The sequence below is a fragment of the Megalops cyprinoides genome, chromosome 6 (genome assembly GCF_013368585.1).
Source record: "Megalops cyprinoides isolate fMegCyp1 chromosome 6, fMegCyp1.pri, whole genome shotgun sequence".
NCBI classification, from domain to species: domain Eukaryota; kingdom Metazoa; phylum Chordata; class Actinopteri; order Elopiformes; family Megalopidae; genus Megalops; species Megalops cyprinoides.
This window is the reverse complement of record NC_050588.1, coordinates 16498881-16643059: the sequence shown is the minus strand read 5'-3', so window position 1 is coordinate 16643059 and position 144179 is coordinate 16498881. Positions and strand designations below refer to the sequence as shown.

The window sequence follows — 144179 nt, the reverse complement described above, 5'->3', positions numbered from 1 at the left end:
TTAAGACTGGCAAAGCACTTTGGTGGGGTACCAAATTACTTTTCTAATCGGACCAGTTTCAATACATACTGTGAAATCATGGTAAGTTATCAATGCATGACCAATGCATGTATAGCATGCTATTGTCTAACAGTTTTTCTGTTATCCCTTCTTTTGCCTAATGCCAGATGAGCCCAAGAAACCAGGTCCAGTGGAGCTGGAGCAGATCGTGCATGGCAAAGTGATCGTGTCCTGGGCACCATCTCCAGACCAGGAACTGGATGACCGGCTGCACTACATGGTAGCTGAGCATGACTCCAACACACGTGTTTGGAAAACCGTGGCTGACCGTCTCACGACCACCAGCTACACTGCTGTCAACATCATGTCAGGACAGGAATACCACTTCCGCGTGTACGCCAAGAACGACATGGGCCTCTCCGAACCCTCCGAATCACCAACCTGGGGGATGAACAGCTACAAAAGTTTGTTCATTCACTTAAAAGACTATTGTATTCCAAAGATGTTACTCAAAATAGCATAATTTAACTTTCTTAAATTTCTATTTTTAAATGTCCTAATTTGAATCTACGACTAGTAAACTGCAACATTTAAGATTCATTCCTGAAAGTCTAGAACACAGTTTCTCAAGCATTAGTATACAAGCAAGCAAGCTAGCTTCTCTTTCTCCAGAAAAGGTGTACAATGTAGTTAATAGCTAACTATATGAGGAAATTGCTATGCATTTGATTTTCCTCGCAACACATGCATTCTCCAAAAGATAGAAATCAATGGTAAGGTTTGGTTTTTCATGTTATTCCATTTAAATAAAAGGTCACAGTACATCACAGGTAAGTAGTGGCTGTGAGTGGTACTCCATGGCATTTGTGAAATGTTTTGCATCTTGATACGGTGGTGGTTCATAGGGTAACCATGTCACAAAGACGAAAGAGTCAGACCTACGATACCAGTCATTGCTTTTACTGCGGTACAGTGGAGTGGAGACTCTCTAAGCCTCACAACTGTACTATGCAAGATCTAGGCTGTTAAATAAATGGGCAGAATGTAGTTAACTGGCAGGTATTTTCTCCCAGAAAGTGTTTAAATAGCAGCCTTTTATGATAGTTAAGGGTTAATTTTCTTTTTACATTGTTTCATAAAAAGAACAATGTTTTATCACAGCAGTCACAAGCCTGATCTCAAATATTGGTAAAGGAACTCCAAATTAATTAATTAACCCAGTTAAACTCTTGTCCCATTTTGTTATTCCCATATAGTGTCAGTGGCAGTGAATACGCCGACAGCCATCAGCTTCGAAAGACCACCATCTATCCTCGTCCCCTTGAAAGTCCACACCCACCCGAATGGCTACCAGTGCTACATGACCTGTGCAGTGAGCGGGTGTCCCACCCCTCATGTCACATGGTATCTCAACAACACCAGCCTAGAGTCAAATCACAACTACTACATCACCAATGCATATGGCGTCTGCTCAATGTACATCCTCAGGGTCTCGCCCGAGGACAATGGGGAGTACAGAGTTGTCGCAGTCAACTCCCTCGGCAAGGCAGAATGCTCCACCAAACTCACAGTCAAAGGTACGGGTCCCAGCTGTCAAAATGTAAAAGTATGACTCTAACGCAAAAAACCCTAGCGTTTTTGAAAATGTCAAGTGTGTCACCTAACTTTGATTAAATTGTTCTTTATATATTTGTACCAGATACTGTATGACAAAGGCTGGGAGGAATTCACCATATGCTTCTAACAGTTATTTTGTCATTCTCTCTTTCCTTTTTTCCAGAGTAAAGCAGCAATATGGTCAAGATGATGAGGCACACATTGGGTGCTTTTATAAAATGACAGTTTCCTACAATCTCAGCTATGCTTGAGTTTTATGTAGAAGTCTAAAATACATAAGTATAAAGTAGAGGGCAGTATAGATTGTGGTTGAATAGAGTGGGGCTGATGTTATTGAGGTCACAATGTGATGTATTGCAGATCATAGAATATGCTGTATATGGTGGGGCTATTACCATGTCCAGAAGGGTATTATGTTCTTCACTAACAGTTGCATGAAGAAGAAATATTATATCAAAACTGCAAAGTACTGTGTGTGAGAGTAGAGCACTTATACACATAACTAGCCAAGACATTGTTATTTCTGGAAAATAGAGTAGCCACCTATAAAATTAACCAGGACTTTGTTTTTTTCTGGAAAATAGACAAGCTATGTACACAATTAGCCAGGACTTTGTGTTTCTGTGAAATAGAGTAACTACCTACATAATTAACCAGGACTTTGTTTTGTGCAGCCCTTTTTCGTTTCCCTGTGTTGACAGCCATCAACAACCACCATGCTATCAACTCTTAGCTTCCAATACCACGATTCCTGATATTATTAACCCAACTCTAGAGGAGAGTTCCTCAGAAATTAATCATTTATCACCAGTATGCAGTAAAAATCTGCATGCTTATTGAATGAGGGGATTTGGGTGATGAACAGTTCATTGCCATCCTTGACAAGGTCTGAAGACCCATATTGGCCCTGCATGATCGCTGTGTCCACCAACAGAGAATTAACAGGGTATTGTCTCCTTTTTATTTTTCTAAATATAGAAAACTGTGCTGCAATAAGTTTCAGATCTTCAGATCACAGTTTATTTACTTTCTTCGAATGCCTTGTCACATCTCATAAAATGTAATTTCACTACAATTACGACCACAGCACAATTTATGACTAGTGACTTCTTTGACTAGTGTTGACAGTTTACTGCAGTCTTTTTCCCTCATATAATGTTCAAGGCATATACAAGGAGTTTTTGAGCATGAAACTACATTCAACAACATTAGATGATGACAAGGTATAGGTGTGCTGCTTTTTGTCTTTAATGGCAAACTTATGCTTTGCTTTTATGAATAAAATTTTGATTTGACCTTCTGATGTTGCAGTGTTTATGTGTGTTTGAGTTTCAATGAATCCGAACTCAGTGAATCTGAACAAGTAGTGATATTGATTCAATGACTAGTCTGATATTGATTGCACAATGTTTCTTTAGCATATTCAAAAGCCAATAATTTAAGCAACATGTACAATAATTTTCAGGTGCACATTATCATATATATTACTCTGCTTACTACTACAGGGTTTTTGTCTTGTAGGTGTAAAGTTTTAAAATGAAGAATTTAAACAAAAATACCACCATTAATGCCATACTTGGCTGTGTGAACATCCTGAATAACCAATATATGTCAGTGGGACAGTACTACTAAGGGATATCACCACCTAAACTGATGGAGTGAAAATGTTTGCACATCTATTCAACTCAAAGCAGTCAACAATACACATCTGGTTAAACATCAGATAATTTTCACATTAGATTTTAAGACTTCTCCAGACATATCAGGAAGGTTCTAAACTCTCAACAACTGCCAAATTGTTGTTAGTTTTGTTACCACATCTCTTAGGCTATGACTGTTCTGTCAGTCGCATCACTGATTATGTTCCAACAGAGATTATAGTGCCATCAAGTAAGATGCTGTACCTTGCAACATGTTGATAAAAGTGAAATGATGCAGGCTCTATTCAAATATACATTTTTGATTATCAGTATTGCAGATATCACATTGAATGTATTTCATTAAATGTATATAATTGACATTCAGGAACTCTGTTCCAGACTTACAAAAGTGGATACACACAGTTTTGGCTAACAGCAGAGACAATGCTAAATAATTAGTGTCACAAACAATAGCAGGAGTCATTATATAAAAGACAGCCATATTACTGTGGTAGGTAAACCAAGGGGAAGGATATGGAACTGATTAATCCTTCCATTTAACTTGATCAATTAATAATTTAAGATTTAATGTTTGAGGACTTGTTTCGTTGTCATAATATATCATTATTATACAGAGCAACTGAAAATGTTGAAAAAATCTAATTCTAGTTAACACGTTTTATTATTGACGCAGGCAATCAGTACAAGGCCCTTGGCTGAAAAAATGGACTGCATGTATAGTTATGATGTGGCACTTCATGACAAATTTATTTTGAAGCCCATATTCAAGTCAAAGGAAGTGAAAGACCAAGCGATCCCTTTTTTAAATTATGCAGTTGTCATGTGTCATTGGCCAGTTTCTGTTGCAATGTCTGTGTGCACAAACACAATATATTCTGTACCAAACTGATGTGTGCGGTAGGCTCTGATGTCCTCATTCTGGAGCTTTTGTAGCCACTCTGCAGGACCTGTTTAGGCAGCAGGCAATATCAAGGTGGTTCAGAAATAATTCAACTGGATGCACTGGTCTTGGTGGTGTGGCTGCCCTGGTTGTTGTCAGTCAGGAGTTAAACCCATCTGTGTGTCCTGTAACTGTAGACCCAATGCAAACTAAAACATTTGACAACCCTACATCATCAACATTCTTGACATTGGATTGCCTTTTTAAGTCTGATCCTGCAATTGTCTTTGCAACTCAAGAAACTGGTCAACATATTAATGGAGGAAATCAACTATGCAGTCAGTGTGTGTTTAAAAACACAATACATCTAGATATGCATGTGGCTAGCTGGCACACTGAACTGTCCACAGTTGCACAATGGAGAGGGGAGTGGACTTCATCCTCCTACACAAGGCACTGTTAAAATAAGTTTAAATATGACTGCTTTTAAATTCTCTGAGCAGCAGTGTACTGTAGTGATGAACAGAGTTGTAACAACAACAATACTACTACTAATATTATTATTAATAATAATAATAAGAAGAAGAAGAAGAATACTGTGCCTGTCCAAATAAATGGGACACCATTTGCAACTGGATGAGAGATCTGCAACAGAAAACCTAGTACTGAATTCTGTCCCATGTACTTTCTTCTAAACCTTAACTAATTTCCAACAATCTAATATTGCTGTATGAGCATTTGAGGTCCCTACATGTGAAAAGCAGCTGGCCCTTTAAACTACAGCACAGCAGCAGAATAATACTCCTGAACAGAGGCAGAAAAATTCAATAGAGAGGCTGTATTGAGTAGAATTCAGAAATTAGTACATTCAGAAATGACCATCACATGGCCAGTCCTGTCCAGGGACTGTAGTTGCGAATTAGCTCCACAGCTAAATCTGGTGCAGCTAGTGTGTTGTGTACAGTCCGTGCTAAATAAATGAATAAACTGAACTTAAACTTAAGTTAACCAACAACTATTGCTGACCTAAAAGTTACTTGCATCTATGGTGAATAGAGAGTTCCATCTACCGAACTGAAATGGTATTACACTCGGAAAAACGTGAAGTTTGGCACTATACCAGCATTTTTTTCCATTAGACTGTACAAATGGAATAAATCGTCTGACTTTTCTTCCTCAGAAAACTGAAGTAAGCAAGCAAAAAAATCAGACCTCCTCGTAAAAACACCAACTGAGATAGTTAACCATAACAGTTTATTGTCCTAGGCACTGAGCAAGCTCTAGCATAGGATTCAAGAGTGTTTTTTACACCCAAAGCCTACACTCAAGGCAAATCAGTCATTTGGAAAGTCATTTGCGTTGACAACCTTGTTGTTTCGGGCATCTACACCTTCTAAGAGATCAGAAAACGTTGAACTTACCGTGAACTTAACATATTATTTGTTGATTACGAGGGACTCCCTACATTTAACCTGAACACATACATAGGAGTAACCACCCCATGTTTAACCTCAACACGGTCATTTTCACCGGACGCAGCCATGTTGTCTGTGAAAAAGATTTAGCTGTGAAACATTAGCATAACCACACCCCAGGTGTATCTTTAAACCAATCAAAAGCCCAAAAATAGCTTCACAGACGATTTGAATTGTGCTATTTTTCGATGCAAGTGCGGCAGCTCAGGAAATCAGATCGGGGAAGTGCACGAACAGTGCCTTATAAGCAAATGTCGGAAAAATAATTTATTAACCGCAATTTTTGCTTTCGAGGATGATGTTGTTCAAGGCATAGAGGAACACTAACATCTTGTGTTTATTGCCATCTTCATGATTTCCTAAGCCTTATCAGTGTTGTCTAGGTATTGTATCCCATCTTAGTGCTGAAATCTGAAATGACAATGGTTATGACGTCTCATTCGGTACCAGTCTGTCATTTTGTGCGGAAACTGTCTCCTCTCTGTTGTTATATGTGGATACTATATTGTCACTGTGTGTTGCTCTTGATCTTCTTATTCCTTGACTCTGTGAGCACATATCCATGGGTGTGTCAGCAGTGTGACGGTGTTCTGCATGTCTTGAAATGGTGTTGAGTGTGTAGCCTACTTTTCTGTTTCAGCTGCCAACTTTGTTACTTTGTCTCCTACAGCGCTATATTTCCTAGTCCAAATGTCAAAGAGACAAATCCATGAGATAAAATGAAAGGTAAAAAGATTCACAGGATTGTCTTCCACTTTCCAGAGAGAAAGTCTGTTCCTGACTATTATTTACTTGTAGTCAATGTGTTTTTTACTGCTTGCCCAGTGTTGATATTTGTCTTCTTTGGTTTTCTGGTGAAAGATCACAGCCTTGAACAGCATAAGTGCAGTCAGGCTGTTGTGTACAAGCTGTCTGGGCATGTCAAGCCTGGTTAGCGCCTGTCAGTGAGTGTAACGCAAACCGCCGGAGGCCACACTCATCAGTGAGCCAAGACCAAAACATCTTTTTATAAGGTCAGAATTAGGATCAGAGTGAACTGTTGAACTTTATCTGTCATATATGCGTTCCTGAAAAAACAGCACTGTTGGCATGTCTGAGAATACTCAGAATATATGTCTAGCAAGACTGATGAGGGATAAACGCTTTTCCGCAAGACCTACAGGAGCAGAATTTGGTTTTTAAAAATTCTGAATCAAATCTAAGTTTCAGACATTCACGAGTAAGCTGCATCTTCACAATAGTTCTAACCATTAAACTAGTTTGCTGAAGCTGGCATCTTACACACAATCTTAACGTCTCTGGCAGCATTTTGTCAGATTTTCTATATTTTATGCACAGCACCAGTCATAAGTTTGGACACACCTCATTAAGACAATGGGAAACATGCATTCAAAGATTTTGATTTAAAGACTTATGCTTAAATGCTTGAAATGAGTTTCTTAGACGAATATACACAGTGACGAATATATACAATGAAGATGATACCTATGTATGAATTTGCTTCCAAAAAAAGTACATTCGTATATGTATTTTCTGAATTTAAAAAAGTATTAAAAATGTATTTGCATAAAGCTTCATTGGCATTCTTTGCAAATTCAAAAGCCATATTGAGACTTAGGTTACTTTGTTTAGTACAATGTTTCTAGATTACAATATGTTTCTAAGCAATCCCATATAAATTTTGTATGCCACCAGTTTGCATTAATGTTCATTCATGTTATCGGAATCAAGAAAAAAAGAACCTGAGGATACAGTTGGTTTCCAGTTGAATATAGATTTGATATTTAGAAACATCAATCACAGAAAATAATCTTATGACCCAAATTCATATTCATTGATAGTAAACACCAGGTGTGGCCAGTGGTTCATTTTTACCCTGCCATTTTCTGTTTGCCATTTTAGATTGTGATACTGGCTATGACTCTCACTTCAGTTTCATTTACTAATGCATTTCAAGATGATTATTTCAAGTATTTCATATCTATCATGTCACAATATATATATATTGTGTGTGTGTATATATATATATATACACACACACAAACAACCACTGAATTGCACACAAGGAAGATACAGTATTAGAAAGATATTTATAACTTACCATTTCTCATCAACAATGACCACCTTTTGAAATGAAAAAGGGCTTTGCACAAATAAAACTCTGGACGGATGGGAGAAAGCAAGAGTGATTATGGTTATGGCAGTGGATCTTAAGATCTCAAACAGCTGTTCTAATGTGCTCTCATGTGACTATGTGACTGCCTGTAGATTGCTTGATATGCAGGACTGAAAATTTAGTGCAATTAAATGGTACACACACACACACACACACACACACACACACACACACACACACACACACCTACCCCTAAAAGACATTTACAGCCTGATCAATGACAATATCGCTTAAATCCATTTGGAATTTGCAAATTATTTTATTGTTTTTTATTTTATGGATGATTCAACAGCTGTCTGAATCCAATCATGTTCAAGTTAGATTGATGAAATAAGTCATTCATTCAAAAAAAGCTGCACAGGTGATTACCTGTCACTTCAGACAAGCAGTAGTAATAGAAGTAGTAATACTAATGGAAACAAATTATCTATGTTGCTCACACAGCACATATTACCATGTGAACCATTTTATCCTTCACAAAATATTGCTCTGGGCCATTGCTGTCACTCCTGTGAATTGCAACAATATTTTTTCCACCATCATACAAAAACAAATCCTTACAATATTTGACTAACACAATCCAATACCGAACTGTATTTTACAGCACACATTTCCCCTCTTTATAGGGGATTCATTCACTCAAGCAAAGACAGAATGTAAAGGGCAGTAAAATGCAAGAGAGATTAAGTGTTGCTGCAGAGACAATAACAATGTGACAGACATTATGTCAGTGCTGTAAGTAGAGCAAAGTTGTAATGTACAATAGAAAACTTTTTGTAACTTTTGTAACAGTGCAGATGTGTACAATAGTTATGACTGGATTGTTGCAATATTAATTGCAGGGAGACAATTCTACTCACCAGAACATGACCAAGTGACTAGAATTAAAGTGGTCCATGTTAAGTTACCACTGTTTCAGACCCAAACCTGTGCATGGAATTCTAATACACCCTGTAGATGGTCCTATTTTGAACTGATGATCATCATATCCATGACATCTTTAAATGTTCATAAAATGAATAAAATAATAGTTTATAATGTGTTGAATAGTTGAATGATTTAAAAACGGGATTACCAGAAACAGAATTTTATTTTTTCCAAACTCAATAATCTAAGGGAGTTGTTGGCACCCTACTTTTACTTACCCCTGGCAAAACCCCAGCTCACAGTGACTATATCTAAGTACATGTTCTTGAAACATTTTATTACCAAGAAAAACTAGGAGGCAGCTCTCAAATATCAGAGTCAGCAGAGTCAGTGCTACCAGACAGGAGCTCTGAGTGAGGAGCTCTGAGGACTGTGGACAGGTAAGTCTGTTTCCTATTCTCATGTTGCTCATACCAAGCTCAGCCTGTAGTATTATCAGGGAAAATCTCTGCTACTTCTTTTTTTAATTTTTGGCAGATCCAGTATCTGCTCGCTCACTATCATGTGCCTTAAAATACTATCTGGTCCAAAACAGTATACAACAGTGATCACAATGCTTCTTGGATAATTTACAATAATAGTACAGATGACAATGCATAATGTGGCAATGAAACAACGTGTATCATGATACTAATAATAATAAAAAAATCTATGGGTATGCTTTTAAAATCATTCCAATAGTTGTATCGTCAAATAATTGTTTCTAAAAGGCAATTCATGCATAGGTTAGCATGATTTATTTTGTCTAGAAGTTATCTAAAAATCTACTTTTTGAGGACTCTGCTATTGTGTTAATGGCATATCCAATTTTCAACACTACAGGTAAATATTCAAATGCAAAAAAACAGAACAAACAGAAATTGTGAAGGATCCAACAACACAGAAATGGGTGATGTACTGTACTGTAACTCCTTCATGTCTGAATAAATAAATAAATAAATAAATAAATTTATTAATAACACTTTGAATTTATGTGATACAGGCAAAGATTGGAGTCCTGGTCAGAAACACATCATGAAAAAATCTATGTGACACATTGTTGATATTTATAAAAATATTACAATAGGGATAAACGTTAGTCGCAGGTGTTGGATTATCATGTTTTCATCATATTGGGTGAGTTTGATGTCAGGGCAAGGGTATTACAAAACCAGCTTGTTTTTTTAAAGTGTTTCATTTCAGTGCTAGTTTCTAGCGTAGCATCATATTTTACACACAAGACTTTGGGAACACTTAATGGAAAATGTTTAAATTGACAAAGATGAAGGAAACCAATTAGGATTGCTTTGCTGGGCATGTAATGTTATAGGGAATGGCTCCAATTTCAAATGGACACCAGTTCCATGCAGCAGCAGCATACAGTACATTGGAAGAACAGGTGTAAGTCTGTAGATAAGGATACCATGGTGAAAAGCTATCCAACGGACAGCAAATGTGGTGACCGCTCTGCTGGAATGAAGCAAGTGTCTTTCCATCACAAAACATAAGATGGTCTTTCCCTCCCAACACAGTGGGGGAGCTGGTTTGGGTTTCCTGGAACCTGTTCAGCACTCTCTGAATTATACTGCTCCTGCGTCAAGACCACAAATTTTGTCCAGGGGTACATATGCAGCACTTTTTAAACTGCTAGAAGGCAGCAACAACAGTAAAAAAAAATACAATAGGGTTTTTTGAGATAGGTACCAGGCAGACATATCTAGAGAACATTAGTGTTTTTTTCAGGATGGAATAAAAATGTATTACTATGCAGTCGTGTAATGATATGTTCCCATTTGGGGACTGTCTGTTCTAACTTATGAGGTAATTAAAAAAATAATTATGAATGAAGTATGGAATGACAGATAGAATGACAGATTTGCCCGTATCAGCTCAGTTTTTTTTTTTTTTTTTTTTTATTAAGCCTGCTCCGCACATGCACATCATTTGACATAAGAATAGATCTGCGATAGTATGTCCATATTTTTATGAGGTATGTGACCTATCAAATGCAGGGAGCTGACCTGGCGTACCAGAGCTTGCTAAGGATCCTGTGATCCTCGAGAATCTCATAAATATGTTTACTATCAGTTTTGAGTTACCTCAGATGTGCTACATATTAAATTAAAATCTTAATATATCTTTATTGGTTAAAGAGTCAAATTTTTAGTGGGCCAATCATACACAGAGGAGACTGGTAAAGGTGTAAAGACCAATCAAATGCAGTTGCAAATAAAATATTTTTTAAAAGGAGTGCTTTCAATCACACAAAAGCACAGAGAAATCATGTAGATTTTTTTTTACTATTTTAAAAACATCTTAAACATTTGAGGTGTTAAGACTATGAGCGCTCTCTTAATTTTCATATCAAGGGTGTGAAAGTTCCCACTTACTTGCACCCAAATCATTATTACTTGCAAGACAGTCTTCCACGTAACCCTTCAGAACATTTTTATAGCCGCAGAGCATCAGGTAATGTTTTCAAAAGGTTTTGTTTTCATGTCTTGATGTCATAAATACTTTGGCAAACCTACAGTTTTGCTAATAGTTGCAGTACAAAAACCCCACCCCACAGAGCTTAAACAGTTTCTTCATTTCCTCACAGTTTTCATCTCTAACACACTTTCTAAAGTATTGTTTAATATTTTCTGTGGTAAATTGTGTCATTTGTGGCTGAACTGAAATTGCACATTCCACCTCCTGCACTGCAGTAAGATTCTATGAAACTAATGAGCCATTATGACATGAAAATGAACAAGAACTTGCAAATCACCACAGTGGCACTTAATCATGAAAGAACTCAAAGATAATTAATGTCAGTCAGTTTGTTATTTTATCTTTTAAATTAGTTACTCATTGACTGTGCTATAGCATTGTAGCGTCCGTGGTGACTGCAGTTGACATGGTAACATTTGAATAATTAACATGCATTATGTTATTTTTACTCTATTTTTACAAAGGATTGTGTAAAAATACTCTCCACTATGTTTTGCTCCAATGTTTGTAGAACTTTACTACTGACATTTCCCAATTAATTAAGAGAAAACATTTGTAAGCATCTATATCTAGAAGACATAAGCATCTAGTTTACCGCTTTATTTGGAATGATGATTTTAAGAACCAACCATTTATAAGAATTAAATTGTCCTGAACAGGTGTGTTTTTATGAGCAGGAGTGTATAAATGCAGTGTATAAATGTAGAATGCCGTGAGGGAAATAAATTGTATAATGTCTTTTGTCTTTCTCAAGACAAACAGCATAATGATTAAATGGACCCCATTCAGTGAACATTAGTCTTTGACTAATGTGTTGGCATTAGATGTAAGTGTTACTTTTTCCTCACTAACACAGATCTGTGAGCTCAGCACTCATCAAAGTAACTTTAAAAATGTATTTATAAAGTAAAAATAGCACTTAGATTTGTTGGTCAAAGTTGAGAAAGATGTTGATTAAAAACAAGGACGTGTCTGAATTCCAGGTCTGATAACAGTAGATAAGGGCAAAACAGTGATATTACGCCTCTTTATTGTATCCCAAGAATTTGATGACATTTGATATTTGTCATTCCAGCTCTATTTTAACATTCTCCTATCCTTAGCAAAGTTATATTACCATACCACTAGAGTACTTTCTCCAGTTTCTTCACGTCAAAGTTTAGGGAAGCACAGGGGGCAGGGTTTATTCAAAACATGTCAACATCAGATTCCTGGGGCAGACATACAGCCTGATTCCCAGGGCTGGGATACGAGCCATTAGATTAATGGCACACATGGCCTCTAACTGGAGGGTGAAGACAGACTGCGTTGCAGCTAGGTAGAGTTTCTCCTTGACCGTTAGCCAGCACCCCTTGACTGTTGAAGGGCCATGCTTGTCCAATGATTAGAGTGCTTTCAAAGTGGTAGTGCCCAGCTTTTCTGGGCACAATTAAACTTTACTTGTTATTATTTTAAATGCAGCACACACATGCTATTGTCAGTAATGCGCATAAATAATGCCACAGTCTTAGGGCTAAAGCTTTTTTTCTTGGCCTAATGTTTAATGCCCTAATTTTTTAGTAAGTTTATGGTTATTGCTCCAAAAATAACTTCAAATAAGCCCCAATATTTTGGCAGTAATGAAAATGAGGGTAAAATTTCACTGGAGTCCTTGTTAAATGTTTTAAACAGGAATGCCATTAAATGCACAGCCTCACAACAACACAGTATTTATGATAACTGTAAAACAACATTCAACATTTCAAAAGCACATCATTTCTACATACTTTATGCTTAACTTTTCTCATGTTTCCTGTATTTAAATTTCCTCAGTTTAGTACTTCACAGTACAAAATGGTAGTATGACTAGCTGAGTTGGTTTTTGATACGGGAATTGATAGTGGAATAGCAATGGAGTAAGTGGAGTTACTATTTCTCTGTATTTTCAGCTTCTGAGAATACTGTTGAGATTCTGTTGAAATTACACAAAGACGCCAAGATGTGGAAGAAGATGAAAACAACAGAACAGATTGTTCCCGGGCAGGGTAAGAATAATTGCTCCATTATGTCTCCCAAAACGGGCACAGAGTAGACCTCCCTCATCGCATTTGAACATTAAAAAAGAATTAAGCAATGACTGTTTCTATGCATTTGCAACAATCCCAAAAATTAGCAAAATGTGTTATTGTTTGTTTATGTATATGTATAATTGCTTTTTCTGTTTTTCTGCACATGAGAAGCTAAACTCATTTATGCCTACATTGTCTGTCACTGAATGGCCCATGAAGAGCACAGCCAGGCGTAGCCAATGCCTGGATAGGAGACCACAAAAACAACCTGGTTGTTGCTTGTAATACTGCCTGTGATAAGAGTAATGGGATGTCCACGTGAAAAACTAAAGATTCATCAAAGAACAAAAAAAAAAAAAAAAAATCAACTAAATGTGAACAGAGATCCCCATGAAGCCATGATGAGTTATAATTCTAAAATATTAAAAGAGAACACCTGGGGCTTGAAAAAAGACACTATTAAGACATCAAAGGAAGAGCATATATGTATCATCTCTGATGAACAATACAGTGGCTTGAGAAGACCAAAATAAACATTTTAATTTGTGAAGACAAACAGTCTGTCAGCCTCAAACCACAGATATTCCACATCAGGCTACTTATCCTCTTAACATCATTGACTCCCGGGAAGCATTTTATTGCATGAACAGCAATGGCAATGAAACTGGAAGAATAGGCTAATAAAAGTGGATGAGATCGCAAAGGTATTTATAAAGAAAAACAGGAAAAACATTCTGATGAACAGCTGACCTGCAAGCCTTAGCCTTCAATCTTCCGTAATCACAGAAAAAAACATAGCTCTTTGAATTGAAAGAAGAGAACCAGACTGAGTATGTTCTGTATTTGTCCTTCAATCAATGAAAATGTACAACATGGAACAAAGAAGAGTTCAGCAAGTATTTATGGAAAACATCAATTGAAAGAAGAACATGAGAAGAATGATTTAATGCCCAGTCTTCCCAAGCAAGGGTGGCAAGGTGCCTGTGCTAAGAATCTGTGAATTAATGGAATTAATAGCTTTAGGAATGGATGACTTCAAAATGCTCAAATGCCTGTGGTTTGACAGGTTTAGGACAGACAACACAAATTACTTCAATAGAAGGGGTGACAGCATTTCTGGATTTGAAATAACTACAAAAACGCACAGACATTTTTACGAAAAGAAGTATATAATTTTTCTATAACACAAAGTGTATGTCACTGTTCATGTGTCCTCATAATCCCCAGCAAGGGTTCAGTCTCATATGTCTTTTCTCTGTGATTAATGTTCTCTTGTCCTGCTTCCTCCATATGCTTACCATGCTTGTACACTACCAGGTTATGAAAAGAAGCCCAAGGGTAAAGGTAGGTGGGTGGTAAATGAAACAACAACAATAACAAGAGCATTTTAATTAGACCTAAATGGTCTAGTTTTCCCTCTACAAATGTTTGATAAGTGTGATAAGTGATAAGTGGCAAGTGTGTTATTGATAAGTGTGTATTTGCAAGAAGGTGCATGCTCCTGTATCCTTTATGGTGCAGTTTAATTGGCCTTCATAGTCCAAAAGGTAAAAGTATTTACATTTTATTGTTGTGAAATCTTCAACTGTCACATACTAAAAACTTCAATGCTAATTTGCAATCTATTCCTTATCCTGGAGGGTCTAAACCCACTATATAAGCATTGTTTTACAAAATACTTATAAAAATGAGTTAAATACTTGCCTACACCTGTGAGAAAGATCATTTGTAGAGAGTGTTAGGTACTTGAGTGACAGCAAAACAGTTTGACCATCCAGTACAAGGATTGATCAAGTTATTTAGAATGTCATTACTGACAAATTAACATAAATAAAAAAAGATTTGTTCCTTTCAGTATGAATGTGAATATCTAGTTCCACTAACTGTTGCAATGTGGTGCAGTGGTCTTGTAACCCAAAAGGTTCTGGTTTGATTCCCAGATGGGGCTCTGCTGTTGTATCCTTTGGCAAAGTACCAAAATCCTCTGTAAATATCCACCTATATAAATGGATAATGTGTAAAAACAATACCAAGACATGTGCAATAGGAGCACATCTAAGGATGAGTAAATCTCTAATAGATGCCCATGAAAAATAAGGGTCCAATTTGTGGAAAAGAAATGCCAATGCCAAAAGGAGGGAAGTCCAAAGGGACAAAGGGGATGCCAAAATATGTAGAAAATATAAAAAGCCTATGTTCTAATAGATTAAACAGATCAATACATTTGTCGCTATATATAAGACAAACATGTAGAGTAAATATCAATATTAACCTCTTCTTAATAAAAGACAACATTACATGTTATAATAAAATAGCAGGTGGAAAAGGATATGTCTGCCTGAGCCAGTACTGTATGTTAAATCCTGACAAAGGTTATTGCCAAAATTACTGATTTGTTTGTCCTGCCCATTAAAATACAGGCTTTTTATATTTTTTTACAGTGCCATGATTTTTTTATTATCCCATTTGCTATATGGGGCTTTACTCCTTTTTGTTGTTTTTTTTTCATACAAAATATATATTAACAACTTTGTACTCAGTTTATAAACCTTAAGTTTATGGCCCATTCCAGAATTGTGGGTACATTTCAAGTATAGAAAGAAAACAAAAAAATCGTCAATCGTCAACTGTTGACAGAGTTCACGGTAACAGAGTTGACATTTTCCACCATTTTGTGCCTTAACTACATGTGCTAACCTCAAACCAGATACTACATGGCATGTCTAAAATCAGAATTTCATGGATTTTCATCATATTATCATTTTTTTTTTAATTGAATGAGAGATTCACTGGTATATCACAATAACAGAGTTGACAAATAATTAATCTACTGTTGGTGTATCCTCAACATTTTGTACAAAATAATGAGGGAAGAAGCATGACATACCTCACTGCCTCCCAGATGTTTCCCGCCAGGGGAAGAGACATCACTGGGTGCAGGTCACATGCTTTTTATTAGAACTCTTTGCAGATTTTTATGCGGTTTTACAACAGCAGAGGTAACAGAGTTGATCAGAACATTGGGACAGACACAAAATATGTATTTTTTATTACTGAAATGACATATTATACAGAAAATAGATATTCTATGCAATTGATTTATAACTGTTAATAGAGTAAGCACAAAAAACTGAAAATTAGACTTAATTATTTCATGTTATTTCAAGTTGAATGTACGAATCAGGAGCCGAAGACAGTCAATAATGTGTGGGGTGGGAGTCATTTAGTTAATATTTTATGTATAAATTGCACCTAAAATATACATCAAGCATTATAATTAGTGAAAGTTTAATATAATTAGTATTATTATTCAAAACTGATTCAATAAAGTTTTTTTTTTTTTTGGAAAAATAACAAAAGGTTTATCTGGGAGACGCGAAATGTACCCCCAATTCTAGAATGTACCTTGTATTGTATGGTGTGTTATAGTTGAACAGCTAAAATGACTGCACTATAATTCCATTTTTTGCTGCAATATGCTATTTGTGTTATAGGCTGGGATGACTTAATTACAGCAAAAAATACCATTGATATATGTTTATGATAGTCATCAAAAATTTGGAACCTTGTTTTTGCATTGAAGTTTAGAAACCTCAAAGAACCACATTTGGTGCATCTAAATGATACTGTATGTGTAGACCACACAAACACAGTCTTCACTTTGACTTCACCAGTGGCAATCAAAAGGAGGTCGAGAGTTCCTGGCGTCATGATTACACAATACGTGGAGGTTGTTCCAGAGGGAAAGAGCACCCCAGACTTTACCCGGAAACCCATCGCCTTAACTATTCAGGAGGGTAAGGCTCAAACTGATTTTGCTATCTTGCATTGTCAACATTAGCCGAGAAGGGACAGAATCTTTTGGTGTTGTTCAAACACATTTGGTGGAGGAAATGAAAATGATCATCTTGTAAAGATTTTTGCACTTCACCTCACTTTGGCCCTCCAGAATATAGATTGTATAGATCTGACAGAATAGAATTATTAATTGTTATTTATGGTTGACTACCATAGACATTGTTATCCATTGTATATTGACTGAGAGAAAAAAAAAACAATGCAGCAACCACTCACCATTAGGTTTCTGATATGTGCAAAAAGGCATTTTAATACATTTTTTGTAAAAGAAAACAGATGGAGAAACCTATACAACCAAAACGTAGCTTTTTCAATATAATTATGCACGATGCACTATGACTATTCGTTAACTATTATGGTAGGGAGAGAAGTGTGTTGGAAGGATGGTTCCTAAAGTTTGTCTTAAAATATATACATAAAAAATCAGCATGTAAATGTGTTTACAGCATGTGCTTACAGTTAAAATGGTTTGTCTTCCTACTTAATGACATGTGATTACTGGTTCATGTAATACCCAAAGAAGTACAGGATATAAGGTTCAGTTCTTAAAATGATAAATTGGAAAAAAAAAAAACTTTTACTTTCAAGGTAAGCACCAGAAACAAACTGTCAAACAGAGAACTTGCATATTCTTGTCATTAGAGGGAGAATTTTTGACAGCTAAAAATTTTTTGGAGTATGAAAGAATGGAAACTATAGAAAGGTAGCTAGTTGCATCCACTTTCTTACAATAAAGTACTACAAACGAGTACCATTACTGTGTAAAATTTCCAACACATCCTTACTATGTTATACCGTTGTACACAGGAAAATGCTTATCTTATTGTGTTTGTAATTCCTCAAAGGTAGATTAGCCTTCTTCAAAGCGGTTGTAACTGGGGATCCTGCACCAACTGTAACATGGACGAGAAACAAAGGAGATACATCGGATCCAGAAAAATACCACCCTTCATTTGACGAAAAGACTGGTGAATACATCTTACAGGTCAGAAAACGTTCGTACTGCCTGATAATCTATGTGGAGATTGTTGCTATTTGATACTTGCTGTATAATGCGGTTCAGATACTTATCTATGATAATTCGACTTTAAAGTTGTTAGTATTGTCAGAGACATAAGATCATTGTGATATAGTGATTAAAAAATTAATTTTCCATCTGGGACAGTGAAGGATTGAATTTAATTGAATTCGCAGTGACAGACATGATATGATTCCCCTGTCCTATGTTTGGGACAACAAGACACATGTCCATAACATCCATTCTATAGTGCTTTGGCTGCTCCAATCAGCCCACCATACAGTATATGACTAGGTTCCCTATACACAGTAATTTTATTGTTTAAATTTGTAAAAGTTTATAGAACATTGAAAAGCACAGGCATACCAAACACAGCACAGAAGAACCAGACAAGTAAAGACATTTAGAGCGCTGTGCTGTGTTGTGATATGGCAGATGAAAGCAAGAATTGAGTGTAACTCCTGTTAGTGAAACTACCTTGGTATCACTTAATGTGAAAGAGGAGCTGATTGCAGCAGCATTATAACTCTAGAGAGCACACAGTTGCTACATTTTCAAACACAAAAAACTAGTATTGATGAAATTTAGTATTGATAAAAATAGTAGAATCAGCTTTTTTACATGATCTGTCCAGATTAATGTGTAAGGAAAATTCTGTTCTGAAACTTCTCTAATACTTCCCAATACAGATCCCAAATGTAAGTGCAGAGCAAGCAGACACCTACAAATGCTTTGCTACTAATGAGTTTGGAAAGGCTGTTAGCACTGCTACATTGAATGTTATTGAAGGTAAGAAAATCATGCAAGAATAATCTGTATAAAAGTAAACTTACATAAAGATTAGTGATTTATCAAACTGCTCTGTTTCTGCTGTAAAAAAATTCCCTCCAAATAATCATGACACCTTATTTATAGAATATAGAATTTAGAGAACTGTAGCTTTCCTGGCCCATACATACACACAAACATACACACATGCAGACACACACTCATATGTGCACACATACACACATGTACACATATCTCCTCACGTGGGTGGAGCTAAACAGTTTGAAAGCTGAGTTTGTAGTTCTTGTGTTGATTTCATAGTGGGAGAGAGAGACATTTGCAATCTCTTCACTTAACTATATGTTTAAAAATCATTTCCTTGTTAACCAGCAGATGGCACTCTTTCTTATAAAATTGTAAATCTTGTACTTTCCTAAGGAGGTTTTTAAGAAAACCTTTGTATCTCTCTTTCAGTGGCATACAAGAAGGGAAAGCAACAGGAAGGTGGGTTTGTTCATGTTTATTGACACTGAAGAAAAATGTCCTGTAAGACACATATTTAAATATAAAGCAAATACTGTACCAATGAATTTGATCTTTAACTGTGCATATGTTCTTGCACCATTTAAGCTCCAACAAAGGATCCGGCAGATTTTAGAAAAATGCTGAAGACACGGTAAAGATCCATGGTCGTTGGGATGACAATGCATGTAAAAAGTAACAATTACGTTTTTCTAAATCCATTGGGACTGAATTTGTATGCTGTTTTTTTGCCCCAGTTATGCTATAAATTGAGTTTGACTGAGATGTTAACCAAATAACCTTTTTAGACAACTCTTCTGATATACTGTAATTTAATTGTGAAATAAAACGTTCTTTTGGAGGCGTGTTTGCTCTACAAAATTCTTTATTTAGCATAAAGCTAATATCAGCCAGGAAAATAAGTAAATAAATACTGCTGGCTCAGTTAGGTGCAATTAGCTGTTTCACTTTTTAACCTAGCATCCATTGAACAAGAAATACTCTGTTCATCAACAAATGAACAAAAATGAATAGGTGTGGAATACTTTGTTTAAATTATGGAAATTAGTGGAAACAATGTACAGAAAAAATCTTTACTTGTTTAATGAACAAACAAAAATAAGAACATTTTCATCATCTATATGCTAAATGTGTATCAAAGAATTATGAACTGATACTTGCTGCATGATGTAAAATTCCAATGCTAGGATTCATTTATCAACCTCATCTAAAACTGATTGACAGATCAGATGAAACCAGCACACACAGTTGGTCTTGAGGACCAGGTTAAAAACAGTAATTTCATTCAATTCACTTGGACTTAAATTCTTGCTTTTTTTTTCTTAAGTGTTGTACGTGCAAAAAAACCAGCACCAAAGAAGGAAGGAGAAATAGATGAAAAGGTCTGGGAAATCTTACTGAGTTCACCAAGGAAAGACTATGAACATATCTGTGCTGAGTATGGTATCACTGACTTCCGCTGGATGCTGTCAAAACTAAACCAGATGAAAAAGGAGAGAGAGGAAGAACAAGCAAAGGTCTGTACCTCCACGATTATTATTATTAGGTGGGCAAGCATTACAGGTGCTTACCCACCCCATTATTTTTGCTAGCCTTATTAGCCTTATATAATGCCCCAGGTACGTACTTTCTTCTTCATCTGAGGGCTTTGAAAAATAGTTACAAAACCCAAATCGTTTTTCACTCACCAAATTTGTTTGGTCGCGGTGAAAAGGCTGAATCTGAATCTCCCAAATGCAGCCCAGTTTTGTGATTATGAAAATGCTATTAAAAATCAACTAAAAGGTATGTTGCTTAGAAAAATATGTCCCTTGCCATGATATACATTTTTCAGATTAGCTGGGTTCACCACATTGTATTTTCCACTGGTGATGTACAATTTGGTGACAGGAATTTTCCCATCCATCTGATTTCTCTGCCTCCCCAATGGTCCTGTCTGTCTACTTTTGCCTTCACAGTTTGTTGAGGCCATTTCTAACCTGAGACATATTGAGGTTAAAACAGATGGTACAGCAATGTTTGAATTCGACATGGAACTAAAGAACCCCAACAGTCCGATTTTCCTCTATAAGGTGAGATGGGTTTAAAATGAAAAGATGCGTACATGTACCATATTATTAAACAACAATACAAAAGATATTTTGTCTGCCTTGATATTTTTCAGAAATAATAATAAATACTTTAATATTTACTTTAACAAACTTTAACAGTAGAATACTGTTTGTAGACTGCAATACCACATATAGCTGTAACCTAAAAATACTGTTAATTGGAGAGGCAAAATTATACCCACTGAGTGTTTCCCCTATGATTTGGGGTAGGCGAAGTGACTCTACGTAAAAGCCTTTCAGGTGGAGTATTGATTGACAATTTCTATTTTGTGCAAAAATATAGTTTTTTTTTTGTTTGCTTAATATTGCATTGATTTGTTGTTTTTAAGTTCTCGAAGACAAAGAAAATATTCACGTTATGAACAAGTGTATTTTTTCAAAATGCTTGATAATTTAATTACATTTTGATGCTATTTTTATTTATTTTATATTCTGTTTATATTAAATAGATAGAATATTATGAATCATTCATTCAGGTGCACTGTGGTGCAGTGGTGAAGATCTCTTCTCTATTTTTCAAGCCTGGCTTGTGCTGCTGGCCAACAGAGCAATAACAGAGTAACACTAGGTTCTGAAACTGACAACTACACCATGTATGACATATGGAACTACTGTGACTGATGAGTACTGTTATTGAGTACAGGCATGAATCAATGATGTTTATATCCTACAGGATGGTGAAATGATTCCTTACAGCTATGACATGGGAATGAAGCACAATCTGAAACAAACTGGCACAAGATATGTGTTCAGCATCAGGGATCTCATGCCAGAGGATGCTGGGCTGTACCAAGTGGATGTTGAGGACATTAATGTCTTCTCTACTGATTTCAAGAGTAAGTTTTGCAATGGATCAAACACTGTCTCACACATTTCCTGTATTGCTTCTGTTCTACAGGTCAAGCCAGATTAAAAAAAAAAGATGTGTAAAATCTTTTTTTGATTTTTTTCTGATGTGTAAAAAGTGCCATTGATGTTACTAACTATGTTGCTACATTGAAGTGAGAATATAAAAGCAGTGTGCATACCTGTATAATTTGGCTGAACACAACTAAACCTAGTGCACATATTTGGATTCTTGGATGCCACTAGTAAAAGAGAGTTAACCTGATACACTGGGGCTGTGTTATGTCAGAATTGGGGAAGCCAGGGCTGGCACAACACACATGAGTGAACTGAACTGTGTGTCACCCCCCTCATAATTCACGGCACAAATTACAAAAAAAAAAAAAAAAAACTTGAAAAAAAGTCATAACAGCTTGAGAGTCATATGGTGCCTCCCGCCAATCAGTGATGCCAGCCCATAAGATTATAAGGAATTTACTGTAACTCCAGGATATACAAAGTCACATTTGTGCTTATTCTGCCAAGCTGCTGACTGAAGAAGGCTGAAACAATCCAATGGCAATTCTATTATTAAGTAAAATTCAAGAGTCAAAGAGCACCTTTATTACTTTTCACAGTATTGATGAGTCTGCAGTGCCACCAAAATTCCTATTCTGTGGTAAAAATTGGCATTTAAATAATAACTAAAGGAATTTAAAAAATCTGATGAGGTGCCTATTGACACTGCATGTGAAAAACAGAATAAAAACTGTACCTTTGTGCAGCTGAAGAGAAAAGAAAGGCTTAGCATATACACTCAGTTTCACACTTCAGTAACATGCAAACAATTGTCTTTCAGTCATTCCTGTTGAGTTTATCGTCAAGATTCAGGAAGTGAAGGCCATGGAGAGAGAGGACGCTGTCTTTGAGTGTGTTTTATCCCACCCCTTTTCCAAGATTATATGGATGGGTAAAAACGCTCCACTGGAGCAAGGGGAGAAGTATGACATCACAGTGTCTGAAGACAAGCTCATCCACAGATTAGTGGTGAAGGACTGTATGCAGGTGGATAAGGGCATCTATGCAGCGATTGCTGGTATCAGATCCTGCAGTGCCTGGCTGATAGTTGAAGGTAGGACATGATTTCAGAAAAGGTAAACAATAGTTCAGTGTCTGGAGAACTTAAAACAATATGACAGTCCTAAGCGTGTCTATGACAGACTATTTATTTTAACAAAGTAAGCCACAAACAAACACCAGGTTAGCCCCAACGACCAAGAAATCATTCTAAGTTCTGACCTTATTATTTACAGTATGATCATGATAAATTTTTGTCTCAGAGTGTCAATACTTGTCCATAGTTAAAACAATGCAATCCCATGCATAGATTTTACTAATATACAATTACAGTGTAGTGGAGTACATCTACTGCGTTCTTCTCACTGTCACTATCACGAATGCATTCTTGCCTTCATCTCTTCACTCATGATCTATTCTCAATGGCTTGGCTGCATCAGCTGACGATGATCCAAGCATGCGTGGCAAAAAGAAACCCCGAAGAACCACGCAAGCGGGTGGAGCAGGAGAGGACTTAGAGAAAATAGCCCGAGAGCAGCAAGCGAAACTGCAGAAGGAGAAGGAAGACCTGGAGGCAGCAAAAAGGGCCCAAGCAGAGAAGGATGCAGCTGATGCAGCCGAGAGAGGCAGTGGAGATGGAGGAGATGGTGGCGCTGGAGACGGCTCAGGACTGGGTGACGGATCAGGGCTGACAGGGGCAGGAGGCGATGGATTGGGAGTAGACGGTTCTAGAGGTTGTGGATCAGGGTTGGACGGTTCAGCAGGTGATATAGTAGGGCTACATGGTCATGGGGGTAACAAATCAGGACTGGATGGTTTAGGAGGTGATGGACAAGGGCTAGATGGTCATGGGGGTGTCAAGTCAGGACTGGACAGGGCAGGACATGATGGACTAGGACTAGCTGGTCGTGGGGGTGGCAAATCAGGACTAGATGAGGCCGGAGGTGAGGGACTAGGACTAGATGGTCATGGGAGTAACAAAGCAGGACTGGATGGGGCAGGAGATGATGGATTAGGGGGCAGTACATCTGGGGGTGATGGGGTACGAGGTGATGGATCTAGGGCTGATGGGTCTGGGAGCGCCGGGGCAGGTGGAGATGGAGCGGATGGCAAGAAGAAGAAGCGAAGCAGGACAGGCCCACTGGTGCCAGACACTGTCAGAGGTAAGAATTACTTTCAGTAATTGGTTCAATAAATAATATTTAAGTAAAAACATTTCGTATGAATATGTCAAATGAAACTTTGGCATATTCATAAGATTCTTCCAGAATCTTTCAAGAATATTACTGTAAAATAACAGTTGGCAACAATTCCTCAAAGTGTAAACCATGCATAGTTCATGATAAGCTTTGGCTTACTCAGGGAGTGTAATGGATTTAAAGATTCAGGGATGACAGTATATAAATGAACACTTTCATACTTCTGTGTACTCAGACATAAGCAAATTTTGGCTTGCTTTACCACTTTGTTCATGTCTTTCACACTATAAGTATGCATTGACAGCCATTAATATAGTTAAACTCAAACGGTAGACATAGACATATTTCATAATTTCACAAGTGAGAAATTCTCACTGAGTCGACCTGGAAATATCTCTGACGGCACAGAAAACAGTTACTAAGTTAATGTGTTACATCCACCAGATCCTGGTGTGCACTTCATTGGTGGCTTGGAAGATGTCAATGCCATCCTGGGTCAATCAGCAGAGCTGGTCTGTAAGCTGAGCAGTGAAAAATGTACTGGAGCCTGGTACAAAGACGGGAAGAAGGTGAATGTTAATGCTTCACTACCATCAAAGGTCTTATCAAAACAAAAAAGTTTCATGCATCTCAGATTATGCATTGCATTAATTGTTCCATTCCATTTCTGTGTGTTCTTGATCAGCTGTCCTCTACAGATGGATTGTCTATCAAAAGGGATGGAGCCTACCACAAACTGATAATCAATAATTGCCATGAAAGTGATACAGGGAAATACCGCTTTGAGGCAGATGGACGTAAAACAGAAGCAATGCTGATTGTTGAAGGTTTGAGTAGATGTCATTATAGTCTGTTACATTAAATTATAAATTATTCCATACTACTTGTGCCCATTTTTGTATTTGCATGTTTTTGGATACAACCATACAATCTGACGGGCTTGTTTCTGAAATTCTAGACCCACCCAGGTTTGATCCTGAAGCCCTGGGAGAATTCTCAAAGCCAGTCATTGTGAAAGCAGGTGAAAAAGCTGCTTTTAAGATGCCCTTTGTGGGCCGGGATCCAATGAAGGTGCAGTGGTACAAGGAGGGTGAGGAGCTGTTGGATGGTACCAATGTCAAGTTGGAGATAACGCCCAATCACAGCCGCCTGCTTCTCAGCAAATGCCAAAGAAGAGACACTGGAGAAATCAAGATAAAGATTAAGAATGAGTTTGGTATCATTGAGGCCACATCCAAACTCGTTGTCCTTGGTAAGCAGGGGACATATTGGTCTGTGTTACCTTTGATAGCAAATGTATCTCCATTTTGGTCAAGTTTAGCATCACAATACACCTTATTCTTATATTCAATATCAACATAGGCAGATTATGAGACAATGGGCCCCTGGGCACGGACGCATAAAGGCCGCCCCGGTGTCCAGAAAGAATTTATTTTACCGGACATATTTGAAACTTAACGGTCACATTTCAATAACAGTCTATGTTACAAACATGTAAGCTCTGGCTTTGGGGTGCCCTGAGCCCTTGGGCCCCTGGGCCTGGGTCCAGTAGGCCGGTTCGGTAATCCACCCCTTCAGGGATAAAGATGATGTTTTTGATTTGTCTAGAAAAACTGCAACAAAGAAAATATAGGCGTAGCAATTTTCTGAATGCATTGTTTGTACATTAGCTTAACTGTCAGTAATTACCAAAGAAATTCAGAAATTACGAAATTCAGAAAATCAGAAATTACCAAAAGGAATTACATTACATTACATTTATTTAACAGAGTGACTTCCAGCACAATAGAACATAAGTATATCCATTCAAGTTGAATTAGCAACAGTATCAGACTAGGCTAACAACAGACCAGTGAGTGTGACCGTAATACTATTCATGCCCTACCCTAAGTTAACTTGTGCAACCTGACTAGACAAGGGAAGGTAAATATACTGCCATATATAAGTCACTATATCACCGAATCCAAAACACATCACAATACTACTCATCAAATAAACAGCAAGTACTAAAAGTAGCAGGTGTTAGGGGGCAGCGATTACGATGGAACCAAGATGCAGTCTGAAGAGGTGAGGTCTTCAGTTTGCGGTGGAATATGGCCAGTGATTCCACTGTCCTGACCCCCATGGGGAGTTCATTCCACCACTTAGGGACCAGTACAGAAAGGGATTGTGATTGGGAGGAGTGGCCCCATTGAGACGGGACAGCCAGTTACCCCACGGCTGCAGAGCATAGTGATTTTGGCAGAACATAGGGTTTGAAGACTGAACATAGGTATGATAAGGCTTTTAGACCTGTAGGCTGGGGGAGACGTCTTGAAACAGGGAGGATGGGATGAAGAGCATCTCAATTTTAGCCAGGTTAAGCTTTAGCCGGTGGTCCACTATCCACTCTGAAATGGCTTTCAGGCAAGCTGAGATACACGCAGAAACCTGTGTGTCAGATGGCGGAAAAGATTGCATGTCATCAGCATAGAAGTGGTATGAAATCACAGAGCCAAGAGATTGAATGTAAACAGAGAAAAGGAGGGGGCCGAGTACACAGCCTTGTAGGACACCCGTAGACAGTCTGTGGGTTCTAGACAACCCACCATTCCAGGACACCCTGAAAGAGCATCCACAATGGTAGGACTGAACCCAAAGTAGAGTGGTGTCAGCAATCCTCAACATAGCCAGGGTAGAAGAAAGTAGAGTATGGTCCACTGTATCAAAGACTGCAGAGAGATCCAGAAAAATCAAGACCGAGGAGTGGGAGGATGCTCTGGCTGATTGAAGAGCCTCAGCAATAGAGAATAGGGCAGTCACTGTGGAGTGACCAGCCCTGAAGCCAGACTTAAAAGGGTGAAGAAGGTTGTTCTGGGACAGAAAGGAGCATAGTTGGTTGGCCACAATTACATCAGCAGAATTAATTCAGCAATGATGGTATTGATGAAGTACTGCACCCCTCATTAATACAACTCTGTATTCCTGCAGACAAGCCCACCCCACCACAACAACCAGTTGAAGTTATTGAAAGCTCTGCTAACTGCATTGAATTCAAGTGGAGGCCCCCAAAAGATGATGGTGGTTCTCCTATCTTAAATTACAACCTGGAGCGTCAGCAGGTGGGACGTAACACCTGGAAGAAGATAGGGGACATCCCTGGCAACCCTCCTACCTACAAGGACACAGATGTGGATCATGGCAGAAAGTACTGCTACCGCATCAAGGCCATTACTGGGGAGGGTGTCAGTGAGGTGATGGAGACAGATGACATCATGGCTGGCACCAAAGGTGAGCCCTTTTTGGGCCAGCACGCATTTTTACAAAAGTCTGCTTTCATCGTTTTGGTGAATAGAGAACAAATAAATGCCAGCTATTTCGTTGCTATTTGACCTAGTAGAGAATGCAAAAACAGCAGTATTCGTGTTTATTGCAATCATAGCCACGACTGTACTGGTATGTTTACAGCTTGTATGCTCGTTCATGACAACAAAGTAGTCGACTGAATTGGTTCATTTTTTGACAAAACTGCGACAAGGAACCTTTCCTTCCTTTTTGTTATGTTTTCATGCACATTATGTGCCCTGCTATGCATCTTATAATATCATACAATAATCTGAATGAATGCTGCTTGCAGTTATTTCCAGTTACATTTCCACTGTTGCTGTCAGTGTTGTTGCCTGGTGCAACATAAACAACTCATAGTACTATCTTGGAATTATAGTCCCTGGTGTTTACAGGGTCAATAATTTACATAGGATGCAAAATTATTTTCAACAGTGACCTTTGAAGGTGTTTTCTTTTCATGAAAGCTATATTATCTATATTATTAACTACCATTCTATTCTATGTATATAAAATCACAGACATTTAAGGTGTAAAGACTTACAGGCATTGCTTTATGTTTACATTTACATTTTTGTCAGTTGACACTTTTATCCAGAATGACTTACAAAGAATGAGTACTTAGAGCCTTAGTTAAGTTGAATGACATATGATGCATGCAGAACCCAACTGTCCATTCTGTAACATGCATTAGCCCCTTTCACAGTCCTGCAATAACATAGTGTGTCCATGTTTCAATCAGTACCCAAATGTCAAATATAAGAGTAATACAACATATCTTACAGTAAACTACATAAGTAATAGGAGGGTGAGTCATGCTTGGGTGTGGGACCCAAGCTGCAATCTGAAGAGGTGGGTCCTCAGTCTACAACATAAGTTGGCAAGTGAATTTTAATATCACTTAATACATTAGGGGAGGACTCTGCTGTTTAACTTTCATTGTTATCCTTCAGCATACCCTGGTGCACCTGCTGCACCCAAAGTGGTCAGTGCTTTCAAGGACTGCATCACTCTGTCATGGGCTGCCCCAACCAACAGTGGAGGAACCAGCATTGTGGGCTACAACCTGGAGAAACGCAAGAAAGGCAGCAACCTCTGGAGCCCAGTGAACCCAGTGGAGGAACCTATTAAAGGTCTGGGCTTTTCATACACCATAAATATCATCTCTCTCATCAATCTCATTAAAGCTTGTGATTTTTCACTCTGGCAGACACTTACCTGCTGTCTTACCTGATCACTTTACACTTAAACTGTACACTACATCAAAAAAATCAAATGTTGTGTCCAACAGACTTAGGGTCAATTCCATTTCAATTCAGTCAAGTCAGGAAATTAATTTAAGCTCAATTAATTAACTGAAAAATCTTCATAGAAAATGACATGCAATTTGCAAATCATGGATTGAATTTCAATTCACTTTCTGAATTTACTGCACTAAAATGGAATTAACCCCAGCTCTGATCTCCAATATCTACCTTTAAGACCTCAAACTTTTGTTTTTGTAATCAGAAAAGACATGCCATTCCACTCTGTGGACATAGGGGCGAGGTAGCTCAAATTAGTTCTCAAATAAGCAGACAGTCTCTTCAAGTAGGAAGCATACACATGGCATCTCAGAAGTCACTGTGAACATCTTACAATCCACCAGGAACAATCTTGTCAGATCACTTGGCTAATGGATTTGGTACAAGAGATTTTGGAAAAAAAGGTGGCATTTATAGGGTTGTGATGTTAAGCAAGGTTCATTTTTTTGCTTTTCTCAACTACATGATCAAGCAGGAACAGAACTGAATTTCCCAACCATCTATAGTTAACAAGCAAATACTGCAATGGTTTCTGTGAGAAACCCATTTCCTTCATTGCGGTAAAGGGGGCATTAAATTGTGCTAATTGCTTTCAGCATTATCTGCTTTCAATAGTGAGTTCAGACTGTTACAGAAGTTGTTAATAAAATGGTCATAAACATAATTCAAGTTCCATTATTTGTTTTGATGTGAGGAAATATTCTTTAAATATAAGAGTGCCTGCAATAAAATATTTGCAATATGATTTGATTGACTTGATGATTTTAACTATTTGCAATATATGCCATTTCCCCAAATTACCATAGTATTATGATAAAATTCAGTACATCAAGTGTGCCCTTGTTAACATTTGTCCGAACAGGTATTTTATGAATTGCACATTAACTTCACATACAAGCTTTTGCAAAAAAAAAAAATTAAAAGCAGTCCATGAAAACACCTACAAAAAAATATTCTGCTTCTTTTTTAGGCACATATAGTAAAACATCACAAGTAGCTAAGTAACAAATGTTGTTACTTAAATGATCACTTTGAGCCTGGCATTTGAATGTGTTCATGCTGTGTGTGCATGTGTGTGTTTGTGTGTGTGCTCAATATACAATTTCAGGAGTTTGATTTTTAAATACATTCATGCTCATTATTATATATATGTAACAAAATATGGCATCAAAGCATCTTTGTAATCTAATGCTATCATTACCTTTTTCTCCCTTAGAAAAAAAGTATTCTGTCAAAGATGTCATTAAAGGAATGGAGTATGAATTCCGTGTATCAGCAGTAAACTTTTCTGGGGCTAGTGAACCTAGCACCCCATCTGAGGTTGTGATTGCAAGAGACCCCAGAAGTAAGTCATACTAAAATATAATAGAAATTAAATAATAATATCCAGTTAATTGTTCTATTGTAAAAACTTGTTGTTTTAGCAATTTCCACTCCAGTATCTGCATACATCACCCCTTTGGACATTCAGCTTGTTGTGGAATGCATTCATTTCACCCTGTCATACAGTAAATAATCACAGCTGTGTGCTTCCAGAGCCCCCTGGCAAAGTTCTCAACCTCAAGGTGACAGACTCCTCCTACACCACCTTGTCCCTGGCATGGACTAAACCTAAGGAGGAGAAGGGTGTGCAAGATGAAGTGAAAGGATATTTTGTAGAAATCAGGCCAGCAGACAACCCAGACTGGCATCGCTGTAACACTAATGCTATTAACATGACCAGCTACACTATAAAGGGTCTGAAGTCGATGGAAACGTACTGGGTGAGGGTGATCGCCACCAATGAAGGAGGGGAGGGGGAGCCCCAAGGTCTGGACAAGTATATCATTGCCATGCCTCGCCCGGGTGAGTCCTGTTACATTACTAGATCATTTGTTTTTTCTTTCTTTCTTCTTCTTATTATTATTATTAGTGGCAGTCTTGGTAATAGCAGTAGTAGTAGTATTAACAACATTATGTTTCTAACAGCAGCCTTATTGCCTGCCTCCTATTGCCTGCACAGCTGCATTTTTATAAAATTAAATGATTAAAAGTAGAACTAAACGCAATGATCAACAACCATCAAACCCTGACAGTACCCTGCAGTTCCAACTGTTTTGTCCTCTCCATGTGTGTGGCATTTGTCAAGTGAGGCCCAGGTTCACAGATTCAAAAATGAAGACTTTCATGGTGGTCCAAGCAGGAAATTCTCTACGAGTCAACATCAGTTTTGAGGTAAGACATAAATGCTTACCAAACCACCTACAAATGTTAACTTCAAACAGAAGACATGAGCAAACATGGCATGTTCGTCAAATGAACATGACAGCATGGTTTGTGTATTAGCTGCCAGAGAGGAGAGGAGTATTGACAGTCTTGACAGTACAGTATGCAGAACAAGAAGGAAAAGATTTTTGTATTGCAAGGCTGTAAGAAGTTCTCTCTAAATTATGTGTATTCAAAAAAAGCTTAGATTTCAAGGAGTCAAACCTGAATGTCATGGAATTTATTTCTGTGGGAAGCCTCCAAAACAGCCTGATTCTTGTGTTGTACAGTTCCAGGGCATATCTCCTCAAGCATCAACTTGATGGATGCTGTATACAACATCCAAATTTTATAACTAATTAACATAATTGTTTTTTTTAATGTTTTATTGCTTTCTCAAATTATGAGAAGTCACTGTATTCTGTTATTGCTCACAGGCTTCCCCTTTGCCAGAAATCACTTGGCTGAAAGATGGCATGCCTGTGTCTAAACGGGTAACCATTAGCAACACTGAGGGGGGATCACAGCTCCTGATTGCCTCGTCAGAGCGCTCTGACACAGGTGTCTACACCATAATAGTCAAGAACTTGGTTGGCCAGGAAACATTCAGTGTGGAGGTCAGAGTCACAGGTACTTAAAATCTCCCTTGTAGTTTCATGACATGCCAAAAGGCTCAAAACCGAAATGGTGCTAACCTTCTCAATCAAGATAAAAATGAAACCTTGCTATATAACAAAGCTTAGTGTGTTAGAGAAATTGAGACTTTCTGACCTGGTTCTAGATGACCCCAAGCCCCCAGGCCCATTGGAGCTGCAGGAGAATGTTCCAGGCACGGTGACTGTCTCCTGGACACCCTCTCCAGATGAGAAACGTGACGACAGGCTGCACTACATGGTGTCCAAACGTGACTCCATCAAGCGAACCTGGCACACCGTAGCTGACCACCTCTTCAATAACAGGTTCACTGCCTGCAATATCATGCCTGGGCGGGAGTACTACTTCCGAGTGTATGCCAAGAACGACATGGGCCTCTCCGATCCTTCTGAATCACCAGCCTGGGGAATCAAAAAGAGAAGAGGTTGGCTGACTCACATGATAAGCATACTCACAAGAATTCACTCTTAAGGCATTTACACAATGCATGTGTATGGGAGGGGCAGGTGAAAATTTATTTTGAAAACTACATAGCCTCTTTATCAGAAGCAGTTTCTGCAGGGAGAGCTGCCAGACTTGCCTTGCCTATGATTGTTTTTTACCATAAAACATATCTGTTTTCTCACTACACACAACCAACTGCATCTTAAAAATGTCTACTGACTGTCTAATGATCTGTTGCTGGAAAAAGAATTAAGAGGTTCAAAAACTAGCCACAATTTATTTTTATACATTATGTTTTACATATGTACATTCTAATATTATACCATATCAATTTCATAGACATTTGTCCAAAACTATCCACACAATGTCATTCTTCACAGACTGAATTCAAGATAAGACTTTGCAATTTCATGAGCTGGCTATCTAATCCACCTACAGCAGCTACCTTTGCTAACATTAAAATAGCTTGCTGGTTATATAACATAAATGACTGAGGTAGGCTTAACTAAAAATGAACATACAACCCTAACATCAGCTAGCTACCATTATAGCAAACATGAATAGTTGGTGTTTGTTTTCAATCCACATCAAGGGCCATCTCTAAGCATGATTAACACTTGACAGTATTTCCTCATTATGTTATTTTTTTCAGAGAAGTTCACAGTGAGTGTGCCTGTGTATGAGGCCTGCAGCTTTGACATGCCACCATCTTTTCTGGTCCCTTTGAAGATACGTTCTCCCCCGAATGGCTACGAGTGTTATATGAGCTGTGCTGTGAGGGGTGACCCTGCACCCCATGTCACATGGTACTGCAACAACATCAGCCTAAACACAAATACCAACTACTACATCAAAAATGTATGCGGTGTCTGCTCCATGCTCATCCTCAGGGTTGGGCCCAAGGACACGGGCGAGTACAAAGTCATTGCGGAGAACCGTCTGGGCCGGGCAGAGTGTTCAACCAATCTCAGTGTCAGAGGTACTTCTTTCAATGATCAAAATACTAACAGCTCAATGTAAATAACCATAGTGCTATACAATGGTTCTACCTTTCAGCTGAAATAGAGGATACTGTTGTTTCCTGTGTATTTAGTATGAAAATTCTAGGAAGCACAGGGTTACTGTATCTTCTTTGTTTTTCAGAATAAAGCAGCAAGATGGATGATCAAGATGACGATGCCAGCCTTTGACAATAATTTATCATATCTCTTAACTTATGAGGTACTTTAATGATGTGTTATCTTATATAGAGCACATTACTGTCAAAGACTGTAAGTTCATTATTTCTACAGCTCTTGAACCTTGAAGGATGGAAGGAAGGTCATTTTCTTGTCTGGTTTATTCATTGAGGGTTTTCTGTAATTTTTGTCTGTTGTCTTAAGCTTTAACAGATCACGTGATGATAAGCAATGTATTCTAAATTAAACTTGGTCAAACAGAATGTACATTAAAACATTCACCAACTGATTTCTTGATCTTTTCTGCTGTTTTACTTTTTTTTCTGCTTTTCTGCTGTTCTACAAAACAGGCATTCTGATTAGAACAATGACCATGAGATCATTTTGGGGCTATAGAAGATGCATCTGATATTTAGATATGTGAGAAAGCATGAATTCCACTGAACAAATGAATATCACTTCAGATACCTCATTTTTGGATCACTGAACCAAAAAAGTGTACTGACAGTACTATTAAAAGTTTCTGGCTTTGCCCCTGAGAATGTTATTGCATGAACAAGAATTTCAACGCAAATGTGTTAATGGCAATTGATTGATGGATGTGTAATAAAGTGAAGGTTCTAATGTGTCTGTTGATATTTACAATTCTTTACTTGAATTTTTTACTGGGATTCTATCACTCAAATGCATGAAGAATAGAACTGGATCATTGAAAGCACAAAAATTCCCAATAATCGCTCCACTAAAAGTCCATTTCAATATGACAATACAATGTAAATATTCAGGAAGTGCAAATTGCTTGTATAACTTGCTGTGTAAAAATCTATAACAAGTCATATTTTAGCCTTCAAAGTATGTACAAGTGGCTGTCATAAAATATGTAAGTCATTGAAATGCTTTCATTAAAATAGCCTCAAAGTTTTAGTTGTAGTGTAACCTCTCTCATTCTGGTCCTATTTGTGTCCAGTCTTCAGAACACACACACGGTCTCAAATAAATAACAGAAGAACAGCGAAGTATAACACTTGGGCACTCCTTAATATAATTACAAGTGAAACACGGTGGTTTGATTTTTCTTTTTCTTTCTTTTTTGAATACTAATTTTTCACGAAAGATTGGTATTCAAAATATAGGCAGCATGTTAAAGCGAGTACAGAGGGCTCAATGTGGGGTATTCCTCACCACCGCACGTGGGACCTCAGTGTTAGATAACATCACACATGCTTTGCAGCGAATGGCTGCTCGGGGTCGCGGACCGCCCTTCCATTCTCGGTTCCCTACTGCATGGGTCTGTGCCACGCCTTTCTTTCCTTTTGCTAGTGGACTACCACTAGATAACACTGCCATCGGACTCTCCTCTGGGGTCTAATGAATGAATGCATTTAAGGAATTTTGCATTGAATGCTGCAATCAAACGGGTCGGATAAATCGAGATATTTATACTGTGGTCATTAAAACAGGTTTGAAATAGCTAGGTATATCTTTGCATATGTTTTCTATACTCTAAGGGCGCAAGATTTTTTTTTCTAAAAAAAAAATGACGACAGCAAGGCATCGGAAGGGGAAAAATCATATCAAACGCGACGAGAACTCTTTTATACACGAAGCATTGGAATCAGAACCCCGGAATGGAAACCTCTATGTCTTGTTGTTCATATTATTCCTCATGCTCATAGTCGGAGGTGCCGTCGTCGTCTGGTTCTGTCACCAGCAACAGCAAACCATTACCCAGTTAACAGAAAACCTCACGAGCATGCAGATGAAAGTTGTAAAGTTCCAGACGTTCCAAGAAGAAATGAGAACGAATAAAGACAAGGTAATCCACTAATGATTGGTTAACTCCCATTCACTTAAGTTTGGGGGATCACATTGCGCTGGACCGAAATGTATTAAGTTATTTAACTCTTCTTAAAATTACGGTCATTTAATGACAATCGCAGTTGACATACATGTATAGCACTTTATTATAGGTTTTAATTATGGTAGTGCATTTGTAGCGCTATGCGATGCATGGACAATTTTGTTCAAAAGTAGTCTGACGTTTTGTGTGTATGCTGTTCACATGGACTAACGCTATCCATTTACGTACCTGTTATGTAGAGTAGTGGGTAACTGTGCCTGCCAATTTAATAAATGTAAATATACTGGACAGCTCCCATAAAAAGGACAGTTCCTTCGCATGAGCTTAACGTTTTCTGACTATTGTCTGTCAACAAATATGTAGATTTGCGTAAAATGAAAGTCATTCATGGAAGGTGCTTGACAGCTGCGTAATAATATCACATTTCTGTCTGCAAGCCTCATGATGAGCTCGGAGAAAAATAGCTATTCCGTAGACCACCTGTCAAGGTGAACAAACGTACGTGCGCAGCTGTTGGAATGCGTTCGGAGGATTGGCAACCTGCTCTTTGTACTCTTTCAAACGACAGGTTTGATATTACAATACAGCAACTTAACGGTAACACTTACGCCAATGTAAAACATACAACGTGTAGCGAGTTATCTAACTTCTGGCCGTACAATGTGTTCACTTCCCTCACTCACATGCGGTGCGTTCCAGAAGGCTAATGACTAGCTGCGTGGCGAACGTACAACTAGCAACAGAAGTCCATCCATTTTTTTTTTTAGACAAAAGCTGTTTCAAACGATGATGGAAGAAAATATTAACAGCTTCCGAATGGCTACTGTACTATCAGATATTTGAAAAACAAATGAAACATGAAGCGTGCGGTTCGTTGTCAAATATAGAACCACCGTGCTAACTTGACCTTTGTCGGATCGGTTGGTTAGCAACTAGCTGGACTTCCAGGGTGAGAGCATGGCCACATTTTCCCAGACTTACTCGGAACACTTTTTTCCCCTGTTTTCTCAAATTTGGATCCCCTAAGCAGTTGTAGTCAGGAAGGCCACTGTGCCATTGCAGTGTGACTTCCTAAAGTATAGTATGACCGTCATCTTGCTGGTTTGTTATTTTTCTCTTTCAGCCTAAGATTAGTAACCGTCTTTAGTAAGACAAAACCCTGTTCTTTCACTAACTGAAGGTGGCTAACTAACACTGGCTGACTGTACTTACCCGAGCATCAGTTTTGAAAGTTTGAAGTAATGTTTAAATAAATAATAAAAAAATAATTCCATAATTCAGAGGCTTCTGATGTTACTAGCTAAAGAGTTATAATTTGAACAAAAATATTAAGTTTGAATATATTCTTATTATATATATTAAAATTAGAATTTTTGCACAGTCTCATCACTCTTCAGTGTGCTCCTAAGTCATGCCTTCATAAAAATGTAGGAGCTGCAGAGACAAAGAATAATACATAATACCATAAATACCATACCTGTTGTTATGACTTAGCTGTCATGTAATGCAATACAATTGTAGTTAGTATGCATGGTGTTACATTATTTTATGTCATGCTTTAGTAAGTTAATTATGCTTAGTGTGATTCTGCTTAATGAAATGTAATTTATAGTTTTGTATGGCACAGAGGGTATCGCACCATTCTGATTTAATAGAAAACGGTACCATGCTGGACATCCATTGTCCAGAGTGCACATCCATTGTCCAGAGTGCAGAATTTTTTTAAGTTTTCAGTCACTGATTAGCCGCATGCTCAAGACTAAAGTATATTGCAAATGCGCCTCAGTGTGATGGATTTTCCACACTTCACAAATACACAAGGGAAATTAATGTCCTCTTATCCTGATATCACATTGCTCACATTGCTCACTGTCTTCAGAGTCCTTTTTTATCTTCTTACACAGCTGCCCATTCCAGAGGGCTTTGAAGAACGGTTGTATGCCCTGGAAGGAGCATATGCACAGGCGCAGAAGCAGGTGGAGAAGGCTGTGGCCATCACCGAGCAGATGAAGACCTCAGACCTCCGTGTTCAGGTGCTGTCACTCGACACTGAGATGAAGGTCAGAATTTCAGAGCTGGAACAGACCACAGTCTCGACGGAAGAGCTTGAACATTTGCAGGAAGTCATAAAGAGCAAAAGCGAAGAATTTCAAGGTGTGAAAGAAAGACTTGCCGATGTTGTGAGCACAAACACGGAGCTGACTGGAAGTGTGGAGGCGCTGTCTGCGAGCTTCACCAGTGCAGAGGCTAGAGTGGCAGAGCAGGCCTCCCTGGTCGATGATCTGACCTCACAACTGGAGGGGCAGGTCTCGGAGCTCTTGGGTCTAAAAGAGACGATGGCCCTTCACAAAACTCAGTTGGAGACAAATTTTCAGGAGCTTGAGAGTATAAGGTATGTATTTTTTTGCAAGGGAAAAACAATGTTGTGTTGTTTTGAATGCATGTTTCTAGCCATTTGTGTATGTACTGTTGTATGTGTTGCCATTGTTAGTTGGAGGAGTTGTAAGATAGAACCAGCTTCCCAATGTATTTTAGTGCACACCCCAGTCGTGCTGTAGAATCATCTCCATTTGGCTGTGTATGGGCAGGTGCTGATTTAATTATGCTGCAGGATTTTTAAACCTCATATGCTTTGAGTCCTCTCTTTGTGTGCCTGTGTACTTGGAAGGGGACTGCTGGCGACTGAGCAGGCCAGGAGGACCCAGAATTTGGGGGAGCAGCTGAGTGTCGTACGTCAGAGCTTAGAGGACCAGAAGCGGGACGCTCAGAGCCTTCATTCCACGCTGAAAGCACAGCTGGAGGCCATCCAGAGAGAGGTTGGATATAATACAAGATTTAGACCAGGAGCAGTGGCGTTACACACAGCTTGTGTGCTTCACTGACCAGATTCCTGGACATGCCAAATACATATACTGCTATTTTTCATTGTCAACCATGTTACATTCACAGATCTCAGATAAAAGAGATTCTCACTCAAAGCCGTACTTTAAGTGGATATTAGACAGAACTGCAGTGATTTCACCAGGTGTTCTCATAAAATATTTTGTTCCACAGGAATGTATGCCACTTCTCTTCATCTCCCTGTACTAATATTTCCTAATATAGAAATATGTCCTTTATACCCATTTTCCACTGTGGACCTGTAAGACTAGTTGAAGCTAGAGGCAAAACTGACTGACCTGTTACAACATGATACTTTTTTGGTGTTTGGTGCAAGCAGGACTGTAGCACATACCTTTACTTTGAATGCTGAAGCCTGTGCTGTTTGAGACATTTCCTGGGACACTTGCCTTGTCTGCAGTCAAAGACAAAGGCTTTCCTGAAAAAAATGTATTCCGTATTTCCTTTATCAACCTCTGTTTGCTTGCTGCAATTAGTAGTGGCAGTGTGCTCCTTTATTCATCTCCTGTTTATCTCATGTTTATACAGAGCCAGTGCTAGTAGAATCAATGTAGTCCTGCATTGTAGTCCTACTTTCTGACATTGCCCACAGCTTGATCCTTGTGTAGGCCAGCACTAGTATAACTGTGAGGCTGAGTTGACATGGGTCAGCACTAGTAAATGATCTGATCTAAGCAAGCTTGCTTTGGTGTTGATGCGACATTGAAAAAGACATTTTAGTGTCAGGTTGAGTCATCTTTATTTTGTTATTGGTACTCCTCAGACTCAGGAAGTGTCTCAGGCATTATTGAAGTCATTTTAATTTTACTTACTTTCTCAAGTGAGAAAACAAGTTTAGTGGATAGCAGTTAAATGCAGTCACTGGAGACATTAATAGAAGAGTGAAAAACAAAGTAAGCCTTGATCATTCAACCAACATTTGCCCCCTTTTGGCATAAAACTAAATGGAAGTGTTATTTTTTTCTCCCTAAAGAATGAAGTATACCATAAAATGAAAGTCACAATCACATGTTGAAAAAAGGTGAATTTGATGGTTTTGATGTTGATTGAATCCAGGGGTTAATCTTCATAATCAGTCAGTGTTTTTGTGCATCAAATATCAAATTATTTGATTCATGATGCATTAAACACATGTAACATTTTACAATTTAAGAATATAACAATTCACAATTTAATGTGACACACGTAATGTTTTATGAATTCATAAAATAGGTTTATCCTTGACCTACTCAAGGATAAACCCCTCAAATACAATATGGCCAGTGCGTTTTAAATGTCTCAGAGGTATGCTGTGAACGTCAAGAAAAGTAAGGGAAAAGTATCAAAGAAAACTGCTTGTCATATTAGTTATCATGTCTTGCAAATATGTACATGCGTTGTGCAATATTTAACAGCCACCCTCTACCTGGAAAAATGTAGAAGGTGGTATCATCTGTGATGAACTTTAAACTGTGGTAACGGTGCACTGGAATAACTATTCCTTCCTTTTTCTTCCCAGTACTGGTACATTGCAAGTAATAAAAGACACCAACAGTAGAATTGGAATGATACAAAAAAGCACCAGTGAAATAAGGCTAGTATAACATACATATTGCTAGCTGTACAAAGCCACCATTTTTTGGACTCAAAATGACTGCAGTAGAATCCACAACAGTCTCAGATGTCTTGATCTGACTGAAGACAGCACCAACGCTGCAGATAATATGGGCTGTACAATTCACATGTTATCAGGGTAGTTAACTGAATAAATTGTGAAAATGATAGCTTTTTAGATATTTTTCAGTGTCCGTAAACTGTGCCGATTTACATAATACCATTTATCTAGTGGAGTGTTCTTTTTCTGACAACCTCTAACCCCCATCCCTCTCTTTCATCATCTCCGAGGTCCATCCCTTGATTTGCAAACATGAAACCAGATAATACAAGTCAGCTCATAGATCTCCCCAGATTCATTTTTTTCCCACTTGGAGTTTGAAAGCTACATTAATGATTAGCTTTTACATGCATGCACTCATGGATATCATGAGATCTATAGTTAACATGTAACTTTCTGTGTGGCATTATGGGTGGTGTGTGTGTGTGTGTTTTCTGCATGTATGGGATTTCTACTTTGGTTCACTTTGTGGTCACCTGTGTTCTAGCTGGAGAATGAAGATGAGCACCCAGTCCTGGCAGAGGTCCATGTGGAACAACCAGAAGAGGTGGAACATGAAGACCAAGTGGAGCTGGATCCTCAGGAGCAGCAGGCGGAGCAAGAAATCCTAGAAGAACCCATGAACCAGGACGTCCAAGAGGAAGAAGTGGCCCAGGAACTCCAAGAAGAAGTGTTACAAGAAGCCCACGAGGAGAAAGTGGAGTCTGAAGTTCAGGAAGACCAAGCAGAAATGGTCCAAGGAGAGGAGGTGGAACAGGAAGTCCAGGAGGAGCAAATTGCACTGGAAGTTGCAGATAATGAAGTGGTGGAAGAAATCAATATGTTAGGAGAAGCTGATTTTGAACAGCATGAGGGAAAGGAAGATATATATGTGGACCATAGCGTGGAAGAGAAGCTGGAACAGGACGAAGGAATCATCACATCTGAACAAGAATGTAAGTCTGTCTTGTCTACAGTCAGTTGAGTAATTTCATATGACTGATCACTAAATGGGTTTTTGGTAATGGTATATGGATAAAATGCAGACACTTACAAAAGTGCACACCTTGTACTGATAGAAAACCATTTATTTACTTTCTTATCTGAAAATAGTTGTCACCAAAATAATGACTCCATTGTCAAGTTCAGTTTCTAAGTTTTCTGTTTTCTATTTGCAGAGCGAGATTGGAGCAGAGAGGATGCAGTTTGCTACAGCCTCACTCTCAAAGGAACAAATAAACTAGTATAGTCTCAGGCAAGACAAAAAGGGACGCATTGCCACAATCGAGGTACCTTTTTAAAAATGCAGCATCAGTAACAGAAAATCACACTGTTGTACAGTGGAACCATTACCTCAACAATAATGTTTGTATATCAAGGCACACCAATAATGCAACAAGAAATTTGGATTTTTTGGGACAATGTCAATGTTAAAAGCCTTAATCCTTTTCTAATAAACCTCTGGCATTCTTTTATATGTATACGTATTTTTGTACTCCATAAATCTGCAATAGAACATCTACCAGTTTTTGTATGCTCAGACAGTACAGAAGACAGTACCAGCCAACACAGGGTCACAGGGCTTGTATTCATTGGTGAGCAGTGAACGCAATCTAATAACTGACAAAGTACAGAAGGGGCAAGTTTAATAAACTTGAAGACTACTTTTCTTTCTAAATTTGTCTTATATGAATATCATTTTTACAATTAGCCATGAATTAAGAGGAGAATAGTAATTTTATCTGTTTATACTTTGTCTGGAATAAGTTCAATGAAAGGTCAATGGGGCAATATCTTGAAAAGATTTTAAGATAATTTGAATATTATGAATGTTCACAATAGGTCACAATAGAAAGTGATCAACAAGTGGATATTTTTCCTTAATGTTTGTAGTCACAAGAATTTGAATTGCCAACATATGGGTCACATGTCTCAGGTGCATATCAAATTGTGGTAATATGCTTCTGAAATAAACTGGCTCCTTCAGTTTATACTAAACATATCCCTGTACGTCTCCTTAATTATTTCCTCAATCGTTCACTTAATTAAATCCATTGCCTACTGTGTGTGACTATCAGTTTATGCTAAGCAAGGTATGAATGTGTATATTTCAGTTAGAACTAAAAATAAACACAGTATTGAGATAATACTATTATTTAAATCCAGTCTCCTCTGCTGTGTTATATAGTAATTATGTATGATTGTAGGTCAGACAAACTGTGTTTCCAGTGCTGAATGGCAACTCTTATACCAGAGTTGCCCAGGTTACCTCATGTCACAAATACTCATCATGACTTTTGATTTCAGGAAAAAGATCTTATAGTGATTGCCCCAAATTGTAAAATATGCAGCAGTCTTGCATGGAAGCATATGATTATGGTTAGTCTGAGTGTTAGACACCCGCAGCTCTGATTTATTGGCTTACATCTCAATTGTGGCAACTGTGTGGTACAGACCAGGGACCCCAGTGAACATCCCCAGGTTCAGATAGATTCAGCTCCAAAGGACTGATCATGGATCAGTACCCACCTGTTGCACAAAATGGTTCAAGTTAGGATGTGCTTTGGGTGTACTGTTATGTTTGTTGGGGGCTGGAAATTACAAAAGACCCCACCATGTTGCTTTCACCACTTCTTGTATAAGCGTGCACTTCTCTTTAAACTTCTCCACTACTCACATATCCTCAAGGGGGCAGAACAAGAATGGTGAAACTCCAGTTGGAAAGTTTCAGTACTGCAGAGTAGCACGCTCAAGGGAAAAGATTTCAAATCCAGAACAGCACTGATCAGTCACATTCACAAATTCCAGCCTCACTTGGGTCTCCTGTTACAATCTGTGTATCTACAAGTTATCTGATACAGAGGCTCACTGTGGCCGTAAATAACATTCTGAAATGGTTTATATTTCAACAGAGGACAACAGCTGTAAGCCCTGTTGAAGGTTGTGACAAAATGCTGAAATGGGAGAGGCTTATCAAGGACAGTGGCACTGTGATGGTTTCATACAGTGCTGGTTTCTGAAAAGAGTTTGAATATTAATTTGAAATTATTGGCTTGTAAGACAGTTAAGCACTTCATGGTAGCTAACTGTATCTTGTTACAGGCATCAGGTAACAAGTGGAATGAATGAATGATTGAAACCCAAAGGTTGTCCCCTGGTCGCTGTTTCTGTCAAGAAAGAGGAACATCTTCTGACAGCAGCCTAGCAACACATGAGATAACTAATCTTAACTGCTTTGTGTAATGTACACAGGATTCTGAAAGACAACAGAAAGTAGCCACATCCTCAGGTGGCTCTGAATTGCACCCTGTTTTAGAAAAAAATGAAACTCTTTGTGGTTTGTATACACGTGATTTTAACGAGAAATCCATTGTTTCAGATCATTGGAGCTTGAGTACTTGGCAAGGAGGAACCCATCATATTTGTTGCCTAAAAGGGGGTGGATTCATTATATTTGGTGCTTGTGTAGTGGAGAGAACTAGCATGTGAGATATTCATATTCTTTGTATTCATATTCTTCAGGCAGTGACATCACCTACTGTACTCTTTTCTGAGCAGCTTTTTACTTTGGAAAAATAATTTTGGGACTTATTTTTGATAAGGTCAATGCAGAGCATACAGATACATTTCCCTACAAACAGTAAACCATTTTTTCTCATTTTCCTCTAGATGGCACCCACTTACTTAATTTTTGAGTTTTGTTATTTTATAGACTTACGGTGACATGGTTTCTATGATATTGCAAAGTAAAATGCAGCATTGTAGCTGATATTAATGTTGTTTTGAAGCATATCTGCAGTATCTGGACATATGCTATATGGACAAAAGTATTTGGCCACACCTGTTTTTCAGGGTTTGGGCTAGGCCCCTTATGTCCAGTTAAGGGCAATCTTAATGCTTAATGCATACCAAGACATTTTGGACAATGTTATGCTTCCAACTTTGTGGCAACAGTTTGGGGAAGGCCCTTTTCTATTCCAACATGACTGTGCCCCAGTGCACAAAGCAAGGACTATAAAGACACGGTTTGATGAGTTCGGTGTGGAAGAACCTGACTGGCCCGCACAGAGCCCTGACCTCAAACCTGACTGGCCCGCACAGAGCCCTGACCTCAACCCCATTGAGCACCTTTGGGATGAACTGGAACGGAGATTGCAAGTCAGGCCTTCTTGTCCAACATCAGTGCCTGACCTCATAAATGCTTTACAGAATGAATGGGCACAAATTCCCACAGAAACACTCCAAAATCTTGTGGAAAGCCTTCCGAGAGGAGTGGAAGCTGTTATAACTGCAAAAGGGGGATCAACTCCATATTAAAGTATATGTATTTGAATACGATGTCATTACAATGTAATGGTCAGGTGTCCGAATACTTTTGTCCATATAGTGTATGTACAGTTGTGATTTTGAAAATACCCCATTAAACTTCATTATTGTTTGATTAATTAGCCAAAAAAATTAAAAAGTCTATAGAGAACTGACATGATGGCAAGTAATGTGAGCATTGAATAGAGGGCTCTGCAGCATCCAGGAAGTAAACTTAAGTGAAGACTTCCGTAAATTACTGGTACTGAAACAGCAGTGAAAAAAAAGAAATAAAATTAATAAATAGACATCAGTATGGAAGCAGCATTATGGTAGTACTATTAGCTAACGAGGAAATGTACCTCACTAGCTGCAGTATGGTACAGATATCAACATTTATCGCTACTAAACAGTGACACGGACCTAGCAATGAGGTTCTGGAATAGACTTGGGGAGTGAGAGTGAGTTTGGGGAGTTACAGGGCACCCCTGAGCCTCTAGAATAGTCATCATAGAACATATGCAGTGTGTCTGGAATTCCATGCAGATGGTGTGGAAGTGACCTCTGCACTGTGTAGTCAGTGGTTACCCTTCTTCAGTTATTTTTGGTGTCCAAAGTCCTCCTCATATTCCAGAGCACTGTGAGTAGAATCCTGTTGAGGTTAACACCCTCAGGATTAAGGGCAGAGAGAGAGGGAGAGAGAGCGACAGAGGGAGAGGTGGGGGAGATTGCAGATACCATAAAGAGGAGGCTGTATAAAAGAAACCCAACCCAAATCAAAATTTGGCTAAAATATAGATTTTGACATTAATCCAGTTGCACTCAATGTATTGGCATTGAACTATGGGGTCCTGTCAGAAATCAGGATTGTACAACATAGGACAAACATCCCACAGAAACCCTGCATGCAGAGTTCTGCAGAAAACATGTTGAACCTGTGAAGAAAGACTCAAGACAACATATACAGGACTAAATTTTGTTTTGAATATTTTTAGCAAGGGAAACAAAATGAGCTCCTATTTGGTAATAGTGAAAGTCTTACTGCTTAAAAGGGAAGTGTATTAATACAGTCCTATCTCTTTGTAATAGGTAAGGCATTTCTGCTTCCTGTTCGCATATCTTGTTTTCCTGTGTATGAATGTTTGCTTGACTGAAAAACAGACAGAGAGTGAGAGAGAAAGGTGGGCAGTGATTGTTGGTTCTTAGTTTGGGAGGAGCTTGTAGGTGTGTGTGTGTGTGTGTGTGTGTGTGAGTGTGAGAGAGAGAGTGAGAGAGAGAGAGAGAGAGAGAGAGATAATAACGATAAAGAGAAAAGATAAAGAGAAAAAGCAACACTAAGAGAGACAAAGACAGGACAGAGGAGGTTGTAAATGCACATTCAGAGAGCAGCTTTGGATATTATCATTTTTGTTTGGTGACCACAGCACATTTTCAGGGAATAGTGCTTGGATCACTCTAGTACTTTCCTTGAATTCTCTTGACTGGATGTAAAGAGACAGACAAGGTACTCTCCCCAGGGTGTCTGTGTGATGTAGCTGTATACATCATGCAGAGCATACCCTGACATATCTCAGCTGACCACAGCGATGTCATCTCTGTACTCCTCCAACAAAGATTTTCCCCACACGAGGATGTCTCTGTCAGACTCTTTGTCTTCTCCAACCATCAAGAGCTTAAGGGTAAGAGAGCAGCTCCTTTTCTCCTTTCTGCAAATGCTGTGCCTAACCTCATGAGCCAACCAGTGTGTGTTAACATTGCAATGTGTTCACACTAAAGAGAACACACACAGAAGTGTGACAGAAAAAATGTAGATAACATAATGGTTACAAACGTTACATCAAGAAGCTTGAAATTCAATAAACATTTAAATTGAACTTCAGTTGTTCAATTCTGGGGTCAACTTGCTGCACAATTTTTTTTTTACTGAATTTGCCTAGTATCCTCCAGACAGCACATTCTAATTGTAAGAACATAAAGAACCACAGATACAAGACAATAAGACTTAAATATTGAAATTTTTAAAAAAACTTTTTGTCTCAGAATGTCTCAGCATAAATGTCTTGTACTGCCAAGTTGCCAGTGGTAGCTGGAAAAAATGACAGCCTTTTGTACATATAATCTTATCTTCTTACCTAGCTTGATTCATTGTAAATTTAATTATTTGATTTAGGGAGTGGTATTGTTGAAGGTTTGTAGAGGGCTGCATTGTGAGACAGTGGACAGGCTTGCAGGTGCTAGTACAAAGGTAGGGATCATATCAGATATATGAGGACATTGACTTGTCTCACATCCCTACAAGGGCACAGTTTCCATTTGTAGTAAATGCTAAACACAGTCATCCTCAGGTCTGAAGAGTTTGTCTGTGACAGGTATATTAACGTCAGTTTAGTTTATACTGTGGCTTCTGATGGCAACTGCTGTTTGGCGAGTCCAACGGTGGACAAATAACTGAATCAGGGATCTCAAGCAGGACAGATTTCTGAAGATTATTATTATTATTATTATAACGGCTCTGACCATGTCCCAAACACACTGAAAATTGAGTAATTGAGTAAATGTTAAGTTAATTCTGTTATAAACTGCACTTGCATGTTCATGCAGACATCTGCACAGTTACTCTAGGACGTCATTGAGTGCTAGTAGTATCTGAGTATTCATTCATATATGAACATTCCCCTCTTCATAATACTCTCCTGGGCAGGGACACCTTCTTCAGGAATGCAAAGTGCATACAGCAAGGTGAGAAGCAATGGAGGCAGTAAAAATGTTCTCACTCGGCTTCTCTCTCCCTCTCTTTTTCCTCTTTGTTTTCTTCTGTGTTCCATGATCTCTCTGTCACCCTTCCCTCTATAACTTCTTGCTCTGTGTCACCCCCCCCCCCCCCACACACACACGCACACTCTCTCTCTCCCTCCTTCACTCTCTCTTACTCATGCCCTCCGTCGCCCTCACTTGTGCTGTCATAGGTCTGTGTTACCAGGGTTCTGTACAGGGTCACATGTGGAGTTTGATCTCAGACCATAAGAGATGACAAAGCTGACACTGACAAAACAGAGGGCTCATACTGTCAAAGCTTAGAGCCACCTTTACATCTCTGTCTCCTCTTTGGTCTATCGGCCTCAGGAGGCTGAGCCAACAGAAGGAGATAGAGCCACAGACAGATTTGTATCTGGGTACTAAGCTGGCTGGCTGTTTGACTAAGCAAGGTAGCCACACCCAATGAGGTCTGATTGGGGATAACTACACAGAAAGATGTGAAGAGCTCCAATTAGCTAGTTGCTTTTAGACCCCTTCATAGACACAGAGGAAGCTTAGGGCCAGAAAGAGTTGATGTACATAAGCAGGGCAACAGGATGTGGTTGACTTCTATTGACTTTTTTTTCTCTGGGAAAATATCTGACACGAAACATTCTGCCCATTACATTACATTACATCACATTAATTCGGCAGATGCCCTTATCCAGAGCTTCCAGCTCATGAGAACAACTCTTATGTTGTATATCACTGATGGTTACAGGATACTATGATTAATTTGATAGTAAAACATGAGTTAGAGATAAAGATGTGTTTAAATTTATTTTAACAATATTAGAAACACCAATTTATCCACATTATTTATTTGTATTGTGTGTTTCTCTGACATGTCATTTTTCTTTTGTTGGCAGCACAACAGGATACCCAGGTAAGCCACTTTTATCTTATTTTGGTGCCACGTAAGATCATGAGAAATGAATTTTCTACCTGTTATTTTGAATTTAGGTAATGAAGATTTTGGTTATGATTGAAAGAAGTTGATTTTCCCTGACACACAATCAAGGCGTCAGCATCCATCAACAGCATACACCATGAAGGCATTAAATCAAATCCCCTATACTGTACGGTAGAGTACACAAAAGGAGAACAGCACATAGTATGTTGTCTCTTGTCTGCAGAAATGACTCTCTCTCTGGGGGCAGTGTGACAGACAGAACACTGGGTAGGACCAGCTCCTACACCACACAATCAGAGAACCGGCTGGCGCTGCTGACCAAGGTAGCACATGTTGCTGACTCCAGGGACTATAAAAAGGTACCCCCTTAAAGGGCTCCTACTTTATTCCATGATAGAGGTTGTGTCAATCTACACTAGAACATGGTGGAGTCATTGGTGGCTGGTGATAGGGCAAACAAAGACCTTACCTTTATTTGACAGCTGTCCTGAATGTGTTTTTGACTGCTATGCACAAATGACAAGTGTCACCCATAATCTCTGAACCCTCCTTTTGGGTCTTGCAGATGTATGAGAATGCCTTGGCTGAGAACAAGAACATGAAGTCCAGCCTGGAAGGCAGAAAGCAGGAGCTGCTCAGGATGCAGACACATCTAGAGAGGGTCACACAGGTGCTGTTCAGTGTCATTGATCCTTCTAATTGTTGTACACCTGGTTCTCTTGATCAATTCATCACCTTAGTTTCCAGACATGCCTTGAAGCCTCCATTAATTTACCATATTATCAGGCAGCCTAGAGCATAGGGGAGAAAGTACAGCTATTTAAACTTCACACCAGAGCATTCAAGAGGGTGGACAATGTGGAAAGTTCAGAGATTGAACATTTCCTTTAGCCCATGTTCCCAGGAAACAGACATGACCCTATTGTCAAAAATCTAATCAGTAAGGTGTTGTAAACAGTAAGGTGTTGTTTATCTAAAGGCTTTTAGAGGATAACAAAGGGGATGTTTTTTGATTATCGTGTACTTTTGTCTACCAGAAACAGGGGAGAATCCCTGAAAGATCCAGTTTGCCAGTGGAGACAGAGAAATTGGTACATATACCTTATTTGCATACTTATTACTACCACTGCATTGTTGTAGGAGATTTGGCATTTAATTTTAAGCTTTTCCACAGTGAAACCTGGTTTCTGCATGCTTTTTCTACTCACCCCATTTCATTTTGTGTAAATATTCCACTCTCCTTTCAGATGTATACTATCCATATCCCTCCTCTGTTCCTCCATCTGGACACCTTGACATCTTTATCACACTATGCACCCTGACTTCTTTCTTTCTTAACCTTTCCAGTTAGCTTCATGTAAAGGTGACCTCCAACAAAATTCGTGGTGTGTTCATTATTGTTGCTATCCCAGGGAATACATGCCGATGCAGCACAGATGAGCCGTGTCTTTGCAGTCCATTTTAACTCCACCATGCAACAATTACATTATACAGAAATATGGTTAAAATGGTTTTGCGTGTGAGAGAAACTTGTCCCTCCTATTTCAAGGAAAAAAGGGTCCTGCAGAGTAAAATATCAAAAATGGAGGAGGAATTCAAGGTAAGGTTTGAGTTAAAGAGCAGTCCCACTGTTGGGCTGGTTATCTGTATTTCTTATACATTAATTTTCTTTGCCAACACCTTTATTTAGATCAACTGACAGTTTATGTTTGACATATGATCCATATAGCTGGATTTATACCGGATGAATTCATGATGTACACCTTGTTCAAGGATAACAGCAGCATCTCTCTTGGGACTCAAAAAATGTTTGGTAGGATTAGCAGACAACATCAGGTAGTGGTTTCACAGTGGTTTCTTTTGCTTACTTCTGCATAAAGATGCATAAAGATGATGAGTCACTAAGTCACACTTGATGTGGCTTTCGAATCAAACAGCAGTCTGTCCTCTTGAACAGAAGGAGGTGAGAATTCACACCTTAATGTTAACTTCAGAATCCAAAGACAACCACATATTTTCAAATGAGAACAAGACCTGTGACAGGAATACTCTACCTGCATTCCTCACCAGCTGATGCCAGGGGCCTCTGCCACTCATTTGCCTCCTTGACTTGCTGTCTGGTCACTACCACAGCAAGATCCTTTATTTGAGACAGGTGGCAAAGGAAGTGCAACTTAAAGCCTGTTGCAGAACAACAGCAGCCAGAAAAAAAACAGTGAATAAACATCTGCATGAGAGTGAGTGAGAGCTCATCTGAGATTAGTGCAGGTCAAAGAGCTGTGGAACTAGATACAATGTCTGAATGAGAATCATTCAGGCAATTATTACTGTGGGGTGTCAGAGATCCGAAGACAGCACATGCTTTTTTTGCTTTCTCTCTTTGAAATTTCTTTCACATGTTGTATTCTGATTATATCCTATATCACCTTCTGATGTATCATATTTGGTGAAAAAGGGGTTAGAAATTTATTTGGGCTCACATTGTTTAAATGCTGTTCACATGCTGCCTCAAGAATACGTGATGTAAATTTTGTTTTGAACTGCAGGTCCCAAAATTTCAATATGCAGCTCTGAGTCATACAGCTCTAAGGGACAATCAGCTCAGTGAAGGAAAACTGATTTTTATTGAAAACTAAGACTACCAAAGCCAAAAAATAGATTAATTGGAGCCAAATCCTGTTTTGTGCACACTCTTTTTCATGTGTGGGTGTAATGCTACCAGATTGCCTTGTCGCTTCATGCAGTCACTGCTTAATATCAGAAACTCTAAGCTAGTTCAATAGTATGCAATTACAATACCTTTTTATTGATTGTTTAATTATGTAAAATAATCCATAGCACTGTCTATTAGCAAAGATTCTGGCAGTCACTTCTTCTGACACAAATCTTTGCATCTTTGAAACAGTAACACATTGGTATTGGGGCCAGTGAAAGAGTGGGAGTGTGTTTTGCAGACAGGTCTTTTTTTCAGCTTGTTTACTGGAGGATCACAGACAGGTTGCCAGCTGTAAGTAGTGTGGACTACAGTATGTCCTGCCTAGGATGTCTTTGCTACAGAATTTGTTTGCCAATTCATCGCATTGAATTCAAATGTCTCTGATTCAGTCGGGTTTCACATGACATCATTACCCTCTTTCTGAGATAAAACAGATGCCGGTTTGAATGCTGATGATATATGTGAAACACCTTTCACTGTCATCTTTACTCACACTCTCATTTTCACTCATTTGTCTCTCTCACTCTCTTCTCTTCCCAGCACCTACCAAAAAATCATCCATATTAGTTGTCATACAGTATAACCCACTGAGTTAATGTTAATTGTTTTGTCCACATACAAGTGAACAGCCTTGACTAAACATAGGAGTTTTACTTGCCCTTGCATGCTCTATGGATAAGATTGGGCCTTTGTGATTGCAGTTATTTTTAACCTTGCTTCTTATCATGGTAAAAATGCCCCAGATTCTAGAAATAGATGCACAGAGCAGCACTCTGTAGCTTCTTTAAAGCAGGGCAGGCTTTGTGTGTTATGTATGTATTTGTTAACGCTATTCTTATTGTTCTCACTTTCTCTGGCATGCATGCTTAATTATGGTTCCCTGTAATGTTTTTTTTTTCCCCTGTGTTCTCTAAGATATAACTGTGATTTGTGATTAATGTTTTTTGGCCAATGCATTCATAACAAACCAGCCATCACTTTTCCCTTCTGTTGACTCATGTATTCATGGTTCATCTTTTTCCTTACCAGAAAAAAAGAAAACATAAAAACAGAACTTACCTGTGATTTGATCACCTGGAAGTGTTAACGTGCATGTGTCATTCTGACTGTCTGTCTCCTGTAAACCCCTGCAGGAGCTGACGGAGCTCATCTCCGAAAACCAGAGACTAAAGGATGAGAATGGTGCCCTGTTACGTGTTATTGGCAAGCTGTCCAGTTGATAGGGATTCTGCACGTCATATTTGATGAAGCCATATATGGGCCCCACCTACCGGCCAGACACTCTCTCCATAGCTCTGTGTCTGTCAGCCCTGACCATCATCCATCCGTTTCCACACTGCTCATTCCAGTGCTGCTGAGAACCGAACAGGACACTAGGGAAACTGCAGAGGAGTAGCCTTAACGCAAATACATGCAGGAGTCTGTCTCCAAGCCCAAAGCCATCTGACACCACCATCTTGCAAACTGAAGGACATGTATGGTTTAAACTCAGTTTTGAATTAATGTTGTCATGTGTACTTAACAGAGGACTCTTTAATAGGTTCTATTAGACTCTAGCAATCACGTTATCAAAGATAACGAGAGAAAGAGAGGAGGATGACAAAGAGATCATAGTGATAGTAGGTTAACAGGTTTCTTTGTAACAAGAGTACCTGCATCATTATTTAATGAGTACTTCATGGGTTTTTGAATATAATTAATTATTTATTCATTATTCTTGTTTTTATGATGCTTTCTCTATCTCAAAACTTGAATATTGATTTCTTCATAGTACTTTACAGCTTTTGTGCAATACAGTCAGTAGGTATGCTTTAAATACAGTGCCATCTAGAGGCAGCCAGATGTGTTTTGGCCCTGATTGCAGGCTCACAGGGAAACGGCACTACGAAATTGTGGAAAGTGTAAAATAGCTGGCAGCAATATAACTGATATGTCAACATTTCTCATACTTTAACAAAATTAGCACACTCAGCTAGATGAATCAGAGGACAGCGTGAATGCCTTACACATGTTTGCTTTTGTTACTGAGTTACTGAGTATTTTGTGCAGCATAATTGTGATAATGCCCTTTGTCACCCACACAATAATGAAAAGTAATATAATATCTAACTCTAGCATAAATTATCTAACTCTTGCATTAATATATATTATATAATAATATATTATATATTGCTTAATGTGCTGGTGGTGGTATAATGATAAACAAGACTGAATCTTTGAACGATACCTCGCAAGGTGAAATAATTCAGAGTGAAGCAACTGCACACACAACTCGAGACAAAAATAGTTAAAAGGCCTTTATTATTTCATCTGTATGTTTCAGTAGTTGATTACATGTATGGCAAATCTGTACTAAGACATTGTATATTTGGTTCCCCTGAAGTCTTTGCAAGAATGTCTGATACAGTGATGTTCATTAATACTGGAGAGCTGGTGGCTTTCTGTGAGAGGAACGTTTGCAAAGTGACCCCTCATGGGGTAAAACATGCGATCCACAGAGGTACAACTACTGACATGTACACACCCACAAAAACAACACAGAGACAGGACAAATCATCTACAGGGAAGAACACTGTCTTTTCTATTAAAAAGAATATAAGAAAGAGAGAGAGATGGCGAGAGAGAGTCAGAAAAATGTTCTTTGGAATTTTATTCTACAGCAGTGATAAAAGATGATGGAAAAGAAGGAAGACTCCAGCGGTTTCAGACAGAAGAACTGACCATTTCGGCAGTACGCATTGAATCTGTGAGTCCACCCCATGGTGGAATAGCAATCATTTCAATGTGAATTCAAGAGACCGCTATCCACTGCATTGCAGACAGACACCGATTTGGTGTGCATTGCAATGACGAGGTAAAAGCCCCCTCTCTGCAGTCTTTTAATGCACTAGGAGGAAAATGCTCAAATGTCTCACCTATTGGTCCTGATGCATAATCCATTCTAAGTGTTGACATGCAATGCTGACAGATGGAGAGTTGCAGAATCAGACCAAAGCTGAATAAGAAATTGAAATGCAGATCAGAACAAGTAAACTAGCCAGAGAACAAATTGGACCCAAGAGAATATTACACTACAGAAAAACAAAACAATACAGAAAGAAAACTATTTTCAATATAACCTGCAAAGGACCATGTTGGAATCTTGCTTTCAATATATCTACCTAGCCACCTTAAGTCGTCTCAGTCTCAGACACAGAGCTCTTGTGCATGGTAATCTTTTTATCTACAATTTCAACAAAAAATATCACACTAACAGTCCCTTTACATATGCTATGTATATACATCCATACATGCATAGAGACAGACAGACATACAGTGCATTAATGAATGTATATCATAGTCTATTGGAATGGCTTGTAACATCATTAATGTATCAAAAAACAACAAAGCCAAAAAGCAGTGCCTCTTCACATTGTATAAATCAACTGTACAGACTTCACTTATTCATGGCCCAGTTGTAAAACAACTAATCCATTATATTTGACCATATCAAGAACTGAGTCTTCTTTTACAGTATATTATACAATGACTAACAGCAGTGAGCCTTGAATGTCCAAGCTTGAATTAAAAAAAAAAAGTAAAATATATACCCTTATTGAACATGTTGATATATTTCACTTGGTCCAATTATTTTATACACAATTATGACAGTGGGTCATTCCAATTACAGCAATTCTGTAAACATTTAAACATAACAAGGATGTCACTCAAAGTGGCACAAACCTTGAGCAAAATAAAATAACTACATAATACAGATGTAACATTATGTTTTCATTGCATTGCATGCTACTTAAGCACCAAAAAGAATGAATTGCAAATGGACAAGATCTAACAGAAATAAAATGAAAGGCTGCCTTTTAACATCACCATCTCCCTTGGGAAAAACAAAAATAAAAAGGTGATTTTGCTGTCACAGAAAAGAGCATGGTGTTACCCCTTGCTGGCTTACTAAAACGGTTCTTGTAGGCTTCTGCTTATTCACAAGATGAAGCAATAAATGAAATGTTTAAACTAGTTTCTACACAGATGACCTCTGAGCTGTCCATACTCAGGGCTTATGGCTTCATTTTTTAATATTCAATAAACTGTATACACATAAACATATGCACATCTGTTGTTTAGTCAAAAGCTAAACATGGTATGTAGCATTCAATAGGAAACAGAGGATGTACAGCACACATAATACAACTCTTTTGTAAGATATACAAGGGGGGGCTCCAAGACTTGAGGATATATCTACTTGGCTCGGCACATAAGTTATGGCACCTTATGGCTTAACACCCATATTTAGCTAGTCCATTTAAAAATATCTTGAAATAACTCCTGTTTACGGCAGAAGGCAACGCTAAGTGTGAAAACACACACGCACACACACAAAAACAAACAAAAAAACAAAACAATTGAGATAGTAACTCTACAGTCACAAACCACTCCTTTGAGAATCCAAGCTGTTAACTTACTACCAGAAACATGAAACTGTAGTACCTATATATGGATATATCAGTCTATCAATGTGTAATGTTCCAAAAATGACCTCTTTGATGCGATGAAAAGTCACCTTATTATTTTGCAAGGGCAATTTCAGATTCTAGACAAGTAATCAAGTAATGGCTTATTTTATTTAATTATTTCTTAATTTTTTACTTGGAACCCCCAATATATAAGCAGATGTCTTTGATTATTGTTTGTTGACCTGCATAGCAAACTAAATAAAAAATAGAGCAGTTTTCACAAAATATAGCTGGCATGCTACAATATACTCTTAAATTAATTCACACACAGAGCTACACAACACTCTTATAGGAAAGGTGGGGACAGAGTCAGAATATTATTATTACATATGTATATTTTTACACTCTGTCCCATACCCATCTTGAAAAGTACAGAAAATATACATTTGGAGAATTTCTCCATTTTATTATCAAAATGACAAATGACACACTTACACAATATATTTGCTCTTCTTTAAAACATGCGGCTATTTACAGTATTGTATAGAAACATGCAATATTAACAAATTTCATCTATGTATATATTTATAAAGAGATAGAGGGGGTGGGGAGCAAAACTATGCACTAATGGATTGCTTGATTGTTTGTATGTTGTTTTTCAGTTTTCCTTCATAACATTTTTTCTGGTTTTTTGAGCTATGGAGAAACTAAACCATGAATGAAAATGTGAAATCATTTGTGGTGGAAGTTGAAGTGTTTGTCATCATTTGACACATCATTTCACTCAAAGTGCTTTTTAGTCATGACACCTTCAGTAAGACTTGACTCTTCAATTAGAATCAATAAAAAATCCGACCATTCCATTATATTTTTTTAAAAAGGAGCCATCTGCTATGATCATCAGATTCACAGGCTAGTAAAGAGTACAATGGCTACCCAGCTTGTCATACTTACAAACTGGTCCTGAACATCTAAAAACTGTTACTTAACTAGTACCTTAGCATGGCATCATCTGGCTATGTGTCATCATCACTTTGGCACCAGACAAGGAACAGTCATGTAGGAACAAACTCATCCTTACATAATAACCTGTCTCTTTTATTTGCACACAAAAAGAACTCCTCTCCAGCGTTACCAATCTAGACAACATTTGGATGAATCGCTTAAGAAATTCTCTATATTTTCTATCCACATTGAAGAATTTTAATAAAACAGTCAGATAAAGTCTAACTTTCTGTCAGGTGTTTTTTTTTTCGTACAGTAATTGGTAGATGTTGAAATGCACTTTCTACAAACAAAATGGTGCATGTCAAACTGGATTTCTTATACAAAAAACATGAGAACCCAGGAATGAAAGATGAATAACTGGCAAATCAGCACGGTGGTCTGATGGACCACCAATGAAAATGTGATATGTGTGGTTCTGCTCTTTCCACAGTAAATATTTTATATTCTATGAAATGTATTGAAACATGTGATATGTGTGCCTCTCCAGCCTCCACAGTCAATATTCTCTATTTTATGAAATGTATCAAAAATGTGGCATCTATGGTTCCATCTCCTGAAACTATAGAAAATATTGGCTGTGGAGACAAAGATTGCCATTATGAAATGGAGATTTTCTTTATTAAATGTACAAAATGGGAGTCTTGAAAAATGTGAACACATTGTTTGTTATTTTCAGGTGGGGCATCTCAAGTGTTTAAGCCTCACTGAAATACAAATACTGATTGAACTCTTCTTTCAAACAAACCCAGATAGGCTTTAGCCTCTCTTTTGGCCACAATGAGTCATTCTGAAACCACTGAAATGACTGCTTCACTGTTGCAAGCTAGATGTTGGAACACAACTTCTAATGCAAGGGCAGTGGTGCTTTTGGCTAGCTGCAATATCTATAAAAGAAGACACACACGGGCAATGGATCCATACGTTCATACATCACACTGTAGCAAAACATGTGCCAGAAAGGTCAGTTCACAAATTGGCACTGTATAACCTGGATTGGAATTTAGTTAGTGAAGGGTTCGTAAAGGGCAGAGGACATTTTCATACATATTTAAAAGACAGAAACATATGATTGCTTCAACAAGTCAAAAGACAAATTTGGAAATAAATAAATAAGCAACAAAAAAAACTAAATATAAAATGAAATTCTCTGAGAAGCAACCACTTCACTTTGTGGGTGTTTGTTTTTGGGGTCTCTCAAGTGTGAAGCTAATTGCTGATTTCAAATAAAAGACACCAACCAACAACCACTGACCTAATAGATGGGGTTACCCAATAGTTCAGAAGAACCTCAGTGGTTCAGTGCTTATTATATTTGAAGGATTTTCTGAAAGACAGATATACATATCACTTTGACTCTGTGAATTCATGCTTTGTGAGAGTGGTCAGGACTTATTGTCAGTCTGAAGGCATTGAACTGGCAGGTGGTAGACTGTAGGCAGTAAAATAGACACCAAACAAATCTCAAATTTGCAGGGTCCTTATTGTAAAGTCTTTAAGACAAAGGTTCACTTGGCCTTTCATTTGGAAGACGTGGTTCCCCAACAAATACACAAAATCATAGATTCAAAAAAATAGACGTGTCAGCTGATCACATGATCTCTAAATCTGAAGGCACAGGGAGTTGTGGTCATATTACTGCCTCAGAGATGCAATCGTCCTCAGCTTTTTATGATAATATTTCATTGAGTAGTGATTTGGCCTCAGATTTATGAAAGTGAGTGAAACATTTGCACGTTGGTCTCTAAGAAGGGTTTACATATTATCACCTCTTTGATTACAGGAAGACACAGGGGGAAAAAAATTAGTATCACTATGTGTGGTTGTGAAATTGTGTTCACTCGGGAGAGTTCATAGATACATGTATCTTTTCTTTTCCATGCTTTCATCCCAGCCTGCTGTCAACATCCCAAACAAAAGAATGGAGAACAAATCACAAAACTGGATTTGGTGTAGTAAATGAGAACATCTTAAGAGCGATTGCATCTCCATAGCACACATTACAACATGGCGCCCCTGACTGCACTTGGCAAACTTTTAGCAGAGTAGAAAGAGCAATACTGTGAGATGACAACTATTCTACGATAGTCATAAAATACACCTAACCCCCATCATTTGCAGATTCTTTTTGCCTCTTTTGTAGATTTTAGTGCACAGAAAACTTGCCTCAAGGTTCCAAATGACAAATAACATCCAAAAGGTACCTTTCAGCTGAATGAATAAACTAATCTATCCATCTCCTGCTTGGTGTACATGTGAATCAAATTATTAAATCATTTGAAGTTAAAGAAGTGTCATTCAATGTCACTAATAATCTTCTACTATTATGGTTTATGTTTTCTTTTTTTAGTGTTTGACCATGTCTGTTGGTAATCCACGGAATTCATGCAATATGGGATATTGAGTTATTTGCTTAGCAAGTTATCTTGGTGTTGTTGGGGGGAGAGGAGTTACTTCTTGCCAGCCAGAGCTGCTAGGGTGGCATCCACCTCCTCTTCGGGCTTGAGTGGGTGCCACTGGGCGATGGGGCGGCGGGGGTTGGCCAACATGTCGGACCAGTGCCTCAGCTCTGTGCCTGTTGCCTTGCTACCGACAAAGATCTTGCCGATCGCATCATTCTTGCCAATCTTGTCATAGTCAAGCACTGTGATCACCGCTTGTATTTTCTATGGAGGAGCCAAAGAAAGAGAAGAATTTTGCATTATACTCTGATTACTTACATAGATAACGGAAAGGCATGCTAAGGTATGGATTGCCCTGAAATCACTGTGGCATTTATTCATAGAGAATCAGGAGATGCATATCTCTGCACAGAAAATGATAAATGTGCTAAAAAATTATACATACAGCTCATTGATAAGCTGTAAATTTTACTGGTTCCATGGCCGGTGCCAAGCTGAAGCATCTGCCCTGACAACTTTATAGATTGAATCCATAGCTAAAACATCTCTAACATTTAAACATGCTATCCATCACCAACAAATGACAGTCAATATACATATACAGTCATTGCAATATTTCACTCTTTGTAACTGTAATGTAAAAACCTTAATTAAATTCAAAGGGTTAATTTCTAAAATCAAGATATCATCAAACAATTAGCAAATTAGTCTCTGTCACTGACTCTACACTAAAACACGATACATCTCTGTACATTAACGTACCTGCATTTGCTCCAGTGGGATCTCAAAGCTGAAGGACTCGTTGTAGTAGGGGTTCAGTGTGTTCTTCTTCACTGTGGTCTTCTTCTTCTTCAGTCGCTTACCATTCTGTAACAAGTGGATCTTCACATAGGGATCTGTGGGAAAAATCACATGTTACAGTTAGTGGGACAAGTGGATCAGATGCCTGCCCAGATTTCATGCTAAGGGTGAGTGTTCTGCAACTGTGACTCCTGGACAAATAATTCTGTGAGAAAAGCTATTGGCCACCAGGCTTTGGGTGGGCAGGTGGGATTTTCCAGGGCAATTTACATTTATTCACAGTGCACAACTTTGTACCACCCATTTTATGAAATAGGATGGTTCATAAATTACGTTTGAATCCCAAAAATGGAAAATCGAAATTGAAAAACTGAGGTGTGCAAAAAAAATAAATAAATAAACATTCAGTGCCCTGATGTCTGAATCAGTCCCAACTTTCCCCATTATGCTTGCTACTTTATTGTATGGAATCATTGTTTACATTTTCTGTTTAGTATAGATTTCATAAGAAGGTGTTAATAACCAGGCAATGACATGTGCAGTGAGTAAAGATGGTATTTTTGGAACAGTGTGATAGCTGCTACCACTGCACCACCAGAATGGCTAGCCTGATAGAGGTCTTCTGTGAATGTTGGAGAGCAAAGAGCACGAGAGCAGGAGAAGTGAAGCTTCAAAGTAGGACGAGCTGTGTAATGGGCTGAGAATTATTATGTGTGTGAGTGGTTACACCAGCTGAAACATGGAGCAGCATTCAGATGCTTGCCTACCTGACAGACCACCCACATCCATCTTTTTGAGGTTCTTGGCCTCAAGGATGCAGATGGTGAGTTTGCCAGCCGTGGGGACATAGCGGAGAGAGATGCAGATATCCCCCAGCTTTTCAGGCTGTAAGAGACAAGGATGTGGAGTGAAATATACTCTCTCTCTCTCTTTCTCTCAGACACACACACACACATACACACACACACACACACACAACTTATAGGAAACAAGGGACTCAAATGAAATCAGAAATGCAAATAAAACACTGACTGGTGAAGATATGGAGTGAGTAGAATTAAAATAGCTTAAAACATAGGGCTGTATGTCTTGTTATTAGGGGTTTTCATGTTTTTAAAGTGTACCTCCTCTTTTTCAGCACTCTCAAGATCCCTCCATTCCTCAATGGGCTGGCCTAAGTCTACTGTATTCATGGGCAGCTTCACCTCCCCAATGATGTCATGCTTGGAAAAGCGGTCAAAGTCATAGACAGACATCACTAGGGTCTTTCCTCCCAACTCCTGATAGGGAACCTGAAGAAAGACAAGAAAAGTTGAAATGGAACAACATTGTGTTACTTGTTATGTTGCTCGTGAGGCTTATACTGTTTGGTACATAAAGTAATGTTACTTCTCAAAAGAGCAAAAGAACAACTCTAATGGAGTGACATATGACTTCTGATGTCAAACTCAAGACCTCATTTGACACATATGTGATCCATTATGGTACTAAAACCTGTGGGACATTTGGAAGGGAGGGATATGTCAAAAAGGTTCAAAGCAGTTTTAAATAGTATTTATTAATACTGTCATCTTGTAAATGATCATTACATTTAGAAATACGACATTCTGGTATGTGACTCATCCATTTGGATGGCCTATCTACCAAAGACCACTCAGCAAATGTCTTTGCACATGATTATTACATTACTGTATACTTACATAATACACTGTCTTGGAGTACATTTTTTGCATGAAACATTTAATAGTGGGACCTTAACAAGTATTTCATATTTTCAGATTTATACTTCTTTAATGCAATACTGAAGAAGATATGGCAGCACCTTATTTAACGGTCAGCTGGTTGAGACATGCCCTCTCTCTTTGGGTGGCAGTTTTTGTGCATGTAGCTAGCAAGCAGAGTTGTCCATTCTCAATAAAATGACAAGGTCAATGTTAAATCTTGTGACTCTGTGCCACAGTGTAGTGGTGATGACCATCTACCTAGTGATGTTGTTACACCGTGCCCACAACAATGGTTGTAACTAAGTTCCCCTTTAAAGGAGTCAGACAGAATAAAGCAGTCGGGTGTTGAGACATGATTGATGCAAACAATTATCCCTTTGAATTCTAATGCAGCCTGAAGCTCCACTGTGTGGAGCACTGAATGATGACTCACGCGAGCATAATTGGAAAACATTGGATTAATTCATCATGGACTCGGGAATGTGGAAAAAAAGAGAACATTAACTCCTTCAGCACTGGGACTTTATTTAGCTAGGCTAAAATTTTCTGTGAGGCATATTTGCATTTTGTCAAGCACATCCCCAGTTTTTGTTTCTGGTCACATTGTTCTAAATGCTGTTTCTTTAGCTCTCTACATCACAAGGCTTGTGCAGTAGTTTTTGCCCTTTTGAGTTTCCAGTACAGTGTACTAAAACCCAGACTTAGCTTTTTATGGTTTAACAATAAATTGACAAGAATTTCTTTGTGATCAACACTTCACAAAGGTCAATAAATGGCCATGAAAAAATGCGTGTGCTCTGAATATTGCACTTCTGTGTTGTTATGTTGCCATGTTTTCTACTTTAATGTGAAATCATTTTAAATCACACAGGAGAATCATGACTCCCAAAACCTCTACCAGCAACCTCACCTTGAAAACAAAGGTCTCGTTGAAGACAGGATTCAACGTTTTCTTGTGCACCTTGGTGTCAAACTTCTTCTTCTTGTCTGGTAAGAGGAAAACCTTTACATAGGGGTCGGACGTGCCACCTGTATCCATGGAGATGAGGTCTGCGGCCTGGAGGATGCCCACTGTGAGCTGGAGAGAGAGGAAGACCAGATTAAGGGGTTGCTGAGTTTTTGAATTTCAAGTGGTTGAACGTCTGTGGTGTTTACTTCCTTTCCACAGCACTTGTCAGTGAATGTATGAGAATCTTCTGTCTAGGCGTCTGACTTTTCTCCTCCAAACCTCAAATTATAACTATAACAAACTCTCAAGCACTATAAATAAGGACTGTCTTGGGAATGTTAGGAAGTCAAGCTGCTCACAGAACATGCCCTCTGTAAGGAGCTGAGCTGACAGCATGTGCATGCTATCTCCAGGATCGGACACAATGTCATTGGTAGAGTTTACTCTGAATGTTGTGAAGCTGTTGTTATATTTCTTATGGCCACTGTTCTTTGGTCCAATTTGAATTAAACCCCCTGAAATTAAAACCCAGAATTGTCCAAAGCCAACAGGTGCAATTAAATTCCCTTTCACAGTAATTGTAAGGGTCATCACAGCATTGCTCTGCTAGAAATTTTCATGCCAAGCCCAAATTGAGTATCACTGGTTTGCATCATTAAATTTCATCCAGACGTACATTGTGACATACTGTGTGACCATAAAAATCATCATATGTGAGAACACAAGGCTCTCAGATTCACCTCCAGACAGCATCACCTATCTGCCAGACTGACCTTGTTGTCCTGGAAATCATAGTCGAGGGAGTACTGCAGCTTTCCTAGCTTCTCCGCCTCTTTCTCCTCTTCTTCCTTCTCCTCCTCTGTCTGTCCTGTCTCAGCATCATCATCATCGTCATCCTGTTGTTTCTGCAGAACCAATGTTTTAAAGAGGGGATTAGGGGTCAGAGGCCAAATGTTACACCGAACAGTGATCTCATGACATGATGGCACACTAATGAAATGCCATGAGAGCCTGCTTGGTCATAGCACTTATCAGTCCCATCCTGCTTACCTGCTGATCACCTGCTGTCACCGATAAGACACAATCATTCAGAAGATGATGTTTGCAACGTGACTTGATTTCACAGTTTCCTTAGGTGACACAGTTTCATTATTTGATGTTATTGCCATAATTCTAAATGCACTGAGGAGGTGGCACTGACATGATGCACAAACTGTTACTACTAATATTGTAACCAACAGGTCTCTGGTATTGGCCCCCCTCCTACATTTAAGAGATGTCTCAAATAAATCTGTAAGAACTGAAATTGGGATAAGCGCTGAGCATGTTGATCCAATATTCACATTTTGTACCATGGCAAAAAAAATGAAAAATACAAAACAAGTAACCTTAATATCATTGCATTACTGAGCATTGAATTAATGACTCGACTGAACAGCATCAATTTCCAACTCCATCATCATTCATGACCATTTATTTATGAAATTACGATGTCTGTGGTCTCTGCAATTTGCAGTGCATTTAGAGGGAATATAACTCACTGGACATTACACCTTATGCGTATGCATCACCTTGGAAAGTCACTCTCAAGTCAAGTCTGAATTGTAGCTAGTTAAAGGGCATATATGGTTGTTTGCAATAAGTAAGTAAAAATACTTCACTAAGATCACTTGAACATAAATATCTGTCATAAATATATGTAAATATATGTATATGTGTATGTGTGTATGTGTATATAATATTTTAAGGTCTTCATTCACTGCCTGGTAAACAAATAACCAATCATACCCTTTAAATACATGCATTCTGTCAGTGGTTATTGCTTGTTGCGCTCATCATCCAAACCTTCGACTTTGGGGTAACAATTTGAAATGTGTTCTCGTCTTAAAAGAAATAAGTACATAAATAAGAAAAAAGCTTGAGTTAAGCATTTTTCTTCAGTCTCTGTTATATTGTTCACAGCACAAGCTTCTTCCCGGCCTCTCCAAGACAGAGCGATCTGTGCAGCCAATCAGAAAGCACTAGGGGTAGCGGGCACAATCTCTTGCTTGGCCTGCTTTCAAGTGACTGCAGTTTACAAGAACATGGAAGCTACGCCTTTCATTCCCATTACCCCTCACATACCCCCCAGACTGCACTTACACCACCCTGCCAGAGAGTGGCGCTGTGAGCCATCCACCTACCGTAGAGCAGAGATCCACGACAGTCAAGAGAGACGGCGCACACACAAGACACAGAGCAGGAGGAGAGCAGAGAAAGAGGGAGAGGTTGAACTCACAGACACCAGAGAAGAAGACACAAGAGAGGCTATCAACACCACAAGGGTAGAGCTGAGGAATGACACACTCCTTTTCCATTAATCGCATTATCCATGTTATTTTCTGAAGGTTCCCTATCTGAAATACTTGCTCCTTCCAGAGAAATTTAGGATGTCTCTGGGGCATGGTTGAGATGAAGTGTGTAATATATTGTGGACTTTATTCACTGCTTTGATAGATTTTTTTGTTTTTCAAAATAGTATTCTTTTCAAAGATATGGAACTGCTCATAGTCCCATGTGTAGGTTTGAAATTACAGTCAAGACCACATGCCATAATTTGTGGAAATAAGTGGAAATTCATTAATTGTCTACATGGTGTAGGGGGTACTGTTAATGGTATCAGCTGTCTGATGTTATTATCTGCCTATGTTTGATGTTGCTGACACTACTGAAATTGAGCTTATCCTTCATGCTGTACCGAAAGCAAATTCCACCGACCTCGGTCGTGTGGTCATTAAAAATGATTCTGATTCTGATTCTTACACATTTTACTGTGAGCGCTTTTCTCTTTTGTCTTCAAAATAACTAATTTATTTTATTTCCTTGTGTGCATTTTTTTTTTCTAGGTCCATTGGCATAAAAATTTCCATTATCCTTCAACATTATACCCCGCTCACCAAAGCAATCAAACTTTAATTGGCAAAACTTCCTTGAAAACAGTTCATTACCCCAAACCCATTACATCTCCCACTCAGTGGAGTGTGTCATTTTTCACTCGGGTCCCAAAGCACAGAAAAAAAACAGCACTCACAGTTTTTAACAGATACAGGCTTTAGAAGCAGATGCAGTAAAAAGGGATGGCATTCGTTGTTTACAAACTATGAAAAAAAAATGTTTCATATGCTTGAATATTTAATCACTGAATGACTGATCAAAAAAAAAAAAAATCTGAAATTGTCCGTGCCAGCTGCTACTTTGCAGCCAATCACATCTGGTGTATTCTTTTTGTAAAGATCTGTTTCTTTTTATTATTTTATAGCAGCTTGTTAGTAGTGGCATTTTTGTAGGCTGCAGGGCTGTTCTCTCAAAAATGATCAAGACATAAATGTTAGTGTTGCTGTTCAACAAGTATATCTAATTGGTGCTTAAAATTAGTTTCCTGAAAACAAGTCAACAGCTATTTGACAACAAACCCCAAGGTAAGTGTTTAGTTAGGCGCATAAATCGCACACCAAGTATGCCTTCACGGCTGCTTGATACAGCCAACCAAACACTGCATTTTATTTTCTCATGAAACCACTCTAGGTGTCTTTAAACAGTAAATTTCAATTAAATCTTAATTTACAACTTCTGCAGTCTGCAAGGTAATGATTTACAGAATATAAAGAACATTTAGACAATTTAGAGAAGAACTCCAGCTTAATAATTAATGAGGGTCAAGGCACGAGTTTCTTTCAGTGGATGAATTGCGGCCTCTGTTGGCGGTGGAGACATTGCACAGTACCTCATCCCCCTTCATATTCTTCATGTTGAAGCCACCCTTGTCCTTCTTGCCCTTCTTCTTGTTCTTCTTCTTACAGCAGCACTTCTTGATGATGCAGAAGCAGCAGGTGAGGATGAGGAGGGCTGCTACCACAGCGATGGCAATTAGAGCCCAAGGAGGAACTGAAGGCATGTGGGGGAGACAAGGGGTTAACATATTCACCCTGAATTACCCTCTTTTAGAGTGTGCTAATAGAGAATCAGCATAAGTATCCCTACGGAAAATACAGATGCAGGTAATTGTTTACATATGATGTAATCTAAGGTGCTTTTAAATAACTAGGAAAAAATGGTATCAAAATAATGAAAAAAACAAAAAATTACCAATACATTTCTTTATATGACCCAGGTTTGGGGTTCTGCATTATAAACTCATGAACGTGACCACGGTCAAGCTATGAGCCCGGGATAAGAACTCACGCGGTATCTTGTCAATCTCATTGAGGAACTTGCTCTTGATCTCCTCAAAGACGTCATTCTTGTTGCCTGGACCCTCAGCTCCCGTGGAGTTGTCAGCCACTGTAGAGGCAGCAGGGGTGGGGGGCGTGGTCACGGTGCTGGTCCCTGTGGGTTCTGGACCTACCATGGCCTCCGGCTTCTTCTTAAACCATTTCATCCTCAACAGCTAGGCCCCGCACTCTCTCTGCAATAACACATGCACAGACAGAGGGACAGGCAACAATAAGGATGAGCAGTCAGCAAAGTAAGTGTTCATTTATGCTCTACGGAGGACATAATGACAGAAGTACACAGAACTCACTAAGGGCAGAGGCATGACTGCCTGAAACCCTGTAGCACTCAGAAATTTGTTCAAAAGATGAAAAAAAGGATAAAAGAGGATTTCTCTCCCTCTCTCATTGGTTGAATGAGAAAGACTTAGTCAATCAAATCATAGCCCCAAAAGGACATCCTATTGCATTCCAAAGAAGAGTGAGGAGGTGGGGGGTGGGGTGGAGGGGGTTTGTTAATAATTTAGCAGGAAGCGTTACTCTTGGATAAGCCTTTTTTATAATTCAAAAGATGAGGCTGGTTATAAATGTACTGCCTTAGAATAACTCCTTTGTGCGCCTGTGAGAGCTGGTATTCCATAAGTTGAATGACTCGGAGAGAAACTACAGCATTATGAATGCGACAGACAAAATGGATGCACTCCCAGGGAGCTGGGGGTGTGTCTGAGGTGAAGAGGGGCTTCCTGTGTCTCATGTTAACTTAATCACATGGGTTTCAGAACCTTGACCACATACGTGCTGATCAGGGCCTGGTGTTCTTTTGTGTGGGCTATTGAAAATAACAACAGCATGAGAATGATGGTTTTCTGCAGGCAAAATTAGCTACATGGGAAGAGTATAGCACCCTGTCCTCAAATACTACTAGCTGCAGCAATAGTAGCCACAACAACATCACATTAATGCCTTTATCTTTTTTGTCAAATTTGAAGGTTCCCAATAAAGACACCCATCTGGTGATAAACAGTTGACAGTTGAATTTATTTTCACAGTTTCTTCACAGTCCCAAGAGGAGGCTAAAAGTGTTGCAGTTACCGAGAAGGTGAATGAATAGATATGAGTTTCATCCCCTTCAACAAAAATATCATAAGGAAACATTTTGAACTGACAGGAGGCAATACCACCACATGAAGAACATAACTGCATTATCTCTCCCTCCATTCTGATAATTTATTCTTTTTCATCTTTCCCTCTCTCTTTCAAAATGAACACTTTCTGGAATGATTCTGACATTCTACCCCACTGATGTTAGCAGCAGCTTTTCAAGACATTTTAGAGAAATCCCTTTACATAGACAATCTGAAAGACTTTTGGTGCACTGTTGTGAGTCTTCTGAACAGCACAGCCCCCACTGCCTCATGAATCTATTAATGGTTCAGCATGTTGTAGATCACCATTTCCTGGCTGTGCTTTTCAGGGCGTCATAAAAGGTCGCTAAAGCAAATGGACATGATTTATGGTCCTCATTGTTTGCCGGGCAAAAAGGCTTGGGCATTAACCCTGTAGAGTCAATGTGATGGATGGCACACATCCTTTACTTTGGGAACAGCTCTGTTATGCTGGAGGTGGTGGAGGCTTTGAGTCTTGTCAGATTTTATCTCCTGTCAATATCTAGTTTAACATTCAATTTTATTGATATTAATAATTTAATACTTATTATGTATGGTAACATTTTGACAATAAGCCTGCAGTCATGGATATGCATGTCACCATGCATGGTTTGTCTGGTAAGATGAAGTAGTGTGATGTGATGGCCAGCATGTGCAACCAGGCAAATGGATACAAAGACAGTATGATTTCAGGTCTCGGTGTGTCCAAGCTAAAATAAATGTTCCCTCTCAAGCAAGCTTGTGAGGCTCAGAGGACAAGAGAGCTTTGCTGTTTTATTACTGCTCTTATCTAAGCCTCATGGGTCAGTGTATAAAAAAATCCTGCTCACTTGTGTTTGTATACAGCAAAGCCCTTATACACCAATCACTTGAATAACACCAATTACTTCCACAGAATTTGATCTCTTATTAACGCTTTGCATTATGTAATTATGGTAGCATAATTATTGCATTATATTATGTTAATATTAATAGTATTAAATAGTTACTAATGTCCACAGAGCCAAAGCTGTTATGGAACTTAAATTTGCTTCAGCAAATGTTCAGCTGTAAAAATGGATATTTGAAAGTTAAGCTCTTTAAATCTTTATAGCAATAATTAATGCAACGGTATCTCACCTTTTTACCAAAGGACCAGCATTTTTACTTCAGTGGTCATTAGGAACACAATATGACTGCTGAAGTGGATCTCCACGCTCCCCAACTGACTGTAAAAGGCCACAGAGGTCATGCCTATACTAGATGAATAGACTAGCACTCAAAAGTTAAAATGCACTTCAAAATGGAAGTGGCTGTGATAGCATAACTTAAAACATCCTGTAGAAGTACATGACCACTTAAAAATGTCTAACAGAACCATAATTATCACTAATAGCATAATTCAGCTATACAAATCTGACAATCCCTGCAAGAGGTTGTCCTTAATTTTATAACATAAAGCAATATAGCTGAAGAGCTGATGGCAGGGAGAATGAAATATTCATGGATATGAAATATTTGAAATTCAGATGACCTCAGAGGTCCTGTCCAATCAAACAGAATGAAGCTCAGATGGGGTGGAGATTGATTTTTTTGGTGATTTTAATCAATATTCACTGAGACCGGACATGTGAGCTGCAGGCTTTGCAGTCCAATAATTTACCATGGCTGCATTTCCATTTGTCTTTAATGATATGCTGAGAAATGAGAAAGACTTTCAAATGAGTATATTCCCAAAAACACAGGCTTACAGGTCTTGAATACGATACTGGTACTATTGATGTTGCTTCTAGTTTGTAATTTAAAGGAAAGCGCCCTAATGAACTGATATTCTTCGTGAGAGAAAAAACACAGATTCAAACTTTTATTCAATCTACCCACACTGTGCTTTATTCATCACTCAGAGTAATAGTAATTTAAAAATATGCTATGTTAAGAAACATAATTTCAAGAGAGACTAAATGAGCAACATACAAGAAGTAATTAAAATAACTTGACAGTTGTGTAAAACCCCTGTAAAGCTGCCTTAGATTTTTCTGTAGCTGGGAAAGAATGTTTTCTGGGTTGTATGGAGTTTAATTATTTGAGGTAATAATAAGGCTGCCATTTGTCATTTATTGTTACATTTGATATTGTGTGAATGTAGTTTATATTGTTTGAAATACACTTAGAAATCTGGTATTAGACTGTAACCAGTGTAAGAATTCTTACTAATAATGTTAACCACTGCAAAGATAAAATAAAATAAAATAAAAATCACACTCTCATATAGTTTGAATGGTGAATTAATGGTGAGTTCTATAATAATCAAAATCAAAATGAACATTGGGTACTTTTTTTCAGAGTGAAATGTTTAGAGCAGTACATTAAAAGTCCAGCCCTACCAAAACTACAGCCCAATGACTTTCCCTTACCTTTGTCACACTTCTCCCTTTTTTCATTTCTCACCTCATTGGCTACATTTTAGTTTTAGTTATTTCCTGTTGTCTTTCTCAATTGTATTTTATCCACTAGTACACTGAGTTAAAGCTATGTAAAGGACAATGAATATGGCGACCCAGCTGCATCAGGGTCAAAGACTTCTTATGTCAAAAGACATACTTCTGTGAGTGCCTCAGTGCAGCATAGCTTCAGTATTTAAATATGCACAGGGCAACACTTAATTTCATAGTCATATTTCAATACTTTGCAGCCAAGAGTGAATGAATGAATGAATGAATGGATGAATAAAGAAGTACTTTATTTCAGAGCAGGACTGTGTTGGTAAGTTATTGGATGGCTAAATTGCCCATTACAAAGAATTCTGTTATAAAACTTCCCACTCAGGTTCACATTAATCTCACAAGCACCCAAAGCGTTCTCTAAAAAATGACCAATAGTTTACCTTGCCATGACATATGTACAGTGACAGCTTTGAATTGATTTCTAACTTCTCTGGAGAAAAACACTTGATGTTTGAGAACCAAACACAGGGAAAGTAAGTAGTTGGTCAAACAGAGCACAGTCTAAATCAATGGTCGTTGATTATTAGAGCTTCAGACTGACAAATGCACTGGACTTTTAACCAAACACATTGCTTGTATTAATATTTTCAAAGAACAACCCTGGGTGCCCTTGTATCAGACCTGCATTCTAATGACTTGGTGGTCTCTGGCAAAAGCTCACTCTTCTGCAGTCCTCTGATGTCCTAAAGCAACTCACAGAGTCCTTTCTTACAGAGAGTACACACACTGAAAATCGATCAGATTCAGATGCTTGGGGCTGCTTGGCTGATTATTCTTTGTGTGTATGTGAGGAGGTAGAGAATGTTTCACTAACTTGCATTGAAAAGAGAGAGGGCCAGGAAGCGAAGAACAATATATTAATTTAGAGTGGAAAATTCTCTGGTCATTCTGAGCCACACGCTTTGTTTGTCTCTACTTTGAAATGTGATGTTGCCAGTAAATCAATATGGATAAGTGTTTCTTTCGATACCAGGGTATGGAGTGTCTCTGTGAAACTCTCGCAGCAGTTGGCAGTTGGGGAACTCAGGGCTCTAGGAACAAAGAGGAGATGAAAAGTATGTTTATGTTAGTTGCAGTATCACTAAAGCAGGCCCACTCACTGCTCTCCCATCCAAGAATCTATTAATTTCTTCAAGTACCCATTAACACCACAAAGCACTCTGCAGTTTCATTGAAAACTTTTAACTGGAATTTCTTTAATCTTTCCTTAATCTTTCTTTCTTTAAATAATCTAAACTAAACTTGAAAAAGAGCATTTTAACACATCCAACTAAATTCTCTGTACTACATACAACAATTTCTACTTAACTGAGCCATAGACTGTGGAAAAATTCATACCCCTCATAATTTCATTCTCCCAATCTTACCACCAAATGCAAAGTTGTCTCATGAAGTGTTGTTATCAGAACATCTGTGAGTATATCAAGTAAATAGTACAGTAAGTCATTCTACTCGGCTTTCTCTGAATAAGGTGGGTATCATTTTAACCTTCTGATGTGTGAGCAGCAAATCATTCTGCCAGGCTTCTGACAGTGAGTTTTAAGTGCATAACAATGCTATGATGTCTTGAGCTATGATGTTTAAATTCACATTTACTGTCACAGAGTTGTTAAAAATATCTACCTAGCTGTTTCTTTGTTTAGAAGAAATTGTCACAAACATTGGAAGAGGGGAAAAGTTGAGCTAGCTAATTAGTCTGGTGACAGCTTGTGACTGGTATCATTGCATTGCATGAAAACAAATATCCCAAAAAAACAAATTTAATTAAATTAGTCATGTGAAGTAAAATTGCCCCAGTTTTTAGCGTGTCCTTTTTAGGTTAACAGGTTTCATTAAAGTGAAACTTGCTTAGCTCTGATATTTTTTTTCTCAATTTGTGGGCCATTATGTCCAATAAGGACAATGATAGACATTTTTAAATTAATCTCATCCAATTCATTTTAAATGTTACAAATGCAATCAAGAACTTACAACATGTTTTTAGCTTTTCAGCTTTGCTTCTTATCAGAGAAAGCAGCATTTTGAAAATGTAATGTAAGTGGACAAATTCAGCCCTTTACTCTGAGATGAAAATCTGGTTACCCTCAGGAAAAAACTGTTTCAAAACATAAATCCAAGTATTATACTATTCCATAGCCATACATTTTTATCCCAGGTAGCATTCAGTGTCTGCATGGCTACATGCCTAACTTTATTGAATGTAACTTTTGTTTGTCGGTTTAGATTAGATCATCTGCCAAATGAATACATGTAAATACAACAAACACTGATCAAAGATGGGGGGGGGGGGTGTTAACTCATTGTTAAATAGGAAACGGGTATGACCCACCCAATGCCTATACAGCACAGAGTTTTTCTGTAGTATCCCAGTAGAAATAAACACATTGAACATTAACTGTATCTGACTCCCAACAAAATTTACTTCTGTGACATCTAAACACATTTGAACGCAGACAATTCAAGTACAACTTCATATGGTACAAATTACTTTATCAAAGAACTTTGGTCATGAGTGGAGTTTAGAGAGTAGTATGAGACTATTCACGCTAAATAGCTATAAAATGTGCAGGTTTGATCTTCGTGGACTGATGGTGGAGCCTGAGGTGACTTTCTTTCTCTGAAAAGTAACATCCTTGTGCTGACACAGCAAGGAGATTCATGCCACATAAATGTCCCCTTTTATTCAGGCATTTAATGGGATTACTTTGGATGTCGTGCTGGCTGTACCTGTCTCCCATTTGCCCTCTGATGGTGGGATGAAGGTAGAGATTAAAATTCACCAATTTTATGCCCACATGAGTTTGAATAGAATGGCTATGAGTGTTATTCAATATTACTCAGAAGGGCTACAAGTCACTTGTCTGTAATAGACTGTGCTGTATGTAAAGTCAGGACAGTATTTCACAGTGGCACTTGCAGAGTGCACATAATGTTAATGAATAAAATAGTGATTTCAAATAAAAAAATCTGTACTGTAACTAGTAAGTGGTGATATGAAAAAATAAAATGGCCAAGCATGGATTTTGACATCAACGTTGATTACTTTAATTGTCTATTCCATTTGTGGACTGCTATGATTTTTTTTTTCCTGAAGATGGTTAAAACCATCCATGGTCCAAACTGCAGTCACATGTTAGAAAAAGAAAAAAAAAAAAATGGTAAAACTGTGTTCAGCTGTACCTTCCACCCATGTAGGTTACTACAACAGATCACTAAAACGGGCATGCGTGTCCACACATGGGCACACATTCCACAGCTCTATGTGACAGTGCAGTCAAAGCTGTTTCACCCCAACTCCCCTCCTTTGAGCCAAGGCAGAATGGCAATGTCCCGGGATGTTTCATTCATGTATGATAGAGTGCAGTTGAGCATTGGCAACAAAAAACGTCACTTTCATACCCACTTTCACCAGCGGAGCCCTACCCCGAATGTCACCATCACTCCCCCCTAGTGAAGACAACAAGGGGAAGGTGCAAAAACAACAGGCCTTAACCGTGCATAGGGAAATGCATACAGGGTAAAAAAAGGAAACCGTGGCTGTATGTGATTGTAGCTCCCAATGAGACTGCTGTATTTTTCATCATACCGGAAATGTAATAAAAGGTAATGCATCCTAAATGGTCTTCATCGAGTGAATAGTGGCTGGAGATGTGAGACTGTGTATATGTTGTAAGGTGAGACCATCTGCAATACCTTTTTATAGGCTTTACAGTGTGTGGGTATTATTTCTTTTAGAGGTGAACTTTGAGGACAGCTCCATGGCCAGCTCCACGGCCTGAGAGCCATGCCATCACATATGGCAGCAGGGCCATGCGCCCATACTCAGGAATGTCACATTCAGGTGTAATCAGGCATAATCATAAATAATTTAGATATTAACGCACAAAAAACAAGAATGATCCATGGATGTATCAGTGAAACACTCTGGTTGGATGCCATGGGGTTCTATAAGGGAAAAAAAAATATTAAGAAACTTGGCTTGTCTCAGGTACAATTAACCCCTGTCATATGTTAGTTTAAGTGGCCACCATGCAGAGAACCAAGCTCTCATTGACAAAAATATAACTGTTATCATATAAAGTGTATAATTTGATGTTTAGAACTCATTATTAGAGCTTCATTCTGCTGCTGACTGGTGAAGACATCTGTCCACATCTCCAAATGTGAGCCACTGCCTGGTCTGCTGGGGTCACTCTACAAACGGCAGTAATTATGAGACAAGATTCAAACAATCAATTAATCAATCAATCAGTCGAAGGACATCAATGTACCAAGAAGCCATTGCACATTATCTACTTTTGTCACTCTCTCTGTTGTGTTAAAAAATTGTGAATTTTAATGAGGGCAGCCAATTATCAATACAACACTGTCCTATAATTATTTAACATCTGTTACTGATTATAGCTTTACCATAACTGTAAACCCTAATTTAAAAGTTTAAAATTATTTCTGAATGGATGCTTGCTACAGGGTGTATGATAAATTCTTGGCACATTCTACCAAGTACTTTCATTTCCAGGTGGTCTAGAAGAAACACTGCAGGCCTCCAGGTTGCCATATACCCGTGCTTATGATGCAGGTCATCTTGAACAGCTCTCAGCTTAGACTCTCTGAAGTACAGTTTAAGTACCAGCTGATAGAACAATGCTAACAATGTTTATTTTTTCCTGTTGGAAGATAACCTTGGTAATCTACTGCATACATCTGTGCAGCATCAGGTGTGTCTGCATCCCTGTAGAGTTGCACAGAGGACATGGGAGGTGCTAATGGGAGCATTGCTGTCCTATCCTTACTCTCAGACTCCCCCTACTTCTCTTTTACAGAACCTGCTTTCCTCACATTGCAGCGAGGGGGAGGGGGAGGGGGATGTTTACTTGCTGACAGAGTCATTGATCGTGCCTGTTCCACCACTGTCCTCATGGGTCACTTTGTCTCCTGGGAGGGGACACTAGCAGACGAGCAGAGACGCTGGTCTCCTCTTTGCTCTGAATGGGCACAGTACATTCAGGGGCCAATTCCCTGGCCACAGAGTCATTGTGAAGAAAGATAAGACCAAGCCTGAGACTTGACTGAGATGGCATATAAGTATTTTTTATCAATGCTTTATGTTAAGGTCCCATTAACTAACAGCCTTCCCGAAACATCAAAATGTTAAACCTGATTGTTTCCACTGCAAAAATAATCATCCTAAATTCTTACATCTCCACTTAAAACAGGAATGTGTGACATTTTCTGATTAAAGCATATTTTCTTATATTAGGAAAGGGCTCATGAGATATCTATTTTTTTTCAGACACAAAAGCTTTATATTTAAAGCTTTATATTTAAACTTTGAAATAAATAATTTAAATTTATTTAAAAAAATGTCTGATAATGTACTTTATGGATTATTTCATCCACTGACTGATGATCATTGCAGTAGGGGCTCATATCAGGCTGAGGTAATTCACTGTACAGCAGGCACTGTGTAACACTATGTCAACCCTCCCACAGAGAAACAAAATTAATCACAGAGAGAGACACAGTCTTCATATTGGCATTGTAAAAACAGGAAATAAACTATGATTCTGCACTGTCATCACTTGCAGGTGCTTTCTACAGTGACCAAATGACATCTGTCTGATGATGAATTATGAACTAAATAAAACCAATACTGTATATATTCAGTTAGTTGTAATTTTCTTGCAGTCTTTGTCTATATTTTATCAGGTACTCACTCTGTCTTTATAAGACATCTTTTGTTGCAAAGACAACCTGATAGTGGGAATATCCTGTATCAATTCCTACGTTGAAAAGTAAGAAGTATATTTGGAAGTTTTCACCATTAACAAAGGCTGTCTATTTGAAAACTCATTCATGGTTTAGAAAGTTGGCACTGGCACAAATGACATGACAAGCTATAGAATTTCTTTTTCGAGGAGCACAATGCTATTTCACTATTGTATGGTCTTTTTATAGATTTCGCAATAAATGTTTGGATTAAATATGTTGTTTTAAGGTCAGTGATTTCCTGAGGACACCTGAACTGAAATGTGCTCTAGGTCCAGGAGATATCCTGTGTGTCACATATTCATTTCATTCTCTCACACAACCCTTATCATATCATCATGGCATCAGGGATGTGTAAATATGGAGATTAATGTTTGACAGCAGGAGCTTACAGCACATATCAAAGCTGACTAATTAGTCAAGAAAACCTATTAGGAAAATGACAAAGTGATTATCATCACCTGGAACATTTGATGTTTGCTGAGGTTAAGAGTGGTAGTTAATAAGCAGTTAAGAGGATGTGTTTAAAGCAGTCTGATAATTGATAACAGATCTCGGGGGGGGGGGGGGGGGGGATTTTCTGTATTTGAGGCTTTATCCACTTTTAGAGGATTGACGAAGAAGATGTTTCTGACTCCACAGTGCTTTGAACCTTGGCAGAGGCAGTAAGGATAATGGTGGACAGAGAGATTAAATTGGAGCAGATATTTCCAATAGAGTATTCCCCGCCCACTGTGTGCCTGGCTCCAGAACAATCTTAAGGTACCTTTCTCCTCATTTTAAAACTTGATCCCAGCATGCGCTCTGTAGATTTCTCAAAGGAGATACTCTGAAAAGTAATTTCTACTTCTTTTTTATGTCCAGCGACAATGGTTTTGTCATAAAATATCAGTCAGTCCATGTAAGAGACAAGAAGTGGCATGTGAGCCATTTTGGGAAACTAACACCACTTGAGTGATTCATTGTGTTGTTATTTTATGTCCTCTGAGAGCTGCAAAATCTTAAAATACACAAAAGTAAGATATAATTACTTTAAACTTAAAATGATGATGATTATGATGATGATGGTGATGACAGGACATTGTTCCTAAGTGGCTGGCGGATCTTTTGGCTGATTAGAGCTGCAGCTTTATTGATTCCGTCAGTGGTGCATTTGCCTGGCTATACCCAGCTGTTGAATCAAACTCAGACTCATTAAACTGTGTGCAATCAATGCTAGTCATGTTTATTGTCCTCTTAGTGCAATGAGTGTTGTTTGCTCTTGAGTTTGGTAGAACTGCATATTATCTTCCTTGTGATTCCAATTATGCATAGAGGGTGTCGCATACAGAGAACTATATTTAAAACCCTCTTTTGTCATAGGTAGAGCAGCACACAAGACAGTTGCTCTCTACCGCTGGAGGCAGACATGTTTCTATTGAGGGGTTCTTGTCTGAGCCAATACAGCACAGCCTGGTCCATTCAGCTGCTCAAGCACTGTTTAAAACTCTACACGGGTGAACAGTGAGAAGTATACCAATGATAACATGTTGAACATGCTGTGGCTCTGATGAGCGCTTACAGATCAGTGCTACAGTAAAGCATCATTTGCTCTTTCCTATGTGGCTAGAGTTAAAACAGATCCCTGGAGTGTTAGATTTTGCAATAACTTCAACAAAACAGAGGAATAAGCTGTTGCAACATTTGAGTATCTTGTTTCACTTTTTTGATGCTCTCTTACACTCCTCTCCTTCACTGAAATAATTCTCCTTGAATATTTATTCTAACTTCATTAGTACTCTTAACAGACTAACTTGTCCACTTAATGACATGGTGCATATAATGTTTCTTGACTCGGCTTGGCAGAAGTTGATGGGAACATGAGACCAGGGCAACATAACTAACGGCACTGAATAAATAAATCTGCTGAACACGCATGCCAAATCCATATGTGAAACCTATTAATTCTATAGTGCATCCATATGCACACACACACACACACACACATCACAGCTCTGATCTGAACACTTGTTTGCCGATTATGGACAAGGTCTGCCTGGCAAGGCTTATTTATAACACCTTTGTGTTGCCTGTGTCCATAGTTCAGGACTTCCATGCAGTGATTCTGTGGGCAAGAATGCTTATGTTGTTACACTGTAGCTGCATGTTGACTGCACGCCCTTTTTTACAGCTTCTCCTGACCGTGAATGGAATGTAAGAGATCAATGAAACGCGCAGCAACAGATTCAACTCGATTTATTTTGATTTTCTCATCTCCCTTTTGGAGCCTGAGAGAGGAAATTTCGGCCAGCACTAAGCTACCTTCCAAAGGAAGCAGCAAGACAATGGATTTAATTGGGTTACATGGCAGGCAGTGAAGCACTTCAACCTGGATTATGAGCCGTATGCAAGCACTAAGGCCCAGAGATGTCCTGGAATGTAATTAGGTGGCCATTCAGCTCAAAAAATCTTGCCCCCATCTGTGGCATGATTAGCAATGTTCACAGAAACAGGACAAATCTACCATCCCTCACTCTTTAAAAGGTTGTTGGCATCATTAAATTTTGTGAAGCAAGTAAAGTCAAAGGAGAATTCCTGGCAAAACCAATGGAAGAAACACGTAAAATAAACACTCTACTTTCCAGCAGGAAAAACCAAAAGAACTATCCGACCTTTATCAATGTACTCAGAGCATGATTTTGTGTGTTACTCTGGAAACAATGCCGATGTGAATGATTTCATTTAGACATGGAGTAGCAGGCAAAACATTCCATTGACTACAATGCTCCCTCTGAAGCAAGTGAACAAAAACAGAAATATCACCACATGAAGTTACAATGAAGGCAGAAATGTGAGATGCATTTGAAACAAAATGCATATGGAGTTAAATAGGTGATTCTTCAAAGTCTTATTACTAAATTAAAGCTACTGGTATAATGTGTCCACGCTTGCAGATCATGTTTCCTTTGCTCTGCTGTAAGACTGCGCACACCACTATGACAGAGTTACAGAGAGAGAGTACAGCCTCAGACTGCTTTGTCCTTGGATGTGTCCTCTCGTGCTCCGGCCAGAAAACTTTTTCCCACGGGAATCGCAGGCAGGCTCACTGCAGTAGCTCACGAAGGTCCCTGAACCTCACTGTGCTCCGCTTAATTTACAATTTACGCCTGCTGTCCAATGGTACCCTGGTGGACTGTACGCAAGGAGAGAGACAGAGACAGAGAGAGAGAGAGAGAGAGAGAGAGAGAGAGAGAGAGGGAGAAGCAGGTAGAGACAGACTTTCCTGCACTGCATTTGCCATCCCACGAGGAGAAAAGGAGTTTGTCTGAACCGTATAGCCAGGTGTTATTTCGCAGATGGCAGATTGGAGTGGGTAAAAAATAAATAAATGATAATTGTTGGTGTAGGTTAGAGATTGGAGAGGTTCTCACACTCTGAAGAATGATGATTAGTTCAGAAAAACGTTGCGAGAAAACCTGACACAAGCTTAGCTGAACGGGGAAACAGGCGCTACCGAACAAAATAATCAAAATCAATGATGCAGCAAAACCTGGGGTATTGTATATCAAGCAATGACAGCTGGTGAATTACAACCACACAACTTCAGTACAGCATCATCCCATTTTAAATGCTAGGTACATGAATTTAACAGCTGAACTAATTCCATCCATCCCAGAGAGCGTATGAGCATGATCAAATCATTTATGTAAAAAAAAAGCAAAATTCACATACTGTGGGGAGAGAGAGAGAGAGAGAGAGAGAGAGAGAGAGAGAGAGAGAGAGAGAGAGAGAGAGAGAGGAAATGAATAAATAAATAATGAAGTCTATAACCTCCACACACCCGGCAGTGTACCAAACCTGGATGCTCTGATACAATTCCACTTGTGCTAAATGAAAAAAAAGATATGCTTAGAATAAGAAAACGGTTTTCTCTAACACCTTCCGTACTTGTCCACATACGACATCTCAGTTGTCTGCAGTTCAGACTCGGACAGGGGCATTCCGTGATGGTCCTGTAACTCACTTCTGTCAACCATATTGCTATAACTCACTTGACCTGCTCAGGTAGAAATAGCCACCGCTCCCCTGAAAGAGTTCAATTTGAATGTGGGGGTTATCCCTTACCGGTGAATTCTCCTCTGTTCTGTCTTCCTTGATGGGTTGACCCATCCAAAGGTAAGGCAGGAAGGGTTAATGTTTCAGCGCTGTAGTAATGTTCCCCGATTGCTCTCCCATCAGCCTCAGAAACTGCAGTCCCCTTTACTCCTCTCCACTGCAGCAGAACTCGCCCCGCTATACTCTCTCTCTCTCTCTCTCTCTCCCTCCCTCTCCCTCTCAGCACACCCCTCCCTCTCTCAATCCCCTCCACCCTTCGCTAGTCTAAACATACACACACATCCCCCCTCTGCTGTCTGTCCCACTCTCTCTCACTCTCTCTTAAACATGCACAGTCCCTCCCTCCTCTCCTTCTCTTATACCTTCCCTTTCACATTCTGTCTCTTCCCCTTCCATCTCCCCACTCGTTCTCCATCTCTCTCTCACTCCCTCCCTCCCTCTCTCTCTCTCTCATGCTCTGTCTTCTGATTTTCGATGCTGATCACACACTACTGTATGCAGTACTCCCTGCTCTAACCATTCTAAAGGATCAATATGTAAGACTGTCCTTCCCAGCTGGGATAAATGATTCCTCACTGCACCTCATGTTAGAAAAGATGCAAAGAAGAAAAGGAAGAGAAAAGAAATGAATATAAAGACAGAGAGATGCTGTTTTTTTTGCCTCCATGTAACCTTAAGGAGGTGTATTCTGAGCTACGTATATGCCCCAATTGAGAAGAGGTGAACATTTTTGTGAATATTACACAAAATTCAGTTCCACTTCACTTCCTTCTAGTTTGTTTCTGAGTTAGAAGTGGACATTACAGTGATATTAATTCTTATCACTGCCATGATAAGGCATGAAACTACAAGCATGACAAATATGATCTTCACAGTATGGGACCTTCAGCACAGTAGAAAGCTACAACAGAGACTGTAATATGTCAGCCCACCACCAATATGCAAAAGAGCCTGGTCCAAAAAACATACACAAACGTATATATCCATAATCCAAGTGCTGAATTGGACTGTCAGTTGGAGGTTCAGATGCCAGTTGTGTCAATGCAGTTTTGCCCTTGAGGAAGGTGCTTCACCTGAAGGGTGTCAGCAAACACTCAGCCATATAAATACGTAACATGTAGGAAATGTTAATAAGTCCACCTAAATAGGAGGATCAGTAAGAAATCCAACAACTACCATTCCTGTTAATACTACTACTACTATGACTACTACTACTACTACTACTACTAATAATAATAATAATAATAATAACAACTCTGCTGAAGGGAGCACATTAGGCATGTCATACAGATACACACTCAGTTTTCAAGTGTAAGACCAGGGAAATGGAACTCTGCCTTTCTTGCCACAGACTCCATATGAGTCAATGCTCCTTCATATACTCCTTACTTTACTTCTGTACATCTATATTTATTACTTTGTCTTAAATGCATGTTTGCATTTGTAATTAGATTGTAACTACAGTACATGTCCTCACATTGTACGCATACCTTGTAGCTGTGAATGTGGAAGAATTCATGTAATTATATAGGCTGTATGGACAAACTGTTCCTCTCTGTATCCCTGACCCTAACCTTAACCTTCTGACTTAACCCGTGATCAAGTCAAACACATTACCCCACTCTAACAGACTCACTCCTAAATCTAATCGAAAATCAACCCTAACCCTTCATGTAAGTACACAAGAAAAGCAGCAATGTGAAGCTGTATTAAAATTGCACACCACTTGTCTGGAATTCCACTGGACTTATATATTAAATTGCTGTATAATTAAATAGACATAATTACATACATAAATGTCTGCTTAATATAAAGTGTGACTAGAAAAGGTTTAAGAACTGTTCTACATTTATAAGAGAGTATGTCCCCTATGGCTGGGATCTCACATTTTTAAAGAAAAAGAAAACTTTCCCCCACTGAAAAAAGCATTCCACATTGGTGTGGAAATGCTGGTGCTTTTAAATTTTTAAATTGATGATTTAATGTAAAGTTTTGATTGACAAATGAAGGCACGTCTATCCAAATTATAAAACAGTGTGGTTGGTTGTGTGGTCTTTCAGGACAGCCTCAATGATCCTGGCCACATTCCCCCATTCACATTTCCTTCCCTGTCTCAGGATACTGACTATGTGCTCTATAAGCAGTGAGGACTTATGGGAGATTGGTGTCAGCAAAGTATTACAGATGGCCACCCCATCACCAGCACATTACTGTCTGAACAAGCATCGCTGTCAACAATAGAAAATACCAGGTTGTGAGATTGAACCATGGACGCTGTTTCTCAAAGCAAATGGACATTCACACTCACCATGGTACTGTCAATGGGGAAAATGCCTGATTTGTGTCCTTACCATGAAGGAAATTACTATTTTCCCTCATCCATTCAGTAAACGACCTTAGCACATGCATGTCCATGGTCCTCACTGCAGAATGGGGAGTTAGTAATGTCCCTGTCATCTACATGTTTTTACCTTCTGAGTATGAGTGAATAAAGTTGCTCCCCTCTATAACAACAATCTGTTTAGCTGAACACTACAGGCGGCATTGTCACAGTGAATGAATCCCCCATGTGAGAGCAGATAATCACAGCTGAAACAAACAAAACAGTGATGTTTTCCCTGAAAGAATGTAATCAAAATGACATAATGCAAAATAATGATTAATAGCAACAAAAGCTGAGGATGGAGTAAGTAAAGTGATATTAATAGCAGAAGTAGATGCTGTTAGCGTAGTAGCTGCAGTAGAATTAGAAGGAGTAGTAGTAACTGCAATGGTAGTTGTGGTTGCATCTGTAGTTGTACACAGCCATTGCTGTTATGTTAGCGGATGAACGAGAGGAGAAAGAATGATAGTGGCAGTAGTATAACAGTTGTATGAAAAGGAATGGTAGTAGCAGAAGTACTACTGGAAAGGAGTTTTGATGATGATAGAATATACACATGTTCTAGCCCCATACCACAACATACCACCACCACCTTACACAGAAAAAAGTTTTTTGGTTATTTTCCTAGAGCTGAAACTGAGAGTTGTTATGACCTCTTTGGAGAATAGCTTTGATTTACCACTTTGTGCACATTCACAAAAGACAAAATGAAGAAGTTACAAAACAAAATCCAGAACAAAATTACAGTGGTGCCCTGATGCTGAAGCACCAGGGACTTGCATATGGTGCATTTCACTGCCATTTTCACCAAAATCTTCCTACAATATCAGCCAGTGTTCATGGAATTAAACCAGTGCAGCTCTCGTGCAGTAGGGTTCTGCCCCAGCATTTCCCTACTACTCTCAGAACCCGCTTCTTCCCAATGCTCCCACTGCATGCAAAGAGCCCTTCCTAAAGCAACAGCAATCCAATATTACTCTGGAATTTGATAACTTGTCTACAATGTGCACAATTTTTCTACAGACAGACAATTTCTTTCATCCACCCCACTGCTTTTCAGTTCAAAAAGAGACTGTTCAAATTAGCTCAAATGAACCACTGCCATTCTTCCTTCTGTTGTGGTCATATTTTGAAGGCAAAGAGGAATATGAGAAAGTCCTGTTTACAGGACTGTTTACATTTCTTTTTGGTGTTTTACTCTACAATGGCCACACCAGTGACATCTGAGCTGAGGTCAGCAGCAGTGGACAGCAAACCTTTTTTATGTGTCACAGAAAATTATCACCTCACTCAAAGCAAAGTTGCCTCCTCAGCGCCTTGGGATAGAGCACTTGAAAGTACAATCAATAGGGTCTCAATCACTGACAATGAAGCAGAAAAAGGTGACCTTTCTCTTTTGAGGATCCAGACATCAACACCTCTAGGAAACACAAAGTCTATGCTCATACACTACAAAATGGATGTGCAGATATCCTATATATCCAGATATTTAACTTGGGATACCAATTATGATTTCTATCCATGCTTACTCAGTATCATGTATTAATGTCAAAACGTTACCTGTTTGTATTCTTGTTTGCTCAATGATCTTACATCCTAATGGCTGTTTTGCTTACTACAATGCTAATTAAGATTTTGACCCCTACCCCTGCATAGTCTATGCTAAATTCCGTTATTTCCACGCATCAAACACAGAGATATGGTTTTGATATGATAACAATCTGGAGTCAAGACTTTGAAGGCCTCCTGGAAGCATCAAACCAAACATTCTTTCATGTGGTGAAAAAATTCCCCATTCAGACACTGTACAAATGAGAAATTCATGTTCAAATTTTTTTTTCAAAATGCCTAGACTGAATCCACTTATATCTCATCTTCATTACATAAGTGGAAATATGGGTATCCTGACAACATGATTGATTTTAAGGTTGAAATCTTGAATATTTTAAGCTTCAAAGACAGTGAGAAAGTTACTGTACCACTGGACAGTAATGCTAATTAGGCTGCAACACACACACACACACACACACACACACACACACACACACACACACAGTGAAATAAGGTCAGGCCTAATGTATCTTTAAAGACACATTCAAAGACTTGATTGGAATGCTCCCTACTCTCGAAGGCCTGGAATTAATAAATAGTATTATGTAAAGTAAAAACAGACAAAGAATCTACTCAAGTTAGAGCAGACATGTAGATACAGTGACATTTATAGTCCAATGGCACATATATTCTCAATGAATCAGTAAATAACCACTTGCAATATGTCTGCCATTAAGAAGAATGATATCAAGATGAAACATCTGAGTAAGCTGAATTTTTTAAAATGATGACAGTGGGATTTTTGACAGATATATCTGAGCTATTTTGACCATTAAATGTTGTTTTGTAAAGCCTCTTCAAAGGGGATCCTAGTTGTGAAACTAGTTCCTAGCATACTGAATATGACATAGTATGATAAAATACTGTTTATGTTTTTACCAGTTAAATATATGATTTCAATGGTCATGTTTTTCACTGCACAGCTGTCATTGGTCTGCATGGTGGCATCCTGGCAAACCCTCAATGAGACAGAGCTACACTGAAGGCCAGTGGGACTGAGTGTGTATCCCTCTGTACAGCTCCACACACACACACACACGCACGCAGACACACACACATATGTTCGTACACCTCAGTAACAGCCTGGCTTGTTTCTCCATTAGTATTCCAGTGCTGGTCCACAATATGTCTGCAGAGCCGTATTTTCGATTCTCAGGGCCTGGTGATCTGTCTCCAGTCTGTTTGGGGAATACCTCTGGAAAATGCATGCTATAGACAGTGTATATAAAGGGGAGGGGGAGGGGGGAGGGTTACTGTGCTACTATTACTGTGATATGGCTGTGCTGCAGGAAAGAGGGGGAGGGTCTTCACCCTGGTAAGGGCTATCTTTATCTAGATATTTATCTAGATATTTAGATGCTCTTCCTCAATTTTGCATTGCAAATAAGTTATTCATTTTTCAGTAACAAATGTTAAGTAACTGCAGGGAAATGCTGAAATTCTGAGAATCAGAAGGGATGGAGTCCAAACAGAACCCTCTACACACTTGTATTAATGTTCAATGCTTTCCTCAGACAGATTAGTTACAAATCATGTCAGTTGCAGAGATTTCTTTGCCTTATTTGTTCCCATGGAAGAATCCAGGAAAAAGCTTAAGTCACTGTTGGAAAGGAAACACAGAGGGATTCTGTGCAATATGAAACCCCAGAATGACCACTGAATTGAGCATTATGTTCTCCAATATTTAGCTAGCAGCATCCAGAGGTCAGGAATTTGAATGCCCTTTCTATGCAAGGCTTTTTTTTTTTACAGCAACACTAGTTCAATTTCATCATCTCATAGCTATACTGTCCCAGAAGCTTCCAGTGAACTGCTGTGCTTAATTTAAAAAAAGGTCAGCTGCAGCACAATGACATTATGCAGTACATTGTTTCTCCTTTAAAAAGGTCCATGCCAGTCAGAGCAATACCTGAGACTTGATGCCAGTTAATACGGAATGATGACTGTGCTGAGCAGCTCACTCAAGATTGCTGCTCTGTTGGCACATTCATTTCGTGCCCATAACGTCACAGCCTGTGCTGTGAGGTGACCACACTACCAGCCACGCATTAGAGAAAAATGGATTCGTTAAATCATTCCCTTCTGCTTTTAAGATGATATCTCTATTCATAATGACAACTTTTTTTCAAATAATACATCATATGTAGCGTAAATAAATAAACAACAAATACCTATATTGAAGCATGTTTTGTTCACACATAAAACTTAAATTGCATCCATTTCATGCTGAAAAATAAATTGGTGTTTAAATTTTGATTGACAAAACAAAAACAAAAATGGTCTTGTAAATTTCAAAGGAGCAAGGTAGGTCATGATGATGAATTATGGATTGACTGACCCTTTGCTTTCTAACTGACGTGTTGTGGAAAATAGCTAAGTAACTTTTGTATTGAACAAATTGACATGTGATTCAATACAACTGACTAACTACTGTTGTCGTTTGCACACACACAAAACTTAAAAGCAATACTAAATACTGCTCTACATTAGCAGATCTTGTACAATATCATCATATCCTTGAAAAAACGCCAGCTTCACTCACCTTGGCTTCATTTTAAATAGCAACAAACTCTGTATCATGCCTGTGTGTGCTTTAGAAATATTACAAACCCTTATTTTTACACCTTCTTATCAATTACACATGTACACTCTCTTACACTATCAATTTGCAGCAGAAACATTCATCAGCATTCAACCAGAAGAAACTGAATCACTTTCACAGCAATGTGACATAAATTATACAATTATGGACTGTGTGACAGACATTAATACTCACGGCCAAATGGGCAATGTAAATGTGTTCACAGTTGAAGCTGCAAAAGACCAAAAAAATTAATGTAGTTAATACAGAGATAAAAAGGACAAAAGTGTTACACTGTTAACACAAAAATATCACAAAAAGCACAGAGCTACTCTCTTAGGAAACCTAATTTTAAATGATATGTAACATCTTTACAGAAATTGTACCCTCCATGTGTGTATTTACAGTTAATTATTAAATGTGCTGATATGGAACACAAATTTGGGATTGGAAAATATACATCTTATCTAACCTAATTTTACCTTATCTTACCTAAACCCAATCCATCATTAATTGAAATTCAAGCCTCAACACATTCCTCACACTATCCTCAACACAACAGACCAAACACCTCACACTATAGCAAATGACCCTAAAGCCAAACTAAGACTAAACCTCAAACTACTAAATGGCTGAACTACAAAGCCATTTTCCCACTGTGGGATGTTGGCCATTTTCGGCAAATGACACAGCCCATTTTGTACTGGGGCGGCAGGGCTCAGCCACCTACAACATACTCCTCGCTGACTGAACTACTTGGGACCCCTTTGCCTCCCTCTGTCTTTGGCTGTCTGTCTATCTACAAAACATCAAGAGAATTCATGTGTCAAGCCTATTTTGTGGTTCATTTTAATTGACAGTAAGATATTCATCATGTTCAAATCAACTTAATTGTAAGATACTGTAGAGAATTCAGAATAGGGAAATAGAATATGTGAATTGAATATAATTTGATTAATTTATTAACTGATATATATATATATATACATATATATATGGCTCTGCTGTTTGAGCATCCCTCCTCCAGCAGCTGTTGTGTTGGTTCTGATAGGAGCAGAGTATTTGGAAGCAGATTTGTAATCGGATGAGTGTTGTAATGAAACTCTGATGCAAGCTTTTAATTCTGCCGATTAGAGCTAATCTTTTGCGCATAATTAAATTAAGCGAAAACGACTTCTGGGTGGTGTGGCTTGGAGCCCCTGCTCTGCTGGTACTCCAGGTGAGATGGTAATCTTACTCTGCGTCTGCCCTTTCCTGTACCCCCAGATCACACTGGGACCAGGAGGGCAGGGGTTTGTGGGGGGGCCTGGTGGTTCACTGACAATCGATGGGGTGACATTCATTTTCTTTCTTTCAGTATAAGCCACTCTTGTAGCTTATTATTGTTTCTTTGTTTCTTTCTTCTTTATAGCTTATTCTCATTGGTCTTACATTGTTAAAAACTTGGGCCATTATTGATGACTCAGCATAAGCCATAACACTGAAACTTGATATTACATTATGAAAATGTGATAATATATGCAATGAAAACAATCAGGACAATCCCTACCAGGTTAATTATTCTAATGTTGACAGTATCTAGACAAAAACACTTATTCAAGTACAGCAAATCTGTCACAGGGCAGAGCTGTTCAAGTCCACCAGAATGACCACAGAGATAATCAACATGTCGGCACAGTGCTGATGTTGTGTGGGGAGTGAGGCCGTACGCCTCACTTACTCTGGCCCTGCTGGGAAAAATATCACGGACCGATGTCAGCTCAGTAACAGAATGAATCTGAGCACATTGACCAACCCCATGTTTTGCAAACCCATTACTGTTTGGTGTTATAATTCACCATGACATCAGTGTTTTACAATGTAAGAGACAATGTGGGAATGTGGTCATAATGACACCGATAGAACCCCAAGCTGATAGTCTATCCAATAGTGATAAGCCTTCATGTGCTGGTTAAGTATGCTCAGTGTAACAGATCCATGCAACACCATAAACTGGCTAGTCCCTTTTAACCACAGAACCAGAATGGCAGTCCTGCTCCATGTCACCATTACACACACAAGAGGCTAAAGCTGATCAAGTGTCATGACTTTTAGTTGAATTTTAATAACAAACATCTGCGCGATGTTGACGATAAAACAAAAAATCAAAATGTATTACAAAATAATAAGATCAGTTAAGTTGCTCATGCATACTAAATCAAAAATCAATACGTTACGCTATTCGGTTTCCTTACATAACTATATCATTTAATGGATACAAATTTCATTAATTTCAGCACGGAAATCTGATGCCCCATACATTGTCCTTTCAGTTGGCCAGCTGATTCACCCCTCTCACAGTGTAATGAGCATCAATCCTTCCAGTAGTTACAAATGTAACAGAGCTGCTACACATTTGGAACTATGGTCCACACAGGCAAACCAAGAGTTATGATAGGCTCACCAAGGCAAGGCAAGAACTCTCATCCGGCTAATTCTGTTCACTGAGCCCACTTTCAGTTCAGGAGGAGTTTTTGGATTATGACAATTTTGGGACACCCCTGCTGTCCCTGTATGGGCCCTGCTGAGATATAGCATGAGTTACACAGAGGCACGCCAATGTGACCATGCTATCACAGCATACTTTTTTAGAAAATGTCCGCCAGATATTTTAAAACACTTTTCAGTTGACAATTCAATGGCTGAGAAAATGCTTAAGTTCAAGTCTGCTTCTTGCTGCCATTTAAAAAAAAATCTCCATAGTTTTATTGGTTGTGTCACAAAAAGCAGTCAACAGGAAAAGCTAACCCATTTTTTTTTCCTGCAGGAAATGTGAGAGCTCAGGGCTTCTGTCTTATTCATGACTCTTCTCTCTGTTTGTCACTGTACCTTCCGAATGACACCTTTCCCCCAGCATGCTCCCCCCTTCCATTCCTGCCATGGTGTCAGCCCGCGTCCCGAGGCACCTGCAGGGTTTTGGTGACTTTGCCCAACACTGAGAGAATAGCTCTGAGTGGAGTTCACTGTGAAATATGAGGCCCCAAAGCCCTGCTAAGCCTGTGTCACACAGAAGGGAGGTGATTGAAGATATCACCTGCTAAAGTGCCATAGTCACTTTTACGGTTGCCAGTGGCGCTCAGGAAAGGTGTAAAAACAGTGTCATCTAATTTACCTCCTGAGAGTGAAGGACCTCTGAATGTACATGTGTTCCAAATACCTCAGGTTATGGAGCAACAGAGGACATTACACAATTATCTGTGCCATGACCCCACAAACATGTCCATACCTATGAAATGAGCTCCACCTTAATGTCCATCAGATTCATATTATTGGTACTACTTTCATTAAGTAGGATTCCTAATTAGGAATTAAATACAGCTTTTATAAGCACTTCACAACACCTTCATGGGCAATACATCAATATTCATAAGCAGCTACACAAAGACACTGTCATAAGATGATCCTATGATATTCCTTGTAGCTTTTATTGAAACTATTCTCTTGTAGCTCAGTCACTAAATTACTAAACCTAGTGTTGTGGTACTGAAATTACATTACATTATTGACATTTAGCAATAGCACTTATCCAGAGTGAATTACATAGGTTACAATTTTACATATTATCCATTTATACAGCTGGACACCTACTGAGGCAATTTTAGCTTAAGTACCTGGCTCAAGGGGAAACAGTAGTGCCCTGGCAGGAAGTCTTTTTGTTTACAAGCCCCACTCATTACCACTATGCCAAGTATGAACATAAAATTAATTATATGATAAAAGTTATAAATAACATATACATATATTTAACATAGAGTATATTCTGTGCAACAGCAGCTCCTTAAAAATACGAAAACAAAAAATCTTTGGTTCCCTTAATTAATTAGTTTGACCTGTGCAACTTCTTTTTGCCCTTGCCTAGTCTATAATCCTGTATACATGTGGTTTAGTGACAGCTTGGGGAGGTAGAGACCAAATATAAAAAGCACATCAAAAACAGGATAACATTATGACAGGAGAGGTGGACATGAAAAGGAGATCTGGTGAAGGAGAGGTCAAGCCGGGGAGAATGCTAGAAACTGCAGATGCTACAATTTGTAGTATTACTATGCTTGTAAACACAGGTGCTGCTAATTCTTTAGGGACTACATGGAAATGGCTATTCGGAATATTCATTAAAATCCCCTCTGAAAAATCAGACTGTGTGTGAAGTGATTTTACCGGCTCACTCTGTGGATTTAAAAGTACTCAAGAAGTCATTCCAACAAGGTCACTGTGCAGTGGCTGCAGTGGTTTCTGAATTATTGATCCCCTCTAGATTTCAAATGCATTGTGGGAAGCCTGTTCCCCCACTGCATGCTTCCCAGGCCATGTACGATGAAAGAGAATCACTTGACCAAACCGAGAGCAAGGTGTGCTCCAATTTTTCATCTCCATACGGCTGACCCAGCCCTCATGAGTTCTGCGCTCAAGGCACAAAGAATTGATTACAAATGATGTTGTGGGGGAGGCAAAGCTGCCCAGTAAAGTGGGCTTTGTGTGAATTTGTGATTCAGGGTCATGTTTCATCCTCCTGGAGTATAACACAGAGGGAGAGGAAAGGAATGCTTCCTTTGAGCTCCTGCAGCAGTGCTGCATTGCAGGGGTTTAATGTGCAGATATGAGGCGAGTGAGCACTGAGCGCGCTCACACAGCCCGGCCAACCTGCTGTGCACACACTACACTGTACTCACACATACGCATTTGCATACACACATGCATATGCATGCATGCACAGGCTCTCTGTCTCTCTCTCTCTCTGACACACACACAAACACACACACACATGCACACACGCACACACACCAGTCTTGCTATAGGTATACCACTGCCACTTTTATGCAAATAGTCATCTCCTGAAGCATAAAATGTGAGAGATCTGTTCAATGAAACCAAGGGCAATGTGTGGGCATGGATCAGACAGGAGCTTTAAGGGAGGATGATAACAATGTTCGGCAGAAATCAGTGAGGACATTAAGTGGAAGTCTTGTAGGGATGCATAGTGCCATCTGAGGCTGACAGCAAGGAAGCTGAGATGATGTTCATGTAATATTGGTGGAGTTAACTGTCTTTTAGGGTTATGCAGTAAGGTGGGGGAGGTCTTTCAGGTAGTACATGTTAAAATAAAATAGATTGTTTCCACATTCTGGTTTATGGAGAATATTGAGTTATCATAGCTTTGGCAAGATATACTGCCACTAAATATACTATTCAGAATATTGCAGTATGTGCTGAAAGTGTCAGTTCATAGTGTAAATGTGCACACTACACTGTGATTAACATAAAAGCTCTGCTCTAGGTCTTTGAGACTAGCTATAGCATTTAGTCTACGGTTATTAAATTGAACATTAAAAAAGGAGTATTTGAATAATAAAACAACTTATTGACAAATTCAAAAAATACACGTGCGCATTCACAGCATCTTATGTCACAGGCCACCGATTGCTTTACTGCATTGATACTGCTATATCAGTACCCCAAACAGACTTCACAGTAACTTCTGTGAGCTTCATGTCCATCTGTGACTAGCGTGGGCGGGACACCAGTCTGGGGAGTGGGGGGAGATTTCCGTTGTGGCAGATTGCTTACAGTGGGGTGTCTGTCACGGTCAGCAGAAAGAATCCTCTCTATCAATTCTCCTCTCAAATGCAGAATGTGCAGGGCAGAGGGCAAAAAGAAGAAGAAAGTGTATGAATGAGGACATTCTTGTAGCACTTTGGGCAAGCTGATTTACAAAAAAAACAGTGTAGCAAAGCATTTCCTTTCTCTCACTCGTTTTACACTCTCATCCAAAATTGAGGTTATTGACATCCACATCCCCATGGTAAAGAGATATAACACATAGACTACTGACATATACTGTAAATAACACATATACTACTGACAGACTTGGAAAAGACTTGATCCTATTGCTTTTGAAAATTATATTTTTCAGAAAGCAACAAGAGAAAGAATTTCATACTGGGGTGGCTGGGAGACTTCATGTTTTCTTTTTCATGGGTGCAGAAAACACAGTCTCCTCATGTAGCTGGAAAAATGGAGATAAGATTTCACTGTAATCTTGCCTGGGCCTCCACACCAGCTGAGTATGGGGCAAATAGCCATACCTGCTCAAATTTACTGTAGTGAGTGACGTGGTTCCCTCTGAAGCCCTATGTAGAATGATGAGTCATCCTGGACCAATCACCCCCACTGTCCCCCCACCACCACTTCCCTCCAGCTCCATCATACTTTCATACTGGAAAATATCCCAGCTTACAAAGGGGCAGGGTTAGGATTTTGGGTTTTGTGGGTTATCTGACATATGGATCAGTATTAATATGAGGTGTGACCTTAACTGAGGGCAGATGGGGCTCATTGGGCTAAAATGAGGATGTAACAGTGCATACAAATCTGACATGACCAGATCTCTCAAGTGACAGGTTGATTTGGGGAATAGAGAATTCTGTGATAATGGAGATTGCCTTGTTTTAACTGGAGGGTCATGATTGCATGTGCCTCTTTAACAGAACAGGACCTGAAACAGGTGAGATTCAAACCATCAGTTCTAGAGATGGTAGGAATTTAATACAGATAGAAAACAACGGCCTTTATTAAACACAGTGTTCCAAAATGGTTGTGGAGGCTCAGGAGTAAAATCAATCAAGTACTAGGTAACGTGTTTTCAAATTACAAAATGCACATGTCCCTTGGGGTGCATTCGACAATGAAAATTCTGCTTATTCAGTATTTGTTTGATCTGAAAACAAAACACTGTTACCCAATGTTTGAGCATGGAAAATACATGGTAAGCATCTCATTTAAGACCTCCCTGTCATTAATAGAAAAAAAAAAAAAACATTGCAAACTATCTGACATCTATTAGCCCCTAAAGTCCATTGACAGATGAACTGATGGAGTGAAGGATAAAGGCTTTTTTCAGACTTTTCAGCCAATGACTGAGGTCCTGTTGAAATTGGATCCCCTATCTGTGGACTGATCTTTCTACTTGAGAATACTTTAAGTGAAGCTCAGACCACAGACTGGCTGTGCTTTGTAATCCATTAGTGGGAGGTGGATAAGAGGACGTTGTGTCATCACTGAGGGCTGCTAAATACTTTACAGATAATCTCATCTCTTTTCCTCTGCTACTGAGAGTGAAAGCTAGTGTGTGTGTGTGTGTGTGTGTGTGTGTGTGTGTGGTCATTTCAGTTTTCAACAACTGTTGGCTGGATATGTTCAAAATTAACATATGAATTAAATATCATGCTCCATTTCAAGAAATGTGAAGTCAAAAATTTAGGGTGAATGACTGATCACTTGTCCCAAAGGACCTCTCATGATGTGGGAATATTTTAAGGGGAACTGAAAACTGTTGAAAGTGAGCTGAATCATTGCAGCCCGGCCAACTGAACTATTCATCACCGAAAACCATTGTATTCCAACAACAGTAGTGGCATAACAGGGGATGGTACGAGTGATAGTGCAATCTCCACAATACAAAAGTATTGATTCTTTTTCTTTGAAAGATTGAGGGCATTAAGACTCATTTAGGCTTTCAATCCCACAAGCCACAGTGGAATCAGGGAATTTACAGCCAGTCCAGCTGGGGAAGACAGTGTCCAGCAACCCTCTAATGAACATTCCTCCTTTTTTGGAAGAGAGAAACGTCAGGCATTTTTTGAGAGGACCTTTGTCATTTTATTACATGTCTTGTCTCTAGCTGTGATTATATTCATTGACCTGAGAGTTTTATGATAATTACCTGGGAGATCAATAAAGGGATAACTGAAATAAAGGGAGTCATTTTCGATTACAACCTAAATGACGGCATGACCTCTGAATGATCTGAATGCAGGGAGGTCAAGAGGAAGGTGAGCACATTGGATTTTGCACACTCACTGATGATCAAAATCCAAGCTCATCTACATAATTTTCACCCTGATTAATAATCATCACCGACTTTGTGTTCTTTTCATATGATTGTTTCATGGCCTTGTGCTTTTATTTTTCTTTGATACAGAAAAATGTGATATTACTGCCCTGATCTTAAAGTGACAGGCTACTCTCATCAAAATCTCTGTCGGTTTAATAATGGCAGGGAAATAAGTTAAGAATCCTCATTCATCACACTGCAGAAACATCTATGATTCTAAAGTGTAAGCCTTACATTAAGAATGAAGCACAAATCAATATATAGAAATACGTGTTTCTTTCACAGAAGTTGTCCAGGTGTATCTCCAGATCCTGAAATCTACTATTGGTAAGAAAGAGATCTAAATGAACATCTAAAGATCTGAAGATCTAAATTTCAACACCTGAGACACTCAGAACATACTGTACTAAACTACAGATTCTATATGTATGCTGCACCCAGCCTGGTAGTCTTAGTGAGAGATGGGAATATAAAGCACTCTTCATCAGATCATATTTCATCAGTTCCTGCTGACTGTAGAATGAGATGGCAGGTTTGCGGGTTTGCTATGTGCTACACTACTTCTTGGTGTAGTGTGCCCCTTAACTTTGTACCATAACTTAGGCACTTCTTGAGGTTTTCTACTTCAATTACTGCAATGACCCCCTAGACTGACTCCAACGTCATTTGAAGAATCAGTTTAACTTCATACGGTCACAAAATAAAGGGATCAACATACCATTTTGCTCTTTCATCCTTATATTCTACCTCATCCTTGTTTCTTCCTGTCCTTTGTGTCTATTTTCCTAATACATTACATCTCTGCTAATCTTCCAGTATCTCTAATTCCTTTAATTATCATTGGTATATACTGCAGTCACCCAATAGCAACATTCATATATATATGAATATACATATTTAATGTTATTGCCAGCAGAAAAGGCATACCAGAAAACCATTGCTGTTGCACTTGACATCTAGCTGTTCTGCTAGGAAACTAACCTAGTAATCAAAAGATTTACAATATTGCTAATATAGGAATATTATCTAAATGGAAAGAAACATTTTCTGTAACTGTTTATATAAAAGCAGCATTTTCCTGCATGTTAACACATGACAGCTGGTACGGTCAGAACATAGGTCTTAGTTCTTAATATAAAACACTCAGATGATCATATTTAATCAGGTTCTATTGAAGTGTAGAACTGTGGTTGCAGGTGTGCAAATCTGCCAAGCTTGCAATTTGCAGTCAATGGCAGTTATACCAGCCCATCATCTTTGTTAAAAAGGAACACAAGCTCACCAAGCTAGCTGGCCAAAAAGGTTGAAAATCCCTTGTTAGCTAGCCATCTATGTCCTTAGCTTCGAGCTAACTGACAAGGTTGACAACTGATCTAGCTAACCTGCTATTTGGATTGCAGACATGGTTGAAAACAGACTGAGTTGCTAACTTACTAATTAGTTTTATTTTTAGACAGTTAGCTACTGGGATTATTCACCCCTAGTCACTACTAGGATTGCTCATTTGATAGACAGCAATTAATGTTAACTTACAAATCAGGTTGAAAATGGAATGAGCTTCTCATCAGCTATCTTATGTAGTTAGAAAATTAGTTTTGGAATAGACAGAGCTTGGTAGCTAGATAATAATGTTTCTAGATTGCTAATAACATGGACTGGTCAATGAACTGGTTTTGCTAGTTAATCACACTAGCTAACATGCTAACAAAACTGAATATTCACTGAACTTGCTAACAGGCTTCTGTGCCCATACCCATAATGGTCAACATAATTAAGAGTGTAATGAGATCCAATTCAGGTTGTATGCTTAGCAAAAGCCATTATCCAAAAATGTACATAATTTATCTAAATCTGGATGTTTATCTAATTGGATTTATCTCTGGCTCACATGCCCTGCTTCTAACTACCACACCATGCTGTGTTTTTCTGGAGTTGTTTCAAGACGTCCCATTGATAATAAACCACACACTTTCTTTCATTGGCATTGGTATTGCTAGGCAGTCTCCTCTCATCATTAATAACCCCTGTACTGTGCTTGAAAGGAGGGGAAAATATATGATTTCAAGAATACATTACAATGAATACATGCATACAAACTCCACTTTACTGGAAAACATTAACATTCTAACCTTTGACACAGCATATAGAAACAGCTGCAATTGAAAAACTGACACTACTTTGTGTCACTGAGGTTCAAGTGGTTAGGTGCACCTTAGTCATGAGCTGAGATTCTTGTGGAGATTCTGTCAAATCACAATGATAACTAACACCTCACTAGGACACATAGGGGCAGCCCTTGGATTCATCCATATTGACTGTACTGTATGTTCTTCCCCTGATTGGGGCACAGCTGTTTGAACAGGGCACTTGGCGTGAGTTGCTTTTGAAATATCCAGCTGTATATATGGATAATATGTAAAAATAAAAACAGTGCAAGTCACCCTGGATTAGAGTGTCTATTACACAAGTAAGTAAATAATGTTATTTAATGAATTTGATGGCCTATCTATTGAAGATGTCACTTTCAATGTTGTCTACTGCCACTTAATACATTAAAGCAGACTTGTTCGAAAATCAGAGCTGGTATGCCGAGAACAGCATGATTATTGATGTCAATTATAGGGATAGGAAGTGGTGCTATTAGGTCACACCTTTTTCTTTCCTTAATTTCAGCTGCTTTATATAATACAAGCAGCTTCACTATCTTGGATGTGTGTGTGTGTGTGTGAGTGAGAGAGAGAGAGAGGGAGGGAGAGAGAGAGAAAGGGATTGTGTATACAATTGTATATTCTCTGAAAAGAGTGAGTAGGAGGAGATGATGAGCTGAGGGTAGATGACGCAGTTGTTCAGGGGAAAAGATGTGGTAAGATGCATCCTGGAGACTGTGTGACAGAGAGCTGTAAGAATGGGCTCCCTGTCCCCACAGTGCAGCTCTTCTGCAGTGTCTTTCTAACCCAATCGAAGGTCACATAAAGTAGGCCAGCCAAACATACGGCCCAGATGTTCTCTCTCTCTCTTGCTTTCTCTCTATTTCTCTTTCCCTCTGTCTCTCTCTCTTTTTTCTCTTTCCATCCCACTCTCACACACAGAAGAGCATCGGTCTCTCCCTCTTGATGGTGCCTGAAATAGCTTGCCTGTCTTGAGCCGGGTGGGGAGAGTGTCTGGGTGGGGTGCCGGGAGAGAGGCGGAGCCAGGATTCACAGCCTAATCTGTTCACCCTGAACTTCAGAAAGCCAGGTGTTCCACACAACAGATCTAGGTTAGTTTGACTGAATACCAGGGAAGAGACCTGCCAAGAGGAATGCAAGGATTCAGTGACTGATTAAACGAGTCTGCCTTGGTTCCACTCCATGCTTTGCCTCATTTTTTTTTCAAGTGCTTTTGAACATAAGTAAATGGAGGAAAGCAACTTTGCTGTCTTGTTTGTAAATTCAAGTGCCATCATTATAAAATCTCATACTTTTAAATGCTTAACAAAGTCTAAATTGTAAGCTATACAAATACACAAAACAAATATAAAAAATATATACAAATATATATACAAATATACAAAACAAAGTCCAAGTTAAAAAGTTACCGTGCAACTTCTCAAGTTTGAACAGACACATAACATATTAATTGATAAATTAATAATTGTATTTAAATGCCGAAGTGCAAATGATATCCTCAATGCAGCCTCCTTGTTTGTGATAGATATCAGTCTTCTTAAATAAATATATTTACTGCACAATAGGATACAAGCAGAAAAAAGCAAAAAGAAACAAGCAACAACAATGATGGGATGTCAAAAGACGCTGTGCTCTTTTATAATCTTTAAAGGGTTTTTGGAAAGATGAACAGATACAATATTCATAACCTCCCTTTGACGTTGTTAAAGTCTCTAAATGTTTCTGAACAGAGTGGGAAGTGAAAAGCAGAACTAGCCCCATAACAGAGAACTTGAAAATTCTCAGAAGCTCAATATGCTACAGATGACCCAACTGCTTCAGTGCAGCATCTGGTCAAGGTTTTGACCCAAGAAATTAAGCAGGATCAGGATCTGGTTTGTAATGGGTTAGGGATTGGGTATTCCTTTTCAGGTACTGACCTTAGATCATCAATTGTCCTCTGTTCCCTTAGGTCATTGCCTGGTTGCTTTTCCTAAAAGTGTCTCCCTCAGTCGATTGTGATCAGGTATAGCTTGGTGCTAAACAGGCCTTATGATTCCTGAATGAATCAGCACACCAAATGGGGCACCATGTGTGCATGTGACATAGCCATAATTCCCACTGGTGGCTACATTTGTTTAAAAATAATACAATCAAATAATCAGCATTCAGCATGATACGCTTGAAGGGAACCCAGCAGGATCACACTCTACATGACAATTCCACCTGTTTTTATTCCTTCCAGTCTGATCCGTTGGAAAGATTGGATTCAATCCAGATAGAATTAAGAATAGGACCTTACCTTAAACTTAGATATCGCATGTGCTCAGACATTATTCCAAGTTCTGTAGTATAATGAAGATGAAATAATGAGAGAACACCATGGAAGGGGACTGGTTATTTGTAGATGTGGACAAGGCCAGAAAGTAAAATTAAACTGGAATATTCAAATATCGATGTCAGTAAATAAGGAGCTGTCTCAATTCATTGATTTTACAGCAGAGATTCCACATGCCTTGCTGTAATGAGTAAGGAACTCAGGGTTCTACAATGTGACACAGAGCGAGTGAATGCAATGTAAGACAAGGAAATGCCCTTTCCAAACCTCCCAGAAGCACTGAAATCAGTTGCAGAATATGAATCACTACAGTCAGCAAATGTGATTATCTAAGTCATTATGGTATGTCTGTATTGGCTGGATTGATTCCAACAGATTAAGACTGTGAAATCACTGTGGGAGACAACACACTGTAAGCCATTTGGAAACTGTTATGGTAATGTTTTCACTATGACATAAAAAAGATTCAGGTGTGCATCAGTAGCACATTGCTGCATATCACAATCATGGTATATTTAGTCTTGCAAATCAGATATAGTATGTCTCTGTGGACAGATCTGTCTAATGTACGGAATTCTCTCCTGTTCATGTTGTGGTTTTGTCATTTCTAAAACTAAAATTCCAGATATTTCATTGTTTCATGTTTGTTTGTGCATGCCTATTATGTTCTGAAAGGAGACAATGTCATACTTTTTCAGATGTTTTTGTTCAATATCAGTTGTCCTTCATTTCTTTTTTGGCTCATGTCCACAGCAGGCTGAGGTCATGCAAAGGGACCTGAAAAGAGCTGAGGAAACACAGCACTTGCTTTTGAGACCAACCGGAGACAGTGTCCTTAGAGAGCTTGGCTGCCCAAATTGGTTGAACAGGAGCTGTTGGCTGACAGCCCTTGGGAGCACTCCCTCTGGCAGCTTCGCTTATTTCATCCACCTTTTCTTTTTGTTTGTTTCCCAATCAAAGCATTTTCCTTCCATCACCCTACCACTGCCCTGCATCCTGCTATGAGCTGTCAGCTGCTGCAGTCGTTTGAACCAAAGGACATTTTCCAGCCTTTTAAAATCTTAAATAAGGAACTACCCAAGAGCCTTGTTACAGAAAAATGGAAAAGTAACAGAAAAATGGGAGCTATTAGTTTACCACCATTCAGATGCAGCAATCATGTGTGAAGTTCCTCATTTTGGGAGCTAGAATATCCATCCTAGATCAATCCATACCCAGCATCAGTCCTAACCCTAACCCTAACCCTGTTATGCCACTGGGAAACTATTTGACTGGGGAACTTGAGTTGCCATGCCTAGCAACACCCATTTTCCAGACAGGCGAGTTTTTCACTGGGAATGGACATCAGTGCAGATGTCCATACCCTCCATTCCGCTTCCACTGTGGGACTTACAGTGAGGAAAATGCACTGCCCTAGCGCCCCTGCACAAGTACAGAGGTTGTTGTGAGTTGAGTCTCCTAAATGGCAAGGATATAAAGGTGTGTTTCAGGTCAAGCCATCAGTGATGAATCACTTGGTATATGAAGAATATGAGGAAACTGTCTGTTGGTAAATGGTCAATAGTCATGGACACAGTGAAAGACAGACATGATGCAACATGGCTCAAGGCCCCACATAGAGCAACCTGTACATTACACATTTGATTTCTTTGTTCTCAGTTTTGTCACATTGGGGAATAATATTGATCAGTGGAGTCCAAATTTTTGCCTGGCCTTCAGGGAAGAGGAAAATATGTAAAAAGACTGGAAAGAGTGGCCATTTTCTCTGAATTCTGTAAAAGATAGGATACAAACTCAGAACCTGTTTTCAAACCAAATAATTTGTTTGTACTTTCTACAAAATCCCAGCAAATTCTTTGTGCTCTTTAGACTCTACAGTTACAATGTAAACAAGAATAAATTACAGTGAACAAAAACATCCTGTTCGTGACATTCTAGAGGAGTAAATGTCAGAAGAAGGAAAGAGTGTCTGGGATGTGAAATATGAAAATGGAGCTCCTCTGAGTGCTCTATATATTAAACAAGGGAGGGTGGACTGCAGTGCTGTCTTTGAGCTGCAGTGATAGAGCCGAAGTGGAGCAGTGCTGACTAGGTGACAGTGTGGGTCAAACAACTTTTCCACTGTGCAGGAGGGGGATGGGTGTTTGAAATGACAGGATAGAGAATCTTGATGAGGATGGTACACCTGCTCAGCACTGACCCTTTGCTATGCTTTCACATTCAGCCTGTGCTGATCTGAAAACAAACCTGCAGCTCCAGGACAGGGGTCCGGTGCTGCACACTAATTCTCCCCTTAAAATTCAAACAAAGCGTGCAAGCCTCCAGAGGTTTTCTGTGCTCTCCCCAAAGCTATCTGCCCTGCAGGAAAAAAGCATCACAACCGCAGATTCTCTGATGCACAGAGTGCACACCACAAGTGCATCTGATTGCATAACGTGCTCCCACAGTGCTCAAGTTTTTTTCCCCTCTTCACAACTCAGGGTGTTCAAAAATTAAAAATGGATCTTAAAAGGAGACAGACCACCTACATCACCCCAAAAAGCCTAAAGAAGCCAACAAACCTATAGAGCCATGTGTATGGACATATAGTATATCTGGATACCATGACATTTATTTATTTTAGATGCAAAAGGATTTATTTTGAGGTAAAAAAAAAAAAAAACAGAACACACATGCGGTCACATTATAAAAAAAAACATAAGTTATATATATCTATATATAATATAGCAAAATATACTGCAGATTTAGATGGATGGTGAGCTCAACTTATGACATGCTTCACTTGTCACTTATAAAGCCTATGTAGTCATTCAATGCAGGAACCAAAACAGCGGATTGATAAAATTGCTTCAAAACGAGAGAATGCTGCATCTTAGTAATTGTTGCAACAACAATTGTTACAATTATTACAACAGCAAGCAATCAATGTAAAAGTGTAGGTGCGCTGTCTCATTTGCCAAAATGTACCTCACCAAAAGACTATAATGTCCTTTTTCACATAGGAGCAAAATTCATCCTGGTACAAAATGATTCAAATTTAGTAGGCAAGCAAACAGCCCCCTCTTCTTTTCTTCCTCTCTCTCTCTCTCTCTCTCTCTCTCTCTCTGTCTCTCTCTCTCTCTCTCCTCCTGCTGTACTCTGCAGAATGGCACAGCATGGGCTTTGCGGAGAGCCTTACCCCCACCCCCATCGCATGGGCCATCCCCTAGCTCCTCCTCCAGCCCCTCCCCCTGGGTTAGTTATGCAGTACACTGCAGCACTCTGAGTCTGGGCTGCAGCCCTGTCCCTCTCTGCCTCTGCATCATGGCTCGGAGCACAGGCTTGGCTGTAGAACATTAATGGGAAGCTACAGTACTCCACGCTTCCCTGGGTGCTGTGCCGCAGCCGCCCATACATGCTGTGCTGCTCTCAAAACGCTGCCAGGGAGGTGCTAAACAGCCTCATCAAGGAATCTAACAGCTCAGCACAGGCAGGCCAATTTACTGCCATGACCAGCATTACATTGTCATAATATACTGCTTTTAATAGCTCTGTAAATAAGCTTTATTTTGTCTCAACATCGTGTGTAAATAATGGATCCAGATTTGTATACACAGCTGTAAACACATATTAATCACATTGGTAGCATAGGCTCATTCATTTTGCCACTGTGCAAGTTTATGTTATTTCATCATCATGTTAATAGAGTATGTTACGTGCAGTATATTGCAGGGATATCTGCTGCTCTGCAGCGTACACCAATCATTCGTACACAGTGTTAAGTGAGCAAATGCTGCTTTCAATTAAGATCTACCCACTGAAATTCCATGCAAATCCAGTACAAAATGGGACTGTATTTATAGTTGGCTTCAATTTTCAATCTTCAATTTTTTTCTGGTTTAACATATCTCTTTTTACCATAACCCTACTTGGCAACATCATTCTATGTATTCTCAAAATTAATAATGAATATGTTTCAATGGGTTGGAAATCTCTGTTGCCATCAGTGTCAAATTCCATCATGATTTTAACTGAGGCCAAGGATATGCATCTTCGTTATGGTCCATAAATTTGTTATCCATAAATCATTGGATGATTTTGATCAAGGGAAAAACAATGCTACAATATGCCCAGACAGCAGTCCTCCCCACAGATGCACTTAAAAAAAAGAAATCTCAAAAACACAGTAGGGGCTGTCATTAGCCTGACATTAAAAGAGTTGCATTTGTACAGAGCAATAAGACTTCTCAGTGTGCAGCCTGCTGGCTCCATCGGTTGTAAATGTTATGTGGAAACTCTCATCAGGACAGGAGGACAAACCTGCCTGATACATCAATCTGACATCCAATAGATGACTGATTCATTGACAGTTCCTTGCTACACTCTGTTTCCAGTCAACCATTAAACACTTTCTTTTTCAAATGAAGGACACCATATCTATGGCTAATAATTCACTTCCAGTGATACCAAAATCTTTATGCCCATAAATGATTATATTCCTTTTCAAAGCCAGAATAATGACATAATTCACCACTTTCAAGTTTGCACTGATAATATGAAAAAATAAATCCTGTTCAAACTCACAATATTTTACTGAAATGAATATCTTTTTATAATCCAACTGAGTGGTCCACCTTTTAAAATGAAATTTTAGATTAACGAATTTAGATTAACGAATTTATAAATTAATGAATTTGAGATTAACGTTAAACGAATTGTTTTAGGTGCCTTGTAAAGCTGTTTTTGTGAATGTGTGAAGTTTAATTTTGTTTACACAAAGCCTTTAAAGTCAAGCAGTAAGAAATGATAAAACCCATTATGTCTGTTTCATACTCTCTACCCTTTAGAGATAGCATATTTCAGAAAAAATAAAAAGATAAATAATAACAACATGTTTTCCCTGCACAACACTGCCAAAAACCAAAACCATGGAAGTCTGAGAGTTTTAGGGAGCTTTCACATCAGGGATCCGGGCCTGGATCTGAGTACACTTGACCCCAAAGTCCAGTTCTTTTGATTAGTGTGAACACTGTGTACCGTACCCGGGCATGGATCAACAAACCAGCTTCATGGACTTCCACTTTCATTTTCAAGAAATGTGGCTCAAAAAAAATCAACAAAGATGATTTTTGTGCAAACAAACTGGGTACACTGTGTTCACTGAAGTGCCATGATATATTTGTCTTCCATTTGGCTCTTGTCACAAAATGGCTTCATTAGACATGCCAGGGGGTAGAGTTTCTCATTTGTGTTTTTACATCCACACCTCCTTCAATGAGTGATTCTTTATTATCAGAATGCATAATCTGTGCTTTATCATTACCTTTTATTCCCATGATGTAGAGTCAAATGGAATCAAATGAGAATGAGTTTGAAAGCCAGTCTATGTCGGAATTTTAGAACAGCACACCCAATAATGAAAAACAACATGATTCAATTTCACGATCCATCAAGCAGGCTGCCTTCCTCAAAGACATACATCTCTCAGACCATGGGGGTTGGGATTGTCATGGGATGGGGCTCCCTTTTGTAGCTTTCTATGGTAGAACTTGGTGCTTCACATGCTCCTCTTTTTCCTGTCCATAAAACACCCATGAAACAACAAAATGAATATTTTCCTGCATTCTTCACAAAATTTTGCCATTTGACCTAGTCAAATCATTGCTGAAGTAGTGGCTACCCTTTTAGAAAGAACCACCAAAAAAACAACACCTTTGCCCACAATAACAATGGAGTAATTGCCTCACAGCCTCCTGGGTTATTATGTGGATGCCCCCCACATTATTCTAAAAGCATACTTCTGTTATACTAGGTTAGAAAACCCTCCATTGTCCCCTATTCTCTACCAAGGCCCATGTACCCCATGCCCTGCTACAGTGATTTAGCAGAAAAGGCTTCAGAGCAGTTATATTTTACAATAATCTCACTCACAGAGGGCCTGACCATCATTTCCAGTGACCTCCTCTCTGCGGATGAATGCCAATGCATGTGGCCAGACAACTCTCCCCTCCTAAACTAAATGCTTCTTCATGTCCCGTCCTCGACCATTATGCTTGAGATTAATGAAGAGCTGATTTACCTGCCTGCTTTACAACAAACACCGATATTTCACTTTAATTATAACTAAGATGAATCGATTTGCTGTCAACATTCCAATGCTGACTGCAAACTTCAGTGTCTGCAAGATGCATCAAATCTTTAGGAAAAATTACACTAATGAAATGAAAGAAAAAGCACCTATAAATGCCAGGACTGTTGAACATGCAGGAATTTTTGAAGATTACATAATTAAAACCTCAGCCAAGTTATTCAGGAAGACAACTGAAATTTGATGTGATTGGAAATCAGCATGGACAGTATCTCATTAGAGCTGAGAGATGTTAGCTATTTATGTGGTGTATAAGTGTGTTGAAATTATGATAGACCTGGTGACTTTGACTATATAAGTTCCCCTTTAACCTTTGGGCCCAACAAATATAGATTCCAGAGACCAGCTACCAAAGTGTTAAGAGTGCAGAACATGACCTTCATGATCCTGTTGTTATGGGCTGAGGTTTAAAACTGAAGTGTTTCAGTTTCCTCATCCTAGCAGCAGATGTTGGATTTCCAAGGGTGTTGGACCAATGATATGTTTGCATTGTCATACATGACTGCCAAAACAAATCTGTCACCTCCCACTTCATAATGTGCCTGCCTTCATCTGCTATTCTCTCTCCACTCTTAAATGGACCATCTGTACTGCACCAGAACTCACTCATTGTAATGAAAATGGAGAATGCACAAATGTGTGGTTGTACAAATGTACAATTGCATTTATAAATTTCATTCCTCACACCAGTTTTCACACACTTGCCATGACTATGAATGAAGAGACTTGAAAGGAAACAATTTGTTGAAGGCATTTACAAACATACAGTTACATCAGATTGGTTACTATCATTTTGTTATGTATTTATATGATGTTAATCTGCAGTTTTTGAAGATCTCCATGACCTTGCAATGCAGGGTTTTTGTTCACTTTTCTAACTGTTATGTAACTTGAAGTTTCAATAAACTTAAACCTAACCACTACCATTAAAACTGGGCCATCATGACAAATGGCTACAGCAAAATAGCTGACATAGCCCTGACTAGCCTCCTGAGTGCCACTGCTGAACAATTTCATATGCACATATCTGCAAAACAATCCAAATCTATTGAAGAAATAACAGAGCAGGCTCCACATCTCACATTGGCACACACACCACCCCACTCACCCTTTCCTATTAGCTGAATTATCTCCATACATCCAAACTGAAAAATAAATAAATAAATACACCCAGGATCATTGTCTGCCCTCATTACAATGATGCAACACATCCAACATGATTCTTTATGTATGGAAGTGGAAGATGCAGACTAAGGTAGCCCTTAGAGTGGATCTGGAAACTACAATGACCACAATTATACAGAGGACAGTACCATCCAGCCGAAGTGTCAAGAAAATGCATCTTACCGTATGTAAAGACAGTCCTCCTGAGGGAAAAAGCAAATAATAATAGGACCCCTACAGGGACTTTAGGACAAGTTTCAAAGACTCTTGAAAGAGAAAAAGGCTTCTTGCACTTCAGGAAAATTCAGTACTTTTTTCTAACCCTTCCAGAAGCAGAAGATAAGCCTCTTCTCTTGCTTAATCCCAGGTATATGACTGTCTTTCTTTCTGCCCTGTCACACATGCACTCACTCCAAAGCATACACCCTGGGTCTGAACTGTTACATTGATTAGATCAGCAGAATAAAAGCACACATACTGTATGCACTCACATGCACTGCAGTTTTTCCTTCCCACCAGCCCCTCTGGTATTTCACTGCTGTATTTCCCGGCACTGCAACCTCATTGGTTGCGCTGCTGTTCAATAAAAAAGTCCTCGTTTCTAATTGGGAGGGGTTTCTGTTTCATGCCAGATCACAGATTTCTACGCTGGTTCTTCCCTGTCCCCGACTCCATCTTTTTTATTTTTTTTTTTTTTTCAGTCTAAGTGCTTATGGTGAGGATTGCTGAGCTCTGCAAATTGTACCCACGGCAAAGAGGAGAAGGGGAGGGGTGGCAGTAGGGAGGAGGGAGGAGAGAGCAGCAAGAGAGAGCGTAAGAGAGAGAGCCGATCAATTGAACGGCCGTGCAATCGCAGAGCGCGGTGCAATGCAGGGGCTCGGGGGGATGTGGAGGCAGGCAGCCCTGTACGGATCTCCTCCACTGGGCTGCGCCCTGTCTCTGCAGCAGCGGTGTGCAGCGAGCTGTGGGAATGAGAGCTCTGCGACTGCGCACACTTTCAGTCAGCTGCGATTGTGCTGCAGCCAGTACAGCCGGGTACAGACCGCAGGTATAAAACATGCCGAAGCTGCAGATCTCCCCCGGGGAACTTCCTGCCTTCACACTGCTTGCAGATAATGCATTTCACTTCATGAATTAGTAAAGATGCCTTCAGGAGGAAGCTCAATTGGTAAAATACAAACTAAAGTAAGACACCCAGCCAGTGGCAGTAGTCCAGTTTGTATTAGCAATCCTACAATATCACCATTGAGGTCAAAAACATGATCTGTCTTCAATTGATAAACATTACGCAGGAATGTATGGATAATAGATATAGATATATGCATAAATAAGTGGCCATCTTTTCACCTGACAGGAAATGGGGCATGAGCCACCTACACGGTGCTAACTGTGCTCCTACCATTTGGCACCTCAGTTGCAATCAGTGTCCAGCTGTTTCTAACACTGCAGTTTGACAGCAATACATGTCATCTTCACCTTCCCAGAGCAGCTGTGAACTGTCATTTCACTAGGGTCTGTGGTGTCATTGTGTCATTCCATGGTAGGTTCAGTGAATCCTTAAAAAGAGTTGCTGTTGTCATGATGATGAAGAGACACTTATACAATGATTGATGGCCGAATGAGATTCAGGGATCTGTGTTGTAGATCAAGGAATTTTCCATTGTGCATGTGTGTGCATGCATGTGTGTGTATGCATATCTGCACACATATGCACACACGCGCGCACACACACACACACACACAGACCCACCCACACACTCACAGACACACACACACACACACACACACACACACACACACACACACACACACACACACACACACACACACACTGTGTATTTAGACTGTGTGTAATATACAGTAGTCCAAGACAAAGACCCAGAGTTCAACTGATCAGGTGCAATAAGCTCCAGATCACATGATGAATATTTTGGTCACTGAGGCCAACTGCTTGTCAACGGGGGGTAGCAGAGTGTCCAATTAAGAATCCAGAATGTTGCATGTTTGAGCATCAGGTGGGGCCCAGCTGGTGTGCTCTTGAGTGATCTGTTGTAGTTGTCAGTTTATGAGTGTGACCTCAGGTCATCAAACCATAGGCTATTCAACAGGAAAGTAGGTGCAGTAGCAAAAAGAAGCTAAAATGGCAGTATGACTTTGTATAATACTTTGCATTTATAAATTACTTAATACAATGTTTGCAATCACTAGCAATGTCAGCCAGAGATTTGGAGCAAATCAGAACATTGGAGCTGGAGTCCATCATTGTGTCACCCTGAAGAAATACCTTTTTTAATGTTATGCTATTATGCTTGTGATGCTGGGACACCTTAATCTGGAACACAGTTCATCACAAAGTAAGGTAGAGACACACTCATTTATATGTCTGTGTCCATTCCTTTGATGCAAAAGGAAGATGGGTGCACTGAGGTGCCCGCCAGCTCCAACATTAAGATTATTGCACGTCCGGGCACAGTGCCAAAGCCTTGTGGTGGATGGCACCCTCCCAGAATGCTCCATTGAGTGCCTCCAGAGATACCCTTGACACAGCAGCAAACCGCTCAAGGCCTGCACATCATCAGTGATTAAAGAAAAGCAAGCAGCTCTAAATTATAGCTCTGCTCCACTTTGATTTATCTCTGGTTCATAGCGCAATGCAGGCAGCACTAACACAGAAGGCAATCGAATCCACAATAAATTAGGAATAACTTATCCATGGACACAATGCAAGCAGAGACCTCTGGGGACACAAAACCACAAGAGATCATCTAGGCCTTGGCAGTTTTGTTGGAAGGAATATGTCAGAAACCATACCACGAACAACTGTACAAAGTTCAATTAATTAAATCAGAGAGTAAAATGAATGCGATAAATTCTCAAGTTATTACACAAAAAGTATCATTATGAATACAAAAATGCATAGCACATTTTCTCTGTGTAGCATTATACAACACTATTGTACTATAGTACTATTTTGGGCACTGTTGTGGGATTCAAGCAGAATGATTCTAGTCATATATACAGACACTGTGTTTTAGAGAGAAGATTGTACTGGGAACACACACCCCAGCAATGTGTGAATACATCAAATGCAACTTTAACTGCACTAATTGTAAAAATCAATATTACACTTGAATTATACTAAGAAAAATTGCTATTAAGTACGATTGTCGTGTTTTATCATTTGTTCCAGTATATTTTGAATAACTATTGCAAAGACAACTACTAAAAAGATTGTTCACTTGGATTTGTGGTTACTAGGTTGACTCAAAATGTACTCAGTTGTGAACATCTAGGGCAAGTATTAGATCAAGGGTATCAAATCCAATTCCCTGTGGGCTTATGCACATGCTGTTATTTAAGTTTACACAGTTACATTGCTGGAGTTCCCAGAATAAATCACATTATGTCACAGTACAGACATATGTTCGGTCAGCAGTTGTAATGATCAAATTTTTGTTTGAACTGGGGGAATCAATCATCATTCTTCAGTAGGCTGCTCTTACTCCTTTGTGCATTGATGGGATATAAGTCAGGTGTTGATTTTACAGGTAAGAATCAATAAAAGCACTCCTGCATATGCAGCCGAGGACACATTTGCAGCCCACCTGGGTGATCAGGTGCTGGGTTTGTCTCCCAGCCTTGTAAGACCACACATTAGAAACATAGGACAATTACTTCAAAATGGCTTCTGTGTTCCTTCAGTGCATGTCAAACCGCACATCGTCCTTCAAAGGAGGAGGTGCGACAGAATCCTTGGCGCCTAGTTGAAATTCTCCCTGGGTTTCCCAAAGCAAGGTCCACTGTTAAATGTTATTGCTTTTTTCAAGGGAGGCGATGGGATGTTAACCAATTTAGAGAGAGTGCTCCTCGTTGCGTTCTGTCAAAGTAAATCACACAGTGTCATGTCTCTGTCTGCCTCTATCTCACAGTCACTCTCTCTTTTCTCTCTCACTCTTTCCTTCATAAACACTTTACCTTTTTCCTCTTCCAGCTTCCCCAACCATAAACTTCTATTTTAAATCTATCTGTTTGGTCTAGTGTGGACATAATGAGATTTGGGCAAAATCTACATATAGTTGTGCCCAGCCCAATGAAAAGATTTAATATGTTTTTATTTCTATATTATATAAAGTATTTCAAAACATCATCACATATAATGATGATCAGATAATGTCATAGATAATGTCATACTGTAAAAATAACCATTTACATTTATTTTGAATAAATTACATTTACATTACATTACATTTAAATTACATTTGTGATCTAAGACCAGATATTATGCGTCTGTAACTAATAAGTAAGCCTACTATTGAATAAGAAATCAATGGCCATTAATCTATTGGAATGACTTGGCTTTTTTTAGCCCTTTCATCTTGATCTCTAGCCTGACCCTAATTTCCACAATTTCCACAACTCAAGGGAAACACCCTGTCCTCAGGATTATGGCTACAGCCAGGCCAATCTACACCTTTATGCTGAAAAATTCTTCTGAATTTTCCTGTTCAGGTCACCTCATGACTCTGTTGGAAAGCCAACAGAAGTCTTAGCAGAATGTCTTTTGCAGCTAAAACAGTAGCGTTTGCTTTTCCCTCCCAAAATTCATCTGATCTCTCTTGTCTGTCTAGGAGTATTCAAGAAGTAAGTAAATACACAATGCACTGGAGAAAGCCATTTATGCACACAGCAAAACATCTTGTCATTTAGTATTCATGCATTTCTGAAATAACACTGATACAGATAATTGCCATCTCTAAACATGTATTTATTGAAAAAAAAAAAGTGGCAGCAGTGATTTACAGACATATTTCAACTATCCATTAAAATATATGGATGTAATACAAGTAAAGTGCAACTGGCTACAAGTAAATAACAGGTTGGCTTTGCACTGAGTAATACATATTCTCTACCTATACAAGAGATACAGTAAGGTATGTATGTTTTTTTTTTTAAAAAAAAAGACCACAGAGGAAGGAAATGAGTGCAAACAAGGTGACAGGGGCACAAATTTCTGTTACAGACCAGTGCTGCCATCTACTGTCTGCTGAGGGAAACACAAATATTGTTGTGGCAGTATATGTAATTGACCACATGGTAACGCTCATAAGCTTGGCAATATTGTAAGGGCATTCATAAATATTCAGTGTGATTTACACCATAACAAAACAAGCCAAAAATATTTTTGTCCAACAACAAAACAAAATTTCTCATCACAGGCATATTTCTATTTACAAGAGTTAAACGAAATAATGGTTCACAGCATATGCATCTAAGGAGAACTATATATATAGTCCCATAACATATATGCATATATTATACATATATGGTGAATTAAGATCCACTTGTAAGTTAATTTAAAGGAGAAACAGCACCGGTAAGTCTGAGGTCCGGAGGTTAGACACATCTACAGCATTAGGGGACATAACCAAATCTTTCTTCCTTCTTGCACATATCATTGCCTTTCTTTGGCATCTGTATTGCACTGAGGGGTCTTGCTGCTTTATTGACATACAAGAAGAAATATTGTTGTCTGCTAACAAACCAAAATGTTTTGTACAAGCATATTTCTACAAATTACGTGGATTATTTTTTATTTAAAATGGCATAATATCTTTACCGCTGTGTCAATAGTAATAATTAAAAAAAATAATTTAAAGTAAAGTCTTTAGTCTTGTCCCATCACATATATGCAATTATATATTTCCATCCTCATGGTGAGGGTTCACATTAAGTGAGTAACAGCACAATTGACTCTTGGGTCCAGATTTTAGACACACCTACAATATACATACATACAGCATTAGGGTGAATGTTTAACCAAAATAAAAACATCCTCCTTCCTGCACATATCGTTTGGCTTTCATTCCAAAGCAGAGGGGAGAAGCCTTGCTACTTTATGAACATGCTGCAACACAAGAGAAGGAGGCAAAAACATTGCAATGAGCATCAGCATCATTGAAACATCACAGAAACAAATCCACACAGGTTTACCAATGTAACACTGTACCTTTGAATGAGGAGAGCTCTTCAGGATTTGTCTCCACTGACAGCACTATGAGAGCAAGCACAGGAGGTGTCGAAGTGTTAAGGAATATTATATGCCTCAAGTGTCAATCTTCAGGTAACATCAGCAAGTAATTACAACAGTATATTCACAAGCGAATTGATGGACCATATGCAGTTACTACTTAAAGACATGGAATTTTACTGGCATGCTGGATGCATCATTACACAATAAAACAGGGAATGAGCAGGTGAGATATTCACCTACAGTACACATGACCCCTACAGTACATCAAGAATGAGAACAATTCAAAAGTGAAAGGTAATCACCAATACCTTCAGTTCTATTTTTCAGATTTACAATAGAATAGAGCTCCACTTTACAAGCAGCTGCTGGACCAGTCAAGTCTACAAATACAGCATGTCAAAGGATAATGAACAATCTAATTGATCAATGAGTAGAAAAACATAATAAGAGAAGTAGGTGCTATGCCACAGCAGAAGTAATAGATTTAAAATCTAAAATGCACTGCATGTATTACAATTGTGCTAGATGACTGTGACAGTAATCATAGTCAGTAATGTACATTTTCCATATACTTTACCTTTTGCTTCATGTGTATAGGAGAGAGAATGTTGGCTTATTAACACTTTCTGGAATTTGAAACCAAACAACAGAGTGTTTGGAGTTCTGGGGTATGCAATGCATTTGGTTGTGTGGGTACAGAAGGAGAAGTTGTTCATTTGTATGGAAAAGAAAAAAGATGACCACAAAAATTGTTGTCAATAGAGAGCTACAAACAGAAATAGTGTGATTTTTAGTCATGAGCTGACAGTGTGTCTTCTGCAGTCTTTGGGTTGCTTGGCATAATAGTATGCACCAGGCAATTTTCAAAATCCTGGCCACAAGCAGTAACACATGGAAGATGGTTAAAAAAGAGGCTCCATTAACTGCAGCTGTCAAACTAAACAACTCTGACAGGAAACACTGCCTTCTGCTGTTTCTCAGACATGCATGCACTTAATTAAGACAAAAAGCACAACAGTCTATAGACAATGAGTGCGCCAAAGTAAATTCCTTGAGAGCAGAAATGATAAAATCATGACATACCTTGTGTTTCACTAGGCTCTTCTTCCTCAGGGGAAAATTCATATTTCGTGAATAGGTTTTCTGAAATAGACATCGCAAGCAGAAAGTAATAAATAACCAGCTTAAGTTTCTCAATAGCTCACAAACAATCACAATCACCACTCCTTTTTCGGTCTCAAGAAAATAAAAGATATTTTACACGATAAAGTGAATGACCGAGAGGACTGGAATAAAAATCATAAAAAAGTAAACAAAAAACTTACCCGTGTTCCGTTCCGCCATTGAGAAAAACAGGTCACTCTGTGGTTTTGTCTTTTCACCTGTGACTATGATGGCATACACACTTATGGCATAAATGTAAATACATTTACATTTAGTGTCTTAATTAATCATACTACATCCTAGTTTAATCTCTACTCATTTTGAAAGATCCATTGGATTCCCATGACTGTAAGCACAATTTCACATAGCTTTCCACTACTTTAACTATGCTGAATATATTGTAAAAAAGCACTGGAAAGTACAGTGACCGACCGTGAATCCTCACCTGACTTCCTTCTGTGTCTCAGACATACGCATCCCAGTGTGATGACAGCGAGACCGAAGGCAAGACAGCCAGCAACAGACACAAGCAGCTTCCGCTTCAGTACTGGACCGAGAGGAGAGCAGCAAAGGGAGTAAAGGTCTAACAAAGGCAGATCATTCTGAATGCACAGTGTTAGCCCTGCTGTGGAGAAGCCACTCTGGAAACAGACGAAGGATAACTACTGACTCCTGTGCTCACATCACCTGTAGCATACTGTTGGAGCTGACCACATTACACTTTATGCTTCCCTGTCACACATGGTAAGGTGTTGGAGGTAAATGTGGGATTCTTGGGTGAGTTATAATAGTACACATAAAAAGGTGGCCTGGCACACAAATACATGCAAAATGTGACCTCATATCTTTCACCTACTTTTTGAGATGCTTGGAAAAAATTAGTGGAACTCACCAATGTTGTTCACTTGAAACACTTCACTCATCTCTGTGTAAGATGGTATCCCTGTCCTGTTCCCTCTACAACTATATTTACTTTGGTCTGAGCCATTGTCAGATGTCACTGTGTATCTTTGGCTACTGCTGTCTTGCTGGAGCTGCTGTCCGTCTCTGTACCAGGTGTAGTTCCACTCAGCTGAGCTCCCCTCAACATCACACCTCAGGGTCAAACTGTCTGTCCTGAAGATCTCCATCCATCCTGTCTCCAGGATCAAGACAGCATGAGGACGAGCTGTAACGCCAGACCAGTTTTGTAAAAAATTAGCTAGAACTCCACACTAAACAAATCAAATGCAACTAAAAATAATTAATAAAATATGAAGTGCAAAGAAAGTGTTTTAATGAACATTGTTTATATGTGTACTTTTGTGGAGCACCATTTTGGTCTTCCATTCTATGAGAATGAAACAACAAAAGCAGATCAACAATATACAGGGAAATTCACTTTATTTTATAATCGGCTGAGGAAAAAGGGCTGTCACTTGGTTGTCACCTTACCATTTATGTTGACTTTCTGAGATTCACTGTAATTTGTGTAAAACAGTTCTGTCCCTCTCCCAGCTCGACACCAGTACCTTCCACTGTGGGACAGAGCAGCAGAGCTGATGGTGTAAGTGGACCCATCAGTGCTGCTGTGGTCAGTGTTGGGCAGAGCTGATCTCTGTGTGTCTTTGTACCAGAGATACTTCCAGCCAACAGGATGTCTCTCAACCCCACAGCTCAGGGTCACTCTGTCTCCTGTGAAGATCTCTCCACTGGGGGGGTCCTGGGTCAGCAAGGGCTTCGGGACTCATAGGAACACACGAATGTCAAAGTTTGTGAGAAAGCAAAATGGTAACTAAGAATCAAATCAAATAGCAAAATATGCAGAAATATGGTAATATACAGTATGTGCTAAAGTAAAATTACAATATATCAAAGTTACTTTATTTTTTAAACTATATGGGTATGTCCTGTAAATTTCACATATAAGGTATTTAGAATATATTTTTCAAACAGTTTGTAAAGCTATGCACAGAATATGTGTGTGCTTCATATTTACACTTACTGAACTATTGTACTTTAAATATAGGATTCTCTGTGGCATAATAGTTTTAATGCTAGAAATGATCTGTTTCAGAACTGGTAATGAAAAATCCTTACCTAAAACCTTGATTACAACATCATTGCTGAACTCAGTGGAAACTTTTCTTCTCTTATATTCTCCTCTGCAAGTGTAACTTCCAGCATGTGACTGAACAGCAGACTGGATAGTGTACCTGGCTGTACGTTTGTCTACAGGAAGTTCCCGTCCATCTCTGTACCATTTATACATCCACTCAGTAGATCTGCCCTGAATCTCACAGCTTAAAGTCACACTCTCTGTGATAAAAACCTCTGTCCATTCAGACTGCAGGGTCAGTGTTGCGCGTGGGAGAGCTAGAGATGTCAAGACACAAAGAGAAAGTATAAGATGGGGTTATGAACAGCATGGGGAGCTTTGATTAAACAAAACAGGACTGGTTATACATCACTCACATTAAAATATATGAACAAAATACTGTAATTGTGGGACAATAAATGACCAGAAAACTATTTTATCTTATTATCTTATTAACGAATTAAACCAAATCAAATTTATGGGAATGCATCTTTTTCCTGAATGGACAATAGCAAAAGGTCAGAAAATAACCAAATGGGTTGGCAATACTAGTCACATGAGGCCACTTTATCTACTGATTCTCTACTCACTTCAGGTTTTAATTATTTGATCAACACTTTAATTCAGATAGAAAGCCAACACATCTGGCATTCAAGGAGTAAATCAGTTATAGTTAGAAAAGTAGATTTTAAAATTGAAGGATTCCTTATTCCTATACATGTAACTGCCCATCACTTCTGAAGAAAATATTCACCCTCTTACCAGATATCCTTAAGGTATGAGAGTCACTGTACTGTGTGTAGAAGGTCTCTGTCCCTCTCCCAGCTAGACACCGGTACTCTCCACTGTGGGACAGAGCAGCAGAGCTGATGGTGTAAGTGGACCCATCAGTGCTGCTGTGGTCAGTGTTGGGCAGTGCTGCTCCCTGTGTGTCTTTGTACCAGAGATACTTCCAGGCTGCAGCATGTGTCCCAACCCCACAGCTCAGGGTCACTCTCTCTCCTGTGAAGATCTCTTCACTGGGGGGATCCTGGGTCAGCAGGGGTGTAGGGATTGTTTCTACAAACACGTTCATCAAACATTAATACTTTCAACCATACCTCCACATTTCAAATTCACAGTGTAAATAGTGTTTGTAGGTCACTGAAGACACCTTCAGGCTGCAATGGCTTAGCTACCCAAACTCATAGGCACACATGAATGTCAAAGTTTGTGAGAAAGCAAAATGGTAACTAAGAATAGAGGACATCCCTGATCAAAAAGCAAAATATGCAGAAATATGGTAATATACAGTATGTGCTAAAGTAAAATTACAAAATATCAAAGTCACTTTAATGTATTAACTATATGGGTATATCCTGTAAATTTCACATATAAGGTATTTAGAATATATTTTTCAAACAGTTTGTAAAGCTATGCACAGAATATGTATGTGCTTCATATTTACACTTACTGAACTATTGTACTTTAAATATAGGATTCTCTGTGGCATAATAGTTTTTATGCTAGCAATGATCTGTTTCAGAAGTGGTAATGAAAAATCCTTACCTAAAACCTTGATTACAACATCACTGCTGAACTCAGTGGAAACTCCTCTTCTCTTATATTCTCCTCTGCAAGTGTATCTTCCGGTATCTGACTTAACAGCCGACATGATAGTGTATGTGGCTGTAGGGTTGTGTACACGAAGTTCCCGTCCATCTCTGTACCATTTATACATCCACTCAGTAGATCTGCCCTGAATCTCACAGCTTAAAGTCACACTCTCTGTGATAAAAACCTCTGTCCATTCAGACTGCAGGGTCAGTGTTGCGCGTGGGAGAGCTAGAGATGTCAAGACACAAAGAGAAAGTATAAGATGGGGTTATGAACAGCATGGGGAGCTTTGATTAAACAAAACAGGACTGGTTATACATCACTCACATTAAAATATGTGAACAAAATACTGTATTTGTGGGACAATAAATGACCAGAAAACTATTTTATCTTATTTTCTATAGGTCTGTCAGTGATTTGTAGTGTTGCTTTTTACATTAACGAATTAAACTAAATCAAATTTATAGGAATGCATCTTTTTCCTGAATGGACAATAGCAATAGGTCAGAAAATAACCAAATGGGTTGGCAATACTAGTCACATGAGGCCACTTTATCTACTGATTCTCTACTCACTTCAGGTTTTAATTATTTGATCAACACTTTAATTCAGATAGAAAGCCAACACATCTGGCATTCAAGGAGTAAATCAGTTATAGTTAGAAAAGTAGATTTTAAAATTGAAGGATTCCTTATTCCTATACATGTAACTGCCCATCACTTCTGAAGAAAAGATTCACCCTCTTACCAGATATACTTAAGGTATGAGAGTCACTGTACTGTGTGTAGAAGGTCTCTGTCCCTCTCCCAGCTAGACACCGGTACTCTCCACTGTGGGACAGAGCAGCAGAGCTGATGGTGTAAGTGGACCCATCAGTGCTGCTGTGGTCAGTGTTGGGCAGAGCTGCTCCCTGTGTGTCTTTGTACCAGAGATACTCCCAGCCAGCAGCATGTGTCCCAACCCCACAGCTCAGGGTCACTCTCTCTCCTGTGAAGATCTCTCCACTGGGGGGGTCCTGGGTCAGCAGGGGTGTAGGGATTGTCTCTACAAACACATTCATCAAACATTAATACTTTCAACCATACCTCCACATTTCAAATTCATAGTATAAATAGTGTTTGTAGGTCAGTGAAAACACTTTTAGCTTGCAATGGTTTAGCTCTGCAAATTCAGTCACACAAGAATAGCAAACCATGTGAAAAAGAAAGAAGAGAACTAAGTATGGAGGATATCCCTTATCATAAGGTAAAATATGCTAAATATGGTCATATATAAGACAAGGTTTACTAACTACACATAGTATGCTTCAGAATAGAGGACACTATACAGCATATATTACACAATATTAAATACAGTTATTGTAATACATAAAATTGTATGTATACATTGTGGAGTATATTGCACGGCATATGGCATTTACAGCACATTTTCCAGAATGCTCATGAAACTGCATACAATGAATGTAAATGTATACTTGTACACATTTACTTCCTGAAATATTGTCAAATATTGTTGTTTAAATGTATGATTTTAACAGACATAACTTTTAATTTCAGAAATGGCTTCCTTAATCAATAGTAAAAGCATACCCAAAACTTTAATTGTAACAGCATTGCTGCTTTCAGTGTACACTCTTCTTCTCTTATATTCTCCTCTGCAGGTGTATCTTCCGGCATCTGACTTAACAGCCGACATAATAGTGTATGTCGCTGTAGGGTTGTGTACACGAAGTTCCCGTCCATCTCTGTACCATTTATACATCCATTCAGTAGATCTGCCCTGAATCTCACAGCTTAAAGTCACACTCTCTCTGATAAAAAACTCTGTCCATTCAGACTGCAGGGCCAGTGTTATGTGTGGGAGAGCTGGAAATATCAAGACACAAGGAGAAAGTATAAGATAGGGTTAGAGACTGTATGGAGACTTTGACTAAGCAAAACAAGACTGGACATAGATCTCTCACATTAACTATCTGAACAAATTACTGTATTTGTGGGAAAATAATTAATAAAAATAATTTTCTAATTCCTTTTACATATTTACATATCTATAAGAGATTTGTAATGGGATACGTGCATTAATGATAAAACTGAAATCAAACTGCATGTCATCCATCACTTCAAAAGAAAAGATTCATCATTTTACCAGATATCCTTAAGGTATGAGAGTCACTGTACTGTGTGTAGAAGGTCTCTGTCCCTCTCCCAGCTAGACACCGGTACTCTCCACTGTGGGACAGAGCAGCAGAGCTGATGGTGTAAGTGGACCCATCAGTGCTGCTGTGGTCAGTGTTGGGCAGTGCTGCTCCCTGTGTGTCTTTGTACCAGAGATACTTCCAGCCAGCAGCATGTGTCCCAACCCCACAACTCAGGGTCACTCTGTCTCCTGTGAAGATCTCTCCACTGGGGGTGTCCTGGGTCAGGACAGGTTTGGGGATCATGTCTATAAACGTGTTTATTAAATGTTAGTATTTTAAATGACCCATAACTCCACATTTCAGATACCACATTTCAGAGAGTATTTCTAAATCACTGAAGAAATGTCATGCTGCAATAGTTCACAGCAAACTCATTTATATAGAGGAATAGTAAAGTATACCCAGGGGCTGAACCGATGGCTCATTGCAGAGGGGGCAAGGACCTGTAGTGGGCCCTTATACAGCCTATTGTAGGCTGGGAGATGCAAGACAGATCCAAGGGGAAACTTACAGAGACGGAAGGGCGGAACGGAGAGAAATGTTGATTACAATGAGGTGTGCTATTTCAGCACACCTCATTGCGTTAGACCATTTTTAAATAATGTGGCTCCGTCAGCAGTGACGGCAATGGGAAATAAAACAAGACAGCTGGTGATCGCTTAGTTCCTACTTTGGAACTCGAACAGAGAGCATTATAAGTTTGTACACTTATATAAGGATTCTGGCCAGTGAATAAAGTTTTCTGTAACTCTATTGTGTCTCTGCTCATTCAAAATAAATATTGCGGCGAGAAACTTAGCTTGGGGTCAGACGAAACCATTACGCCCTCAGTCTGACTTTTTATTTTATTGCCCCAATCAAGACACAAACAAACTATTCAAGATATTCAACTAAACAACAAAAATGCATGTTCAGTAAGGCAAATTGGGCCCAAGGTGAGCCCAATTTGTAACTGGAAGAACCGTGAGCCCGGGGCAGCCGCACCCTCTGCCCCCCCACTCGCTCCGCTACAGAGTATACCATATACAGTATGTGTGTGAGAGGGTGCATGTAATAGAGTTGGGAGTAGAGTAAAGCTAATTACCTCCCAGCACTCCTGTGTTTACTCTATGCATTTTATGCTGATGGAAGTTATCAATTCACTTAAAACAGCTCCATTAATTCCTACTGATCAGAGCTTGATAAAAAAATAACTCATATTGTACATTTTGAAAATCGAGATTTATGATATTTTCATGCCTCTTTAGAAAAATGGAGATAGCCTCTATCTTTCTATTCCTCCCACGCTGCCAGTTCCAGCATCATATGCGTCTTACAGGGTGCAACAACCACGCCTGCGTGTGTTTCTGTCACGCAAAGCTCCTGAAGGTTAACATGACCCCCCTCAGTTTCACATAGAATTTCAAAAGCCCATTGTCATCTACATTCATCTTATTATATTCGTATGTTTTAAAATAGGAAAGCTCCCTTGTGAAACTATTTTTTGTATATTTTAAAACCAAAATTATTGCTCACAAAAAAGAAACTATTTTTGTTTGAATCCCAAGGGACAGAATATATCTTTCAGGAAAAAGTAAACATATATCATATCCTCTTACCTGTCACTTTCAGGAAATATGAAGAGCTGGTTAAAGTACGATTTTCAAACTTTGCTTCACAGCGGTACTCTGCACTGTCAAACTCTTGCATATTTCTCAGCGTATATGTAGAAGATCCTCTTCCAGTATAGGCAAACAGTGGAGTCTGTTCTGTGCCTCTTACTCTCTTCCAGGAATAATCCCAATCAGTGAAAGGATCAGACCCTTTGACCTGGCAGGTGAGGGCCACAGTCTCCCCTGCGAACATGTCTGACCATGGAGGATCCGCAGTCAGTTCAGCGTAGGCACTGGACTCTGGAACAGAAATATTCATCAGGTCAATAAATATACTGTTAATGCATAATACCTTTAAAGGAAATATTCCCCACAGAATTAACAGTGTACAAAACAAATGCATAGATATCTTAATTTGAATCTAATCAAACATTAATAAGTTACAGCCATTGATGAATTGTTGGGCTGGGAAAAATGCAGGATAGGGTTAAAATAGTGAAGAAGAATCCAAACAGTGGCAAAAAAGACAGAAAAGACAACATGGTAAACTGAGGGGTATGATGGTGAAACACCTGCGTTCTTGGCCACCAAGTTAACAGTTTTGTTCTATACAGTCACACAATACACTCCATGTCATTTTAAGGGATTAACATCTAGAACAGTGATCTTACTATCCCTCTTGGTTTATGTGCCACTTTATCATCCCACTAAGTATTTTTGAAATTCGTTCATGCTTTCAGGCAAAATGCAGATAAATTAAACTTAACAGATATTTACCTGCTTTGCAATATCCTTTCTTTTGTACAGAGAAGATCAGGGCAGTCAGGCCTAGGGGGGAAAAATCATTTGAAAAGTGAGGGTTGTTTGTCAAAAGTTAATACATATGAAGATAATACACTTACATTAGGAAATAAGGATGGTTGTGTGTAAGTTTTAGTGCTTAAAAAGTACACATACTGTATATAAACATACACGCATGAAGTGTAACAAGGGTAACAAGGCTAAAAAAGTAAAATGCTCTTTATTCCTCATAATTAGCTTCAATATTCATGTACAGACTCATTCACAGGCTGACCAACACACAAGGAAAACATTTCACATGCTCTGCTGATGATAAAACTAAAAGATTCTGTATTCTAGTCTACAAGAGGAAAAACTGAAATATTATATAGATGAATAAACTTTTCCTTGTTAATACTTACATATCGCTTTGATGAACAGGTGCATCTTCAGTTTCCTCTCCCTACTTCTGTGTGAGACACACACAGGCCTGCAGCATTGATGTCTGTGGTTTTTCTTCACTGGTGTGTCTGTTTCTTTTAAAACAAAGCTGTGGTCAAGGGTATTGCTCATAAAACATTTACACAAAACTGAGAAATACATGCACACATAAAAATACACATACGTGCACACACATGCACATGCACATGCACAGTATGTATATTTTTGCATTTCTTGCATGAAAATGTGGCTGTGCTTGTAATCCTATTTAAATTGTAGGTGTTTCAAAAGATACTAGAAAAAGTAATTCACTAATCAATAGAAATGTTTAAAGACAGCAAATGATGATGTAGGGTGATAGTATGATTTTATATCTGCTTTGCATGCATTTATAAGGACTCTACAAGGCTACCAGTAACTCCCACAAAGAACATGAGAAAGACTCAGAATGTTTATGGTGCTCATGGTCCATGAACAGGTTCAGTTCATCACAGCGTGTCGTTGAATGATCCCCTGATTTAAATCTATCCACTACAGCGTTTCATCCTTAACTTGTAGTAACCTGCAAGCAAGTGTTTCCGGTATTTATGAATCATCATGAGTTTAGTGATAACTTAAAGTCCTGACAAATATTGTGGAAGTCTTGAATAAATGTAACATTGTTTCAAATTTATGACTCAAAGGTAAGAACAAACTACATGAGGTAATACTGAATCTGCTCTTCTGATTGTAGAGATACACAGCCCCTGTGTCAAGTTAGCTTGATATTTTTTTTTCCTTTTATCTTTGCAGAGCATGGCTTTTGCTTCTGTGAAGAGAAAATGAAAGAAACAGGAAACCACTGTGAATGTCACTGGATTCTGCTCAAATGTCACATGCTCTGTTCTCTTCTAAAGAGCTGCACCATGTTTTTACCACAAAAGACCACCACTGACCTTGAATATTATGATACACAGGTTCGTTTTCATGCTTTTCATTGTGGTGATGTTTGCATCCTTGGAACAGCAAAGAACCATACTGTGTGCACATTTAATGAATGTTACATGTACATTAATATTAATAGTATGACTGATCATGCTTCAGACCCTTGTCAGATCACAGGTTTTTTTTCAATTGCTAACATGCATTGGTCAAAACTTCAGTCACATTGTCAAAACTCTTCACACAGTCAGCAAAACTGTGGAAAATGTGGTCATTGAATGCATTTTGTGGGAAAGCAATGAAAAATGATTCACAGTTTGGTCCACATAGACTTCTGTTTCACTGACTGTGTGAAGAGTTTGACAATGTGACTTCTGTTTCGCTGACTGTGTGCACATTTAATGAATGTTACATGTACATTAATATTAATAGTATGACTGATCATGCTTCAGACCCTTGTCAGATTACAGTAAGTCTATTATCAGAAAATGCTGACCATTTGAAATTCTATGAACTCAAATTTATAAATTCACTTCATGTGCATTAATTTCAAATTTGCAGAGCTCCCTTAAGGGACTTCACAGTTAAAAGGACTTCAAGTACTTTCTAAATATGCAACATATCAGATAAATATGAATGCCTGATACTATAAATATGAGCTGAAACTTAATACTACAACAATGGTCTCTGACTGTTGCAAATAACATGGAAAAAGTGGAAGTGAAACACATTTCTTTCAGATTTATTATGAGAAATCATATAAATATTGTTGTTACATAATATATGTGCTTTTGAGTAGAATGGTAATAATCATTTTTATCTATTGAACCTGGAGAAAATAGTATATCAGAGATATAATTACATGATCACACACACACACACGCACACACACACACAACAAAAGAAGGATGGTGGTCTGGTCCACTTTTATTTGTGATGTCTACTTACCGTTATAAAGCTCCTAAAACATCCATCTTTTATGAACATGAGCATTGGCGTTGCTTTGATTGGGCATTTTGAGATATTGTGCTTTATCTTAAACTGTTATTGTTATTGTTTTACTTATCTCCAAACCACAAGCCCAGAATTCCTCCATGCTAAGGTTGTAGACACTGGAACAATAAATAGGTACCATGTCACATGAATATAGATGTTAAGGCCAGGTTTGTGAAGCTCATTCTAAAGCTGTGTTTGTTTTAAGGTTGGTAGTGTCAGTGTGTGCACTCTCATGTTGTGTGGCTAAGTTTGAGGCTCTCTCTGCTGCCCTATTTTTTAAGCTTATATCTGTGCACCACTACACTTAATTGCTGGGGCTACATGAAAAAGCTGCAAGATACTCATACTTATGTGATGGTCATGATGACAATTGGTGACTGAATTGAAACAGGCTGTTAATTCTTCTGTGTTTTTTCACAACCTTACACTCTTCTGTAACTTTTGAAGTTTTTTAATTTAAGGGAAGCTTAGTTTTATCTAATAGTCTGCTTGCTGTCACCTACTTAAACTTTTGCTGTAGTGGTCTGAACAATTTTATAGGACTGTTAAGTCCAGGGGTTAAAGTGAGATTTGGCAGGTGGGGGAGCCCTAAGATCTGGTGTAGCGGTGCAGCGGGGAAAAATAACTCACCTCAAAATAACTCCCAAATTGATTTGTACTGTGCGATCTGGTAGACTTGTTTTCTTTGTGGACAGGCTATGTGATCAGCTGACCTTCATTTAAGCACCCATAAAATATATATTTTAAAATCTGCATGAACAGGTGGGCTCAGGTGGGCCCCATGGACGTGGGGGGCTTGGGGCGGTTGCACCCCTAACCCCCTAGCTCCGCTTCTGAGCGGGACCTAACATCACTCTAGCTAAGATAGCCGAAATGCTAGCCGAAGTGTCAGCTACCGTATTGGCAGCTAGCAAGACAGATAGTAGGGTTGTGTGATTAATCAAATTGTATTTTCAATTACGATTTTGGCTTCCAAGCATTATGAAAACAAGATAAATGAGATAAAATGATTATTGTGCCGCATTATTTATTGAAATGTGTATATATATAGATATATATATATATTGTTTATTTACCTTTTTATTTGTTTTTTTCAGTTGAATTATATTTAAAATTCAAGAAAAGCCACTGTTAACCCTTTCGCATGTAACTTATTTTTATGCTATTTGCGTTATACATGGTTCGTTGCATTTTCATTAGCGTTATTAAGCTAACATGCAGGACAAGGGGTCCTCCAGGAGAGGTTTGGGAAATGCTGATCAAATGAACCAGACACTCATTTTTGAGCTTTCCATAATTATCCCGTAATCTTGAGAAAACAAAAGTCGTTTTCTTGTGATAAATTATCTCGTTATCTCGAGAAAAATAGCTTTGTTATCTCAAGATAACACAATAATTAGCTCATTATCACAAGAAAAGAAGCTTTGTTATCTCGAGATAATGAGATAAATTAACCTGTTATCCCGAGATAACGAAATAATTAACTTGTGATCTCGAGATAACGGCATTAAAAAAAATAATAATTGCAAGCACAGCCATTCTCGGCTTCCTTAGAAAAACAGCTCGACTTGATTATGATCCTTTGTAATTCCATTTCATGTAAATGACTGAAATCTAAAACTGTATGACATCTGTAATTAAACTAACAATAGTTTCTCACAGAAAATCTTTTTATCCATAAAAACATTTTTATTCATAATTATTCATGAATTTTCATATACATTTTAATCTTATTACTTATCTGACGACATATAGCCTAACAGGTGTAACACCATAAAAAGTTAAGCTTGCAAGCTAGCAGTGTAGGCTATTTACATTGTATTAATACTCAAATATCATTGCCAAAATGTTTTTTTTTTTTGTAGCAGCCCTTCTCCTCCTCCATGCCACATTATGTGCCAGTACCACTGAAAGGTAAGAAAATCAGAATTGGACAATTGAAAGTCTTACTGTTGTTAATTGTTTCCTCAATATTGTTTCACACACACTGTGCGTCTCAGTCAGTTTGCACAGTCCAAAGACTGATTCTACTCTGGTGACATTCTGTACATACATGAAATATATACCAGCTGCACTGAAGCTAACACACCAATTTGTACATACCTAACTGGATAGTTAAAAAGAATTTTTATGATAAACCTTTTATATATTTATGGCCAATCTATTTTCTGTGACTTTAATTGAAGTATAAGGCCAAGGCATATTCCCCATAAATAAAATATATGCCCCTAAAACTCAGGGAAACCATTATGGACAAACCCATAATGAACAGTGCAGACAGCTGCTTTTAGACAGACTCTAAGACTCTGTTAGCCAATCTACCATATACCTACATTATCAGACCAGGAAAAGACATTCCCATGGAGCAAACAGAGCCAATCACCTGGGCCTCTAAGTGCTCGCACACATGCTGTCCTCACAGGACCTCTGAACAACGATCTATCTGGTCTGCTCTGCTACTAGCCACCTGCAAGGTCCTACCAAGCGTCAGCTTGGAGATGGCTCTCTGTAGCCGGCTGGGAGAGGTGGCTGGCCCACAGCCCTCGTATGAAGTAACATCTCAGTGGATCCAGTGCCTGTAAGGGGCATCACAGCTTCACCACCTACCATAACCCATAACTTAAGTTAATTATTGTGCCTAAACTGTTCCAAGGGACAGGGGGCTGTTTGTGCTGCACTGTCTTTATTTCAAAACAGGCAACGGCGAATGAATGGTAGCAGTTCGGTGTTGCCAAGTTTTTGTATATAGCTTGCAAATATTTATACTGATGGTGCTGCATTTTGATGTCAATAATTTAAATGGCAGGCTTATATAGGTTTTTTATGCTTGTTTATTCACGCACAAAGTAGCCAGTGTAGTTTGTGTTGAAACTTAACTGAGAACTTAACTGAGGAACTTTCCGCACTCCCAAAATAACCATGCAGATGCTCACTACCCTAACATTTCTGTTGAAACCACACCACATACTGAGAACCATGGTTAGGTGAGACCAACCTGACCTTTCTACTTCTCTTTTATTCCAAGTATAACATGTGTTCAATGTAAACGTTTTATCATATCTTGACTGAGATGTGTTCATGTTAGTTCAGACTTAGTTTTTATGTGAATATATCACATAATACGTTTGCCAGGCAGTGCTATTTTGAATGAGTACTCAGTGCAATTACCCATGAATGAATGTTTAAATAAATGTGTTCTATGTAATATTTTAAAGACATTAATTATAACTGGTTTCATGCTGAAAACTGAAATACGCTGTTTGCATAAATACTGTATTCACCCCCCACACAATAATATGCAGTAGAGCCACCTTCCGCTGCATTAACAGCGTTTAGTCTTTTTGGGTAAGTATCTACCAGCTTTGTACACTGTTTGGGAATGACGTTTGCCCATTGTTTTTGGCAGATTTGCTCCAGGTTGTTCACATTGGTTGGATGATGCTTGTGGACGGCAGTTTTCAAATAGTGGCACAGATTCTCAATGGGATTGAGATCAGGACTTTGTTGGGGCCACTTTAGCACAGTCATCTTTTTTCCTGTGCCACTGGTCAAGGGCCTGAATACTTTTGCAAGGCACTGTATGTATAGGTGAGCACTATTCCCTGTGTCATGCTTTAGAGTTGCAGTAATGGGTCATTAATTCAGCAGAGCAGGCTGTACTTGAGGCACATCCCTCTGGAATCCTGCCCTCTCTCACTATTCCAGTCTCTCCAATCCCCCATGATAATGAGAGTGATACATAACATACCGGCAGTTTACACATTCTGCTGTGCTTACTCACCTCCAGCTGACGCAGCCAGCACCTCCCCCCATAGAGGCAAGGATATCCAAGCCATGCTGTACCCTTGCTTCCTGCTGGCTTAATTTCCTTTTGCATTTCACTGAGAGTTTACAAAGACGAAAGGTGCCATGGTTTAGATGATGGGCATGAAACCACAAGCTTTTAGATTCAAATTCTGTGAAGAACATGTCCATGGTAACCTAGAGTACTGATATTAACACAGACGGCTTTAAAGAGATGTCGGTAGATCTATACAGATTGATGTAGCCTTCGCAAGTGTGAGGTTCCCTGATAAATGAATGAGGTAACAAACTGAGAAACTGAGGACTTGGGTCACACAAGCAGGCATTACAGCACCAACTCTAATTCGCAGGGGTTGGAATGGGGGTGATGGGGGTGACATGGCTAATGTGTCAAGAGAGCAAAGGGGGTTTCCACTGTATGACATTAACTTCTGGTAAGCAGAGAAGTTGTGGGTTATGTTAACACCCAATGTCTGAACTGAGCACACACACATCAGTTCATTAGCCAATAGGCTGAAAAACCACAGCTGGCACACTGGTTGCTGCATAGCTAAACTATTTTTATTTATTTATTTTTTTTACCATTGGTTTAGTTCTCAGCAATGGTGTGTAAGTATAACTGACAATTCATGGAGTGCAATACAGGAAGTCCCCATTCAACAGTGCTCCAATCAGTACCGTTTCACTAATCTATCAGTAGCAATGTTTCCATAACCATTGCTGATGTTTCATGGTAAAATCCTTATTTTTCCTATAGTAATTTTCAAATAAGGTAATTTTTAATCCCACCCTCACTTCCTATTTGGCCTATTTATGAAAAAAATGATCATGTTAACATTAGTTTATGCTGTAGCATTGTTGCTTTGCAGCGCAGTACTTCTCTGTGTTTGCCTATGACAACCAATAGATGTTAAAATGTGTTGCTTTTTTGAGACCTCCCCCTCCTGTAAAAATTTTTGAGCCAAAACTTGTTTTTCATCCCACAGTGTGCAGTAAGGTGTTTCAAAACATGAGATGTTGGCTATTGACTTCTCATCAGCAATTGTCATAAGTAAAATTTGTCTTAAAACCTTAATTTAGAAATTGTGTGTTGCATATCGTACTGTGCTAACCTTGCTCAAGTCTCAGCTTCAACTATTTCTCATGCCACTCTGAGCATACTTGATGAATTAGATACAAATAATATCATATACATGCAATTGTCTTCAATTAATGCATGGTTTATGTACAAATCTATTCAATTTGCAATTTGCAAATGGGAATTGCTTCAACATTGTTTCACTTAGTGTCATATTTTTGAGGAAAAAATCTATAACATTGAGCGGAGAACTCCTCTATATATTAAAAAAAAACAAATTATGCTTGGATTAAAACAGTAATATTTATTGCAATACACATTCAAGAATACTTCTTTCATACAGTCATTACAGGACAATTTCCTGTTGGTTCAATTAATTTATTGGGTACAGACCTGTTCAGAGTTGCAATATAGGACAAAGTCAAGAAACAGTACGGGAATAGGTCAGGCACATCAGCAGTTGTTACAACTTGACTTGGCATAGTTAGCCATTTTATCTACAGTGGTCTTGCTAAACCAGAGAGACAAAAATAAAACTTTATAGGTTAGATGAATGCAGTGAGTACAGGGGAAAATCCAATCTTGAAATGTTGTCTCCATTTATATACACATGATTCCTTTCAGCATCAGCTTTCAACCACCTCCACAATCCCTCTGTGGGAAGAAAACAGAGGTGGACAACTTTCAGACATGCTTTTCAAAAAGAACAGGAATCTCATTGGTGGTATTTTAAACAGTACTGTGCATCATTTCTAATGGGTAGAAGTTCAGCCAAGCAGCTTCTGGTGGGAGTGTACCGCTCACAGGGAAATTATACAACTCTCCAAATCATACAAGATTAGTTTTTACTGGTGGGTGAACTTTTTATATCACAGCCAAATTGTGACTGTTGCACAAGTCAAATGTACGCATTAATGAGCCATCTTACTGAAGCTCACAGATACCCCATTAGAAAAAAGCAGGAAATATCTCCTCACCATTTTTCATAAGAGCAAACCTCCTGCTGGTCCTAATGTGGAACTGCAAGACATCTTCATGAATGGACTACCAAAAGGAATGTGAAAACCTCGCTTAGCAGGAATGTTGTAGTAGAAGGCTTATGTACCTCCTGAATGGGACAGTCTTGTTATGATGATATATTGTGACATTAATATGTAAAAGAAAAAGAAAAAACATAGCAAATAAAATGCTTTGTTAAAATGTTCAAGTTAAATTTCTTTTCCATATGTATAACCTCATTACCACAACATCAGAAACAAAACTCTATAAGCCTGAATCCACAACAGGTACAGGCACAACAAGGTGACGTCTGATTTCACAACAGGTTAACCAGGACACATCAATGTAACTAGCATGGCATCCACAGACACATATTTCCTTCTGCACCCTGTGATCTGATCGATAAGATAAATGAGGCCTCTTCTTTTGGCCAAATGGAGGAGACTTTTCTGGCACCCTTAATGTCTCCAACATGTGTGGGCGGAAAATTTTATCAGAGCAGATTCTGGAAATAAACCGCTGGGTGTCCCTCGCGGGGTGGTTGCTGCTGAGTCAAGGAAATGTGATAAAGCTGCTCGGTGGATCGTAATTCACGGGGCACTGCCACAAGGATGCTTCCTATAGGACAGCCTGCACCCCTCCCCCCTCCAGTTTAGAGCCCCACCATGTAAGGTAGGGGCACTGGGGAAACAGGTGTCCTGTATTGCAACGACCCAAATAGATGATCAAACAGGTGCATAAAACACAGATGTGCCTCCTTTGTCCAGTTGACCCTTGCCCTAACTCTATTTTAGAGGCAGGCAGCAAAGTCCCCAAAACTCCTGTCTACTGGTGTTGCTGAAGTATGCTTAGACTTCCCTTATGCACAGTAGAACAAACAGATATTTGCATGCAAGCACACTGTAGTCCTATCCAAGAAGGCTTGCAAACACGTTGCTATTTTTTGTAACAGTCTGACGCACAGCAATTCAATCCCTGCTGAGTGTGGCTGTTCCTGCTGTGCACCAGAAAAAAAAGACCTTGCAGAATTTTCTTCAGATTATTTTCTTTGCTGGCTGTTATGGGTTTTAGGGTGTTACAGAGTGAAGCCTGCAAAAGGAAGGCGCCCTTCCTGTGAAACACCCGCAGGCTCCTTTTTATAAAGGTATCTAACTTTAGACTAAAGGTATCTATCTTACTAAACCCTCCAAGGAATCACTGAATCAGGGTTGTGACCGAGGAGAGGAGCCAATTTCAGTGCTCACTGTCTAATAAAGATTTCCTTACATGACCTGTGCAAAAATAATAGAAATAACAAACTTTCCTTCATAAGAAAAAAAATTACCCATATGGATACCTTTAAATAAACAGCAAAGTACTGCATATGTTTGTCGAAAAATTCTGTTCCTTTGTCACTCACCTGGGCTATATATGTGTGGCTGTGGTTGTGTTACTTTGCCTCTGGATTGATGACCTCTGTTGGAGGGAAATAGTTTAAATTGGTTTAAATGATAACAAAATTATAGTAAAACAAATTTATATTAGGCAGAATTCACATTTGGAATCATTTACAAAATTACAGAAAAAACGGGTATAAGTATAAGTGTAAGTGAGTGACACAAAGCAGGGAAAATTCTTTAGCTTACATCTGACACATTAGCTATACATCCAGCTGGACATTTACTGAAGCAGTTTAGGTTTGGCTCCCTAGATAATATTCTGTTCCGGGGCCCATATGTGCATACATCCTAATACCTGCAGGGCTATCATAAAAATGCACACTACTGAGGCCCCAGGGGCTAGGGCAATGCGTTCCCTGCATTCCCTTCCACAACACTCACGTTTGACCTCCAGCTTGCAGGCCACACTGGCCTCTCCAAGGGCGTTCTTGGCCCTGCAGGTGTAGACACCGCCGTCGAAGCTGGAGGGTTTGCGGATCTCCAGAGAGCAGATCCCCTGGTGGTTGATCATCCTGAACTTCGGGTCCTCAGCGATGATCATTTGGTTCTTCATCCACTCAATCTTGGGCTGCAGAGAGGGCAGAACAGACATGTGAGTCACCCACCAAAACAACATTATATATATGAGAAACAATGTACATTGAACACACACCAACTCAATATAATACATAATACATAATACTGTATATAAAAATATATATAATAACATATAATATATAATATATTATATGTTCAGTACCAGTCAAAATTTTGGACACATCTACTCATAGTAAGGTTTTTCTTTATTTTTACTATTTTCCACATTTTAGAATAATAGTAAAGACATCAAAACAATGAAATAACACAACTGGAATTATGCAGTGACCAAAAATGTGTTCAAAAAATCAGAACTATCTCATATTTTACATTCTCAAAAAGTAACCATTTTTTGGAAAGAAATTCATATAGGCATCAACTTCACTCTTTATATTTGTCTGAGAAACAAATTTCTAGCATTTAAACATAAGTCTTCAAATCAAAATGTCTTTGAATGCGTGTTTCCCATTAGGAACTTCTTAGTGAACATTCGAATAGGTCAGTTCTACCACTACAAACATCATGAAACACAAACTTGGTGGTCATGTCAAATTAAATCTATTTTTCTTAAGAGCAAAGTGCATGTTATTTATAAACTCTTCCTGCAGGTGGCACCGCCCTGGCCCCACCAAACACACACAGACACACACACGCCCACATTTTCTAGTTATCGTCCTCTTAAAAGCACCCTCTCCACCAGCAACACTTGGTACCACATTACCACGGCATTTGCCCATCACAACACTTGAACTCTGAACCCTTCGCTGTAAAGCAACATTGGGCCAATGGGATACTTTGTAGCACATTGGCCAGCCCTGCCCTGACAGGGACCCTCCAAAGTCCTCTCATTCCTGCCCGGCTCTGTGTAAACACACTGACAGAGGGTGACGGGGGTGCCAGGGTGTGAGTTTACAGTGACAAATATTTCCCTAAAAATGAACCAGCAGCTGCTAATGCGCAGGTCTCTCACACCCGTCCCCCACGCGGGTGAGTGACCCTGACACCCGGGCCATCCACACATTCCACAGGCCATGAGGTGACAAAAAGGCCAGTCCCCACGGAGCTCAGCACCAGCAGCTACATTTCTGAGCTCAGCAGCAGCAGCAGCAGCAGCGGTGGCAGCGGCACAGGCTGGTAAGTGTGAGAAAGATATCGCAGCACTCTGTAGGTGCCTGAGATGCTGCTATCTGCGTCACACATGCTGAGAGCTCCACAGGCGGCACCCCCACTCCCCTCTGTCTCTGCAAGCCGTTCAAACAGGCGAGACTATCCGTTAAAGCAGACGACATCCCGGCGCTCCTGGAGTTGAAAACATTGGCAAAGGAGGGCTAGGAGACCTTTTTGTGATAACAGACTAGAACTAGTGGGTAGAGCAATGACAGGCTCCAGCAGCCCCTTTGTTTGGGTGACAGAGACAGAGAGACCACTCAGTCCAAAGGGTATTTTATCTTTATGAGAATGTTAATAAGGACTCTGCCTACATCCCCTTCTTTGTATTATTGTCTTACAAGGGCCTTACCATATGAAAACATATTTTTTGAACAAAGATTCACTGTATATTACAAAATATATTAGTTCCAACCACTTTAACATATTCAATTGCATGCATGTATTGCATGTTACTGAGAATGTAAATGTAACATATATTCTACAATGCAGACCATACATTCTATCCTGTCAGCATATATGCTACAATAACAAATCTTATAAAATTATATTACAAAATTTGGTTTTTGAAAGTGTTAACCCACTGGACCCACAGCCAGGCTGGAGGGATTGCTTTTTCCCCATTGACAATCTGTGACCTCTAGGAGGCAGTGCAAAGCAATGGATAAGGAATGGGACTACAAAGAGCAAGTTTGAACCTCTACTCTCTGTACTACTGTTATGTCTTTGAGCAAAAGGTTCAGTGAAATTATATAACTACAAAAACATGACTGGTAAGACTTTTGTGTCTGCCATCAAACTATATATAACCAGATTAAGGGTGATCTGAATGTTTCATGTCCCTTTAAGTACTACTGATTTAGCATCAGAGAGTGCCAGATATGGTAAGTTATTAACAAAATTGATCCAAATTATTGTATAAAATGACACTTTGTAGAAAATCTGAAAAATTAAAAGTAAGGTTGATAAAGTGTGGTACTTTGGCTTACTCTTAAGTCTTGCTTTATGGCACTAAACAGCTATAAATATCCCTGCCTCTGAGGCATGATCAGCATTTGACTTGTAGACATTTGACTGATTTGACCCGCAGGCATTTGAAACTCTCAGCACTGTGTCTTGGGTGGGGACTGGAAGAAGGTTAAAAGCTGGATGGAAAAACCCTGCCGGGCCCACAGTTTGTGACAGTCAGAGACCTCATTGTGAATTCTCCACTCATGGCTCTGTCAGTCAGACCAGACCACCATAGCTGCTCCGAAATCCTACACCTGACCTCCCAGGCAGGAAAAACATGATGAAAAAGTCTTGCAGACAATATAAAAAGGCATCGAAGTCTACCATAACGGGAAGGTTCGGAAAAGGCATGATTAGGTGAACTGTGTGTCACAGGTATGTTGTAATGAATAGATTTGTGGAACTGAGAGGAATTACTGATCAAATAAACTGGCTTTGGATTCATTCCTCTTAAGGACCACAATGCACTGCTTCCAGGCAGATATGCCAGGAAGAGGCTTACCTTAGGAGTTCCTCTCACGGCGCACAGCAGTTTGGTGGTGTAGCCCACAGTGGCTGCCCGGTCACTCAGGGGCGTAGTGAACTTCGGGGCCTCACTAAAGTCGTGCTCCTTGTACTCTGGGGGTTTGTATTCAATACCTGGATTGCCAAAGATATGATTTATTAGTTACTTGATTAAAATTGTAATTATTTCTGTGCCTACTCTACTACTCATTGTGGAACTGTACACATCCTGTCCCCGTACTGTCGCTATACTTGCTGTATGCACTTTTGTAAGTCGCTTTGGATAAAAGCGTCTGCTAAATAAATAAATGTAAATGTAAATACAGTAGGTCAATATGTGCCATGTTGAAAGTAAGCACATGGGACTGGAATGGCACTACTGCTATGATAATTAAGTTTGGCTTTTTAAGAAATGTTATGAACAAATAGGTAGATATACATTAAAACAGTCAGACAGATAAACAGACAGATGATCCCCAAAAACAAGAGATGGTTGTTGGCTCACCAATCTTCTGAATGTGTGCTGTTGCCTTCGTGACAGCTGCCTCCTCACTCAAACCGACCTTGTTCTCAGAAAAGACCCTGAATGTGTAAGTGTTGCCCATGATCAGGTCAGAGATGGTGGCATTCAGCCTGTGGTAGTGCTCCAGTACTGTGAACCAGTCCTGAAATAGGACCATAACATGACTTTAACTCTGGGAAGATACTTTTCTTTGTCCATGGAACAAGGTGGTAATGGTAATTACAAAGATAGTGCAAGTGGATAAAAGAGCTCCCACAATCCCCTCATAAGACCATTCACACTGTTGTACAGCTGCTGTTGTGTACAAAGTTGATACTTTTCACTCACCCCAGTCTTTTTGTCAGCCTTCTGGACAGTGTATCCTGTGATTTCCGTGTTGCCATTGTCTTTGGGCGGAGTCCACTCCAGGGCAACGTTGAAGCCCCAGGTGTCCACCAGCTTGATACTGGCAGGAGGACCAGGAAGCTCTGTAGGACCCCAAGCACAGACAGCCATCTCTAAGTACTCAAGAAACCAGTGAGAAGCTAACATACTGTGGGTACTAAAAATACTGTCACGGGCACCCACACAGCGCAGTTTGACAGCAGATCAATGATGAAGCAACATTCTGTGGTCACTAATGTGATCACACTAATCACTGTGACACTAACTAACTAGCAATGACGAGAGAGTGAGGCTTATAGTGCAATCATGTATTTTCTGTGACTTATTAGAATCAATCATCAAATCATCAGTATTTTGCTTTGGAGAGTGTCTTTTGATTGGTTCAAATCAGTATATCACTGAAAATACAAGATTACAATACAAGCAAGTCAGTAACTCACAGCACGTTAGCTCGGTCCATTACTGGATTCATGAACCCTCACTCTCCCGTCACTATTACAAGACTCATGCATGAGTGTAAAAGCATTTGAGGCATTAAAAACACATCAGTCAGTCCTAACTCACCGACAATCTGAAGAATGATCGTTGCTCTGTCTTCGAAGGCGTCGACCTTCACGCACATTTCGTACTTGCCCGAGAGGTCTCTCTCTGCTTGCCGAATGAACAGGATGCTGTCCTTGTCACTGTTGCGGATGTTGACCTTCTTTGCGTCCAAAGGCTGGCCGTCCTTGGTCCAGGTCACCACAGGTTTGGGTTTGCCCTCGAGGTGGGAGAGAGACACATGCATGAATCACACCGTTAAGTGCAGGACACCTATTTTTGCTTATTTTACTTATTTTAATCCACACATTTTTTTATTGCCAATGGTAAAACCCATGAAGTCAAGAATTCCATAACAATGAAACTTGTGGCAAGGCAGCTTACAACAATCTAAACGACAACTTTTAACATGCAAAAACTCAAATATGTACCGTTTTCTTGACTCATATAAGAGATATGGAGTAACAAGAATCTGGCCAGACTTGCTTTGCTTTAGGTTCTCCTACCGCAGCACTTATCCTACATAATTGCGCTGAGGGATGGTGCTTATCATTATTGTATCATTATTAATTTATGTCTTTATTTATTTCTTTATGTCTTTATTTTCTTTATTTAAGTTAGTCTATTACTTGTTTGATTTTGTAATCACTGTTGATATGTGCAGAATCACTCATATCAGCCAGTCATTCAGGAGCAAAACAGTGAGGTAAACTCAACACTTACAGAGAAGGGGATGACAAGGTTGACCTTTTCGCCGACCTTCTTAACGAACCTCGTTCTAAGGACACGGGGCAGATGGATCTTGGGACGATCTGTGCAGAAAAGAAGCCAGACAGGGAGCATAAACACACGTACAAAGGTGGGTGCCCTATGACACATTTGACACATACAGGATAGGTGTGCATTTTTCACTGGCATCTGCATTTGCCTTTGACAGTGCTGACACTGGTGATGACAGACTTGCAAAAGGAACCAGAGTAAAAATCTTTTACGACACCCTCACAAAATTTTTCAGCAAGAGATTAGGCCCAGTCCAGCAGGTCCATTTATGACAGAATGTTCATTAGTCTTTTAAGTTCTTGTAAAGGAGAGGTCAAGCGATGATTACAATATACCTTATCAATCAATGAGCTGAACAACTGTTCAATTTAGTTATCACAATCTAGCTGTTGCTTGGCAGTTCACCTCTAATATCGACAGAACAATATTATTCATCTAATGTGAAACTCAATGCGTTTCCATTGTGAGATGCCGCACCTGCTGAGAACGGAGCTGTGAACCTCTAAATAGACCTGTCCCATTCTGGTCTCCTCTGAGCACATGGTGAGGAGATGAAGTTACAGCCCACACTGACGGGTTTTATATACAGCCCTCTACCGTCCCAATAGTGACAAAATTGTCTTAGCTCAATTACTGATAATTTGATTTGTAATAAAATATCATTACTTATAGCAACATAATTAATTAATAATTAGATCATAGATATACAGAATATAGTCTTTGAGAGAAACCAAAATAAATTAACTGCAAAGTGATCAAATACAATGACATATGCTGCTGTTCTCACAATTTTAAGAGATAAGTGGTCAGAACCTTTTCCTGAGTCCATACTTTGTGTCCCAGAAAGAATTTTAAAGAGTCTGCAGAGAACCATCACTCAGCAAGACCTGACAGAATCAGGAAGCAGGGAAAAAAGGATAAAAGGAAGGTTATGAGAGTCACCCATGGTTATGAACACTTCTGCAGTGTCCTGACTTGACACCCTTCTTAGCAGGGCTGGGTTAAAACTGAGTAGAGCAAGCCAGTTTCCCTGGCATGCTTAAAGATAAACAGTGCATCTCTAGCAGGCTCGGAACATTTATGGGACACATGAGACAGCAGCCTGGCCCCCGCTGCACCGCCAAGACCCCCTGGAATTTCATCCCCATCTCCCTCTCCTCCACACACACACACACTTGTCACTATCGCTCTCATAGGAGCACAGCAGGCTGCCTTGGTCTGGCATGATTTCAGTCAGCAGATTCAAAGCACCGCAAAGCCTTCCATATCTAATCCCATTTAATACCTGCACTTCCCAGTTATTTTCCAGGCATGTGAGCGAGACTAGCTTGTGTTCTTTTCGAGGAAACAATTCAAGACTCTCCTTTATCTGTAGCCTGACAGATGTGGTATAGTCCAACACGGTGCTGGGTGGTTCTGCTGGGAGACTTAACCCAGATTCATTCAGTTAGTCTCCAGTTACCTTGCCTTCAGTTCACCTTTCGATCACTGACCTGATTGTCTCTCTGTCACAGTTTTCCTGCACCCTATTCTCTCAAAAAAATACAGACTCCGTTGCTTTTGAAAGTTTTTACAACAATCTGGCAAAAGACTGCAAGGTTGCCCTGACTGCCTTGTTAAGAGATAACTGTCAGTGCTTGCTGTCTGGGGAATTTTTGGGGAATTATTGGGGCAGTCTGGTAACATCTCTCTACCATTTCCCCAAGAAACATCAGAGATTTCACCCCAAATAGAAAAAAAAAACATTCAACAAAGCTGAATCTCTTCTAGAATGGTGAGATCCCAACATACCAAAAATATCTACATGTACAAAAAGTGACATATTATCTGCAGCAGCTTTTAAGGAAATGTCTTCACACCTTGCAGGGGGCAGAGGTCAAGATTCTGCTATAAAGGTTGCTACATGAGGATCCCTGGAAAGTATGCCACAACACTACAGGTCTCAGCAGGGGACCATATATTTCAGCTTTAGACTTACTCATAGTAAGAGATTACTTCTTCTCACTTTCGCATATCTGTCCAACAAAAGGGTTTTTGTTACCAATGCAACATTGTCAATTTGGCTGTTACAGAGATTAACAGACAATGTTATTTAAACAATGAAGAAAAGTAAACCCTGCTTAATTTGGTTGGTCAAACCTGTGGATGAACTGCAAAAGTCTCCTGTGTCCTGAGTATCTGCTGTGAAAAAAACCAACTTAGTCACTCTGGATAAGAGCATCTGCCAAATGACTAAATGTAAATTTAAATGTAGTCCAGGGTTGTGCAGCAGCACATTGACTGACAATGCAGTCTGTGGTCTGCATGTTTATTTGAATGCATGTGCTAACAGGTGCCAGCTGGATTTATCTTACTCCAGCTGAGAAGCTCATTCAGCTGAAGAGTTTTGAGCTATAGGCCCCCTAGCACCTCTACCTTCCCTCCTCCTGGCCCACCTGTCAACAATCTGAATAGAGCTAGACTGCTTTACGACTTGGACCTTGTATGGCCTCGTCCGCCGGTTCTGAGTATCTCAGCACAAATCTCTGCCGAGACGCTTCCTTCTCAGTTAGCTAAGACCCTCTGAAAGACAGTTCTGCAGGAACAGGTACAGCTGACATATCTTGCGTACATAGGTAATGCAGACCGGATAGTGGAAAGGGTGCTGGGATAGCAGTGAGAATGACACATGCCCAGGTAAGGACCTGGGGGGAAGTGGGTGTCCAAAGCCTGACATGACCGTCCCACTCACCTACAACCTCGCGCACATTGACAGGCTCAGGGAGCGTGGCAGGGGGGCTTCGGCCGCCTGGGTTGACTGCAACCACACGGATGTGCAGGAGGTCCCCAGTGGTTAGGTTCTTGATCGCGTAGCGGTTGGCTTGCGTGAGCTCCGCGTTTGCAACCACCCAGTCGGTTGCTGCAGTGAAAGGACGAAATTTGCACAGTCTTTACACATCAAGATATCGACACATCAGTCCTGTCCTGTACACAGAATGACTTTACACAGTCCACCATTCACACATTCACAGCCATTCTTTACAGCTTCATATGCACCCTTTACATAATCAAGTTATTTATGCATCACCCCTGCTGGGAACACAACATTCCAGAATGACTTTGTTCATGGTCGCTGTCTTGAAGCAAAACTTGACTTTAAAAAGTTGGATTTTTTTACAATGTAGAGATGCAAAAACATTGAAGGAAGTCCACTTTTTGTAGAACGCTGAACTCCAACTGATTTGATGTCCAATATATTGAGAACACATGAGCATGTGAGCCACAACCTAAACCACTTAAACTAGTTTGGAATGTAGGAACAAGGTCTACCAGTAAATATGACATGACTCAACAAATCAATTTAACTAACTCAAAATGGATTTATATATACATTTTAGACAAATGGGACACCACTTAAAATGTCTGCTTTCACAGTGCTTGTACTAAGTGTCAAAATAAATGTTTATTTTCTTTGGCAGCCTGTGAGAGGAAGATGTGAATTTTCTATATGACCCCATATTACACTGTCTAAAGTACAGTAACAGCTCTGAACCTTCACCAGCTGGCCATGTCATTCACAATATGGTTTTTATGCAGTAGACCTAATCAACTGTGAAGTTTACCTCTAAAACTGTTTTTCTTTTAAACTCATATGCTCTAATTAACAAGTGTCTACTGCTGACGTTGGCTCAGGTCGTTGTTCTAAATGCAGGCTTCACCAACACCATGGTAGAGGCTGAACTGCCCCATTCCTAATAGGGACAGAAGTTGTAGGGTGGAATAAATCTACTGGTGACACATTGGGGACAGCTGCAGTGGGTAGGCCTGCTCTGCAAATAAAGTTATAATTTACAATTCTCTGTTTAACACAGAATGAAACACAGTTCTTCGAGGCCATTAAGAAAAGATAAAGCGAGCTAACAGTATACCATAACACCAGGATTCCCCCAGTCAGCTCTTAGCTGAAAGGAACTTAATGCACATACTTCAATAGGGATCTCATATGTAAAACTAAGGGGTCGTTTATGAGTTGTTCTTTTACTCTGCTGATCTGACATATTTCATAGCAGTGTAAAGAAAAGAAAATTCATAGTTTACTTACGTTACCTGTCATTGTACTGGGATGAATGCTTAATCCTCAATGAGGGTCTCGCTGTTAGCCTGAAAAGTTTTTGTACTCTGTACAGGTCATCTGAGTTAAACTCACTTTGGTCTTTGCAATATTCCACCGTGTATCCATCCAAGCCAGAGGAGCCAATGGTCTCTGGAGGCCTCCATTTGATTGTGACTGATGTATCATTGACATCATCTACTGTCAGGTTCAGAGGTGCGCTGGTGGGCACTGTGGATTTTTGATGAGGAAGCAGAGAAGTTACAGCCTGAAGCAGACGGCACAATTTTATACATTCACAACTGGTCTTGGTGGAATTAAAATCAGTAGATGAGAAAGCCTCAACGCGCATGGTGACGCTTTCATCAAACAGACGCTATACCTTCCGGAGGTGGGGGCGTGGGCGCTTTGGGCTCCTCGGCTGGGGGTGCTTCAGCAGCTGCAGCTGATGTTAAATTTGCATTTATGTTAGAGTCAGTCAGGGAACGGATAGGACAGAGCATGCTTGGGGATCAATGCCACATTTTTAGCTCCAAATCCTCTCCCAGCCCAGTTCAATTGCCCCAAACAAAACCAATGTTTTATTTGCTCCTAGGTAAAACTTTGTGAATGCAGTTTTAAGGACCCTGCAATTCCACTGGGCTAGAGAACTGAGGATCCTGTCCATTCGGTCAGGGGAATGCATTGAAATTGGCTTCCTAAATTAAAATCTATAGGTGTTAAGGATTGACCCCCCCTCTCTGAAGAAAAAAAGCATAATTAAAGTCATTATTATTGCAGTTATTGATAGGTTACCATCGGCGGGGACTTCTGGAGCAGCAGGGGCCGCAGGTTCTTCGGCAGCGGGAGCGGCAGCAGCAGCATCAGCAGGGGCAGCAGCATCAGCAGCTGATATTACATGTTTATATTCAATTATTTGAAATGCGTGTTATATATTGACTGGTTACGGTCATATAACGACGCACGGATGTCTTTTTTCTTGGAATAAACATGCTACTTGCTGTTAACGCAGCCGCTGTTAGTTTACTGTAACTCTTTATTCGAAATTGCAGGAAAAAAAAACATCGTATAAAGTAAGCAGATTTAAAAAAAAAACCTTCTTGGATAAAATGAGGTTCTCTTGGACTGGAGTGAAATGATATTTTACCCTCAGCGGGAGCGTCCGGCGCAGGAGCAGCGGGCTCTTCTGCAGCGGGAGGGGCAGCGGCAGCTGATGTTAAACGTTAGATGTTAAAAGGAAAGCAGTTGACTGACAAGGTTTTTGAAAAGTGACTGTTAATATCTTGCATTTGCAATGGAACAAAAGCATAAGCACAGCAGAATACTACAGAATACGCTGGCCAGCATTAACATCCATTAGTGCTGTAAAATTAAGGAAAAGTGAAATATCACATGTGTGCCCATTTCATTAATGTAAGCATCTTTGTGTTTCTACTTTCTACAGTTTTACCCTCAGCTGGTGGCTCGCCTTCGGCAGCGGCGGGAGCAGCCGGTTCTTCTGCAGGAGCGGCGGCTGATATTAAACGTTAGACGTTAGTTAAAAATAGTAGCAGTTTAATGCAGACACCAACTATACTTCCGGATCGTCAGTGTTAAGGAAACATATTAGTGGGATATAGCCTGGTTTAGTAATATTACTATATTATTAGTTAGCGATATTACATATAATTCTGAAAGTGAAATTAACAGATAATAATACATTGCTGAAACTAATTATCCACTGTCCGTTTTACCCTCGGCTGGTGGCTCGACTTCAGCAGCGGGAGCGGGTGTTTCCGCAGGTGGAGCGGCAGCGGCTGCTAATGTTAGAGGTTAGTTAAGTGACACAGATGCTTGTGAAATTTCATACTAATTACCAGTACTGATGGAACTTAAATTGCTGCATGTTAATATTACTGCATGGAATGCATCGCAGTAAAAATAATAAAGCAAGTCTGTCACATGCATGAATTAAAGGTGCCCTTAAATCAATAATTTCAAATCTTAGTGAAGCATTGAGCTTTACCCTCAGGCTCAGCCGTTGCCTCAGGTTCTGGTGCAGCTGGTGGTTCGGCACTGGTTTCCTCGCCAGCGGGAGCCGCGGGGACTGATGTTAAATGTTAGATGATACAAGAGAGGTGCCAAGGAAAATCTCGATAAACCATAAGCCATATGGTTGTTTTTATTCTTTATCCCCAAGAACATTTAATCCAATGAAGCGTGTCCAAGACAAGACAGCAACTGAATGAAGCTACAGCGCGATTGCTGTGCGACATCAGTATGATCAGTTAACACAAATGGTTAGTCCAGTTTTTCTATGACTCCTCTCTTGACAGCGTTAGGGTAATGTAGGCTATGGTATGCTCGCTTACGTGGCTAGGTGTACACGTTATAATTTAAAACAAATGTGTTTTAAATTGTCATGTTTTTAAAAAGCACAGGCTATCAAGCTAGTTACATCGTACACAAGTGAGGGTGGAAGTGAGAGAATAATGCGCCGGTAATGCCAGAGCTAAAGCTTTACCGTCGGCGTGTGCCTCTGGTTCTGCTGGTGCGGGAGCAGCGACCTCTTCAGCAGCGGGAGCGTCAGCGGCTGATGTTAAATGTTAATTTAGGCTATCACTTTTAGGCATTAGATGTTAATTGCAAGAAATTGCAGTACATGTCCAAGGGTTATAGGCTACACTTCAGAATGTAAAAATCGGAAAACCGAGTAGCATACATTAGACCACATCTAACGGTGTTATGCAATTAAAAGGGTTATTTGATTAGCTGGATATTTAAAAAAAAAAAAATTAAGGTGGAATGTTTCCATAAGTCGAGTAAGTAGGCAATATCACTTTGAGGGCTACTACTGTTACGCTGTTGAAATAAATTTGCGTTGATTATATCGGTATTCCAAATCAGACAGCTTTGTGAGGCTGTTTCTTTTTCCTTTCCCTGTGGACTTTTTCTTCTCCTTTTACCTTCTGGAGGAGCAGCTGATTCCTCAGCAGGGGCTGGAGCAGGAGCAGCTTCGGCGGGAGCCGCCTCCGCAGGAGGAGCACCTTCGGCCGGTGGAGCTGCCTCTGCCGGGGGAGCGGCCTCAGCGGGTGGAGCAGCTTCCGCGGGAGCGGCCTCGGCTGGTGGAGCCTCAGCTGGTGGAGCCTCAGCTGGAGCTGGTGCAGGTGCAGGCTCTGGAGCAGGGGCCGGCTCGGCCTTCTTCCCTGCTGCCTTCTTGGCAGGCTTGGCTGGCATGGTGCTTGAGCTTCCGGAGTGAAAGTCCGACCCTAAGATAAAGTGTCTCTAGGGGCTAGGAGATGTCAACTTTATATAGCGGCTGGCTTTGAAGACAAGGGACTCCACCCCTCTGTCTTTATATGTGGCAGGCCTGCAACACGATCGAGGTCTGTGTCACTGTCGCCCCTGGCCAATTTCCCAAGGCTCCTTAATGGTCATACTCCCCAGGGACACATTTGAGTGTGTTGTGACGCACACTTTGCGACACATAAACTGGCTACTCTATTGAAATCCCAGCCTCATTCATTATGATCATCAACTGACGTTGTCGCGAAAGTTCGATTTCTCCTTGCTATTAAGGTATGATTAGCAGTGAGAAAAGGGATGTAGGAAGAACAATCTTTTTTAGGCATTTCTGAGCGCACATGATCTTTAAGGGCGGACATACAAAATTGTTCATGATATATGTGGTATTGTAGGCTAAACTT

The 144179-nt window shown here is 39.2% G+C and overlaps 5 protein-coding genes and 1 long non-coding RNA gene across 12 annotated transcripts in view; 3 read left to right on the top strand and 3 right to left on the bottom strand.

Moving 5' to 3' along the window:
• Positions 1–2350, top strand: part of igfn1.4 (immunoglobulin like and fibronectin type III domain containing 1, tandem duplicate 4) — a 21820-nt gene extending 19470 nt beyond the window's left edge. The window contains exons 20-22 of the mRNA XM_036530785.1: positions 168–464; positions 1257–1577; positions 2319–2350. Coding sequence (XP_036386678.1) covers positions 168–464; positions 1257–1577; positions 2319–2350 — 650 coding nt within the window. The remainder of the gene's footprint in view (positions 1–167; positions 465–1256; positions 1578–2318) is intronic.
• A 10836-nt stretch (positions 2351–13186) lies between these two features.
• Positions 13187–34636, top strand: LOC118778980 (immunoglobulin-like and fibronectin type III domain-containing protein 1). Its single transcript, XM_036530784.1, has 23 exons — positions 13187–13232; positions 16931–17053; positions 17960–18099; positions 18822–18921; positions 19375–19404; positions 19531–19576; positions 20270–20459; positions 20901–21014; positions 21727–21889; positions 22738–23010; positions 23396–24118; positions 24599–24723; positions 24840–24981; positions 25113–25406; positions 27125–27424; positions 28432–28611; positions 29999–30127; positions 30319–30627; positions 30911–30996; positions 31464–31656; positions 31808–32104; positions 32777–33103; positions 34623–34636. Exons 1-23 carry the CDS (start codon positions 13187–13189, stop codon positions 34634–34636), a joined length of 4344 nt encoding a protein of 1447 aa, XP_036386677.1.
• LOC118779892 (putative uncharacterized protein DDB_G0287113) lies at positions 34628–41403 on the top strand. Its single transcript, XM_036532213.1, has 5 exons — positions 34628–35118; positions 37068–37555; positions 37832–37979; positions 40206–40653; positions 40876–41403. Coding segments are annotated over exons 1-5 (1365 nt in total). The 5' UTR covers positions 34628–34839; the 3' UTR covers positions 40878–41403.
• Positions 41404–55018: 13615 nt separating this feature from the next.
• LOC118779166 (synaptotagmin-2-like) lies at positions 55019–106485 on the bottom strand. 7 transcript variants are annotated; one of them, XM_036531120.1, is made up of 11 exons: positions 106295–106485; positions 86293–86329; positions 70629–70689; positions 65981–66203; positions 65523–65683; positions 62533–62664; positions 61721–61888; positions 60211–60378; positions 59854–59971; positions 59048–59181; positions 55019–58549 (listed from the first exon to the last, which is right to left on the bottom strand). In XM_036531120.1, the coding sequence occupies exons 4-11, from the start codon at positions 66174–66176 to the stop codon at positions 58334–58336; spliced, it is 1293 nt and encodes a 430-aa protein (XP_036387013.1). In that variant the 5' UTR covers positions 66177–66203; positions 70629–70689; positions 86293–86329; positions 106295–106485; the 3' UTR covers positions 55019–58333. The 7 variants fall into 7 exon arrangements, with proteins under 7 accessions (XP_036387013.1, XP_036387011.1, XP_036387014.1 ...); XM_036531118.1 differs by lacking the exon at positions 106295–106485 and adding an exon at positions 105987–106242; XM_036531121.1 differs by lacking the exon at positions 86293–86329 and having other exon boundaries at positions 106295–106312.
• Positions 106486–113159: 6674 nt separating this feature from the next.
• LOC118778761 lies at positions 113160–113957 on the bottom strand. The gene is made up of 3 exons (XR_005005018.1): positions 113891–113957; positions 113444–113545; positions 113160–113222 (listed from the first exon to the last, which is right to left on the bottom strand). It is a non-coding gene; the product is annotated as an uncharacterized LOC118778761 (long non-coding RNA).
• A 14807-nt stretch (positions 113958–128764) lies between these two features.
• On the bottom strand, positions 128765–143785 carry LOC118778823 (myosin-binding protein H-like). Its single transcript, XM_036530568.1, has 11 exons — positions 143439–143785; positions 140590–140724; positions 139135–139302; positions 136347–136435; positions 135648–135843; positions 135027–135166; positions 134682–134841; positions 134175–134311; positions 131300–131486; positions 130879–130934; positions 128765–129134 (listed from the first exon to the last, which is right to left on the bottom strand). The coding sequence occupies exons 1-10, from the start codon at positions 143707–143709 to the stop codon at positions 130909–130911; spliced, it is 1509 nt and encodes a 502-aa protein (XP_036386461.1). The 5' UTR covers positions 143710–143785; the 3' UTR covers positions 128765–129134; positions 130879–130908.
• Positions 143786–144179: the final 394 nt, after the last annotated feature.

What these genes read in the sequence shown, in the direction of transcription:
- LOC118778980 (XM_036530784.1), top strand. Translation starts at nt 13,187, where the DNA reads ATGTGGAAGAAGATGAAAACAACAGAACAGATTGTTCCCGGGCAGG. An exon ending in CTGGTGAATACATCTTACAG is followed by an intron (nt 18,100 to 18,821) that starts GTCAGAAAACGT and finishes TTCCCAATACAG; the next exon opens with ATCCCAAATGTAAGTGCAGA. An exon ending in TGTGGAGGTCAGAGTCACAG is followed by an intron (nt 31,657 to 31,807) that starts GTACTTAAAATC and finishes ACCTGGTTCTAG; the next exon opens with ATGACCCCAAGCCCCCAGGC.
- LOC118779892 (XM_036532213.1), top strand. Translation starts at nt 34,840, where the DNA reads ATGACGACAGCAAGGCATCGGAAGGGGAAAAATCATATCAAACGCGAC. An exon ending in CAGGAGCTTGAGAGTATAAG is followed by an intron (nt 37,556 to 37,831) that starts GTATGTATTTTT and finishes TGTACTTGGAAG; the next exon opens with GGGACTGCTGGCGACTGAGC. An exon ending in TGGAGGCCATCCAGAGAGAG is followed by an intron (nt 37,980 to 40,205) that starts GTTGGATATAAT and finishes CCTGTGTTCTAG; the next exon opens with CTGGAGAATGAAGATGAGCA.
- LOC118779166 (XM_036531120.1), bottom strand. Translation starts at nt 66,176, where the DNA reads ATGAAATGGTTTAAGAAGAAGCCGGAGGCCATGGTAGGTCCAGAACCC. An exon ending in ACGAGACCTTTGTTTTCAAG is followed by an intron (nt 60,379 to 61,720) that starts GTGAGGTTGCTG and finishes GTCTTTCTTCAG; the next exon opens with GTTCCCTATCAGGAGTTGGG. An exon ending in TCCCACTGGAGCAAATGCAG is followed by an intron (nt 58,550 to 59,047) that starts GTACGTTAATGT and finishes GCTCCTCCATAG; the next exon opens with AAAATACAAGCGGTGATCAC.
- LOC118778823 (XM_036530568.1), bottom strand. Translation starts at nt 143,709, where the DNA reads ATGCCAGCCAAGCCTGCCAAGAAGGCAGCAGGGAAGAAGGCCGAGCCG. An exon ending in ATCAGCTGCTCCTCCAGAAG is followed by an intron (nt 140,725 to 143,438) that starts GTAAAAGGAGAA and finishes AAAAATCCACAG; the next exon opens with TGCCCACCAGCGCACCTCTG. An exon ending in ACCTTGTCATCCCCTTCTCT is followed by an intron (nt 135,844 to 136,346) that starts GTAAGTGTTGAG and finishes TCCCACCTCGAG; the next exon opens with GGCAAACCCAAACCTGTGGT.